The following is a 144,179-nucleotide window of genomic DNA, read 5'->3' as shown; positions in this document are numbered from 1 at the left end:
TCAGGTACATTGTACTTACAAATTCCCTCTTGTTATACAGCTATGTCCATTCCAAATAGTCCATTACAGAGCACCAGTGTGGTGCGTCCCTTGGGAGAGGCGCTATGGTGTGCTAAAGTAGGTGTTTTAATAAAAATATCGACGAGTATTAATGTATTCTGAGTAATGGAGTTGTGTAGAAAATTTAACAATATAGAGAAAAATAATGCATGCATTTCAAAATGTCCATGTGAGTGGCCGCCAATGTCCACGAAGTATACTTATTAATGGCTTATTTTTATGAAGTATGGAGCTTTTGTTTGATTAATGTAGTAGTACATCATATTAAGGGTTATGCATTATGTATTAGCTTTAATAATTGTAGGCCGTAATTTAGCGGCGGTCTTGGCCTAGTTGCACGGCCTCATGTGAAGCTGTATTTCTAAACTGATTAATAAAATGTTTGCTTAGAGAATTAACTGTAATATTCCACTGTGCTGAATAAATGTGCTCATAGCTAAAAGTCTTTTCTCATGAGAACCGATTGCTAGAAGATGCTATTCTTGCTAAATGTGACAATATGGGTGTAATGTGTGTAAGACTGACTTTCTAAGGAGGAGAACAATGGTGGCACTGACTGGAGTATGAGCTGCAACAATACTGTTACCTGATGAGCCGGATGATGAGGAAATTACAAGAGGAGCCAATCAGCAACATGTGAACCAATTACTGGTAGAAATGATAGATTTGATGTTTTAGTTTTATTGGATGAAGTGTGAACATGCGATCCCTTGACCAATAGGGACTTGGGAAGTCGTTTTAGGAAATGTAACTTAACCGGACTACATTGAGAAGAAGTTGCCATTGCGCTTTTATCTTTCCCACTGTCGTTACTTTCTTGAGCGCCTTGATAAGAGACCTGCTTAACTTTACTGCTTAAAGACTTTGCATTTTTTTAACTTTGATGCTGAATCCTGATGTCTTGCTGACTGAACTGATGTCCTGATGACGAAGACTATCTTAGCTTGCCGATCCATTTGAGGAGAGGTATATTACTAATGATGTGTTTCTTAAGACTATTTGCTTTTTCTTTCTAGGTACCAACCGCACTATTTTGAAAGAGCCATAGTTAGATGTTTTCCAAATTTGTGTTTACTAAATTATTTTGCATGAAGCCCAACATGCTGATGCTAATTAGGTATTAAATAAGGATTCCTCACTAATGAAGTTCACTGTATGGAGTAACTTTAGATGTATTTTCTCTGCTGAGAATAAATGTATGCAATATCATTTGTGCAGAAGTTCTTGTTAATCCAATTTTATTGTAACTTTAGAATGTGAAGTGGCTAAAACTTTGATTAGATTACTCTTCTTTCACTGCTTTGGACAGCTAGTGATATTTCTGTATGTGTAGTATTTGAATTGAGATTATCTTCATGACATTATATGGAAATAAATATTCTGACTTTTACTAAAGGTGTGGTTATTTGAGACTGAAAGGTCATGGCATGTGAAAATTACTGACTCCATTAATTATTGATGCTGTTGATTAATTATTGATTATTGATCTACATGTACTGGAGTTATAGTGGGAACATCTTAGTTGTGAGTCAAAAGGTTCATCAACCTATTTGCGTCCCCTTGTAAGTTTACTTTTTAAGGTCTGATGGGCTAACAGGTGTTTGAGATTGAATCCAGTACTGTGTTTATAACTTTCTCTCACTCTCTCTCCCCTTCTCTGATTTCCCTGCTTTTCTACTGCAAGAAGAAAATTTCAATTTGCTGTTGGCGTAGGGACTCCTGGTGTCAGGTCCATCAGGTCCAGGAATTTGGAACCTAAGTTTCACAAGGAATTAGAAACTACAAAACAGGAACACATTTTTACTGGGTCATCTAAATCAGATAATGCCATGTTAATCATGCCCTACTCCGGCCTCCTTCGAAATCACAGTGCTGATATCTAGGCTGAGGCCAGTTTCCAAAAGTAACTCTTCCTCAGACACACAGGTAGAATGCCAAGTGGTACTAAAACCTGTTTTGAATTTGGCACCACTTGAGAAATTTGGTGGCAATCTCAATGAATTCCAGAAAGTTTTGTCTCAATCTCAGTCCCAATTTGTGGCCAAGCCTATACAGTTCAACGTTGATATAGTAACAATTACCTTTGTTTTGTCCTACTCGAGTAAATAAGCTCCCATGTGGACCACGCCTCTAATTTTAAATTAAAGTTTCTGGCTGAATGATTAGGGTCTGTTCTTCATTCAATTTATTGTGATATTCATAAGACAACATTCCACCGAGTAAGCAAGTACTGGCATGCTCACCCTCAAAAAGGGTAATCAGGATCTTGTGCGATATCTCTGCCAATAACAACAATTAAAGTCCCAATCAGGGTTGATAGACAAATCCGCTGCAACTATCCTTTACCAAAGTGTGAGGGAAAATTTAAAAGACCCCCACTCCCTTGTGATCAACATACCAGGTCCACTTCATTAACTAATTTGATTGTGCAAGTCGATTTCCAAAGAAAATCCCAATGTGATGAGAGAAAACATTTTCACCAAAGATGTTGGGTTCTTAAAATGATTGACAAAGTCAAAAGTACTAATTCTTCCAATGAACCTACGCAAATTGGGAAAACTCAAAAGTCTGGTGTTTGGACAAAAGAGTTGGAAAAAATATCATGACATAAAAATATTGAGTTAAGAATATTGGGATGTCAAAGATATTGGCAATAGAAAAAACAGAGGTAAAAATATTGTTTTAAGTATTGTTTTTAATATTTTTGTAAAAATATTGATGTAGAAAATAGTGTTGTTTGTAATATTTGCGTGAATTTGTATGTAATGTATGGCAGTGTGTTTCATTCTATAAGTTTTGGACTTTTTATTTGTGCTTTAGTAAGATAATGTATTAGTTTTGAGGTTGTTGAAGCTTATTTTTTATTTATATTAATGTATATAAATGATGGTTTTATATTATTTTTGTAGCAGGACATTGGATTTTTAGGGGCTAAGGGTAGGGAGATTTTTAAAAAGTGTATATATTAAAGTGAATGTCATGTTAAATATTATGATGAAATGCAAATGAATGTTTTACAGTTTGAAAGGTTTTCTTGTTATAACAATCTTTTTAATACATTTCAATAATAATCAACTAAAATATATATAAATGGTATTAAATTAAAAATGTAAATATTAAAAACATTCAGATGATATCGAAAATATAAAAATAGAAATATATAAACATGTATTGTAATAAAATAAAACAATTAGCATATTTGTTATAGAAAAGTTTTACATTTTATATTTTTGTGAACAATAGATTGAAATAATAGGATTTTGTTTTAGTTTTTTTCATAAATATTTCAGATTAAAACATTATTTTGGTTGTTTTAAATAAAAACCTCTTTTATATATTTTTATTTTATCACTGCTAATTTTGGATTGTGCTTTTATTTTTTGTGATTTAATGTTTAGGAATGTTTAGGCATGGTAGTAACTTTTTAAACAATATATTAATTAATAAAAGTGACACAACTATGTTTTATATGTTAATATTTAAATATGAGTATATATGTATATAGTTTTGGTTGGTGTGTTTTTAGAATTTATTCTACAGTTAAAAAATTATGTGTGAGTATGGGGTACTGATTTTGAATGGAAAATGTTTAATTTGTATTACCTTGTATAAATGTTTTAGATTGCAGTGGGAATAGTAAATGTTACCCCGTTAGTGTCCAACATCTTCTCCAATATGGTTAGATTGGAGGTGGAATCGTAAATGTCACCCCTTTAGTTCCAACACCTTTCACAAATTGGTTTAGATTTTAATCATTGCTTTGCTGTCCAACACCTTCAACAAAGTGGTATCAATTAGAGTGGAAGTAGAAAATGTCACCCTTTTAGTGTCTAACACTTTCTTCAAATTGGTAAAAATTGCAGAAGGAATAGTAAATGTTCCCCTTTTAGTGCCCAACACCTTCCCTAAATTGGCATAGGTTGGAGTGGGAATAGTAGATGAGACCATTTTAGTTTCCAACGTCTTCCCCAATTTCGTTTAGATTGGAGTGGAAATAGTAAATGAAACCCCTTTAGTGTCATCAAATTGGTTCAGAATGGAGTGGGAATAGTACTTTTTACCACTATACTTTCCAACACCTTCTTCAAATTGGTATCAATTGGAGAGGGAATAGTAAATGTTACCCTTTTAGTGTCCAACACTTTCATTAAATTGGTATAGGATGGGGTGGGAATAGTACATGTAAAAGTTTTGGTCTCCAATGCCTTCCCCAAATTGGTTTAGATTGGAGAGGGAATAGTAAATGTCACCCTTTTCATGTCAGACACTGTCCACTAATTCATTTAAATTGGAGTGGAAATAGTATTTTCACCCCTTTAAAGTCCAATACCTTCATCAAATTAGTAGAGTTTGGAGTGGGAATAGTAAATGTTACCATTTTAGAAATCAACACCTTCTCTAAATTGGTTTATTTGTGTGAATAGTAAATGATAATCTTTTAGTGCCCACATTGGTTTAGATTGGAGTGTGAATAGTAAATATCATCCCTTTAATGTCCAATAGTTTCTTAGGAATGGTTTATGCTGAAGTGTGATTACTTACATACATAATTTTAGTCTGGAATCCTTTGTTTTAATTGTATTTGTATGTCATAGAATAGAAATAGTTTATGTCATTTTATTAGTATTTTTGGTGTTTAGAAATGTAAATAAAAATAGTAGGTTGTATGGTTGTAAGCAATAATATTACCAATTGCATTTTTTATAGAATAAAAACATGTACCACATTTTTCTCATTTTATTTGTTTTCAAAGCTTATTCAATGCATATCCGTACATTTCTAAAACATATATATATATATATATATATTACAACTCACATGTGAAGTAGACTTACCTGGGGGCACAACATCCGTGTATGATGTGTGTAGTACAGGGGCTGACAGCACTACAACTCCCAGCAGGCATTGTTCTACCATTACAAACACCACAAGTGTACCACACTCAAAATCACCTTGTTTTGCAAATCACTTGTGAACTGTACTCAACAGAGAGAGTCCCATTTGTATAGTGTGTGGGTAGGATGGGCAATGACAGGAATGCTAATGCCAGCAGGCACTGTCTTCCCAATGCAAAACACCAGCCGACTGTGCATCTGTCCTAACATCCTTGCAATGGAACTGTACTCACGTGGGAGGATGACTTATGTATGTTGTGTGTAGTACTTGCTATAACATGACTGTAAATCCGAGGGGGACCACTTCCTCTAACTCCAATGCCCAGGACAGTGTCCATATGACATTGTGCAGCTGTCGGTGAACTCACAAATGAAGTTTACATATCTGAGAGGTACCCAGAAACAGATAAGGCTACACCCTGTGATGTGCCTAATCAACTAGATCCATCTTGAGTAGCTGAGCCAAGAGGAAAATAATATGAACAGGAAGGACAGCCCAACCGGTGTGCCAAATCAATGAAGTACAAATCATATGTCACAAGATGCATCATCTAAATGCTTGTGGCAGAACACATATTCACAATGCACTGACCACATGATAACATCTAACAAATACAACAAAAGGGTTACTGGTCTGCCTCTATAACAGTCACCTAGGTCTTAATATGACCTAAGCGCATCATGTCCAGTCACTGTTTTGACTGCACTGCTGGAAAGATCTGGGTCTATGGACAGACCTCCAAGTGCCAAGATTCACAGCCATCATGTAGCAAGTTGGCTTTAAATGGAAATGGTCTGTTTACCATATGCCCGCTCTAAACTGTGTACCTGTCAGATTAGGGAAAACTGCAAAGCCAATGTGTATATGGCCCTTAACAAATGTCACTGTAAACTGTTGGAGCCACATGTCACAACACAACCTGTAACATTTTGTTTCTCACTTCAACAGGTCTACCTGCCACTGGGACCATTTAGATCACTCCAGAGACTGCCACTCGTAGCCTGGATAAAGGCCTCAGTGTAGATAACATCACTGGACGTGTGGACATTGAGGACAGCTCTGGCTCATCTCGAGAACCCGGTCTGGTGACAGCTGTCAGCCTCACCCTGCCCACATCGATTCCTCCCAGCTCTGTTGTATCAACATCACGGGCAACCAGTTTCCCCCAAACCTGTGTCTTGAGGACAGTTACAACCATCTCATGCCCCCTCAATCCAGGTACCTGAGTCAAAACAAGACACCCCTGACAATGAAGGACCTGGAACCAGTGGTAGGGGGCAAGCTGCGCCAAATCGGGGTGGCACATGGGCTGAGGGTGCATGGGAGGAATGCTGTGGGCCAGCAGCATGAGTCTTCTGGAGATAGTTCTGGCCAGGACACCATCACCCAAGTCGTGAGAGCTTGCCAATAATTCCAAGGTGTGATGGGCCAGGCACTTACCATACTCAGGGAGATCAAGAAGCTGCAGAGGGACAACCACCAGGAAAGTATGCAACAGTGGGAGGCCAACAATGCCCACATGGCCTCCTTGACAGGGGTGCTGGGAGACATCAACACTACCCTGAGCAGGGATCGGCAACACCAGACTCCTTCCATAGGCCAACTAACACCAGCCTCTTCTACATCTGTGGCAGCCAGTGGAAGGACCTGCCTAAGAAACCCCGGCCTCAGTAGCTGAGGAATCCCCACACAAGGAGGGACATCCACCCAAACATCCAGGAGGTGCGGATGGCAAGACCACACCCACTGCCAGGAAGTGAGCTCTTACTGATGTAACCCCTTTGTGTGTCACATATTCACTCTGTTGACTGTTCTTCATCCACTTTCCATTTTCCATGACAGTAGGACACTGGACTTTGGACTTCAAACATTGTGCAAGCTACTCTAATGATTACATCCACCATGACTGACCCCTTCAGTGTTGCCATTTCATTTTCACATTTTCACCCTCATGTCCTGTGCACATGTAAATAAACACAACTAATGCACATTCAATGTATACTAGTCATTTGTTGTAATTGTGAGATGTTCAACGTGCCACAGATTCACTCTGTTAACTTTTCTTCAACCATTTTCCATTTTCCATGACATCTGGACACTGGACTTTGGACTTCAAACATTGTGGCAGCTACTCCAATGATTACATCCACCATGACTGACCCCTTTACTGTTTGACATTTAATTTTCACATGTTCACCCTCATGTCCTGTGCACATGTAAATAAACACAGCGAATGCTCATTCAATGTATACTAATAATTTTTTACCATTGTGAGATGTTGTAAGGAAATGCCTCCTTGGCATGGTTACCCCCTGACCTTTTGCCTTTGCTGATGCTATGTTTTGAATTGAAAGTGTGCTGAGGCCTGCTAACCAGGCCCCAGCACCAGTGTTCTTTCCCTAACCTGTACTTTTGTATCCACAATTGGCACACCCTGGCATCCAGATAAGTCCCTTGTAAATGGTACCCCTGGTACCAAGGGCCCTGATGCCAAGGAAGGTCTCTAAGGGCTGCAGCATGTCTTATGCCACCCTGGAGACCCATCACTCAGCACAGACACACTGCTTGCTAGCTTGTGTGTGCTGGTGAGAACAAAATGAGTAAGTCGACATGGCACTCCCCTCAGGGTGCCATGCCAGCCTCTCACTGCCTATGCCAGTATAGATAAGTCACCCCTCTAGCAGGCCTTACAGCCCTAAGGCAGGGTGCACTATACCATAGGTGAAGGCACCAGTGCATGAGCACTGTGCCCCTACAGTGTCTAAGCAAAACCTTAGACATTGTAAGTGCAGGGTAGCCATAAGAGTATATGGTCTGGGAGTCTGTTTCACACGAACTCCACAGCACCATAATGGCTACACTGAAAACTGGGAAGTTTGGTATCAAACTTCTCAGCACAATAAATGCACACTGATGCCAGTGTACATTTTAGTGTAAAATACACCCCAGAGGGCACCTTAGAGGTGCCCCCTGAAACCCTAACCGACTATCTGTGTAGGCTGACTGGTTCCAGCAGCCTGCCACAACCGAGACATGTTGCTGGCCCCATGGGGAGAGTGCCTTTGTCACTCTGAGGCCAGTAACAAAGCCTGCACTGGGTGGAGATGCTAACACCTCCCCCAGGCAGGAGCTGTAACACCTGGCGGTGAGTCTCAAAGGCTCACCCCCTTTGTTCCAGCACCACAGGGCACTCCAGCTAGTGGAGTTGCCCGCCCCCTCCGGCCACGGCCCCACTTTTGGCGGCAAGGCCGGGGGAAATAATGAGAATAACAAGGAGGAGTCACTGGCCAGTCAGGACAGCCCCTAAGGTGTCCTGAGCTGAAGTGACTCTAACTTTTAGAAATCCTCCATCTTGCAGATGGAGGATTCCCCAATAGGATTAGGGATGTGACCCCCTCCCCTTGGGAGGAGGCACAAAGAGGGTGTACACCCTCAGGGCTAGTAGCCATTGGCTACTAACCCCCCAGACCTAAACACGCCCTTAAATTTAGTATTTAAGGGCTTCCCTGAACCTAAGAATTTAGATTCCTGAAACTACAAGAAGAAGAAGACTGCTGAGCTGAAAAACCCCTGCAGAGGAAGAACAGAAGACACCAACTGCTTTGGCCCCAGACATACTGGCCTGTCTCCTGCCTTCCAAAGAAACCTGCTCCAGCGACGCTTTCCAAGGGACCAGCGACCTCTGAATCCTCTGAGGACTGCCCTGCTTCAAGAAAGACAAGAAACTCCCGAGGACAGCGGCACTGCTCCAAAAGAACTGCAACTTTGTTTCAAAGGAGCAGATTTAAAGACCCCTGCAACTCCCCGCAAGAAGCGTGAGACTTGCAACACTGCACCCGGCGACCCCGACTCGACTGGTGGAGAACCAACACCTCAGGGAGGACCCTCCGGCGACTCCGAGTCCGTGAGTAACCAAAGTTGTCCCCCCTGAGCCCCCACAGCGACGCCTGCAGAGGGAATCCCGAGGCTCCCCCTGACCGCGACTGCCTGAACCTAAAGTCCCGACGGCTGGAAAAGACCCTGCACCCGCAGCAACAGGAGCACCTGAAGGAACGGAACTTCTGTGCAGGAGTGACCCCCAGGAGGCCCTCTCCCTTGCCCAGGTGGTGGCTACCCCGAGGAACCCCCCTCTTGCCTGCCTGCACCGCTGAAGAGACCCCTTGGTCTCTCATTGAAAACCATTGAAAACCCGACGCGTGTTTGCACACTGCACCCGGCCGCCCCCGCGCTGCTGAGGGTGTACTTTTTGTGCTGACTTGTGTCCCCCCCGGTGCCCTACAAAACCCCCCTGGTCTGCCCTCCGAAGACGCGGGTACTTACCTGCTGGCAGACTGGAACCGGGGCACCCCCTTCTCTCCATTGAAGCCTATGTGTTTTGGGCACCTCTTTGACCTCTGCCCCTGACCGGCCCTGAGCTGCTGGTGTGGTAACTTTGGGGTTGCTCTGAACCCCCAACGGTGGGCTACCTTGGACCCAAAACTGAGACCTGTAAGTGACTTACTTACCTGTTAAAAATAACAATACTTTACCTCCCCCAGGAACTGTGAAAATTGCACTGTGTCCACTTTTAAAACAGCTAATTGTGTTTTATGTGAAAAGTATATATGCTACTGTAATTATTCAAAGTTCCTAAAGTACTTACCTGCAATACCTTTCAAATGAGATATTACATGTAGAATTTGAACCTGTGGTTCTTAAAATAAACTAAGAAAAGATATTTTTCTATAACAAAGCCTATTGGGTGGATTTGTCTCTGAGTGTGTGTTCCTCATTTATTGCCTGTGTGTATGTACAACAAATGCTTAACACTACTCCTTTGATAAGCCTACTGCTCAACCACACTACCACAAAATAGAGCATTACTATTATCTCTTTTTGCCACTATCTTACCTCTAAGGGGAACCCTTGGACTCTGTGCATGCTATTCCTTACTTTGAAATAGCACATACAGAGCCAACTTCCTACAGATGTTAAATGTGAAGTTCATGTGATGTAAATGAGGTGCTCATAAGATGGTAAAGTAAGGAGAGATATGTAACAAGTAGTTGTCATGCTGAGGATGACTACCAACACAATGACACAAGTGACACTCACATAAAATATTTTATTTACACTATGCAGCACATAGGCTGTGTAGGAAGTTGGCTCTGTATATACTATTTCAAAGTAAGAAATAGTGTGCACAGAGTCCAAGGGTTCCCCTTAGAGGTAAGGTAGTGGCAAAAAGAGAATTCTAATGCTCTATTTTGTGGTAGTGTGGTCGAGCAGTAGGCTTATCAGAGGGTAGTGTTAAGCATTTGTTGTAAACACACAAGCAATAAATGAGGAACACACACTCAAAGACAAATTCCAGGCCAATAGGTTTTTATATAGAAAAATATATTTTCTTAGTTTATTTTAAGAACCACAGGTTCAAGATTTACAAGTAATACTTTAACCCCTTCGCTGCCATGCCTTTTCCCCCTCCTGTGCCAGGCCTTTTTTTGCCTATTTGGAATAGTTCTCGCTTAAGCCCTCATACCTTTTTGTCCACATAAGCTACCCACGCCAAATTTGCGTCCTTTTTACCAACATCCTAGGGATTCTAGAGGTACCCAGACTTTGTGGGTTCCCCTGAAGGAGGCCAAGAAATTAACCAAAATACAGTGAAAATGTGTTTTTTTTATTTTAAATGGGAAAAAGGGGCTGCAGAAGAAGGCTTGTGTTTTTTTCCCTGAAAATGAAATCAGCAAAGGGTTTGCATTGCTAAAATCACCAGCTTCCCAGCTTTCAGGAACAGGCAGACTTGAATCAGAAAACCAAATTTTTCAACCCAATGTTGACATTTTACTGGGACATACCCCATTTTTATGATTTTTTGTGCTTTTAGCCTCCTTCCAGTCAGTGACAGAAATGGGTATGAAACCAATGCTGGATCCCAGAAACCTAAACATTTCTTAAAAGTAGACAAAATTCTGAATTCAGCAAGGGGTAATTTGTGTAGATCCTAGAAGGGTTTCCTACAGAAAATAACAACTGAATTTTTTTTAAATTGAAATTGAGGTGGAAAAAACAGCAATTATTCTCTACGTTTTACTATGTAACTTTTTCCTGCAATGTCAGATTTTTTAAAGCAATATACCGTTATGTCTGCTGGACTCTTCTGGTTGCGGGGATATATAGGGCTTGTAGGTTCATCAAGAACCCTAGGTACCCAGAGCCAATAAATGAGCTGCACCCTGCAGTGGGTTTTCATTCTATACCGGGTATACAGTAATTCATTTGCTGAAATATAAAGAGTGAAAAATAGCTAGCAAGAAAAAAATTGTATTTCCAAAATGGGCACAAGATAAGGTGTTGAGGAGCAGTGGTTATTTGCACATCTCTGAATTCCGGGGTGCCCATACTAGCATGTGAATTACAGGGCATTTCTCAAATAGACGTTTTTTTTATTTACACACTCTCTTATATTTAAAAGGAAAAAATGTAGAGAAAGACAAGGGGCAATAATTCTTGGTTTGCTATTCTATGTTCCCCTAAGTCTCCCAATAAAAATGATACCTCACTTATGTGGGTAGGCCTAGCGCCCGCGAGAGTAAATGCCCCAAAACACAACGTGGACAAATCCAAGGTTTTGGCCTCTACCTCAGCCGGCACCTAGGGAAACCTACCAAACCTGGGCATTTTTTAAAACCAGATATGTATGAGAATCCAAGATGGGGTGACTTGTGGGGCTCTGACCAGGTTCTGTTATCCAGAATCCTTTGCAAACCTCAAAATTTGGCTAAAAAAACAAGTTTTCCTCACATTTCGGTGACAGAAAGTTCTGGAATCTGAGAGGAGCCACAAATTTCCTTCCACCCAGTGTTCCCCCAAGTCTCCCGATAAAAATGAAACCTCACTTGTGTGGGTGGGCCAGGTGCCTGCAACAGAAAAGGCCACAAACTTGTGGAGATTATGGGGATAGCACAGCGAGTTGATAAGCACATATTCTTCTTTTTTACATCTTTAGGCTGACTCTACTTTGGGGACCCACACAAGTGAGGTGTCATTTTACTTGGGAGACTGAGGGGAACGCTGGGGAGTAGGAATTGTGTGCTGGAACGGTGATCGTACAAACGAATGTCAGGAAAATATGCTTTTTAAAGCAAATTTTGAGGTTTGCAGAGGAGTCTGGGTAAGAAAATGTTGGGGGATCGACGCAAGCCACACCTCCCTGGACTCCTTGGGGTGTCTAGTTTAATAAAATGTCTGGGTTTTGTAGGTTTCCCTAGATGAAGGCCACACCCAGGACCAAAAACATAGGTGCCCCCTCCCCCCCAAATACAGGTAGTTTTGTAACATATCATTTTGATGTGTCCACATATGTCTGAGGTGTGCCAAATACTAAAATTGTGAAAAGAAACGCACTTAGGTTATGTGGAAAAGACCCCTCACCCACCAACCAAGTTGGTGGTATGCTTCATCATCGGGGTCCCACCTGAGACACCTAGCGTGTCACAAGTATGCTGCGACCCCTGATTACAGCGGAGCAGGTTTTGTCATTTGTACCACAGATACTGGTTGGATTTGGCACGAGGGTGAGTAATGGTTCAGTAGATCAAATTTTATTAACAAGAGATTTCACAAAAGCGAAATGCACTGGTAATAACTGAAAGGCCAAAAAACTGAACCAATGACTCACAGTTCGTGAGCTGTAAAGCCACGGCAAGGCACCAACCGCTTTACAGTTGATTCACACACCTTTCATACATTACATGCACAAGACCATTCACGCCGCCAGCCACGGGCCCAGCACATTACAACACTCCCATCGACAGACAGCTCCAGTCAAGGGCCCATCACTTTCATACACCCACATGCCTGATACAGCAATCACACCAGCTGATGAGTGTGTGGACTGGCGTTTGGCTGGAACCACTAGCTAAGCGCCACCCCACCCATACCGCCAACCAAGCACCACCCCAAGCACACCGCCAGCCAAGTGCCACCCCACCCATACCGCCAGCCAAGTGCCACTCCACACACACCAGCAGCCAAGCGCCACACCACCCATACCGCCAGCCAAGCGCCACCCCAAGCACACTGCCAGCCAAGCGCCACCCCAAGCACACCGCCAGCCAAGCGCCACCCCACGCACACCGCCAGCCAAGCGCCACCCCACACACACCGCCATCACTTTTTTTTGTTGATAAACAACAAAGAAACCACTAACTAATTATAAAATAAGTACAAAACTACAAACACAAAAGCTCTAACTAAATACATGACAGTAATGCCAACAGTGAAACTGAACATATGAAAATATAAAACAGGCAGTTTACGCTCACAGTATTTCCCAAAATGTTTTCCTTGTGTGGTAACTTCTAAAACAGCCGGGCACACACAGCCCAGGCTTTAAAGGGCATTCGGGGCAGAACATCCGACTCTCCCTCCGGATTGATCTCCGGGCACATACTCTACATTTCTTTGTGGGCAAGTCTTTTTTGGGAGTGGGAGGAATTTGATCTGGAAAGTGCCAATCTTTCAATCTAGCCACTTCATCCACCACTTCTACTCTAGGAACTCTTGCCCGTTCCACCACAATAAGGCTCTCTATCACTGACTCCTGAAATTTAACAAATGTCATCCTTGACTCAGGTGAACAATCCTTGAACACAATAAACGCATTAAAAGTTGCCAAATGAAATAAATGTAGGGCCAACTTTTTATACCACACGTAAGACTTACGAAGAGCAGTGTAAGGTTCCAACCTCTGATCTACTCTATCAACACCACCCATGTCCCTATTGTAGTCCAAAATGCATGCAGGTTTGCACACTTCCGCACCCTGACCCCAAACAGTCACAGGGGAAGTACTCTCATCATGGATGATAGATAGCATGTACACATTCCTCCTGTCTGAAAATTTCAGAGCTAGCAGCGCATTATTCCACAAGGCACTGCACTGTCCCCTCTCAAGTTTTTTACAGACAAGCTCCCTTGGATAGCCTTTCCGGTTATCCCACCTGAGACAAGCAACAGTGTCCACTCTAAACAACTCCTTGAACAACTGCACTCCAGTGTAGAAAATATCTACGTACAAATGGTGACCTTTGTGAAACAGTTGTCTACCAAGATCCCACACAATTTTTTCACTAACTCCAAAAGTGGCCGGAGAACCAGGAGGGTCAATACTGGAATCCCTACCAGTGTAGACCCGTAAATTATACACATATCCTGTACTGCTTTCCGACAGCATATACAATTTAATCCCATAAGGGGCCCTCTTACTAGGAATGTACTGCTTAAAAAATAAACGCCCCTTGAAAAGGACCAAAGACTCGTCCACACTTATCTCTTTGCCTGGAACATAGACCTCTGAAAAAAGATCTACAAAATGATCAAGGACAGGCCTAATCTTAAAAAGACGGTCACAATCAGGGTGATCTTGTGGCAAGGCTCAAGCGTTGTCTACAAAATGCAGCATACGAAGAATAAGCAAATAACGATTACGTGTCATAGTTGCAGGAAATATAGCCATTGCCATGAAGGGACTAGTAGACCAATAAGAAGCCAGTGACAGCTTCCTGATCAACCCCCTCAAAAAAGTCAAACCTAATAACTTTTTCATCTCTTCCAGATATGTGGGAACCCACTGAGTAGCTCTAGACTGAGGCCTAAGTCTGGCAGCGTTGTCCCTCAAATATTGCTCTGCATACACATTAGTCTGCTCCACAATCTCTTCCAGAAATACATCGTCCATAAACAAGGGAAAGAAATGGACAGGCAAAAAGTTTTCCGTATTGACTCTACACCCTGGGAGACCAGTAAATGCAGGTAACTGTGGCTGCTCCATGTTTGGGGCAATCCAGGTGTCAGGTCTTCTAATGGGAAACCCTTCAGCCCCAGCCTGCTGCACTCTTGGCACATCAATGTCCTCCTCTAAAACAGGCTCTTCATCTGCACTGAGAGTAGCTTCCTCATCAGAAGAATACTCTCGGAGAGAAAACTCACTGCCAGAATCTCTCACTTCCTCCTCTGCCTCAGATGCAGAGTCAGTCTTGTAATCATGATCTGAAGACGACTCAAAGAGCATGCAAACAACCTGCTGAGTGGTCATTCTGTGGCTAGCCATTATCCTCACTAACAACAAATGGATTGCCAACAACAACTAGCACTAAAATAAGTAATAAACAAAGTGTAGCTTTATCACAAAGAGTTATTTACTAAAAAACTATACCACTCACTTGCCTGAACAAGCTACTCACCAGCAACTACTCTGCACAGACACAACAATCACCAATGATATCCTACTAAAAAGAAAAAAGAAAATTAGACATATGACAACCCAAATATCATTGTGCTCAATCTAAGGACAATTTCACACACAACACTGTATTTAGTACACCACCTACAAACATGTCATTCATGCATGTCAACAATACTCCTTTGGAGTAAATTGCTTTCACTTACCTAAAAACATGCAACTATACAAACTGCATGACAACTACTGCCAATACCGCAAGGATCCACAGTAAAGGAAGCAAAAGCTTTGAACTAGAACAAAAAGAAGAAATAAACTGTTATAATCACAAATACAAATACTTCACCAGTTGACAAACATCCCACCCCCAAGAACTTAGAAATTGTCCCTGGTGCCTAAGTGGCCTGTGCCCCACTAGGAGGCAGATGGGCTTAAAAAATAGCCCAAGGTGGGCAGAAATGGCCATTACTAACGTGCCCCCTTTGGGGGGTGACCCTTGCCAAAGGTGCCGCCGCCCCCCCACACAAAACACACACACACACACACAGGATCCCTGGTGCCTAAGGGGATTCTGCCCCCCTTGGGGGCAGATGGGCGTAAAAAAATTGGCCGATCTGCCCCCAAGGAGGACAGAAATGGCCAACAGCTCTGTGCCCACTTTAGGGGGCGACCCTTGCCAAAGGGGGCAAACCGGGGGCACCCCCAGCACTAAACAAAAAAAGGGGAACCAAAAAAAAAATAACTGTGGTATTGGTGGTTTCTGCCCTCCTTGGCCCCAAGGGTGCCCCCAAACACACAAAACACACATACCTCACAATCCCTGGCGCCTAGTGCGTTTCGACCCCACCCGGGGCCAGATCGGCCAAAAACATGGCCTATCTAGCCCCGGGGGGGGCCGAAACATGTAAAAAAATTATTGCCCCCTGGGCAGAGACCCTTGCCTAAGGGGTTGATGCCCTAAAACAAAGAAAAAAATTTCCCTGGTTTCTAGTGGTTTTCGGCCCCCTCTGGGGGCAGATCGGCCAAAAAATTGGCCGATCTACCCCCGGGGGGGGCGAAATAAGAAAAAAAAATTGCCCCCAATGGGAGCGACCCTTGCCCAAGGGGTCGCTCCCTAAAATGCATGCCCAACATAATTTCCCTGGTGTCTAGTGGATTTTGGCCCCCCCTGGGGGCAGATCTGCCAAAAAATCGGCTGATCTGCCCCCGGGGGGCCGAAAAAGGAAAATAATGGCCCCCAATGGGAGCGACCCTTGCCCAAGGGGTCGCCCCTAAAACTAACACGTAAAGGAAATCCCCGGTGCCTAGTGGGGATTCCTACTTCACGATTGCGGGCCCCGCCCGCGATCGTGGAGCAGGAATCCACAGAAAACAGGCACAGGGGGAAAGGAAAAACCCTTTCCTTTCCCCCATGTCTGTTTTCGTCCCCCCAACCCCCAAAGAGGAAAAGACTCACCTGTATGTCCTGTTCCCTCGACGCGCTGGAAGCAAATGGCTTTCAGCGCGTCCCTCGGCAATATTTGATGACGTCGGCGCGCTCATCGGATTGTAGAGGGGAGGGTCGGGGTGGAAGGGGAAGGGATTCCCCTTCCATCCACGACCGGGGGGTGTGGGTGGGGGGCCAATCGTTTCCCGGGTGCAGGACGAGGTGATCTCGTCCAAGGCACCCGGGAACCGGTGCCTTGGACAAGATCACCTCGTCCAAGGCACCGTAGCGGTTAAATGAAAGGTATTTCACTCAGGTATTCTAGGAACTTTGAATATTCACAATAGCATGTACAGTTTTGACAAAAATGGCAATAAGCTATTTTAAAAGTAGACACAGTACAAAAATAAACAGTTCCTGGGGGAAGTATGTATTTGTTAAGTTCACAGGTAAGAAAAACACTTACAGGGTTCAAAGTTGGGTCCAAGGTAGCCCACTGTATGGGGTTCAAGGCAACCCCAAAGTTACCACACCAGCAGCTCAGGGCAGCTCAGGTGCAGAGGTCAAAGTGGTGCCCAAAACACATAGGCTTCAATGGAAATAGGGGTGCCCCGGTTCCAGTCTGCCAGCAGGTAAGTACCCGCGTCTTCGGAGGGCAGACAGGGGGGGTTTTGTAGTGCACCGGGGGGGGACACAAGCAGGCACAGAAAGTACACCCTCAGCGGCACAGGGGCGGCCGGGTGCAGAGTGCAAACAGGCATCGGGTTTCAGATAGGAATCAATGGGGAGACCCGGGGGGTCTCTTCAACGATGCAAGCGGGCACAGGGGGGGCTCTTCGGGGTAGCCACCACCTGGGTTAGGCGGAGGGTCGCCTGGGGTCACTCCTGCACTGGAGTTCGGTTCCTTCAGGTCCTGGGGGCTGTGGGTGCAGTGTTGGTTCCAGGCGTCGGGTTCCTTGTAGCAGGCAGTCGCGGTCAGGGGGAGCCTCTGGATTTCCTCTGCAGGCATCGCTGTGGGGGCTCAGGGGAGTCAACTCTGGCTACTCACTGGCTCGCAGTCGCCGGGGAGTCCTCCCTGTAGTGTTAGTTTTCCCCATGTCGAGCCGCGGTGTCGGGTGCAGAGTGGAAAGTCTCATGCTTCCGGCGGGAAACGTGTGGTCTTTAAAAGTTGCTTCTTTGTTGCAGAAAGTTGCCGTTTCTTGAACAGGGCCGCTGTTCTCGGGAGCTTCTTGGTCCTTTAGATGCAGGGTAGTCCTCTGAGGCTTCAGAGGTCTCTGGACCCTGTTGGATGCGACGCTGTTGCAGTTTTCTTCGAAGTAGGGAGACAGGCCGGTGGGGCTGGGGCCAAATTAGTTGTCATCTCCGTCTTCACTGCAGGGCTTCAGGTCAGCAGTCCTTCTTCTTCTTTAGGTTGCAGGAATCTATCTTCCTCAGTTCTGGGAGCCCCTAAACACTGAACTTAGGGGTGTGTTTAGGTCTGGGAGGGCAGTAGCCAATGGCTACTGTCCTGGAGGGTGGCTACACCCTCTTTGTGTCTCCTCCCTGTGGGGAGGGGGGAACATCCCTAATCCTATTGGGGGAATCCTCCTCCTACAGGATGTGACAAAAGCACTCTCCCCATGTGGCCAGCAACATGTCTGGTGTGTGGCAGGCTGGCAAAAACTAGTTAGCCCACACTGGAAGTCTGGTATGTTTTCAGGGGGCATCTCTAAGATGCCATCTGGGTGTATTTTACAATAAAGTGCACACTGGCATCAGTGTGCATTTATTGTGCTGAGAAGTTTGATACCAGACTTCCCAGTTTTCAGTGTAGCCATTATGGTGCTGTGGAGTTCGTGTTTGACAGAATCCCAGACCATATACTCTTATGGCTACCCTGCACTTACAATATCTAAGGTTTTGCTTAGATACTGTAGGGGCATAGTGTTCATGCACTTATGCCTTCACCTGTGGTACAGTGCACCCTGCCTTAGGGCTGTAAAGCCTGCTAGAGGGGTGACTTACCTATGCCACAGGCAGTGTGAGGTTGGCATGGAACTCTGAGGGGAGTGCCATGTCGACTTAGTCATTTTCTCCCCACCAGCACACACAAGCTGGCAAGCAGTGTGTACGTGCTGAGTGAGGGGTCCCTAGGGTGGCCTAAGACATCCTGCAGCCCTTAGAGACATTCCCTGGTATCAGGGATACCAGTTACAAGGGGTACCAGTTACAAGGGACTTACTTGCGTGCCAGGGTTGTGGCAATTGTGGAGACAAAGGTACAGTTTAGGGAAAAACACTGGTGCTGGGGCCTGGTTAGCAGGGTCCCAGCATACTTTAAAATCATAACTTGGCATCAGCAAAGGCAAAAAGTCAGGGGGTAACCATGCCAAGGAGGCATTTCTTTACAGGCTGCCACAAGGTCTGGACTGTCATAGCCAAGAATGACAAAACATTGCTGCATCTGACTAGATATCTCAAAGTACCGTCCCTCTAACCACAGAAGAAGGTGCCATGTCAGACCCTGTTCCGTAGAACAGGCTAACAGATTGGCAGATTATGTCACCAGCTTGACCCTTTTCACATACAAAAACCATGTCTACCAACTTAACATACCATATGGCACAGACAGAGGACAGTACTACATTTCCTACTCAGAGGTCCATCCTCTTAGCATGTTACGCACTTATGTCAGTGTTGTGGTATAGGCACTGTGGATTGCAAGGAGGTAACACATTGACAGCTACTTAGAGCTCATATAGGATCCTTGTCTTCACAATGCGAAGGTAGAGGAAATAGTTTGCATAGGATGACATGTGACAATGACACATGATCATACACATGAGACTACTGGATCATCATACTAGGACAAACAGGTCTATTGTGTACCCCAGATATCTACCCTCCCACTGTCCAGGCAGCCTGGACATGGTACTCATACATGCAGAGTCCCCTGTAAGGGAATCCAACATGTATGCAACAATGAGTCCAAGCATTGTCTCACTGCCAGCAGACATAGCATACAAACACACATGACATATGTTACTTATCAACCAGTCAGGCCCTCTCTGGATACAGTCATGTCATCAGCTGGGGAATAGCACTGTTCTGCATGATGAAGGCATAATGGGTAAACCCGGGTACCGGGCACATATGTGGGAAATGTAGAGGTCCGCTAAACAAACTACTTGGACATCGATGGAATAGAAGTTCTTCCTGTTCAAATAGACCTGTTCATTGCCATGCGGTAGAACCAAGGCTACATGGGTACCATCAATGGCTCCCACAACCTGTAGGATGTGTGCCAAACCTTGGACCTCTGCCTTCACATGGGAAAAATCCTCACATTGAGGAAAATGGATATAGCTGTCCAGGCCTTTCAACATTGCTGAGAGAAAATCCTTCAAGACCAGACTGAACATAGGCTGGGACATCCCAGCAGTTAGGGTCATTGTATTTTTGAAGTACCCTGTGGCCAGGAAGTGCAACACTGACATGACTTGTGCAGTGGGTGGTATGCTATTTGGATGATTGATGGCTGGCATCAGATCTGGCTCCAACAGACAACAGAGATCCATAATTGTCTGCTGATCCAGGCAGTAGATTTTAATAACATGTCTGTTCTCCATTGACTGCAAGTCTGCTAGTGGATGGTACACAGTTGCTGTCTGATCCTTCTCTTCCCAGGGTAACTATGTGAGACAATAGGAAGATATGGCAGTCACTCATTTTGTCCCTTTCAATTTGCATGATACATGTAATAGACAAACTGTGACATGTAATGTGAGTCACTGAAAACATGATACACAGCGCACACCAAGACTAACAATAGCACACCTGTATGACGTTACCCCCTTGCCTTTCAAATGTATACAAATCATGTATCTTGACTGCAAAATTATGTGCAACTAACTTCCAACTCTGCTTGTGAGTCATTGTCCGAGATCATGGACAGCCCGTGGGCGAGAGGGTCGTGACTGTACCTCCAAATATGTTCTAATATGTGCTGGACAACATAACAATATGATCACTGAAATGATTGACCTATATGACAGGACAAGGCCAGCACCCAAGATTCGGTTGGGCAACATTTTCACAATTGTGAAGCATCCAATATTAGCATCTAATAGCAATGTGTGGCTGGAAAATGGTGGCTGTCTGACTTACTCCACTAGACATTAGGAACTGCCCACGACTGTCCGTGGAAGTCATCATGGCGGTAGGTCTATGCTACTGTGACGGACACTGCCATTAGATAACATTGCTGCCTGTGGGTGTCTTGGGCCAATGGCAGTGTCCACCGGCGGTGACGGTCGCAATGGTGGCAGACTTGACCGCTATCTTCTGCTAAATATCTCACTCGACTCCGGACTCTGTCGCCAGCAAGACCTCCACGACCTGAGCTGCTGTGTACTGCCTCTGGGAGCAATCATGCCAAGTGATAGGGCCCCTCCCTTCTCACCAGAATAGCTGGAGAAGCTTGTGGAGGAGGTCCAACCCCTGTATGAACAGCTTTATGGTGCACCAGAGGAGCGGGTAACTGCACCATGTGCACACATTTCTCTGTACTTCTACTTATCTTAGCTTTAGTTAGGCTCAGCTTAGGCCCAGTTTGTCAGATTGTGTCCTAAATGCCCTGTAGGTGCTGTCATTGTGCATCAATGGTGAAGTCAATGGGCATGTACCTATGTGAAGTGACAGGTTTGGAGTCCTGAGGCAATGTGGTGAGTGTGCATTGAGTGTTCCTTGACCCAACTTGTGTTTGATACACATGGCTAGGTGGGGTATCATAAAAGCCATCCACAGGCTCATTTTGCCAGATGATGTAGGAAATGTGTGGTCACATGTGGTTGCTTGACAGCAGGAGGTTTGAATGCATGTTGTATTGGTCGGTTGTTCATTAGTTGAGGCCATACTTTGTTTGCACATTGATTTCTGGCCACATCTTGCCTTGTCTGACTGTTGTTCTGAAGCCAGGCAATGACTCGCTATACCTCTCAGCTCTGCACACAGACACCCATTGGTAATTAGCTGTGGGGTACATAATGTTCTGTGATGCATGGGATATATTGGACATGGTGTATTGTGTAGGTATGTCTGCTCAGCCTGCAGAGAACGTGCCTTGTCAATTGTTGCAAAACTTGAAATCTGGGCAGATATAGATTCCCTTTTGCACTGCAAGTGTAACACTGTGCCCACACCCTGTATCCCTGGTCAGCATGTGATACTGCCAAATCATGCCTCACTGCCAATATGCAGCTTCTTAAGCCTATGTCCACTGATTACTATGGAAATTGCATTGAGGGCATGGTGTTGATCTGTGACTGATATGTTCACATCAACTCTGACAATGTGTGTTATATATCCTTGACAGGTTCCTTGGTTCCACAACCCTGTTGTCTCTTTCATTCAGCTCTGACGTATCCTGTGCAGGCTCCTTGCACTTTGGACATTGCAGACCTGCAAACCGTGTGTTGTTAATTGATGTGCCATGATATTGGACTCTGTGGTTTGGCCATGAGGCGGGACATGTACAATGCATGGCCAGGTGTTTCTTACAGTTATATGGAAGTGTGTGTATCAATGTGGATGTGTCACACAGACCCCCACCCCCTGAAGTAGCAGGTGCCTGCATCTGCACATAACCACACATGGACAGGCTTGCCTCTTTGTGCGCTCTACATCTCATTCTTTTCAATGTGGTCCAAGCACAATGGATCTGTCTGTAGGCTGGCTGCGACCTGTCGGGGCTGTAGGCAACTGATGAAAATCAGAGGTATTGGATGTTTCTGTGAATTGTTAGCTGTGTGGTGCACCTGTCACTTGCCACTTTCTGTGATGTGTTACATCATGTTCCAGGTCAATATCTTGTGATTAGCTCATGACCCACAAAAATACACTGTATTCCTACCTGGTAAGTGCAGGGCCTGGTCTGGGGAGGGGGGTGTCGGGCACCCTATTGGTGAGTGTTTGCAGTCATGATCCTGTGCCCAAAGACTGCTACGTGCCACAGGCGGACAGGATGGTCAGGACAGGATGCTATTATCTAGGTGCCCTGACATGTATGTGACTCAACCATTTTGTGTGAGACTTGTGGACATAAGATCTTGTCTTGTCATTTGCATCCATGCAGGTCAACACATATCAGAAGCAGGGGATATGCCGAGCTATCGCCGAGAAGGTGCGGACCATGGGGGTCCACAGCCGGCAGAGCACCCACAATAGGAAGAGGTGGGAGGACCTGAGATGCTGGGCCCGGAAGACCACAGAGGCCCAGCTGGGACTGTCCTCCCAACGAGGACAGGGTGCCCTCAGACCATGACCCCCCCTAATGGCCCACATTTTGGAGGTGGCCTACCCGGCCTTGGATGGGCGTTTGAGGGCAGCAAAGCAGCCACAAGGGTGTGAATACAATGCAATTACATAATTGACCCTTTACCAGGTGATTGAGGGAAGGACAGAATGCTCCCCCTGACAATGTGGGACGTGTCTTGTGTCACAGATCATCTGTAATCAGGTTGGTGTAGATGGGCCATGTGCTCCCAACTGGTATGCTCATCCTTTTGGGTCTGGGACCTGGGACAGCAGGGAGCACACATGGCTGTGTTTAGTGTTCAATTATTCTGCTTTAACTACCCTGGTGGTCCTAGTTTTCACTAACAGATCATTCCTCCCAAATGTCGCAGTACAAAGGTGGGTAGGATGTGGCTCACTGTCCTCTGCCATGTTGGATAGTCTATTGTATGTTGGGTGCTGATGTCTCACTGTGGTCTGTGATGCATGGGTGTCCATCATACATGGGACATGACTTACATGGCAAAATCTCAACAGCTGTAGCAAGGTAGTTTCCCTTGGTAAGTGGGGAATGTACTTTGTCATGGCTGATGTCTCGTAGGTGTGGCCAACATACCTTTTGAATACCTGTGTGCAAGTGCTCCATTTCCACTAAGACACATATGTATGCATTAGATGTAAGCTTGTGCTAGCCATGCAGATATCTGAAATATCTCAAATGTATGTCCATGGGGTCTTGTTGTCGGTATGATACTTCTGCAATGGTTGCCCATTCACTGTGATGCCCCAGAAAGGACTGTGTCACCATTATATATAGTCAGACAGATACATTCATGCCTCATGGTGTGTACCTTGTCATGTGTAATTGCATTAGCTACGATGGACATGACAGGTAAGGTCAGGGTGTTGACCCACTTCATGATCTATTGTAACCTTGATGGGGTATGTTATTGTAGGTACACAACACCTGTGTGTTGTTTGGAAAATGTGCCTTGACTGTTGTGATGCATCACGGAATGACTTGCAGTGATGTTTGCATTACTTGTGTTTGGGGTCAAGAATTCTTCTACAGGCAGATGCCATGCTTGTCATGTCTGATATGTGGGTAATGATGTTGGTTCTCATTGTACAACAATTTGTTCTCTTCCTGTTAGTCATTGTAAGGTCTGTCTCCCTCCTTCCAGCATGGTACTATTGTCAACTACAAACACACTCAGACGTTGACATGGAAATGGGTGTGAGACATTGGTTGGGGCTATCCATGGCCTTACAAGACCATTCTTGTGTGAAATCTGGAGACATTTCTCCAAGATGTTTTGGACCTGACTTCATTGTTGTCCCTTGCAACATCACTTCTACTACCGCCTTGACTTAAGGCAGGTGTTAACTGTAGAGCTGAAATTTGTTGGGATGTGGCCACAGTGACATGGATGTTCCCATGTCACCTAATAAAAGAATAGCATGTTGGTACCAGTGTTGTCTGCCTTTCACTAAAAAAGTCTGTTTTTGTCGAAACTTGAGATAATTGTAAGGTAGATGTGTGCATACAACTGTGTCTGTGTAATTGGAAGGGTACCTTTCATTGGTATCCAATTGTTGGCTACAGGTTTACTGTGTTGTGCTGCATGTGGCACAGGTTTGGGTGGAGTGGGCAGTATGGTATGGTTAGTGTGGTAGCTAGACGTCTTCCCTGCTAATGTAGTCATCTGTGACCAAGATTTGCTCATGTGTTATCTTTGTAATTCAAGGTGACATTGATTGTTTTCTGCTGGTACATAATGGTGCCACTTTGCTGTCAATTCTTGGGGTGACACTTGTCATGATGGTATGTTTTGTCTCTCAGAGTTGTGATTGATGTGTTATCATTTACATATTATGACCCTACTCCACTTTCGTTTAGCAGCATCAGCACCTGCAGATGAAGGAAACAGGCTGAGCCAAGTGGGGAAGCATCTGGCCACGGGACCTGAGTTCACAACACCACTGATACAGAGGGACCTAGTGGCCCAGAAGGCAAGGGGAGTGCCACAGGGGAGATCGGAACAGCCTCTACATCCTCGGATTCCTCTAAGGATTCCTCCAACAGTGGCCACTCCTTAGTGGTGGCAGACTAATCTGGGACCACCCCAGTACCATCTCTATCTGCCACCCTTCATTCTTTCACCTCCCTTCCTGTTGCTCCCCACCCAGTTGGCCGTGCCTGCACACCCAAAAGGGTGGGCATCTCCTTTGCCACAGGCCCCTCAGCCTCAGTTCCTGTTAGCCCTGCTGCCCTCAGTTAGGAAGCTATTGACCTCCTGAGAACCATCTCCTTGGGTCAGTCCGCCATCGTGAATTCCATTCAGGGACTGGCGATACAACTCCAGTATACAAACGTGTTCCTAGAGGGCATTCATAATGCAATGGCTGGCCTACAGAGACCTTTTCAGGCTCTGGCCTACACACTAGTGGCAGCCAGTCACCCCTTGTCTACTGTCCCCCCCACCTTCCTCTTCCCAGTCCAAATCACCCTTTCCCCGACCCAGCCAAAGCACACAGACAGACTTGCATGCATCTATCTCGACAGACAAGGGAAGCACAGGCAAACGCAAGCACCACAAAACACACCACTAGCACGCACATAAACAGCATCTACCTGCAGACACATCACCAGTCATGACTTGCCCTGACACCACCCACCCCCATCACCACAAACACGACATCTGGCGCACCTACAGACACCACATCAACAGTCACTGATACAGCCACCACACCTATCCTACCTATAGACATTACCCCAGGAGACCCTCAGACATCCACCCCTAGTCACCACACCCACAGGCACCACAACCACAGACACACCTACATGCAGCACATCCACCATGCCTGCAGTCACCACCCCACATACACCCACCCACCACAGCAAACCCCAGAACCGTCAACACCCTCAGCCCAAGACACATAAAAACCCTCACTTACCCACTCAACAGACACCCACCACACACAAGCACACCTCCCACAAATAAGCACCCAGACATCCACACTTACACGTCAGACAACCACTCCCTCAACCTCCAAATCCCCACATTCTACAGATTCTCATCCCTGTGTGTCTGAAAAAAAACATTTCCTTTGTGACCTTGACCTTACCCCTGTTTGCCCCACCACCCATGACACCCCCAAAATGACTGTTACCCTCCCAAAGGTCATCCCTTCCACCTCCATGGCCTTCCCTGCCCCCCTGTAAGCACCTATGCCCTCCCCCTGCCAAAAGGAAGCCTACCCCTCCCAAGAAGGTTCTCCCAAGCCAAAACCTAAAAGCACTCCTGCAAAGTCCAAACCAAACTACCCCTCTCCCCCTCCTCCCCAACATAATCCCTGAAGTGCCTGCCTGCCCTCTTGATGCCCCTACCTGTGGAGGTTGCATAGCAGTCAGTAGTTGAGTTGGGGCCCAATATTGCGCCTTTTGGGCTACAGACTTTTGACTGGGCCATGGCCTTGGACAAAAACTCTGTTCATAAACATATATATTATTAAAGCCAACCAGTTGTTGGTATTTTGGATACACCTTTGTCCTGCATTTAGTTCCATAAGTTTCTGTTGTTCCAGGCTTACATTGGTTGTGTGCCTCAAGTTGTGTGTGTTTGTGGTGTTTGCTGCTCCATATTGTTTTTTTGAAAGTTTGTGAGTTTGTGTGCAGTGCTGTTGTCCCAAAATGTTAGGGTGTGTGTTGTGTGATGGGTATGTGTAAGTTGCTGAAATGTTGCTGTCATGGCATTGTGTTGTGTTTGTAGTTGTTAGACCTGACAACCTTGGGGTGGTCACCCCTAACTTTTTGCCTGCCTCCCTCCACTTTCTAGACACTGTTTTTGCTGGTTTTTAGACTCTGCACACTTTACCACTGCTAACCAGTGCTAAATTGCATATGCTCTCTCCCTTTAAACATGGTAACCTTGGATCACACCACATTGGACTATTTGATTTACTTATAAGTCCCTAGTAGAGTGCACTATATGTGCCCAGGGCCTGTAGATTAAATGCTACTAGTGGGCCTGCAGCACTGGTTGTGCCACCTACGTAAGTAGGCCCTCAACCTTGTCTCAGGCCTGCCATTGCAAGGCCTGTGTGTGCAGTTTCACTGTCACTTTGACTTGGTATTAAAAAGTACTTGCCAAGCCTAAAACTCCACTTTTTCTACATATACGTCACCTCTAAGATGTGCCCTAGATAACCCCTAGAGAAGGGTGCTGTGTGGGCAAAAGGCAGGACATGTACCTGTGTAGTTTACATGTCCTGGTAGTGTAAAACTCCTAAATTCGTTTTTACACTACTGTGAGGCCTGTTCCCTTCATAGGCTAACATTGGGGCTGCCCTCATACATTGTTGAAGTGGTAGCTGCTGATCTGAAAGGAGTAGGAAGGTCATATTTGGTATGGCCAGAATGGTAATACAAAATCCTGCTAAGTGGTGAAGTTGGATTTGATATTACTATTTTAGAAATGCCACTTTTAGAAAGTGAGTATTTCTCTGCACTTAAATTTTTCTGTGCCTTACAATCCACGTCTGGCTGGGTTTAGTTGACAGCTCCTTGTGCCTTCACTCAGACACACCCCAAACACAGGGTACTCAGCCTCACTTGCATACATCTGCATTTTGAATGGGTCTTACTGGGCTGGGAGGGTGGAGGGCCTGCTCTCACACAAAGGACTGTCACATCCCCTACTGGGACCCTGGCAGACAGGATTGAACTGAAAGGGGACCTGGTGCACTTCTAAGCCACTCTTTGAAGTCTCCCCCACTTCAAAGGCACATTTGGGTATAAAAATAGGGCCTCTGCCCTACCACCTCAGACACTTCCTGGAGAAGAATCCTGAACCAGAACTTGCACCCTGACAAGAAGAACTGCCTGGCTGCCTAAAGGACTCACCTGACTGCTTTCTGAAGAGGACTGCTGCCTTGCTGTTGCCCTGCTGTCTTGCTGCTCTCTTGCTTTGCTGCAGAAGTGCTCTCCAAGGGCTTGGATAGAGCTGGCCTCCTGTTCCCTGAAGTCTCATGACCAAAAAGACTTCTCTCCTGCAGCTGTAATCCCCGTGTGGCGAAACGTTTGGCACTGTCTGCCAAAAATGACGCACAGCCTGCTCGCAGCAAAAATTTCACAGCACACCGAGTCCGGATCGACACAGCACCAGCAACGCGATCGGAACTTCCACGCACAGCCCTACTGGATCGACGCAGACCGAATCAGAACAACGCCGCTCGACGGAATCGACGCAGCGCCTGCCGTGCGGAAGAAAATTCCACGCATCGCCTACCGGAATCGGCGCAGCCACTGTGACTTCACTCCACAGTCCCAGGAATCCACGCATCGTCCCCGGGGTGCCTGAAAATCCCGCAACCCGAAGAGGATCCAAGTCTGCAAGCGGGAAATCGACGCACCGTCTTCCCCGCATGGAAAATAACAACGCAATTCCGTGTGCGAAGGGGCGAAACCAACGCACACTCACCGTTTTCCACGCATCTCCTCCTCTGGTCGCTTGCGAGGATTTTTCAACGCACACCAGGTGCTTTGTCCTGCAAGAGACACTTGTTGTTTCTAGGAGAACTTAAGACACTTTTTATTGCTTTTACAGTAATCTTTGAACTCTAAAGACACTGGATATCACTTTCAGTAATATTCCTACATTTGCTTATTTCAATTTGAATCCTTTTGACCTGCATTTATTCAGATAAATATTATATATTTTTATCAACACTGTGTGGTGTATTTTTGTGGTGCTATATTGTGTTATTGTATGATTTATTGCACAAATACTTTACACATTGCCTTCTAAGTTAAGCCTGACTGCTCAGTGCCAAGCTACCAGAGGGTGGGCACAGGATAATTTGGATTGTGTGTGACTTACCCTGACTAGAGTGAGGGTCTTTGCTTGGACAGGGGGTAACTTGACTGCAAACCAAAGATCCCATTTCTAACAGTAGTGGTATGTGTTTCTTTTTTTTGTGATGTGCAATTTGGTCATGTATGGTGTATGACTTGTACCCTGATATGTCTATTGTCTACATGTGGTGTGTGTGTTCTTGAGTTTTGTCAGTGCAGACATGGAGTGTGTTGAGTTGTGGCAGTTTGGTTTGCATTTGTGTGTGCATGTATCTATTTTGGTGTGTGTCCCTCTGAGCTAGTTGGTGTAGGAGTATGTCCCATGGAACTTGAGTTGTGTGTGCTCTCCTGCCTTGCCCTTCACCAATTGTTTGACTGTGTATGACAATTGATGTTGGTATTGCATGTCGCTGTGATCCAATTGTGGGCAGTTCCTGTGCGCATGTTTTGTGGGGACTTGTTCAACATGATATTTGTCCCATTGCAGCCTCCTTCCATGAATGGTCCTACTGCTCACATTGCAAAGGTCTTATTGTGCTGGTGCGTTTTGTGTCATTTGTCTATGTGTCTCTATGTGTATTGTGCATGCCATTGTGCTTCCAATGTACAATGTGTGTGTGTGATGTGTGTGTCGATTGCAACGTTGTTTGATGGTGGCATTGTGTGTTCCATGGCACATAGATGTATATGCGTGTTGTATGTGTCGGCAGTCCCTGGCCTGTGTTGGGTGTGAGTGTGTGGAATGTATTTTCATATGTGCCGTAGTTGTGTTGTGGTTGCTGTGTGTGTGTATGTTGTGTGGCCTTCAGTATCCCTGAGCCTGTGGTGTGTAGCCGTGTGTGTGTGTATATATGTAGTATTGCCGTGCAGTTTGTGAGCCTGTATAGCCCACACTGTGAGGACTGGTTTAGTCCTCATAGTAAGGGTAAACACTGTCCGTTCCAGACAAACACTATCCTTGTGAAGACCAGTGCATTAGGAGGACCAGTCCCTGTATAGGTAGTTTCGAGCAAGTGCATAAAAAAACTAAAAGTGCAATTATATTTGCCTCCGTCCACTTTAAACCTTCCCTACTATCAAAGCCGGCATGGGGTTAGAATAGTAAATACACACTTCATTACAGTCAATGGTCGATCTTCATAATTATAGGTATGTCGTTTTGTGTGTGTGTGCTGGCTGAAGTGTGCGTGTTGTGAATGTGTGGGTGAACTTGTTGCAGTATGCGAGTGTGTATGTCTAGAATGATAGGTCTAGCTGTTGCCCGTTCTCCCCCCGATGTGTTTGCAGGCATACCTTGCTGTTTTTGAAGGGTTAATGTTACATATAGGTGTGTGTTCTTAAGGTTGGTGTCGTCCACTTCGGCATTGATTTTGTTGTCTTTAGGCGAGGAGGAGCAGCAGCATGACGTTGAGGAATGGCTCCATGGCAGCTCCGAACATGTATGGCTGTCTGCAGGTGAGTGTCTCCATTTATTCAGTTAGTTTCCACCTCCTGATACGTGATGGTTGGACCGCTGCAGTCACACTGGAGGTGTGCAACCTCCTAATAGGTCCAGCAGAAACGTGGGCTCCGTCGGTCTGTTTGTGGCTCAGACAGACCGCAGCAGTCTGTGCTGGCTGGCAGTGGCGGCAGACCCCTGGCGGCTTATTGTTGTCTCTACCGCCAAACACTATAATATGGCGGTCCACTCTACCAACCCGTTGGCAGTCGGACCACCAACATGGCAGTCCTCTGACTGCCAAACTCGTAATCAACCCCTAAGTGTGTTGAATATGTAGTTTTGGAAATGTAATGTGTTTTGAGGGTTGGTTTTGTTATTTATTTTAAAGGTTTTTGTTTATGACTGAGTCCTAGGGGCACTGGGAGTTTCGTTTTTTCGATGGAAATCAATTTGGGATTATAATAAACCAGTGCTGTTCTTCTTTGATTTCCTTTTTTAGGATTTCCTGGAGAATTTCTCTTTTTTAAACACTTTTTTTTTTTATTATAGTTCTTGGATAGTTTTGAATGCTTTGAGGGATCTCTATTGCATTTATTTTATTTTTGGATTTTTGAGGTTTTAGGACAATATTTTTCCTGATTTTGGTGGATTACCATTTTTGACTACCTGGATACAGAGGACGATCTCCAGCTGCACAACAATAGGTCTTATGTATTTTATTTTTTTGGTGTGGAAAATATTACATTTTATTGTTTGTGTGAATATTATGTGATTGTTATTTGGAATTGTGTGGTTTATGTGTTGCAACTAGATGGAGTGTGTTTGTTTCTTAGGTTTTTGAATAGCGATGGTTATTTTTTGTTTGTTTATATAATTAATACATCATCTTATTATCCCAGTTTTCATTAACATTGGACTTTCATTTTTGGACTTATTTAATAAAATATTGTATTTATTATTATTTATAAAAAATATGACATATTGTGTTAGTTTAGATTTCGTGATAGTTTTTTGGGACTTTGGTAGGTTAATATTTACTTTATATTATGCTTTTGACTATTACTTCTAAGTAATCTACTTTCATATTTATGAAGAGTTTGACTGTAAACTGTAGCATGTTGTACATTCTTTTGGTTTGTTTGCTAAATTTAGGGGCAATTTGGGTAATAGATTGCTCCATTCATAGGTTTTGGTAGCTTTACTCTTTTTCTAATGTGTTTTGTAATGCTTCTATAAATTTACAGAGTGTAGGTTGAGTTCTTCCTAGTGTGGAGTGGAAGACATTGTGCCATCCTTCCACTGCGTTGTTTATTTTGGCTTCCTGTGTCAAGCTGTTGTCACAGACATTTCATCATGGTTTTTGGAATTTGGGTTGGCATCTGTGTCCATTAGGGGACTTAGTTAGTCTTCATTTTGTTAGTAGAAGGGGCTATCTATTAGTAAATTGTAGTGGTTAGCTACCTCTGTGACAAGGACATAGATTAGTGATATCATTTCTTTTATTTCCAAGGTAAATTGGCTGTTTACAGAATATTCTACTAGTGCAGATTGTTGGAAGTGTCTCAATATGATTTGACTGAATGAATAGTAACATCCTCGCATGGCTGTGTGAGAGTAACTTTTTTAAATGGTTTGAATCATGGCTTGCTAAAAGTTTAGGATTATTTTTTGTGGGTAGTAGTTATTTGTTTTATGTTTAATGTGGTTCACAAGTTTGGGATAAGTGTTTCTTTGCTCATATATAAAAGGGATACTTTTGTACTCATGTATGGTGTAAATTGTAGTAAATTGTTTTGGGCACATTTTGATGGTTTTGTGCATCATCCAGTTTTGACAATGGCTTAGTATTATTAAGTGATTTGCTGAAGAGAATATTAGGAATTGTTTCTCATTGCTTATGTTTTCATTTAAAAGGAAAGGCTCCTCATTATGTGCTATTGTTAAATGTGCAGATATTTCTTTGTTTTGGTACCTTCTATGGGCAAGAGGATTATCGCTAGTGGCTTGCTTTTTTTAGTTTGTGTAATTAAATGTTTAAAGTGTGTGTAGGTGGTATTTGGCCTGTGATGTGTTCAGAGACTTTTGCAAGTATGGTCCCGATTATGAGTTTGGCGGTCGGAAAACCTGACCGCCAGACCAGTGGTAAGGAGACCGCAGAAGAACTGGTGGTCTCCCAACTGGTCCCATTTCCAGTTTCCCACTGGGCTGACCAGCAGTGGAAAACGTGCGGGGGCATTGGACGCAGCTAGTCCAATGGCGTTGCACAAGGGTCCTCCCTAGCACCGTTGGAATGCACACTTTCTGCGCTTGGGAGGGGGGACTTGCACTGCCCATGACATTGTTGTGAGCAGTGCAGGCGCCCCCCTTGGGCCCCCAGCCCTTGTTCTCTATGAGCCTTTTCATAGCAGTTGAACTGCCATGAAAAGGCTGGTGGAGAACATGGTTGCTGATTACAACCACGACCACCGTCATCCAGTCAGGATCAGAGATGCTGGCAGAGATGGCTGTCTTTTGGCGGCACTGACTGCCAATCTTGTGATGTGGAGGTCGGGCCACCACAGCCACCTCAAATGTGGCGGTCTTCAGACAGCCAAACTTGTGATCGTAATTTTGGTTGTGGGCTCCTGGGAGCTAGTGCTTGGCTCTGTTATATCCTGCAATGCCCCCTTTAATTTTTATTACATTAGAATAATATTTGGTACATTTCCAATGTATTTCTCTTGATGCACTTTCTTGGCTCTAGGCCTAGCCCATGTGATTTAGTAAGTTTGTTCATTTGTTACTTACATTTACAATTTAGCAACTACTTTCTATTTTGTATACTTGTATTTTCTGTTTAGATGTTTCACACTGTTCACTTTTTTTTGGGGGTTTTGTAATGTGGAGCAGGTGCATTCTTTGCTGTTGGATGAAAAAAAGTCACTTTCATTTTAAATGTTAATTTGTTGGTAATTTATGGAGGTTGAGGCCATTGGGTTTATTTTTGCTTGTTATTTGGATGAGTTTATAGTTGTTCCATAAATTTATGTATACTTACTTTGTTTTATATTTTTGCTGGTAGGTGATTGTTTTCTTCTGGCAGTTTCTCACTTTTCCAAGTTGTAGTGTTTTCTTTTAGGAAGTTTATGTAATGAGATAGAAGTTGGAGAGTGCTTTCTTTATTATTTGATATTTTACATTTTTAAGTATATTAATAAGTACGTTTTAGTTTAAATGTAAGTTTAACTTCCTTGGTTAGATAGTTGTTCAGATATATATATTTCTTCTTTAATGGTCTGGTCGGGCAAACTGGCAGAGCTTCCTCCTTTTGCAGCAATTGTCATTTTTGAAGTATTTTGTTGTTTAAATTTATATGCCTTTGAAATTGTTAATTTAATTGTGTGTCTGAATTTATTGGTCAAAGCTGGTTATAGTTCAATTTTATTGGTTAGTTTAGTTTCAGTTCTAAACTTTTTTATCAGTTAAGTCCTTCTAGGTAAATGTTCATTTAGGTTTTATTTCTAATGGATGATATATTGTTTCATTGTTTTGAATATAAATGTAAATAAATATACATTTACTAATATTTAGGTTGTTGTCTAAATGGTTATAGTTAATGCTAATTTGTTTTAGGTTGTGTTGTTATGATTTTAGTTATATAATTTATTGGGGTGAATGGTATTTAAACATGTGTATAAAATGTTTTATGTTTATTTCAAATGTCATTTATGAAAAAAGTGATTTTTTAATATGTATTAATGGTAATGTAATTATTTTGGTTAATTTGTTATACTCAATAGTGTGTGAATTGATTTTTTTGACATAATATATTTTAGTTAAAGTTGACAATATTATTGTTTCCGATATTTGTGTTTTCGATATGTTAGAATCAGTAGTTTAACAATGACATTTGTGTGCTTGATATTTTTGATTTTACTAGCTAAGTATAGGAAGTTGATTTTTCTGTTATTGATATTACTTTTTTGATATTTTTGTGTTTCAATATTGTATGCATTGATTTTATGACAGTGATCCAAAAGACTTTAACTGCAGATGAGAAGGAACATTGATACAAAGAGAGGCTTTGCTTATGCTGTGACTGGTCAGATTACTTTGGGCCTCATTACGAGGCTGATAGGCTGACCGCTGGCCCGCCAACCCTGTGGTGAGAAGACCGCCACAGACATGGAGGTCTTTGCACTGGGACTATCACGACTTTCCTAATGGGTTGATGGTTGGGAACCAAGGTTCCCGCCTATCAGCCCAGTGGGGAAAGTGCAGCAGCATCATTCCAGGCTCATAATAGAGCTGACGACAATGCTGCTGCACACAGATTTCACCAGCACTCTTGAAATGCACACTGTCTGCACGAAACCAGTCCCAGGATGCTTGCTTCTGGTCCAGGGAAGACCTGGCTTGAGAGTTCGGGCTGGACAGTTCCAATGGGGAGCAGGGTCAAGACTGATTTGCATATGACTGGGTCCAAACTGGGGTGGGGTGGTGGTCAAAAAAATGATTGATTTAACCCAGATCTTTGTGACTGGGTGATTTATTGCATTGTTCAGCATCCAGTCCAACATCTGTTCTTTCTGCAGTTGGAGAGCCCACCTTGGGCTGAGCGACAATGCAAGTAAGCACAAGGACCTCAGGTGGACCACAAATGAAGCAAGGCATCTTGCCCAATCCATTCCAGGTCACTTCGAGCCATGCAACCAGAACATAAGTAGCAGTCGATCGGAAGATCCTTTGCCTATTTAACAGATAAGGTGATAGCTTTGGGGCTCAACTCTGCCAGAATCGCCAGTGGCAAAAGCAAGAATTCCCTGTAACCTTGTACAGTCTCTAAACTCTTGACTTTTCCACAGCTAGCCACATGTCAGTTCAGATATTCATACAAACCGAGAAAGGGTCACTACTACACTAACTTCTCAATATCTCTAGTGTTGGTCAGCCTGATATGTGTGGTCCTTTCTTCTCTTTCCAATGGGCCTCCACAATAGTACTTTACTTCTGCTCTGTGCCACCCATCAGTGATTTTACCATGTATAATGCCAGTGCTTTCATGGGGTGGCCCCTCACTGATGGCACCATATGAAGCATGCTGTATGTCCAGCTGTCCAGAGACAGTTGCCAGCAGAAGCCTAGTGGTGGCATTGCCCCCCTCTTGGTGGCACTGCCTCTTCCTGGGCCATATTGCCAGTCACAAGGGGGAATCACTCTAATCACCAATTCTCAGTCAACAACACCCAAAGCTGGGAGACCAGTAGAAATTCTAGGTCTGAGGCTTCCAGATGTGTCACTCAGCTGTGGGTACCATCTTAAAAGTAACACACAGCTGAATACAAGGAGAGAGTTGCCGCCCAGATCCTTTTGTGCCCGCTCAACCACTTTACACAGAAGCCATGTCACATGTCACAATGCCCACTGAGACAAATCGATGAGGATGATGGAAAGTTGAAATGCACTCCATTTGACTTCACCCTGGCATTAGCGATGGAGCTCTACATGGGATCTCCACTTCTGCCACCATCTCACCTGCTTTGGGTTTTTGTTCTATCATTTAAATTCCCTTGTAATTCAGAACCTTTCATTATGTTAATCGTTATTTTCATTAATCAATTTAATTTCTGTTCATGTGTGGCTTTGTTATGTCAGCTGGTATTTAACTGAATTGGTATGCATTATTCATCCTTATTTTAGCTTGTTTTGCTTTCTTGAGTAGCCATAATTGGCACTAGAACATGACAGGAATAGCTAGGCTCCAGTTATCTTATCTCTTTCCACACTGCTTTTGTTTATTTCTATTACTGCTATGATTTGTCAGCAACTGTTGGGATCCCCCCTACACCCCTGGTCTCCCTCCCCAATGATGGGCATGTTAAGCACAATAGATGTGACTACCTCTGATCCTCTGCCGTGCCTCAACCGCAACATTGCAGTAATAGTGCTTTCTTTTTTATTCCACCATTTTAATGTGCTTTGTATTTTGCAACCAGGCTACACATCCAGTTCATTGTTTTCATTAATTAATTTAATTTATGCAATTGTGTCCATTTGCTACATTTCTTTAATTTCTTTTTTAGTTATGATGTCATATTTATGTTACTGGTAGTGATGGGAAATGAAAACACAATAGTTATATGTCTGCATATGCAGGCATGAAGGAGGCATGCCAAATGCATAGCATGGGCAATCCTATCTGCACCTGTCCATGACCCAGATGCTACTCCTGGCCACCACTTTAGCTGCCTGCTTTCCCTAACTGATTTGCTACACCAATGCTCAACTTTAACCAATCGAGACATGGAAACACAAGTTAGCCTTTACACTCCTTTAAATGCACTCCATTCCAAACTTTCACGATAAAAAAAACACTTGTAGAGACGTCTGATGGCTGCGCATGTGACATTACTGTTGTGTGCAGCCAGGTAACTGCGCACAAGTAGCCTGCTATAGGGGGACTCTGACAGGTTAGATATTGACTTGAGGTAGACCTAATAATATTAGTGGGCACTCATAGGAAAAGTTAGTATGGTTTACTTTTTTGTTTCCACTGACACTTTATTATGTAGTGCAGTTTTGCTTCCCATAGGCCAACAAAGTCCTGTGAGGTATGAAAGTATGGTGGAAAATTTGGGCCCAGTTCATAGTTGCAGGTCCTAAGACCGTATATGCTCATAGTATGGGTCATCCAAAATGGTCATATTTCTCTAGTTCAGCTCAGGATCAGAGCCCAGGCCTTCTGTTACCCTGCTGGGCCAAGTTAAGTACATTTCTCCCCAACAGAGGGCACAAAGGCTGCCTCATACAAAAGGAGTAATTAACAGTGCTTCCTCAGCTCCTGAGGAGGAAGTGGTGGCGAAGAAAATCTGCATCTGCTAATTACCTGTCACACTGCACTAGGACTGGGGACAGCCCAGGCCCACTGAGCAAAGGAGGGAGCCCACTGGATCAAGCCAACTGGATCCAACACAGGAGGGGGATCTTCTTTGAAGTTTTGGTCTGAAAGGTCCTGGCAGTGATGTCAGTGAGTAGCATATCTGAGGCCCCAAAAGCAGATGTGACCAGTGATGCCGTGATGATGCCATGTTGAACTGTCCCACTATACTGTGAAGGAGGTTTGGGATGGGGGAAAGGTGATGTGGCACCCTGGTTTTTGCCAGGGGTGCTTGGCATCTAGAACCTTCTATTCACCGGCCTTTAAAAACTCTTGTACAAGGGAGAGAAAAGGACTATTTTGGGCAGTTTGTGCTTTTCTCTGTTGGACCTTTGCAACAGCCATGGACAGCTGGAAGGAGAAACCCACTGATGCTTACTGATGCTCAAAAGGACCAAGGAATCTGCCCCAGCAGGACCCCTGATGCTCCCTGAGGACCAGTTGGGGAAAAATCTGGGCTTCTGCACCGAGAGACAAACATCAGGAGGAAAATTGGTGCACGGAGCCTGTGACACTAGCCTGCAGATTACACCACTTTTGAAGCCAAGAGGCTGTTTGAACTACTCCTGGTGGCAATTGCTCACCACTACAAGTGAAAGGAGCCCAGGACCACCCAAATTGGCCCGATGGGGCCTGAGTTGTGTTTTTTTAAAAGTTGGTGACTTTTGATCCCCAGTGAAGATCAAAGCGTGCATGGGGTCACTGCGTTTCCTTTCAGTTATCCCCAGGGTGTACCAAACCTGGGGTTGACACAAGAATTAATCAAAAATGTTTATGTGAGTGGTCATCCCTGTTTCAGCTTTTGCCCCTGGGGGCCTCCATCTCCCAGGAGCCGGTGCAGGTGAGACGGATGATGCACCACTGCATCTTAAAAGAGGCCCGCAACCGATGTCCGGTCCCCCACTGGAGGTGGCCTCTCTTCTGCTCCCCGTGCCCTTGTCTGGGGAAGCAAAGTAGCCACTGTATAACAAACTCCCTGCCCGCATGGAGTGTGCTGGGGAAAAGAGCTATCAGCCCCTTGAGTAGCACGGAGGATGTTGCTCTACCAGGGAGCCAGCCATGGTAACCAGGGGTGTGCTCCCCATGCTGTCCCCCATGAGTGGAGACACGTGGGGTGCCTGGGTAGGACCAGGCATCCTCACAAATGAAGAAAAAGACAAGCAAAAGCTTTGTGGCTCTCCACAGCACAGTGGGAGAGCCGCTAATAAAGTATTTACTGCACCTTGTTATTGTTTCAAGTCTCCCAAGGCTGGGCATTTGCACTATGCAGCCGGGAGTGTCGTGCCTTCTAGGGGCTAGTCCTGTGGCTGTATTTTATGTGGTCTGAAGGTGTATTAAGAAGGCACATGAAGTATAGTGGGCTCTAGAGGCTGGTTCTATGCCTGTATTTTATTTGGTCTCAAAGTGCCACCTTCTAAGGGCTGTTTTTAGGTTGCATTTTATGTGGCTTGAAAGTATTTAAAAAGCGCACGGATGTTATGTTCTTTTAAAAATGTTTTATTGATATAATATTGTTGACTGATTACTGTTTAAGGTTGGTATGCTTTATTTATATTAATAATTGCACTTACAAATGTGCTTTGTTGCTCTTGTAATATGGTCAACCCTTCATTTACCTAATGTAAGTGTTGTCTGGTATAGGTGGGGGGACACTGCGATTTTTTAGGCACATGAGCCTTTGTGGTCAAAAGTGACTTAATGATGTAATCTAAGGTATTTCTCTCTGCCTTATGTACATATTTGTAAATGAATGTATAGTATTTAGTAATGTGTGCATAATAAATATACTTTTCCTTTTCTAAAGAAAAAGCACAGACTGCACAATCATTTATAAAGTATTATTATTGTGTGTCAGAGAATGGTGATTACTAACCCAAACCACCACCCCTGGGCAGCTCTGTTTCACTAACCTAAACGAGTCAAGTCCTACAATGGGTGCTTTGTTCACAGCAAGGGGAAATTGTGGACCTATTACTTTTGCAGGCCTTACATCCTGCACAACTAGTAACCCATTTTCCTACAATGCATCTGCTGTATTAGTAGCTAGGTAATCCAACAAAGTAGACAGCTTTCTAATTTTCACATCATTCAGAACCACACAATAGAAGGTTGCAAAACACCAAGCATATCCATTATCAACCACATCACTCTGGTCACAGTCACTGTTCCCAACTATCTCTATTGGCTCATTATTCTGGGACTTCTATTGCAACATATACAGCATTCTTCCTTCTCTTGCCAAACTTTCAGCCTAGGATCTAATTTCAAACACCTACATTTTTCTTCAGTGTTTTCTTTCATCTACATTTCTCTACTTTCTTCCCAATTTCCGTTAGCTATTACTCTTCTTTCAGGATATTCCATAATTAATTCACTTTACAGTGCACTGAATTTACACACAAATATTACAATCATGGTATTACCCATATGAGATTGTATTATCAATCTCAAATGATGGGAAATAGTTACTACTTCTTTAATTTCAGTAGGTTCACCTAAAGAGACATTATCATCAGTGAGATATTGGGCCTCATAATAGTTTGGCGGTCCATGCACCGCCATGGCGGCAGTGGTAGTCCGACCGCCATCGGCTTAGCAGTTGAAACGTTGTATTACAAGTCATACGGGTCTATGGAGTGAAGACAGCTTCAGTCCCACTGGCACTTCCAGGTTGCGTAGACAATTACAATCACGAGGCAGCACAAACAGGCCGACAGAGCCTGTGTTGCCGCCGGACAGATTATGAGGTTGCACACCGCCAATTTGACCATGACGGTCCAACCACCACATCTCAGTAAGCGGAAATGAAGAGTATAAACGGAGATACTCACCTACAGGCAGCCTCACATGTCTTGTGCTGCCATGGAGCCCATCACACATGTCCTGGCTCTGTTGTTGTTTATCGAAGTTGCGCGAAATCCATGCCACCATGGATGCAACTGACTGTAAGTATACACACCTACCTGTGTCATTAACCTTAGCAACACATTGTCGCAATGTCATTTACATAATATGGGGGTCACGCTATGTAGGCCAAGTACACTTGTTATCATGTGCACAGTCGGAGTCATTTACAAACAAGTACCCATTCACAGTCACAAAAAAGCAGCACCCACACTGCACCGAACACTACACAAAAACACACATCTGATCATCTAAGGCACAGGGACATTAAAGTGTACACAACATTGTGTCACACAGCATCAACAACACAGCAATATCACATCTACCAATACAACTGATACCCTCACATTGCACACATGCCATGGGATCTACTCAGATTCATCACACATATGTATGGATGTGTCATGGAACACAAACACTTCTCCCATAAACCAGCCGTGAAATGGACCCACACATAACACACATTGCAACACAATGGAAGGACAATGTGATGCACAATAGTCAGGGAGACAAACATACGAAGTTCACTATGCAAACAATACCGGCACAATGTGCATGGGGGCATCAGGAGCACTCAATCAATCAGCAATTTGTATAGCGTTGCTCATTACCCATGGGGGCTCAAGGCGCTGTCAAAGGGGAGCCAGTTTGTCGAAGAGCTAGGTCTTGAGGGCCTTCTTGATTTGATTCAACGAGGGAGCCTGCTTGAAGTGGGTAGGTAGTGTGTTCCAGGTCTGTTCTGCAAGGTAGGAGAAGGATCTGCCTCTCACTGTGCTCTTCCTGATTCTAGGGGTGGCGGCAAGGGCAAGTTGAGAAGATTGGAGTTGTCTGACAGGGTGTAGAAAGATAGGTGGTGGTTGAGGTAGGCCGGTCCGATGTTGTGCAGAGCCTTGTAGGTTTGTGTCAGTAGCATGAAGGTGATGCATTTGTTGATCGTGAGCCAGTGCAGGTCTCTAAGAAGTGAGGAGATGTGACTGTGGCGGTGGATATGTAGGATGAGTCTGGCTTTTGTATTCTGAATTCTCTGAAGTCTTGCTTGGAGCTTCTTTGTGATACCAGCATAGAGAGGGTTGCTGTAGTGGAGTTTGCTGCTGACGAGTGCGTGGGTGACTGTCCTTTTTGCCTCAGTGGAGATCCACATAAAAATCTTCCGGAGGAGTTGAAGAGTGTGGAAGCATAATGATGAGACTACGCTGAAATGGTGGGTCATGGACAGCGTGGAGTACAGGATGGTGCCCAGGTTGCATGCGTGGTCGGTGGGTAGCGGGGCGAGTCCGAGGGCAGCTGACCACCAGGAGTGGTCCCAGGCAGAGGGGGTAGGACCCATGATGGGGATCTCAGTCTTGTCTGAGTTTAGCTTGAGGCAGCTGTTTTTCATCCAGTCAGCGACTGCTCTCATTCCATTGTGGAAGTTGTTCTTGGCTGTTGATGGTTTGTCAGTGAGGGAGAGAATTAGTTGAATGTCGTCAGCGTAGGAGACTATGATGAGGCCGTGCTTTCTGATAAGTCATGTAGGTATCGAAGAGGGTTGGGCTCAGGGAGGAGCCTTGGGGTACTCCACATCAGATCTCTGTTTGTTCTGAGATGAACGATGGGAGTCTGACTCTCTGGGGTCTTCCGGTGAGGAAGGAGCAGATCTATTCTGGGGCTTTACCTTGGATGCCGGATTCCTCAGGGAAGGATGTTGCACTGGGACACATATCACTTTGCACACATCCCTAAAACAACATTTGCACAGGAAATGGCACTACATGTATCTGCATGCATCTCAGGGACAAACATACTAGAGCCAAGCGACACGCCTCTCTGGACAGTGTGGAAGTGCAAGTCAAGTAGATATTGAAGAGGGTTGGGCTCAGGGAGAAGCCTTGGGTTACTCCACGGCGGATCTCTTGTTGGTTCTGAGATGAATGATGGGAGTCTGACTCTCTGGGGTCTTCCGGTGAGGAAGGAGCAGATCCATTCCAGGGTCTTACCTTGGATGCCGGAGTCCTCAGGGAAGGATGTTGCACTGGGACACATATCACTTTGCACACACCCCTAAAACAACATTTGCATAGGAAATGGGCCTACATGTATCTTCATGCATCGCAGGGACAAACAATACTGGAGCCAAGTGACACACCTATCTGCACAATGTGGAAGTGCAAGTCAAGAAAGCAAAAACAACCGTAAATGCATGGAACATACATCTACATGAAATAGGTACACACAGCAAATGGACAAATGCACAGTCAAATGCAAAGGAAGCTGGCACAATTTAACACCCTCCATGTCTGCACAAAAAAACTCAAGCTGACACACATTAGATGAATCAATAATCCATATCAGGGGTACAAGTCTAACAATAATACCACAATCGCATTAACAAATACATATCCATACGTTCAACATATATCTATGTATTGGGTGACACCAGCACTGCCCACAAAGTCATATTTTCATAGCAATAGCAAATGGTTCAGCACGGAGGCTAAAACACACTCAGTTGTAGACAGAACACACACAAGTTACTCAGGAACAACAAAAAGGTAGCAAGGGAATTGCAGGACAAATGTGTATCCAAAGAAAAACAACTTTTTGAGTTTATTTTTCAAGCAAATGCAAAATGTCCAAGGCCATTGGCCAGTCCATAATCAATTGTCCTTGCATATCACTGTGCTCACTCTTGACTTCTTTACTGCCAGGGAACCTTCACAGGAAGGGGCATCAAGTGGGAAGGCAGGCACCTCAGGCATCATCCCAGAGGGAGTGGTGGGTCAGATTTGGGATGGGTGGGTTTGGGCTTCAGAGGGCTGGACTGTTTTTGGAGGGGTGGGCTTCTTCTTGGGTGGGGTGTGTATAAGTGCTTGCAGGGAGGGCAGGTGTGACAGGGGAGGACTTTGAGGTGGAAGGAATGCTGTGGAATGTAGGTGGAGTGGGAAGAACAGGGGAAAGGGCAAGGTCAAACAAAAAACTTTCCATAGGAACACAGGGATGGCCAGCAGAAGGTGATGGGGATTTGGAGGTTAAGGGAGTGGTTTCTGCTGTTTCAGTGTGGATGTCTTGGGTGTGTGCATGTGTGAGGTATGCCTGTGTACAGGTTGTGTCTGTTGTGTGTGTGAGTGTGGGTGTTTGCATGTCTTGAGGGACAGGGAGGTGGAGGTCCTGTGTGATGTGGGAGTAGTGGATGTGTGTGTGTCTGTTAAGGTGGCGTTTGTGGGTATGCTTGCAGCAGTGGATGTCTGTTAGACTGTTTTCTGCGGGTATGGTGGGTATGTTGGATATCTGTGCATTTGTTGGGGTGGTGACGGTAGGTATGTTGGGTGTGTACTGCCTGTTTTGGTGGTGCCTGCTGGTATGCTTGATGCAGTGTGTGGGCCGGTGGAGGTGGTATGTTGGAGGTAGAATCCAACAATGATGAGGTTGAACCTTTCTCCTGTGTGGCACTCCTCTCACCCTCCGGGCCACTTGGTCCCTCTGTGTCAGTGGTGTCTTGACCCAGGGTCCCAGAGCCAGATGCTTCCCCACTCAGCTGTGTCCTGCCTCCTTTGCTTCCCTGGGCTGATTGTGCAAATACAAAGAGAAATAGGGTCACCACATGTCAATGATCACACTTGAACAACAGCTGTGATTGGCAAATATTACCATGATGTCAAGTAGGCCCCAGCAACAAACTCCACCTAAGTGGCCCGTACATGTACCATATCAAATGCATGCATGCCAGCTGAACTGTTAACAGTTGCCCATATGAAAATCAGGATCTCAGACAACTCCAATTGCATAGGTGAAGTTGTGTAATCACAGTAACCATTGAATAAGTAGGTGACCACATCACACTCAATGCTTTGCCTCATGGGGCATACCTCAGTTACCTGTTGTCATACAATAGCAGCCCAATGCCAAGTTCATTCCAACAAATCTCACAGAAGGTAATGCAGACGTACATTTGTCACATACACAATAACACAACAATAAGAAATGATGCTCACACAACATGCTATGTTGCTTACAGCAGCACAGTAGCCCGGAGAAGGAGACATGGAAATACTCATGTCACACTGGAAAACATATCAACAATGCGCACCAAGTGACATTTGTCGCAAAGGAGTCATGGAGGTAGTACTAATGTTGCTTAGATATGCCACAACTTTGGCATAGAAATGTATCTTGTAGACATAATGTGCAAAATCCAGGGAGGTATGTCCCTAAAATCCACAACACAATGAATCACCACTAATGTCTGGCACCTATTACAATGACATTCCCTGATTGCATCAGTAGATGTCATTAGTCTGTTGGATGTTGGAGAGACACAGAGGGGGTCATTACAACATTGGCGGTAAAAGGCGCTTACTGCCGTGCAGAAGACCGCCAATACACCGCTGCTGCCGCGGAACTCCGCCACAGCTATTATGACACACATCTCGGAATCCGCCGAAATTCAGACACCCACACAAGTCCGCCACACTAAAGGTCAGTGTTAAACTGGCGAAAACAAAACCTCCACCTCCACGCCAACAGAAACACGCCCATGCTATTACGGCCCACGAATCCACGCAGCGGTCTTTCAACCGCGGTATTCCATTGGCGGTACACACCGCCGCGCTCATAATGCACACACATCTCCAAAACACCGCCACATTGGACAATTCAAAATACACACACCTGATACACATACAAACACCACTCCCACACACCCAACACAACATGAAACACACACCCACATCACCCACAAACACCTACGACCAAAAATTATTCACGAAGGCCAGAGAGACAGCACAGAATAGACAATCCCACCACACAGAGGCACACAACACCATCACCCACACAACATCCACGCACAAAACACCACACACCACTACACATCACCACATACATCAACACTGACACCGCCCCACACATCACACACACCACCCCATGTCACGGCAAAGACACCCCCGGTTTTCCGAGGAGGAGCTCCGGGTCATGGTGGAGGAAATCCTACGGGTAGAGCCACAGCTATTTGGCTCACAGGTGCAGCACACATCCATAGCCAGGAAGATGGAGCTATGGTGCAGAATAGTGGACAGGGTCAACGCTGTGGGACAGCATCCAAGAAATGGGGAGGACATCAGGAAGAGGTGGAACGACCTACGAGGGAAGGTGCATTCAGCGGTCTCCTGGCACAACATCGCGGTTCAGCGGACTGGCGGCAGACCCCCACCTCCTCCCCCACAACTAACAACATGGGAGGAGCAAGTCTTGACCATCATGCATCCAGAGGGCCTCGGAGGAGTCGGTGGAGGAATGGAGACTGGTAAGTCAAATCTTAACTATCAGATCCCCCACCCTACCTGCATGCTATCATACACCCCCGTCCTCACCCCCTCCCCCATCACTCCAACTCCTCACCAATGTACTAATAACACAAACCACACATCCCAACACCAATCCCTGCATGACACAACTAAGCATGGACACCCATCACTAAAGCATGCTCACTGCACATACCCAGAACACCCCCCCAACCATCATCCCCCAACCCCCACACAGGAATGCTTGCACTGGGGTACACGGTGAGCCACCAATTGCACACCATGACACACACACATGCAATAATCATGCTCTTTTGCCCCTGCAGGATCACGAAGGACCGTCACCACACCGGAGGGTCCAGACAACTCCACTCCACCCACAGAAGAGGCCCACAGTGACGATAGCAGCTCTGCCCTACTGAATCCTGATGACCAGCCCGGACCATGTTGGCCCTCGGGACAGTCGGTTCCCCTTGCACAGGCACAGCCCAACACTGACCTTCCACTCTCTGGTAACACCAGCACAGCACCCACCCAGCGGGCCCAAACCTCCGTACCCAGGACAGGTCAATCAGCGGTGTGTCCACCACTACAGGGAACCCAGGATAACCCACCACCAAAACAACAACAGGGACCTGGGGGCAGTGATAGTGGACACACGGTCCAGGGGACGGAGGCAAAGGAACACAGGGGAATTGGGAGGGCTGCTGTGCGACAGGGGGCGGACAGGCCAAGGGAACCCACTCTCCACGAGGCCCTCTCCTCCATCATGGGAGCATACCACCACTCCCAGGAGACAATGGCGACGGTCCTGGTCAAGTTTCAGGAGACCCAGCACCTGCAGGAGGACCAGTATTTGGGGTTTAGGGAGGAGCTCAGGACCATCAGCTCCGCCTTGGGCACCATCGTAGGGGTGCTGAAGGACATACAGCAGACTTTGAGGGACACCGTGGCACTCCAAGGGGCCCCTGACACTAGCATGGACGATGAACTGCCCACCACCTCCGCCGGCGCTAGTGGACAGGACGCCCCGCCACAGGACCACCACACCAGCACCCCACCCCCTGCAGATGGACAACCACCATGCAAGCGGTCCCTGAGATCCAGGAACAGGACAGAGCAAAATGGCAAGACCCCCGCCAGGAAATGAGACCACCCTGATTGTCCTCCCACTGTCCCACTTTGTTACCCTGTCCATACTTAAACTGCCCCAGCTCCACTTCCTATGCCACATGGGCAGTGCACCTGTGAGACTAATAGACCAGACTCTGCCATGGACATTCCTCCACCATCAACCATCACCATTTTACAACCCCCCTCCATTTTTGAGCACTTAAATAAACACCCTTGAACCACAAAACAATGTTGAGTCAGTCTATGATTTGGTAAAATGTATTATCAATGACAGTGTCAAAATGCGTTTCTAGTTGTAAAGGCAACATACCCATGTCACACATCACAAGTCCTTGAAGGATGCATGCACATGACACACGTTGTTAACCACACCTGTGAAACCGTAATGGAAAGGAACAACTCAGTTACCAAATAATGCTATCAAATTACGCACAGGATAGAGGAAGACGTGTGACAGTGAATGTAATGGTAAAAATGAAAATGTTCTCACCTGTGTGTCACTGGAAATATTGCTGTATGACTGACTCCCTGTTGTCGTTGTCTTCTTCCTCAGCTTCCTCCTCATCACTGTCCACAGGCTCCACAGCTGCCACAACACCATCATCTGGACCATCGCAATGCAAGATTGTGATGCATCGAGCAGGCGATGATGATCTGGCACACCTTCTTCGGTGAGTAGAATAGGGAACCACCTGTCATATGGAGGCACCTGAACCTGGCCTTCAGGAGGCGGAAGGTGCGTTCGATCACCCTCCTAGTCCGCCCATGGGCCTCATTGTAGCGTTCCTCTGCCCTGGTCCTGGGATTCCTCACTGGGGTCAATAGCCATGACAGGTTGGGGTAACCAGAGTCTCTGGAGTTGACCCATCATATCAGGGATGCTGCTATTCCGCAGGATGTAGGCGTCATGCACTGAGCCAGGAAACATAGCATTTACCTGAGAGATGTACTGGTCTGCCAAACATACCATCTGTACATTCATTGAATGATAACTTTTCCGGTTCCTGTACACCTGTTCACTCCTGTGGGTGGGGACCAGAGCTACATGGGTCCCATCAATAGCACCTATGATGTTGGGGATATGTCGAAGGGCATAGAAGTCACCTTTCACTGTAGCCAAATCTTCCACCTCAGGGAAAATTATGTATCTCCTTACATGTTTCAGCAGGGCAGACAACACTCTGGACAGCACGTTGGAAAACATAGGCTGGGACATCCCTGATGCCATGGCCACTGTTGTCTGAAAAGACCCACTTGCAAGGAAATGGAGCACTGACAGCACCTGCACGTCACAGGGGATTCCAGTGGGATGGCGGATTGGTGACATCAGGTCTGGCTCCAACTGGGTACATTGTTCCTGGATAGTGGCACGGTCAAACCTGTAGGTGACGATTAAATGTCGCTCCTCCATTGTCAACAGGTCCACCAGCGGTCGGTACACCGGAGGATTCCGCCATCTTCTCAATTGTCCCAACTGACGGTGCCTAGGAAGGACAACAGCGACCACAGAGTCAACTTTTTTCCAGGTATGTACCCACGGTTACACAGAACACGACACCAAACACAAAACCCTTCCTGTATGTGTGGTGAGTGTAGGCCTAGCTATGTGTGATGCAGAAGTAAATGAAGCCATGTGGGCCCCTGAAATGGCTGCTGCCTGACCTCTAAACTGGGACAATGGGATTGTGAGGTAACTGCGCTGGCGTTGCACACCGTCGCGGTAGGCGGTCGTAGACAGCAGTGCAATGCTGCATTAGTTAACATTGGACTCTATGGGTCCCAGGAGCCAAAGAACAAGTGCGCCGCCGATGATGACACGCACCGCCGCGGACGTCACCGCCGTGGACGAGACCGCCATTTTCTATCTGTTCAATCACTAGATACCTGATCTTCGACAGGAGAGGACCTACACTGCAAGTGCTGCTGTGACCTCGGTCTGGAAGCGACAATGGCTGCTGCGTCTGGGGAAAGGGACCCTGCCTTCACTGCTCAGGAGTTGGAGAAACTAGTTGACGGGGTCCTCCCCCAGTACACGCTACTCTACGGTCCTCCAGACCAACAGGTTAGTACACAGGTAGCACGTTGTATGGGCTAGGCCTGGGTGGAGAGGGCTGGTTGTAAGAAGGAAGGGGGCAGAGTTGATGGAACATTAATGCATGTGAATGAATGTGCTGCATGGCTAGGGTAGGGAGGGGGGACACTCACATCGACGGTGCAGTTGGTAATGACTTCTCTTCTTCCCTTGTGCATGTCATGTAGGTCAGAGCCCACCAGAAGAAGGACATTTGGCGTGCCATCGCCAAGGACGTCCGGAACCTGGGGGTCCACCAGAGACAGGGCACCCACTGCCGGAAAAGATGGGAGGACATTCGCCGCTGGAGCAAGAAGACGGCGGAGGCTCAGCTGGGGATGGCCTCCCAACGTGGGGGGGGTGCCCGTCGCACCATGACCCCCCTGATGTTCCGGATCCTGGCGGTGGCCTACCTTGAGTTGGATGGGCGCTTGAGGGCATCACAGCAGACACAAGGGGGTGAGTACAACCTCATTCTGGGTACTTGGTGCGCAGTTGAGGGGCTGGCTGAGGGAGAAGGGCTCTGGGTGAACCTAGGCCAGGCAGAAATACGTAGGCTAGGCCCCTCCGTAATGCAGGGCATGTGGCACTCAACCCCACCTCAGTAGTGGCCCAAGTACAGGTATAGATGCCCCTGTGGCATCCATGTGTGCAGATGTCCACCATAGGCATGTAGGGCAGATTCCTGGATTTGCTTCTGTAGAGGCCAAGAGCACGGCATAGTGCAGGGGGCTGCTGTGTCTGTATTGTCCACCAACTGTAGCAGTAAGCCATGGACTCAACCTGTCTTTCTTCTGTCATTCCCCCCCCCCCCTTTTTCTGCTCTCCCTGTTCTTTTGTGCATCAGCATCATCAGGCCGAGGTACAGTGGCACCGGGGCACGAGGGAGCTGCATCCCACATGGCCATGGAGGGCCACACCACAGACTCCGAATGCACCAGTGGGACGGAGGGCGAGGGGAGCTACACATCGGTCACCGGATCACCAACCAGCGACACGGACTCGTCCGCCGATGGGAGCTCCCTTGTGGTGGGGGCACCATCTGTGCCCCCCACTTCTACAGGTACAGCTGCCACCTCCCCTACCAGCACCGCCCTCCCAGCAGCCCCTCAGTATTCGCCCTGTGCCCACTCACCCAGGAGGGTGGGCATCACCTTTGCCCCAGGCACCTCAGGCCCTGCCCCAGTCACCCCTGCTGCCCTCAGTGAGGGGGCCATTGACCTCCTCAAGTCACTCACTGATGGGCAGTCTACCATTGTGAATGCCATCCAGGGTGTAGAAAGGCAGTTGCAACACAGTAATGCATTCCTGGAGGGCATTCATTCTGGTCAGGCTGCCCATCATCGAACCCTGCAATCTCTGGCCTTAGCACTGATGGCAGCCATTGTCCCTTTCTCTAGCCTCCCCCTTCCAACTCCCTCCACCCAGACCCAATCCCCTGTACCCCAGCCTGTCCCAAGCACACCATCAGACAAGCATGCATACACCTCAACATACAAAAGTAGCTCAGGCAAACATAGGCACCACTCAACCCACAAGCACACACACAAGCATCACCCACATGCAGACACAGCAACATCCACTTCCTCCACTGTGTCCCCCTCCTCGTCGTCTGCCTCCTCCCTCCCAGTCTCATCTACACTCTCACCTGCATGCACTACATCTACAGGCACCAGGACTCGCACCAGAACACCCAGCACCACACCCCGCTCACCTGCACTCACCACCTCCACTCCCATTTACACGTCCCCTGTGTCCTCTCCCAGTGTGTCTATGACGCCCCCTCCCAAAGTACACAAACGCGGGCACCCACACACCCAACATCCATCCACCTCATGACAGCCTCCAGTACCTGCACCCAAAACACCTAAAGTGACACCTCCTACAACCACCTCCTCTTCCTCCACTCCCAGACCCCCTCTAGCTACCCATCCCAGTGTTCGTCAGAAACTGTCCCTCTGCAAAGTTGACCTTTTTGCCCCCACCCCTCCAATTCATCAGTCCCGTCATAGCGCCTCAGCCAAAAAGCCTCCAGTACCAGTGGTGCGTGTTCAAGGTGTGTGGAGTACACCGGCCACCAGGGCAGACAGTGTGACTCGGAGCCAGGGCACTGCCAGTCCACCCACTGTAAAGCCTATGAAGATGGAAAGTGGCCGACGGGACCGGGTGAAGACTCCTGGAGGCAAAACAACTCACAGGGGTCCCAGGGGGATTGCAGAGTCAGCTGTGACTCCTCCAAAGGTGGGGAAGGGCCAGAAGAAGTCTGCACAGCCTGGTGTGAGCATCACGGCGGAGAAGGGCGGCATCCTTCACGGCGGCCGGGACGCCACCGCCAGCACCGTCGTCACTGGTCAGGAGACCACCGCCAGAGTCAGTGCCCATGAGGGCCCAAGTCTCATCACTGGTCAGGAGACCACCGCCACCGCCGGAGTCATTGCCCAGGAGGGCCCAAGTCTAGTCACTGGTCAGGAGACCACCGCCACCGCCGGAGTCATTGCCCAGGAGGGCCCAAGTCTCGTCACTGTTCAGGAGACCACCACCACCGCCGGAGTCATTGCCCAGGAGGGCCCAAGTCTCATCACTGGTCAGGAGACCACCGCCGGAGTCATTGCCCAGGAGGGCCCAAGTATCGTCACTGGTCAGGAGACCACCACCACCGCTGGAGTCATTGCCCAGGAGGGCCCAAGTCTCGTCACTGGTCAGGAGACCACCGCTGGAGTCATTGCCCAGGAGGGCCCAAGTCTCGTCACTGGTCAGGAGACCACCGCCGGAGTCATTGCCCCGGAGGGCCCAAGTATCGTCACTGGTCAGGAGACCACCGCCACCGCTGGAGTCATTGCCCAGGAGGGCCCAAGTCTCGTCACTGGTCAGAAGACCACCGCCGGAGTCATTGCCCAGGAGGGCCCAAGTATCGTCACTGGTCAGGAGACCATCGCCGGAGTCATTGCCCAGGAGGGCCCTGGCAGCCACAGCCCCGCTGGGCAATGAGGGACCGTCATGCCACACACCAATGCCCAGTCCAGAGAACGTCATGCCACACACCAATGCCCAGTCCAGAGAACGTCATGCCACACACCAATGCCCAGTCCAGAGACCGCCATGGCAAAGCACAGCTGAACAGTCCAGAGACCGCCATGGCAAAGCACCGCTGAACAGTCCAGACACCGCCATGGCAAAGCACCGCTGAACAGTCCAGACACCACCATGGCAAAGCACCACTGAACAGTCCAGACACCGCCATGGCAAAGCACCGCTGAACAGTCCAGAGACCGCCATGGCAAAGCACCACTGAACATTCCAGACACCGCCGTGGCAAAGCACCGCTGAACAGGGCATGCACCGCTGATCAGGGCAAGCACCGCTGAAGAAGGAAAAGACCGCCACATCAAGCATTGTTATCCCATGTGCAGCTGGGACAGTGACGGGACAGGAACTGTCACGGGGAGACTAATCCAGTCTGGGCACCATTCCCCCTCCAGAACCAGGGGAGAGATCCATCCACTCTGTCTGTCCTTCACAGGATGAAGTACTCTGGGCACGAGTCCCCTCCAGAACCAGTAGAGGCTGTTATCTACTTGAGAGACTGTGGCTTTGCACTCCCCAGGATGGTCCGGTGGGCAACCCACCCACTGTAGAGACTTGAGAGACTGTGGCTTTGCACTCCCCAGGATGGTCCAGTGGGCAACCCACCCACTGTAGAGACTTGAGAGACTGTGGCTTGGCACTCCCCAGGATGGTCCAGTGGGCAAACCACCCACTGTATACACTTAAGAGACTGTGGCTTTGCACTCCCCAGGATACATCAATGGGCATGGAGCCCCGTCGTGGATGTGGCGTGGTGCTGTAATCCGGCTGAGGTGCCCCCCCCTTCCCTTCCCCCTGAGGTGCCTGTTGTATTTCTCTCTGATGCCCCGGCAGTGTTCTCTCCGTTTGTGGACAGGTATCTTGTGTGGGCCTCGCCCATGCATTTTTGGACTAGGGGTGCACGGACACTGATATGTGCATATCTGCACTACTTCTCGTAATGTATATACTTTTGAATGATTTTATATATATCTGTATATATTTGAAACATGTATATTGATACATTACAATGTTTGAACTGATTTAGTTTTGTCTTTGCATTCTTCCGGGGGCGTTGTGGGTTGTTACTGTGATGTTTGTAAATGCATTGGTGTGTGTGTTGTAATGTGCGAGGGTGGGAGTGGGGGTGTTGCGTGTGTGTACCCCTGACTTTTGCCTCCCCCCTCCCCTATGTTGTAGGTGCAGTACTCACCGTTGTCTTCGCCGGCGCCGACGTTGGTCTTCGTAGATGAGTAGGAATACAAGGGCCGGTAGGATTTGTAATTCCGGCTCCATGGTGTCCTCCTTCCTCGTGGGATGTGTTCAGGTGAGCGTTTTCCCATTGCAGAAACTGTTTCCGCCGTGTTTTTATCCACGGGGAATCCGCCCCGGAAAAGGTGGCGGATTGTGATACTATGGGCGATACATTGTCTTCCGCCTGTCTGCTGGCGGTGACCGCCGCGCTGCTTGTCCGTACCGCCGTGGCGGGCGGTGTGTTAAAGTGGCTGTCTTTGTTGGCAGTTTCCGCCAGGGTCATGATTCCCTTTTTTTGTCCGCCAGCCTGTTTGCGGTATTACTGCACCTTTAACACCATCCGCCAGGGTTGTAATGACCCCCAGAGATTTACAAGTACTTGTAGAAGGACCTCAATATCTTGCCCAGTGGGAAGCTACATCACTGTCACCATTTTGGTCATGCAAACCCAGATGTCTGTGGATGAATGGTTGCACCCAAAAACATGTGATTCCAACATAACTGGAAGTGACTCCATGATGCATGCCTTCACCCAGGTTACAAACCTAACCCATTAGACATGTGCAGTGCACTTTGCCACATGAGGCCACATTAATGACATGGAAATGGACATTGTGGCTGCAATATCTAGTCATACACGTCTTGTCCCTCATTGCAATTGTAGTTGTATATGCCAGATGACAATCTATGACGGGTGAGGGTATGTGTCAGCCAATTACCATATGAAATGTGCCCCATTGTAAATGTCCTATTCCACACACAGGTTGGCATGCACATATATATGAGGCAATACAGAAATTATCCTATCAACACAGATAGGCCATGCATGAAACAGCATACTGACATGTTGGCAACAGTGATGGCACATAAATCACATCAATGGACTTTCTCCACTAACCAAGGTAAAGTATTGATCTGTAACTGCACCACAAAACAATGCATGCTTTGTCACGTATAATGGCCATCTTCACATTACAGACAAGTGTGAGGCACTAGCACCCATCACATGCTGAAGACAAATGGCCTCTGGGGTCAGATGCCAGTACACTCATTTCACCAAGCACATGACTAAGGACAGTGATCCATTGCCATATTTCCTTTGGCCTGTAACACTGAGGAGTAGTGGTCTGTTGCATAGAATTTACAACCACTAAAACAACAAACAGTACTTGGCTAATCAATGTAAAGAGCCATATGTTGTCCCTGGAGAGCAAATTGTTTGCAGATTGTACACAGTTCTGTCCTAAGTCCCTGTACTCACCCCCTTTTGGATGCTGTGCTGTCTTCAGATGCCCATCAAGGTCTGGGTAGGCCACCGTTAGAATGTAGGCCATTAGGGGGGTCATGGTTCGACGAGCATCCTGTCCACTGTGGCATGACAGGCCCAGCTAGACCTCTGCAATCTTGGGGGTCATGGTTCGACGAGCACCCTGTCCACTGTGACATGACAGTCCCAGCTAGACCTCTGCAATCTTCCAAGCCCAGCAGCTCAGGTCCTCCCATCTCTTCCGACAGTAGGCACTGTCTGTCTGTGGATCCCTAGGGTCCCCACCTTTCAGGCGATAGCTCTCCATAGCTCCTTCTTCTGATAGGAGTTAACATGCATAGATGCAAAAGACAAATCAAAAAATTACAATCACACGTTTTTACCCAAATGTTTGAGTCACATCCATGTCAGAAACACCAAGCTAGAACTTTTCAATTTGTTAACACTGCACAAGTGTGAAACATACAAGCCAATAAGTACAGGGACATAACTACAGACATATATGTTTCCATCTGCAGACTAACCCACTTCCCTGCTCAGGACCTACAATGACTAAGCAAGATTACTGACATCAGGTAGACCGTGATCCACCAACATGTACTGTGATGTGAGCCACAATGAAACACTACACAGCTATGTGGCTTCTGAAGGGTAAACTCGTTAGGCCTGAATAGACCAACACATTCCGACTTCACCATTACACTTGAGTGACAATCAAGGGGCTGGCGTGGTGGGTACAGAAAGTGTATTCCTTGGCCATGTGTGGACATTTATCCTAGCTAATGCAGACTCATGCCACTTCAGGGGATGGGTTCTGTGGTATGTATCTGTACCACAAAACACTCCTTTGGACATATGTATCTGTCCTACAGAGATGGCATCCAACATACAAAGGCATGATTTGTACATTTTCTGCTATGTGACCAAGGTACTGAGTCACATGTCATGTCCTCCCAGAAATCAACACATTGTCTGCACTGTGGACTGTCGTTTGTGCAACAAGCCAGTACTGGACAAATATGTCTTATGTGAAGGTGACAATAGAGCTGTGGGGGTAAGGGACCTCTCATGAGTCAAAGACACACATTGACAATAATACAAAATTCACACATTGACTAGTTTGAGGGTTTACCTCAGTACCCATTCCTAATCTAGTCGATAGACTGAGGCATTCGGTGCAAGATTTGCCACTAGAGCATCATGTTGTCCACATGCCAGGATCTGCTGCCGTACAGGGAGTGGGCACAGTTCTACAGCTGGATAGCCCCAGTGGCTCTCCCACAGCCTAGACTAGGTCCCATACTAGGAGATACTGACAAGATCAAGTCCACTCACCTGAATTACAGGTTCCGCGGGAGACAAGAGAATAAAACCCTCACCCCTAAACACTATTCTCTCATATCTGAACTGAACAGGGAACGAGCAAATGGTCTCTGAGGGAATGGGATAGTAAACAGGGATTTGGGAAGGGAAGAGAAACAAAAACACTGGTTCACAAAGGAGCGTCACTGTTGTTCTAAAAAAGTTGCCTTAGGGTTTGGTGCAGGAATTTCTAATACCAAAAACAAATAAAAAACAACAGTCCTATAAATATCAGTCTTCCAGCAACATAACAATAATTATTATCATTCGATTGAGCATCACCGAGCCTTTCAGCAAAATCACAATAATTATTAGCACTTGAATGATCAACTATTAAACACACTTTTGTAACTCACAACAAAATTGTTATCAAATCAAACTTATGAATTTGTCTTTTGTTGTTCGTTTTCACACAATAGACTTGCTCCAAAAATAATCAGAATAAATGTCTAATTTTGCATAGATATCGAGCGATGCTTTCAGGAGTTCACAACACTTAACTTCAGTGCTGCCTTTAAAAATACTTCTCAAGCTGTTTTTGGAAAAAAGTCCTGTTTCACGGTTTTCTCATCGTCAAATGTTTTTCATAATGCCCCAAAAGATCACTAACCTCGAGAAGGTTGAAAACAGAGGAACGCGAGAGGAATTACTCACAAACCAACTTCTCCTGGAATATTTTGGATTATTTGAGGGCGATGGAATACTGTTCATAAATTCTCCAGCCGCTCCAAAAGTAATCCGCTCCAGAGAGGGAAGCTCTGATGAAGCCTCGCACTGAAATGACGACTCGAGAAAGAATCACGGAAACTCCATCTGAACCGGGAAAACCTGCAAGCGAAGGAAGACTCGAAGCCAAGCACAGAAAATACCTTGGCAGTTCTATTTATAGACTGGTAGTGAGTCATCAGACACATGTTGGTGATGAGTCATCAATCACGTCTGATGATTCATATGAAGGAATTCTGATGATGAGTCATCAGATACATGCTGGTGATGAGTCATCAAACACTTCTGATGATTCATATGAAGGAATTAGATGGCTCCATAAACCACTTGGTACACAGTTCGCAAATGTAACAACACTTGTTTTTATCAATATAAACAAACATGCAATGTAGTGTTCCTCACATGTTACAGGGAAGTGCTGTGCTGTAAATACATTAATGACTTGTTTCATTGTTCTTCATACATGCTGATTCATTTTGTGAGGGTGCAACAAGAAGCGTGCGTATGTGAGTGCGAGTCCTAACAGATACATTTGACAAGCCCTTGTATCTGCAGGCTGAGCATATAGAACCTACATGACACTCCATTTCCATCCCTTCCATGCATGACAGTACATCATGTGGCCATCATGTGGCCATCAGCAATTTGGCATGTGGTGTGTGTGGCAACTTGGATGGCACAGTGAATCGGGATATGGATTACAGACAACAGTTTGGAAAGGCCAGATGTAGGTTGAAAAATCTGTGGTACTATACACATTGCTTACAAGATTCTCAAGTGATTCTCACAACTCATGCTGCCATACACATACATGCTGTTCAACATTTACAACAATCATGAAGCCAGAGAAGTAAATGGATGGCAGTAAACTCTCCTTACCTAGTTATGTGCATCCAACACAAGGAGGTTCCAGGACCCCAAAAACCTCACACAATACAATGTGACTGAACATAACATGTGGCACTGACCACCATTTCTTGCACATTGAACATCCCAGTGATACCACACAGACTGCAACAACAGCACACAAGAAGTGTAACTGGCACACAGGGGCACACTGTAGCCTGTGAGGAGGGAAAGGATGGTGAGGTACAGAATCAATTGTGCCTATGAGATTCTTACTTGCTCCTCTGGTGAGCCATGGAGCTGTCCATCCATGTGTAGGAGCTCATTAACTAGCCTCTCCAGCTCCTCTGGAGAAAAAGCAGGGGTCCTATTGCCTGCTGGACCTGGCATGATTAGTCCCAGAGGTGGCAGTTAGCAGCTGGAAGTGTTGCTGGCAGCAGTGCCAGGAGTCAAGTGACTGATTTTGCACAACATGGCGGTTATGTCCACTACATATACAGTCGTCACCGCTGGCGGACACAGCCATTGGGCTGCCACTGCCACAAGCAACAACATTAGCCCATGGCTGGGTCCACAGCAGTTGTCACCGCCTACCACCATGACAACTTTTGCCATTGGTTGCTGACGATTCCTGATATCCAGTGGAGACGTTCAGGTATCTACCATTTTGGCAGCCTGAATGGCTTCATTGGGCTTTACAAACTGCATCATGCCTACAAAACATGTTTTGTTGCTTCACAAACATCTGTAGCCTGTCTTGTCATGTAGGTCCTTCTACTCAACCACCATTGTAGTATGTTGTAGGGCACAGTTGGCATTTAACAGAGGTGCACCGTCCACCATTTCCGATGTCATTTTGGTGGTTGGAATATACAGTCAGATTTCAAGGGGCAATTGTGTTGCACATCTTTGAGTTTTGTATAAATCCATGTTTTAGACACATGTGTTGACCACCATGGGGTGACATTTAACCCTTGTGTAGTTGGCAGCTGTGATGTGTACTGGGTGTCATTACTAGAATGTCAGAAATGCTGTCACATGATATCATTCGCATGCATCATGTATGTTGCTGTGGACACATTGACTGATGTTACAAATTATGTCTTGTCACACATAGGCACCCTGGGAGAGGGAGGATGCAACAACCACCCGTCTACTGTCCTCTGCCAGACCTTTAGACCATGGAGCAATGCCATATTATCGTGTGCTACCACCTGGATAGGCAAACAATAGTGGACTTATGTTGTCAAATAGAGCCAGATCTGATGCCAGCTATTAGTTATCCAACCAGTGTTGTACAGCTATTTTAACCATATTTCATACGTGCGACTTTAGCTATCTAGGCCTGCAGCTGTGCACTTTCACCTAGATACATTTTATTTAGCATTGCTTTATTTTTCTAGCAATAGCCACATTTGCAGTGCTGTTTTATTTTTCTGTATTACATTGTCCTTTTGCCTAGGAAAGCATTACGTTCTTAGTAGGCACTCTGTGCTTTCTCCAAGGCTACAGTCAGATAGGGTTGCTGACAAATGTGGTATGCTGTGTCTCCAACATTCACAGAAAACACACACTCATACATGGGAACCATTTCTTAGAATGTCAGATGTTTTATTATAAAAACACTCCACTGTCCTAAAAACATTAGAAGGAGATTCCAGCAAGATGACCATGACTGTATGCTGAATGCTGATTGCTTCGCTACAGCTGGTTGTTTAGATGGCAGAACCCCTGATCCACTTGGGGACGGTGTCTCTCTAGACTACAGGCTTCTTTCTCCAGGTATGAGGGATAATGTTCTCCTGGGGAAAACCTGAAGGGCGGATTAGGCTTATTATGCTGTGCTCACACATAGCGTAGGCATGAGGATTATAGATCACTCCTATTTTGACAGTATGATAGGACTGTTTTTATGTTTTACTTCTTTAGTCACATGCTTGCTTTTATTGTGTTTTATCATCCTAGTTTTTGCTATCCATGCTATTTTGTCCAAGATGCAGTTATTTCAGTAAATCCTTATTGAACTATATTCTGCCTCTGTTGTCTTTGCCCATGTGAGACTTTGGTAGCTAAGAGATGCGATCTGATTTACCATGATTCCCCTGAGGAGTCTTTCTTGTCATACACCCGGTTGCCACAATCGTCTTGGTCAGAGGTGTGGCACTGGTATTTAGCCGGAAAACCCAGATTAGGCTGACAGGTGTCACCTGGGTTGAAATCGTACTCAGTACCCATAATTCATGTGATTCTGCTGCCAAAATCCAGTAGCCTTATTAGCATAATGTGAACCGATGCAACACCAACATAACACCCATTGTACAAGTCATGTCAGTGCTTCACTTACTGGGCATTAGGTCCTTACAACATACAATGGCCCTATCTGCTGGCATGTCCCAACCTATGTTCAGTCTAGTGTTGAAGGATTTCCTCTCAGCAATGTTGAAACACATTGACAGCTATATCAGGTTTCTCCGACGTGAGGATTTAGCCAATGCGAAGGCTAACTTCTATGGCTTTGCCCACCTCCCACATATGGTGGGGGCTATTGATGGCACACATGTTGGCTTGAAGCCACCACAGGCCAATGAACAAGTTTATTGCAACAGAAAGAACGTCCATTCTATTAACATGCAAGTTGTCTGTTTAGGGGATTTCTACATTTCATATGCCTGCACCCATTATCCGGGTTCAGTCCATGATTCCTTCATAATGCGGAACAGCACCAAACCCGAGCTGATGTCATACCTGTACCCAGAGAGGGTCTGGCTGGTTGGTAAGTCACATGTGTCCTGATTGTGTGTGACTAATGTCAGGTGCTACAATCATGAAGTGAGCGCTCATTGTTGCACTCATGTCCCATTCCCCGACAGAAGACTTAGCATATCCAAACTTATTTTAGTTGTTGACGCCACTGAGGAATCCAACTATGCCAGGAGAATTGTGCTTTAATGAGGCCAATGGAAGAATACAGAGGCAAGTGGAGTGGGCTTTTGGGCTCCTGAAGGCCAGATTTTGCTGTTTTAACCAGACTAGAGGAGCACTCCTCTACTCAACCAGGAAAGTGTGTCAGATCACTCTGGCATGCTGCATGCTCCACATCGCCCTGCTGAGGAATAACCTGTACATCCCAAAGGAGAGAGAGCCTGCAGTGCCACCGGGTGAGAATCCTGAAATGCCAAGTGAGGATGACAGTAGTGAAGAGGAACCAGCTGACTTGCGGGAAGATCTCATCAACAGCTACTTTTCATGAGTGTAAGTATGTCATGTGATGTCATAACTGTGGCTGTACAATGGACTATAGTTGTGAGAATGTGTGGAATTATTGCTTTAGAAACAGCTGGGGAGGAGATACTCTGCAATATCTAGCCAAAGGCGGCTTGATGAAATAGCTTTTGATACATCCCCATATTTCATCTTGGGTTAGCAACTCAACATAGATCTATGTTGACAGATAGGTCTGTGATTTGGGCATGATCTGTGCTTGATCACTCCCAGTGGAGTGCACTTCATTTGAGAGCTGACAAAACAAATGTATTGGAGCATGTGACCACTGTGCTGGTGTTTGGAGTTAGAGAAACAGAGCCTATTGGGCTTTGCAGTAAGGTCACTCTCTCCACTTCCTGATGCTTGACAAGTGGTATACTTCGAGGTGAGCAAATTTCATTTGAGAGTTCAGTAACAGATTGATTGGGACAAGTGAACTCTGGTGTTGGTGTTTGGAGTCACAGACACAAGGCCTCCTGTGAGTTGCAGTTGTTTCACTCTCTTCACTTCACTCACTTGAGAAATGGTATACTTCCAAGTGAGTAAACCTCATTTGAGACTTCAGTAACAGGTGTATTTGGACAAGAGAATGCTGTGCTGGTGTTTGGAGTTACAGACACAAGACCTCCTGGGAGCTGCTGTCATGTCACTCTCTATTCTACACTCACTTGACAAATAGTACACTTCCAGGTGAGTACAGTTTAATTTAGAGTTTGCAAACATGGGTATTTAGACAAGTGAACACTGGTTGGGTGTTTGGAGTTACAGACACAAGGCATCCTGGGAGTTATAGTCATGTTACTCCCTGTAGTACAGACACTATACAAATGTTATGCCCCCAGGTGAGAACACTTAATTTGTGAGTTACCAAACAATTGTATTTGGAGAAGAGAACACTGGTCTGGTGTTTGGAATTACAGTGCCCCTGAGGCCTTTCCACCTCTTCCTGATGTTCTCCTTTGTGCACAGGGTGGTGCCTACAACATTCACTCTCTCAGCTATCCTGTCCTACATTTCTATCTTCCTACTGAGAGGAGTTTGCAGGACTTGTGCTCCAAACAATACTATGGGCCTGATTCTAACTTTGGAGGACGGTGTTAAACCGTCCCAAAAGTGGCGGATATACCACCTACCGTATTACGAGTCCATTATATCCTATGGAACTCGTAATACGGTAGGTGGTATATCCGCCACTTTTGGGACGGTTTAACACCGTCCTCCAAAGTTAGAATCAGGCCCTATGTGTCCTGGTCAACTCAACATTTTCAAATCAAGGTGAGACACATCCAGCAGGTGTTATCAAGCTTAACAATAAGCCAATCACAATTATTATTAGGATTATTATTATAAAAACCTGTTTTAAGTATTTAGCAACAAAAGTGATTGCTAACTTCTAAAGCAAAAAAAATACTAGTTACAAAATTTTAAGGTGCAAAATCAAAAACTAAACTGTAGTTGTTTCAATTATTCAGGTTACAGGTTCGGTTCACATATTCAGTAAGCACAAGAAAACCCTACTTTCATCGACTGGATGCCTAAGCTACAAAACAAAAGAGACTTACACTGCGAATTCTGTGCAAGCTTAAAGAAAAATGCACGTTTGTTTCAAAAACTCAATTCAATCAGTTCAACAGCAATGATCGTTTTTGTTTAGTTTATAACAAGTAAAATGTATGTAGTTTACTGAAAAATAAAGTGACAATATATTTATTCGATGACATCTAAACCTGCCCTAATTTCTGCTACATAGGACCATTCAGGAGCTGCCTACTTTCTGTTTGTACTCTTACTCTTGCTAATCTTTTTTCTACTGGCTGTTCACTTTCACTATCTTTATAGTTGTGGTTCCTTATGCTCTGGCTGCTCATCAATTGTTTCCAGTCTTTGTAGTTTCTTATACTCTCTTTTTCTTCTTCTCCCCCTGTCAGGCCTTTTGTAATCATGAGAAACATTCTGATCATTATATCCACTTATGACTATTGCTGCATCGTCATCAACACTTGCCACTTGATGTGTTTCAGCTTCAATCTTTCTTTCTGCTGCAAAGTATTACCTTTGGGGTCTTTCAAGTTTCAAATTTTCAGTTTCACACTTTGATTTTGAGTCTGAAACTCTGGTTTTGCTCTTTCTTCTCTTATTCATGATCTTGATTTTCACCCCGCTCTGGATCCACACAGCAGACATGAGTTTGACACTGAATGGGTGGTCGTTGTCACTACTTCATCTGCAGACTTTACTCCCTTCATGTGAGATGTGTTATTCCACTGTGGCAAGCCTGTTACAAAGATCACTTGAGCCTTCACCTTGGCTCCTAACAGAATTTGCAAATATGCTTCCTTACTATTACTCAACAGCTAGGCTGGAATACATATATATATCTTCTTTTGCTTATGGCGTTGCCAAGTTTACCTGATGAGATATAGAGAATACCGTATCAGCTAGGACTTTTCAGTAGTCCAATACAATGTCATCACCTATATTCACAAGTGCAGATGAAGGGATACAGGGAATTACAATTGCTCTCCCCATTAGCACTTCATGAGCAACACTTCCTGATTCTTCTGGTCTGTAGCTATAATAGAACGTCTGCTCAATTTGTAAAGCTGTGCGCAGGAGTTTGATAACATAACTTTTGAGGTGAGTATCTCTATCTGGTTCTAAAAAAGTTGGCATAGGGATTAATTCAATCAATAATATTCTAGCCACTGTCAAACTATCATATTGTCTTGTGAGATAAGCCTCAACTCACCTCCAGAAAAAGCACTTCATCACTAAGTGCATCTCATATTGTGATGAGGCATTTTGACAAACTCTATTTAAAGTCTAGTGAATGGACCCTCAGACATTCCTATGTGGTTCATTATTACTAATGTTTTCTTCCCTGCATTTAACATCTGGCAAGTAAAACAATTCTAAGACTTTCAGCTACAGTGCCAAAGTGTGACTTAAATAAGTACTTATTGAAAAGTCTGACCATAGCATCTCATATTGGACCAACATGTGTAGAACCACACATTAATCAGGATATTGGTGACAACATTGAATTTGGTAAGACATATTCTTTTTCAATTGTCATCCAAACCTTTTTCTGATCTTTTGAACAACCTGCTGCTTTGCTCTTGTTCTTTTCATGATGCTTCATTGTGGAGTTCTAGAAGATTGACAAGAAACAAGTTACAGGCCATTTTCAATCTCACTTTGTTCTTTTGAACTAAAGGTAGCAGATTGATGACCGCTGTAATTTGCACAATACTTTGCCTAAAGCGGGTATGTCATATCCACTTTTGAGACTTAACTGGAATTTCTTTGCATAGCTGCAATGCTACAGGCTCAAAATGTTTGCTGCATAGGAGACTAGAGTACCAGATGCTACCATGAAACCTCCTTTGTCACTGCATTTGTCCAAAATCATGCCTAACGCCTTACCCATGTTACCACTATGTGTAAAGTCTAACATTTAATTCACTAGCCAAGCAGCATGCTCTCATTAAAGCAACCAATTCTGTTACTTTTGCTGAAGTTACTTTGCACAAGCATGATGCCTTCAAAATATTTGATGTGGTGCAGACTGCATCTGAATATTCCATGATGGTCTTGTCTCATCAACTACAAGCAAAACAATTGTATATGTCTGGTTTTGGTTTGGTACACACGTCAGTTACATCAATGCAATCATAACCACATCCTCTTCATCACCATTGTCTTTGTTTGCAATCCTCAAAAGTGCTGCAGGATTCAGGGTATTGCATTTTCTGATTGAAAGGTTGTCAGCTGCTAAGATATTTTTCTCATACTTAGCTATTTCTCAAATGCTGAGTTCTAGTACAAGTCAGCAAAATTTTAACTGACTAACGAACTAAAACAATAAGTGTATAACCCATCAAAATTCCTTTGCTTTGCTCAATTGCAAGACAAACTGCCACCACAAATTTTAAACGCCCAAGAAATGCTGCAGCTACTGGACAAAATGTGGTTAAAAGTATGCATAAGGTAGTTTCACTTCACAATGTTTTTGTGGAGGACTGAAAATGCACACCCTTCACTTTCATGACAAAACAAATAAAAATTGTTTTCAGAATTTGGCATTCCTAAAGCACGTGCACTACACTGATTACCTCTGTGCCCTAGGAAGATACTCATGCATTTACTGTCAAATAGCACCAGATAACTGACATCACTGTGAGTAAGCCTCAGTAAGGGAATTGTAATCTGCGTAAGGTTTGATTTGCACTATCTACAGTAGCCAACCATGCTCAGAAACATCCTAACTTCTCTTTGTGAACTTGGTAGATTCCTTTTCAGAATTTCAAAAATGCGTTCTTTAGATATTTTTCTTTCCCCTTTTTTCATATGGTGTCCCAAATATAGAACCTCTTTCATACAATACTGCTCTTTTGTTGGTGATACTATGTGTTCATTTTTAGCAAGATGGTTCATGAATACAGTTGTATCTAACGTGCATTTTCCTTTGCTTTAGATGCAATCATAAGACCATCTGTGTATGGCAGTAGCTCTGAGTTACAAGGCAACTTCAGATTTTCCAGATTTTTTTAAAGATCTGCCTGATTGAGGGAATTCCCTTATACCTTTGTCGGATACAACACCAACAAGGACTTAATTAAAAAATCTTTGAGGACCAGAGAACAATGCTTGGCACAAGTTAATGACTATGTACCATTTTGCATCCGCTGGAATTTGAAACACAATTACAGCAGGATTTGGTACCAGAGGACACAATGGAACTACAATATTACTAATTTTGCACAGGTGTTCACCTACTCTCAATTTTCTGCTTAGTTTTGTATGTTGGTGAGTTGCACTGACTTCTTAGCACTCCTTTTAAAATGTCCTGCTTTACCATTTTTTTCAAAAATGGGTTTTTCTTCTTTGCCTTTTGTGCGACATTATACTGAGGAGTTTAAAGCTACACTGCATTAGGTTTATTGTGACTTTCAGTGGTTTTGAACTTTTAACTAATACAGACTGTATTCCTCAAATATCCCATGCCTCCTCTCTGATTGAGTTAAATCAGGAGGTAAATCTTTTGTGAGAACTGGAAATAAATGGGCTTTCAACTTTTATAATTTTATTTAAAAACTGAGAGTCCTCACTTTGAGTCTGAATTGCCACACCATCCGGTGTGCCATAATTATACAAACCATTTTGCAGAGCAAATCTCGCCCCAACAAACTAATAGGACTAGAATAACATTTTATAAAATAATGATCATTTTTGATTGGGCTACTTTTGAAAGGAACATTTGCTGAAACCTGATTATCTCCTAGTTTGATATACATACAACTTAGAGCCTGATTTATATGTTGACAGTAAGAGTCCCGCCATCGAGTTTTCGACTGAATATCCGTCTGCCGCTGTGATGGTCCACCCACCAAATTTAGATGTTGGCAGTCCCATAGCTGAAAGCCTGCATTCGAACCACTGTCTCGCCCAAGAAACACTGCCCAAGTGGATGGTGGGATAGGTAAACATGGCTGCCAACAGGACCCCAGCCACTCTTCCCACTATGCAGATTTGGATGTGCCTTACAGCCAAGCAAAAAGTAGCGGTCCGACCTCCACTTCTAAGTTGGCGAATTGGGGGTGAAAAGGGGTGAAAACTCACCTTTTTTCATGATTCAACCTCCTTTTTTGACTGGACAAGGCTCGACAACACCTGCCATCACTGCTGTCACCGAACTAATGAGAAAACACAACCCTCTGTAGCCGGACTCGACGGTAGGGACACCACATTGCCAGGGTACGTTGGATGGGTGCTGCACAGGAAGTTTGGACTGCTGCAGGCAAACACGTCACAGTAATTTTTGAAAATCACTGTGGGATGCATATGTTAGGGAGACAATGTATCACACATGGCTGGAGACACACTGGCATGACATGCATATCGCTCACATACACACATGTTATTATGGTGTAATCATTCATTTCCAGGTGTCCATGTGTGCACATTGCAAGGGGACCTGTACTCATACGTTTATGCTATCTGTTGTGTATGTGAGTCAGTACGTGTATGTGTTTGTGTGTGGATTCGCTTGTTGAGCAGAGGGAGCTGGAGTGGGTGATGTGGTTGTATCCGTATGGGTGACACTTGCATGTGAGACCAATGTTGTTGTGTATGTTGTGTTGCTGTGTGACACATTCAGATGAGTGTTGTTGTGCGGCAGATGTTGTTGTGCTGGGTGTAGTTGTACTTGTGTGTGAGTGTGTTTGTGTATCTGAGTGTGTAGTTTGTTGGTTGCTGTTGTTGTGTCATGAGTGGGTGCATTGTCAATGGTGTGTGTTGTCTCATGGAAGTATGTCAATACCTGTTTTTGCATGTATGGGTTGTATTGCGTGTGGTGTGCAGGGGGACACATATGGCTAAGGTACAATGTATGTGTGTGTGACTTACCTCTATTTTATAGCCCCTGCCATTGCACGAAGTCCATTGGGACCCGCCGCCATTTCCTTCCATCAGAAATCCATTGCAAGTCCACAATCTGCAGAGCTGTAACATTTAAATACAGTGGACAGAACACCATCTATTTGATGTTGTTTTTAGGTCCTCTGCTAACGCGGCTTGGCGTTAACAGCACCATGACCTAAATCAGGCCTTTAGACTTCTTTTCCTGAGAGGTGTGAGTTGGGAACCTCCATGGGTTGAACCATGGAGTTAGTAACACCTGGATCAATGAAAAATGATACTGCTTGGCCGTTCACCTCACCTTTTACATATGGGTCACTCTGGTCTGGCTCTAGGACTGCACAAAGCATGCAGAGCTCCTTCCCCCTCAGACATCATTGTTATTCATTCATATTCAGAGTTCTTATGCTTTTGAGAACTGAAGGAAATCATTACTCATCTTTAAAAGATTTTGCTAAAAACTGGAATTCTGTTGAAAATTAGCCATTTTATTCAAATGTATTGCAGCATTACTGGAGCTAAAGGCACATTCACACTGAATGACCCTTAATCCTGCATGTTCTGCACAGAAGCCAGTTTAACTGGGTCGTTGACTGTGCTGTCCCATTCCGTCTTATCAGGTTCATATCCTGCTGCATTTTAGGAACCACTATTAAATAATTTTGTATTCGATCAGGATTCTCTGTGCATTCGTGTTTCCCAGGTCCAAGACGCCCACAATAGTGACAAGGAGTACTTTTCTTCAACATGGTAATCTCACGTTCATTCCATCAAAAGTATAAATAAAACCTCTATCTCTGACTTGAGAAACATTTCCATGTTACTTTCCTGCACACCAACTCCTTGCATTGTAAAGCTTGCACTAGAATCTGCCCCACCAGAAAATCTAGATTCAAAATCAGAATTTGACATCTGCAAACCATTACTACCACTCCTTTGAAAATTCTTTGTCTAAGCAATCATAAGCCTTTCTGTCAGCTTCCTCTGACTTGAATGAAAGTAGTCACTACAATATTTCACACACTTTAATATGTCATCAATACTGTTAGTCTGTCAATACATAACACTCTGTTGAAGATGAGTACTAAGCTCTTAACACAAAAGCTGATACAAAACCGCTAATCACTTCTTTTGTTGTACTGTTACTCCACTACATTTTCTACTTACCTGCATCAGTCTGTCATAATATGCATGCACTGATTCACTTGGCTCTTGAGTAGTCCTCATGATATTTGATCACTTCACCTCTTTCTCAGAAAACCTTTGCTTCAAATATGATATCACCTCCATATAGATAAGAGCTGGACTATTTTGAGGGTTCACTCTTGGAGACTCCTCAGTTGGCTATGCCAGGGCTGCCTTACATTAAGTCCACAAACATCGTGTTCAAGTCCCCTCACAGCACATATAAAAATATCACTAATCATTTCACCTCGTGTTCTTCCCTATGCTTCAGAAAACTTGTTGTAAATACAAGGAGATTAGACCTATTCCAAGGAAGATGCACATATGCTCCTCCATGCATTAATCTCCTATAACCTCTTATAATATGCATGCACTAATTCATTTGGTTGTTGCGTAGTTCTCATGAGTTTTGACCACCTCAGCTCTTTCTCTGAAACTTTTGCTTCAAATACGCTACCACCTCCATATATTTTTCCATAAGAATAAGAGCTGGACTATTTTGAAGATTCACTCTTTGAGACTCCTCAGTTGGCCATGCCGTGGCTGCCTTCGATTAAGCCTACAAACAACTTATTCAAATCCACCCAAAGCACCTTTGAAATTGCCACTAATCATTCCACCTCTAGATACCATTTAAATTGTTCTTCCCTAAGCTTCGAAAAATGTAAATTCAAGTAGATCAGATCTATTTCAAGGGACATGCACATACGCTCCTCCATGCACCTCTCAAAGGGAATCTACCACTCCTGATTCAGGTTCACTTACACTTGCACACAACTCTTTTTCTGTTTCTTTCCTTTTCTAACTGCCTCACCCTTTCTTCTCCCACCTTTCCCTGTATTTCTTCAAATTTGATTAAATCACTAATTTGTGTTTGCAGTGTTTCTAGACTCATTCTAATCAGCTCACCTTCATTCATATACATTCCATAATTTATTTTCAAATATTCCATTTTGTATAAATTAATGTTATATTCTTCAGCCAATTACCCAAGCTTTCCATATGCTTCACCTAAATGTCTAGCTGTTTCCTTACTCACATATATTAATTCTTCCTCAATGTATGCAGGTAGTCTATCTGTGCCAATTGGACCCTGCAGAATTTCTCAAAATTTGGGGCCTCATTATGAGTTTGGTGGTCGGACCCTTGTTTGTGAACTCCCAATTGAAGTGTACTCACCTGGGAGGATAACATATGAATAAGGTGTGTAGTACAGGGACTGACATGACTACTAAAGCCAGGAGGCACTGTTACTGTTAACCCACTCAGCCAGCCTTGTGCACTCCTTTCCAAATACCCTTGTTTGTGAATTCACTCATGAAGTGTACTCACGTGGGAGGATAACATTTGTATAGTGTGTGCACTAGTGTGAGTGCCATGGCTGCAACTCCCTGCAGGCCAGAGTTTATGTAACTCCAAGCATCAGCACAGTGTTCCCTTCTCCAGAAACCCTTGTTTGTGAACTCCCAATTGAAGTGTACTCACCTGGGGGATAACATATAAATAGTGTGTGTAGTACAGGGACTGACATGACTGCTAAGGCCAGGAGGCACTGTTACTGTTACTCCACTCAGCCAGCCCTCTATCCTCTTCTTCAAAGACCTATGTTTGTGAATTCACTCATCACGTATACTCACGTGGGAGGATAACATTTGTATAGTGTGTATATTAGTGTGAGTGACATGGCTGCAACTCCCTGCAGGCCCAGTTTCTGTAACTCTAAGCATCAGCACAGTGTTTCTATCTCCAAATACCCTTATTTCTGAACTTCCAATTAAAGTGTGCTCACCTGGGAGGATAACATATGAATAGTGTGTGTAGTACGGGGACTGACATGACATAGTCAAGGGGTACTGTTACTCCACTCAGTCAGCCGTGTCCTCTTCTCTAAAAACCCATGCTTGCAAACTCACACATGAAGTATACTCACCTGGGAGGATAACATTTGTATAGTGTATGTACTAGAGTGAGCAACATGACTGCAACTCCCAGCTGACCCAGTTTCTGTAACTCTAAACATCAGCACAATGCTTCCTTCTCCAAATACCCCTGTTCATGAACTTCCAATTGAAGTATACTCACCTGGGAGGATAACATATAAATAGTGTGTGTAGTACAGGGTCTGACATGACTGCTAAGGCCAGGGAGGCACGTTACTCCACTCAGCCAGCCCTGTGTCCTCTTCTCTGAAAACCCATGTTTGTGAACTCACACATGAAATGTACTCACCTGGGAAGATAACATTTGTATAGTGTGTGTACAAGAGTGAGTGACATGACTGCAACTCTTAGCAGGCCCAGTTTCTGTACCTCCAAACACCAGCACAGTGTTCACTTTCCCAAACACATCTGTTAGAGAACTCTCAATTGAAGTGTGCTCACCAGGGGGAAGAACATTGTTCAAGTGTGTGTACTAGAGAAAGTGACCTGACTGTAACTCACTGCAGACCCTGTATCTGTAACTTCAAACACCAGCACAGTGTTCTCTTGTTCTAAGACCACTATTTGACAATTCTCAAATTAAGTTTACTCAGCTGGGGGGATTAACAATTTTTAAGTATTGGGGAGTAGTAAGAGTGACCTGACTGCAACTCCCAGGAGGCAATGTGGCCCTCATTATGACATTGGCGGTAAATCCCGCTTACCGCCATGCCGACTGCTGCCAACATACCATCACCGTGGCGGATGACCGTTAAGCATATTGTGACACACACATACCAATCCGTCACTATACAGCCACACACACAAGTCCACCAGCCCAAAGGTCAGTGATAAACTGGTGGTAGCAAAACCCACACCGTTACGCAAACAGAACTACGCCCACAGCATTATGACCCACGAATCACCGCGGCGGACATTCAATGAAGGTAAACCATTGGTGGTACATACCGCTGCACTCAAAATACACACACACATACAAAATAGCACCACATTGGACAATTAAAAAATACACACACCTGACACACATACACACACCACACTCACGCACCCACACCACTATAAAACACCCACCCACATTACCCACAACCCTTTACGACTACAAACCATTGGCACAAGACAGACACCACAACCACAGACAAGACTAGAGACACATAACATCATCACCTATACACCACCCACTCACCCCACATCACACACCTCAACACATCACCCCACACACTCTCACCCACACCACTCACACTACACCCATGGCACCACAACAACAACCCAGATTCTCTGAGGAGGAGCTGAGGGTCATGGTGGAGGAAATCATCAGGGAAGAGCCACAGCTATTTGGAGCAAAGGTACAGCCCACATCCATTGCTAGGAAGATGGAGCTACGGCGGAGAATTGTGGACAGGGTCAACGCTGTGAGACAGCACCCCAGAATAAGGGATGACATCATGAGTTGGAATGACCTAAGGGGGAAGGTGCGTTCCACAGCAGCAAAGCACCAACTAGCTGTACAGAGGACTGGCAGTGGACCCCCACCTCCTCCCCCACAACTAACAACATGGGAGGAGCAAGTCTTGGCAATTATGCATCTTGAGGTCCTGGCAGGAGTAGGAGGAGGACTGGACTCTGGTAAGTCAAATCTCTATTACTATCACCCCCTCCTACCTGCATGCTATCACAAACCCCCACCCTGGCCACACTCCCATCACTTCACCACCTCCCACATACCCCACCATCACAATCCACTCATCCCAATACCAAGCCTTGCATGTAACACCAATGCATGGACACCCCTCACAGACCTGCAAGGACACCTATCACCACTGCATGCACACTGGAGAGATTCACCTAGCCCACCAAATAGCTACTCACTCAAAGGCAAATCTGCCAGGGCAACCATAGAGGGCAACTCACCCATGCACATGATGTACACGCAGAAACAATAACACTGCATTTACATCCCCACAGGTCCCCCAGCCAATGTCACCGGAGAAGAGGTGCCAACAACATCCAGTTCCGCCCAGAGGAGGCCCACACTGGTGACAGCAGCTCTGCTCGCCTGGATCTGGATGACCAACCTTGCCTATCAGGGATCTCCGGGCAGTCGGTTACCCAGGCACACTCACACACCACCACAGAGCCTCCCCCATCAGGAAACACCACCACAACACCCACCCAGCGGGCCCATCCCCAGCAGTGTGTCCACCACTACAGGGACCCCAGGCTACCCCACAACCACAGGATGATCAGGAACCTGGGGTCAGTGACGGTGGGCACACGGTTTAGGGGACAGAGGCTCAGGACAACATGGAAGCTGGAAGGACTGCTGTGTGACAGGGGGAGGACAGGCCCACAGAACCGACTCTCCAGGAGGCACTCGCTGTGATCCTAGGAGCATACCACCATTCCCAGGAGACAATGGGCCAGATAGTGGACAAGTTGCAGGAGAACATGCAGCTGCAGGAGGGACAGTACCTGGGGATCAGGGAGGACTTGAAGGACATCAACACCACCCTGGTCTCCATTGCAGGAGTGCTGGCAGACATGGCAAACACTATGAGGAAGGCAGTGGCGCAACAGCGTTCCCCTGCCACTAGCCAAACTGATGAACAGCCCTCCACCTCCGCTGCCGCTAGTGGACAAGACACCCCACCACAGGACCAACAGGCTACCAGAACCCCTCCCCCTGTAGAAGGAGAACCACCCTGTAATGTTCCCTGTGATCCAGGCAGAAGCGAGACTATTGCCAAGACCCCGGCCCGAAAATAAGACTCTCTTGATTGTCACCCTTGTGTCCCAGTCTGTCACCCTGTTTACCTTGAACTGCCATTGATCCCCTTCCTATGCTCCCTTGGACAATGCATCTGTGATACAAATAGACTGGACTCTATCCTGGACTTTACTCCATCATCCCCTCAGCCCATTGCACACCCCCTTCTACTTCTTAGCACTAAAATACTGTAAACACCCTTTGAAAAAATACAAGTATGGAGTATGTCAAATGATTTAAGCATGTATTTGTTTAACATGGTTTAAACATTGAAAATCAACTGTACAGAAATGTATACATAGGAATGACCTGTAGTTGGCTGCAGTCAACACACCAGGAGACATAGTGGGGCACAAATATCTGCAAGTAGAGATGCCAAAGGGTACAGTGAGTGGGCATAGAAGTGGGAAAACAGGCTGCCAGTGACAATGTCAAACACAAAACTTTCAATTAAATGTGAATGTACACTGTCTTACCTGTGTGTCATTGGAAGTATTGACGAGTTATTGCACTTCTGTTGTCCTTATCCTCTGCCTCCTCATCTTCACTGTCCACAGGGTCCACTGCTGCCACACGGCCATCTCCAGCCTCATCCTCCTGCAGAAAAGGCACCTGGCGACGTAAGGCAAGGTTCTGCAACATACAGCATGCCACAATGATCTGGCAGACCTTCTTGGGTGAGTAGTACAGGGATCTAACTGTTAGGTGAAGGCAACAGAACCTGGTCTTCAGTAGGCCAAAGGTCCTCTCTATAATTCTTCTTGTTCGCCCATGTGCCTCATTGTAACGTTCCTCTGCCCTTGTCCTGGGATTCCTCACAGGGGTCAGTAGCCATGAGAGGTTGGGGTAACCAGAGTCACCTGCAAATATCGAAGGACAACTGTAATCCACACACTAACCCTTATGGCCCACACCATACCCATACACCAACATCCACTGGGTGGGAAACAGGGCCCACCTATTAACCACACCCTGTGCCTCTGGAATTGGGCCATCACATTTAGGATGCTGCTATTCCTCAGGGTAAAAGCATCATGCACAGACCCAGGATATTTTGCATTGATGTGGGAGATGTAATGGTCTGCCAGGCATACCATCTGCACATTTATCGAGTGAAAGGTCTTTTGATTTCTGAACACCTGTTCATTTTGCGAGGGGGGGGTACAAATGCAATATGTGTACCATCAGTTGCCCCAATAATGGTGGGGATATGTCCAATTGCATAGAAATCAGCTTTCACTGTGGCCAAATCCTCCACCTGGGGGAAAACAATGTAGCTGCGCATGTGTTTCATCAGGGCAGACAACACTCTAGTCAGCACTATTGAGAACATTGGCTGAGACATTCCTGCTTCCAAGTCCACTGCCACTTGGAAGGAGCCAGTTGCCAGGAAATGGAGCACTGATAGCACTTGCCCAAGAGGGGGTTCCCGGTGGGGTGACAGATAGCAGAGATTAGGTCAGGCTCCAATTGGGCACACAGATTGTGGCCCTGTCCAGTCTATAGGTGAGGATAATGTGCCTGTCCTCCGTTGTTGCCAAGTCCACCAGGGGTCTGTACATGGGGGGATGTCTCCATCTCCTATTCATCCGCAGCGGTTGCAATCTAGGGGGGAAAATGGTGAGCAGCTGGTCAGCATCTCTTATTTCCAAACAGTACACTTCAATGCATGTCGTGATTGTAACAGTATTTTTTTGGAGAGGTCCAAATGGTGCATATGTGTACTGTGATGCAGTCAGGAGCCATGGCCTTACCGTCCTCTTGAAATGGCGTTTGCCTGCCCTGTTGTAGGGACAGGTGGAACTGAAGTAATTCCGCTGACGTTGTGCGCCGTTACGGGAGGCGGTCGAAAACTGCCGTGCAACTCTTCATTGGTTAGCATTGGGCCCTATGGGGTACAGTGGCCAATGGTGATGTACGCCGGCGGTGACGGTAGGCACAGCCACGGACGTCACCACCATTTTCTATCTGTTCACTCACTTGCTACCTGACCTTCAACAGGAGAAGACCTACACTGCAAGTGCTGCTGTGACCTGTGTCTAGAACGGGCCATGGCTCGTAAGCCCAGGGGAAAGGGCCCCTGCCTTCACCTCGGTGGAGTTGAAGCGATTGGTGGATGGGAACCTACCACAGTACCGAATGCTGTATGGGCCTCCAGACCAACAGGTGGGCACACCGTGAGTACGATGCATGTGGCGTGAATGCATGGAGTGCTGTGTGTGAAGGTCTCATGTGGGGGGGGTTGGTGGATGGGCCATGGGCAGCGTGCTGCATGTATGGTGGGCCATGTCTTTGTTAATGGGGATGGGAAGGGGCATGGTGGGCCATGAGTGTAACAGGGAGGGCGGTCGGACTAATAGCTTTCCCTGTGTCCATTTCCCTGAAGGTCAGTGCCCATCAGAAAAAGGGTATATGACGTGCCATCGCCAAGGACGTGAGGACCCTGGGGGTCTACGGCAGGTGGAGCACCCACTGTCGCTATTGGTGGGACGACCTGAGATGCTGGGCACGGAAAACGGCAGAGGCCCAGCTGGGGATGGCCTCCCAACGAGGAAGTGGTGCCCATCGAACCCTGACCCCCCCGATGGCCTGCATACTGGCGGTGGCCTATCCAGAGCTGGATGGGCACTTGGGGGGCATCACAGCAGCCTCAAGAGGGTGAGTACAGTGCCCCAATATACAACTTGTGCATGGTGGGGTGGTATCCGGGTGGGGGATGCACGCCTGTGGGTGCCTCTAGGCCAGGCCTGACATTGCAGAGTAGGTCCCATGTTGGACAGAGTTCTGATGTGAATTACCTGCAACCAAGCTAGTAGGCATCCACAACTAGGCAGGGGTCTGTGGGTCTCCGGTATGTTGCAAGTGGCGTGAGGTGTCCTTATCCATGGGCTGGTGACTAGCATTGTGACTGGTAGTGCATTACATAGTGCGTAGGGCTGTTCCCTGTATGTGTGTGTGTGTGTGTGTGTGTCATGTACACCAACGGTGGTGTTGTTGTCGCCATTGACCAAGTGTATCCTTTGTCTCTCCCCCCCTTTTTGTTTTGTCACCCTGTCCTTATGTGCATTAGCATCATCTGGCGGAGGAGCAGAGGCACCGGGAATGGAGGGCGCTGCATCCCACAGGGCCCAGGAGGCCGAATCCACTGACGGTGAAGGCACCAGTGGGACGGAGGGCGAGGGGAGCACCCCGGAAGACACAGGAGGGGACAGTTCAGACATGGATTCCTCCTCTGATGCAAGCTCCCTGGTGGTGGCGGACACCTCTGTGCCCACCCCAGCTACAGGTACTGCCGCCACCCCCGTACTAGCACTGCCCTCCCAGCCGCCCCTCAGTTTGTTTCCCGTGCCGGCTCACCCAGGAGGGTGGGCATCTCCTTCGCCCCAGGTACCTCAGGCCCTGCCCCAGATAGCCCTGCTGCCCTGAGTGAAGAGGCTAATGACCTTCTGCGATCCATCTCTGTTGGGAAGTCAACCATTGTGAATGCCATCCATGGGCTGGCAGCCCAAATGCAACAGACAAATGCATTCCTGGAGGACATTCACACTGGCATGGTGGCCCAGCATAGATCAATCTAGGCTTTGGCCTCCTCTCTGATGGCAGCCATTATCCCTGTTTCCCGCCTCTTACCTCCAACTTCCTCTACCCAATCCTATTCCCTTCAACCCCAAGCTCACAGTCAGAATAGCAGGCACCCAGGACAACAGACAAGAGTGGACATGGCAAACACAAGCACCACACTTCATCCCACAGGCACTCACACAAACACCATCCAGAAGCAGTCATACCAACATCCACTGCCTCCACTGTGGCCCCCTCCTCTTCCTCCAGCTCTCTCACACCTGCATGAACTACATCCTCATCCACTACCCCCATAACCAGCACACCTATCAGCACATGCCCCTCACTGGCAGTCACCACCGCCACTTTCATGCACACGTCCATTGTGTCTTTGTCCCCTCCTCCCAAAGTACACAAACGCAAGCACTCAGACACCCAACAGCCATCCACCTCACAACAGCATCCAGCCCATGCACCTGCACCCAACACAGCAGACAGACACCTCCTACAACCACTCTCTCTACCTCCACTCCCAGATCATCTCCCTCTTCCCTTCCCAATGTCCCTAAGAAGCTTTTCCTCTCCACCATTGACCTCTTCCCTACCCCACCCCTATATCCCTCACGTGAGGCTAGGTTGGTCAGAACCCAGCCAAACACCTCAGCCACCCATTCCAGGGGCATAGTAGTGTCCACAGCTACACCAGGTGGGAGAGGATCCCGGGCACCAGGCAGCCACACCTATAGGGTGCCTGCAACAAGTGCTGCAAAGAAGGGCAAAGAGGCACCCCCAGCTGCTGCAAAGAATGGCAAGGAGGCACCCCTAGCTGGTAAAAGGAAGGGCTAGGAGGCGTCCCCAGCTGCTGCCACGAGGATCCAGGAGTCATCCCAAGCTGCAGGCAGGAAGGGCAAGGGGCCTGCACCAGCAAGCAAAAAGGACAAGCGGCCTGGTGCTGGGACTCAGTCGGTGCCGCCACCACCAACCATGGTGGTTCAGCCGTCGAAGGCTGCAGGAGAAGGGCTGGAGCCTCCCCCACCTCTGCCAGCACCGCCACTAGCACTTCCACCAGCACCACTGCCAGAAGCAGCAGCCCTAGTGGGCAGCCGTCCGAGGCTGCAGGGGAAGGGCTGGAGCCTCCCCCCACCACTGCCAGCACCGTCACCAGCACCACTGCCAGCAGCAGTAGCCCCAGTGGGCAGCCGTCTGAGGCTGGAGGGGAAGGTCTGGAGCCTCCCCCCACCACTGCCAGCACCACTGCCAGCAGCAGCAGCCCCAGTGGGCAGCTGTCCGAGGCTGCAGGGGAAGAGCTGGAACCTCCCCCCACCACTGCCAGCACCGACACCGGCACCGCCACTGCCACCACTGAGCAGCCATCACCGCCGGTGGACAATGTGTAGTCCTGCATCCATGGGCTGTTGTGCGGCCTGGGCCCTGCAAATCCTGTGGGTCTGACACCTAGGTGAGAGACTGTTACCTTGCACTCCCCAAGATCTGCCTCACAGGGCACGATGTCCCCTCCAGAACCAGTGGAGAAGCCATCCACTCACTGCATCCTTCCCAGGATGGAGCACACTGGGCACAATGCTCCCTCCAGAACCAGTAGAAGAAGCCATCCACTCACCGCATCCTTCCCAGGATGAAGCACACTGGGCACAATGCCCCCTCCAGAACCAGTGGAAGTAGCCATCCACTCACCGCATCCTTCCCAGGATGAAGCACACTGGGCACAATGCACCCTTCAGAACCAGTGGAAGAAGCAATCCACTCACTGCATCCTACCCAGGATGAAGCACACTGTTCACAATGCCCCCTCCAGAACAAGTGTAGAAACAATCCACTTGAGAGACTGTGGCTTTGTACTCCCCAGGACCAAGCAGTGGGGGAAGTCACCCACTTGAGAGACTGTGGCCTTGCTCTCCCCAAGACCAAGCAGTGGGCAAGTCACCCACTTGAGAGACCGTGGCCTTTCACTCCCCAGGACAGAGTAATGGGCATGTTGGCCCATCTAGGACCAGTGGAGTTGTACCACCTTCCGGCTGAGATGACCCCCATTCCCCATTCCCATGGGGTGCCTGTCTATTTTTGACCTGATGCCCCTGCAGTGTTCTCTCCGTGTTGTTGCAGGAGTGAGGTTGTGTCTTTGACTTTGTGATGTGGTACTGTGGCCCACGAACATTGAGGACTGAGCAGTGTCCCATGCATTGTAAATATGTGTATACTTTTTGATTTGGATGCATGAATTTCACCTATATTTATCTTATTATAGCCTTTTCACACTATAGTAGTTTTCCTTGCATTATTCCTGAGGGGTATGGGACATATATGTTATGTTAGTGCATCTGGTTGTGTGTGTGGTGTTGGGGGTGGGGGTGTTGCGTGTAGTGTGTGTGTGTCACTCTCTTTTTCCCCCATCCCTCCCCTGTGTGCTAGGTGGCAGTACTCTCCGTGGTCATCTTCGCCGGCATTGGTATTTGTAGTGGAGCAGAAGGTAGAAGAGCATGGAGAAGACATGCAACTCGGGCTCCATGGTGGCGTGGTTCTTCCTTGAGTTTCCAGAGGCAAGTCGTTTCCCTTCTGTGCAGTGTTTCTGCCAGGCTTTTGTTGTCGTTGGTACCACCCTGGAAAAGGTGGGTCATATAACTGTGGGCGGTACAATGTCTTCAGCTTGGTTGTTGGCGGTTACCGCCGTGGTGCCTGTTGGTTTCACCCTGGCAGTTGGTGTGTTAAAGTGGCTGTCTGTCTGAGCCGTTTCCGCCATGGCCATAATCTCATATTTATTACCAACGGCCTGTTGGCGGTATTACTGCCGCTCTATCACTGACTGCCAGGGTTGTAATGAGGGCCTGTAACTCTAACTCCAAACACCAGCCCAGTGTTCTCTTCTCCAAAGACCACTGTTTGTCAATTCCCAAATAAAGTTTATTCACCTGGGGGTATAACATTTGTCAAGTATTGGGGAGCAGTGAGAGTGACCTGACTGCACCTCTCAGGAGGAACTGTTTTTCTAATTCCAAACACAAGCCCAGTATTCTCTTGTCCAAATGCCCTTGTTTCGCAGCTCAATAATTGAAGTTTACTCATCTGGGAGGATGCCATTTGTACAGTGTGTGCAGTAGAGGGAGTGATCTGACTCCAGCTCCCAGGAGAACGGTTTCACTAACTCAAAACACCAGTCCAGTGTTCTTTTCTTCAAAGAGTTTTCTTCTTTAACTCACAAATTAAGTGTACTCACCTGTGGGAGCCTGCAGGGTCCTCATTGGTGTCACAGCTGTGTGCTGGTGAACTGTGATTGGCGGCCAGTGTCTACCACGAACATCATGACTGTAGGCCTTGTCCACTGCCTCACCGGCTGGACTGTGAAGACCCCTGCCTCGGACCTTCTGATCCTGTGCCCAAAGGTGCCTGTACAAACATAGAACTGCGGGTGGCGGGCCCATAATCGGTGCCAGGATGTCTGTCGCGGTGGGACCCCCCCCCCCCCTATTTCCCTGGGTGACATGCTTGGACATCATGAAGACCCTGTGGCCCCTGGTGGTGGCAGGCATCGAGGTGCAGGGGGCTAAGCCTGAACCCCTGGGCCCCTGGACTACTTCCTGCTATGGCTGTGGGCTCCGTGGGCTGTGATCAGAGACCAGAGTCCCTGGACCGCTGCCTGGGTGAATTTGCTGTGCTGCTGGAGTGGGCTGCCTGCTGGGGAGGGGCCCACAGCTTGACTGATACTGCCCCAGAGCCCAGCAATACCAAACTGGACCTGACCTCCAAACATCAGACTCAACTAATGAGACAGCGGGTGGTGGCTGTGGCTGGGGACAATAAATGAGCTGTGGATGCCTAGGGCCCTTCTTCTGAGTGAAACGGCTGGACATACCTGGGCCCACAGTCTTGTCCCCCCTGCTCTTGGGTCCCTCAAGTGGATACACATTGAGGTTTGGCACCGCGGTGGTGGGCTCTTGCTGGCCCTCTCGGTCAAAATGAGAACCACCAGCAAGAGGGATGTCAAGCTCGGAGGAGACAGACGCACTGTCAGAGGGTGATGACGGGGTTGGCCCGAGTACCCGGTCCTGACCCTGATGCTGCAGTACATCCTGTAGGCTATCACACCTCTCAAGAAGTGCTCGAGACAAAGATTGACGCCATTGGCACAGACCAGTGCCTGCTGCTGGAGGATCAACGGCGCCTCGCAGAAAGTGTAGTGGCCTCAAAAAGAGAAATTGCACAAGTAATCCCATCCTTACATACGACAACGGGACACATAAGCACAATGGAGACATGCCTAAAGCATCTGGCGGTATGGGCAGAAGATGTGGAAACAGAGCTCGTCGAAAGACTATCCATGTAGTCGGACTCCATAAGAGAGCTGAGGGACCAGACATGGTGACACTCTTGGAGTGGTGGCATTGTGCAGAAGTTGCACCCAAGCGGTTGTCCCCTTTCTTTACCCTGGTGAGTACCCACACAGTGCTGGCAAAGCCACCCCCTCTTGGAGCTTCTGCGCGCCCTATAGTGCTCAGACTACTTTATTATAAGGACTGGGACCACATCTTAAAACAGGCAAGAGCAAGTGGAACGCTAACTTTACCTGTGAAGTGCAGCACCAGAGAGCCTCGCTTCTGGAGGAAAAAAAAAAGCTGCAGGGGTTAAGAAAAACCTACTTGATGCAATTTCCAGCCGGCTTGCAAGTAGTCACTCCGGAAGGCGTGAAATTCTTTCAGCCGCCGGTGGATGCCTCGACCTGAATAGACCTTGTAGGAGGCTGGCCTGGTTTGTCATGTGTACCTAAGGTACTTACACCTTCAACCAGGTCCAGTTATCCCTTATTAGTGAAATGTAGGCAGTGTCTAGATACCAGCCTCTCTAGAGGTAGCTGAGCAGCCAAGGCTTATCTAGGAGACATGCAAAGCTCATAAAATACCTCTGTAGTCACACAGTACTCACACACATGAAAGAAAATACTCAGTGTTACAAAACTAAAGGTATAAAACCAGTTAGAAAACTGTGCAAATAGTGAAAATCATAAAAGTTAGAAATGGGCCTAGGGGGGAACACGAACCGTACCCTAAGAAAGTGGAATGCAAATGTCGGTTTCCCACATAGAGTAGTGTGTAGAGGGCTCTGGGAGTGTTAGAAAACACCAAAGGTAAGTAATAGAACCCACCCCAGGGCCCAGGGAAGCAGGAGTAAATCACAGTAACTTGCCTAAAATACACAAGAACAAGAGAAAGAAGATAATGCAAGAACCAGAAGAGACTGCAAGACACCAACAGTGGATTCTTGGACCTGAAGACCTGTGGAAGAAGGGGACCAAGTCCAAGAAGCACAGAAGAGCCCAGGGAGAAAAGGAGACCATGCTAACCCAGATGAAGGTGCAAAAGAAGAACCACCAGTGAGGAACAACAGTCAGTACTGCACCCAAGAAGATGGATGCAGGTTCCTGGTTGGTGCAGATGATGTCCCAGACCAGATGAAAGATTACAGTCTGGTTTGCGTCGCCGGATTCCTCCAACAAGCCTTGGCATGTGCAATGCTTGCTGTTAGAAGAAAATGGCGCTGCCCGGGACCAGGAGGGGCCTGGTGGGCTCTACCCAAGAGGGGGAGCCAGAGGGGACTCTCAGCAACACAGAGAGCCCACAGAAGACCAGGCAGTGTGAACAGGAGTACCACAGCATGGGTACAAATAAGGTACAAAATGAGGCCCATGCAGCACTACAACAAAGGATCCCACACCGCCAGAGAACCACTCAGGAAGCTGTGCGTCACAGGATAGAGTTCTGGGGGCCGGAGCTGCACGGTTCATGAAGAACTTCTGGAAGGATGCCAGCAAGCCTAAGCAACTGCAAAACACACAGTGCATGGGGGTACTGTCTTGCGTGGGGAGGCAAGCTCTTACCTCCACCAAATTGGACAGAAGGACGTCAGGACTGTCAGGACCATTTCAGTCTACCATCTGTGATGCAGGATCCACACAACTCGTCCGGAGAGGGGCCCCACGCCGCCGGTCATCAATGCAGAGAGGTGCCTGCTGAAGCAGGGGAGTGACTCCTTCACCCCAAGGGGGAATTCCTTCGCTCTTCTGGTGCAGGCTGAAGACAGGCTGTCCTCTGAGGATGCATGACTGGAAAAAAAGTTGTAATTGCTGGCAGGAGCTGAAGATACAATGTTGCAGAAGTCATCTTTGCTTCTTTGTTGCTGTTTCTAGAGTTCCTGGAGGGTCCAGATGCAGTTTCTTCAGTGAGAAGGTGAAGTAAAGGATACAGAGGATTCCAGCTGGAGTCTTCCAATCTGAATCTGAAGAACCACCCAAGAGAGGGACCCAAAATAGCCCTGAAAGGGGGATTGGTCAGCTACACAGGTAAGCACCTATCAGGGAGGGCTTTGACATCACCTGCTGGCACTGGCCACCCAGATGCTCCCAGAGTTCCCTGCCAATTTGGAATTCAAGATGGCAAAGCCCAGGGACCCTCTGGAGGAGCTCTGAGCACCACCCCTGCGGTGGTGATGGACAGGGGAGTGGTCACTCCCCTTTCCCTTGTCCAGTTTTGCACCAGAGCAGGGAGTGGGGGTCCTTGAACCGGTGTAGACTGGATTATGCAAGGGGGGCACCAAATGTGCCCTTTAAAGCATTTCCAGTGGCTTGGGGAGGATACCCCTCCCAAGCCTGTAACACCTATTTCCAAAGTGAGAGGGTGTATCACCTCTCTCCCAAAGGAAATCCTTTGTTCTGCCTTCCTGGGCTTGAGCTTCTTGAGCAACAGAAGGGCAGAAACCTGTCCAAGAGGTGGCAGCAGCTGGGGCTGCCTGGAAAACCTCAGAAGGCTGGAATGGCAATACGGGGGTCCTTTAAGGTGCCCCCAGAATGCATGAAATCATACAAACAATGCTTGCAAAAGCCTTGGGGTATGATTCCAAAAAGTTTGATACCAAAAATGCCTATGTTCAGAGTTACCATGATGTAGTTGGACCTAGGTAGCGACCTATGTCCAGTACGTGTGTAAAATGGAATCCCCTCACTCACGAAGTCTAGAAAAATTGTCCTGGAGGTTGTGGGGGCAACTCTGTTAGTGCAGGGGTGCCCTCACACACAGGTACTCTGCACCCTGCCCTTAGGGCTGGAGGGCCTGCTATAGGGGTGACTTATAAGTGACCTGGTGCAGTGTAAATGGCAGTGAAAGGGTGCATGCACCTTTTCACACAGACTGCAATGGCAATCCTGTAGAAGCCTTTGCATGGGCTCCCTATGGGTGTCAAAAGATATGCTGCAGCCCATAGGGATCCCCTGGAACCCCAATGCCCTGGGTACCTCAGTACCATATTCTAGAGACTTATAAGGGGGCACCAGCATGCCAATTTTGGGTGAAATACTGGGTTACCAGTATGTAACAAACAAATTTTGAGGCGAGAGAGCATAATCACTGGGGTTCTAGTGTAGTGTGGTCAGTTTTACGTATATTTTGCGCATTAGCTTCAGGCCTTAGGCCTCTGTGCACTTTGCCCTAAATATATTTTATTCATTTGCTAACAGCTTAGAGCCTCTGTGCACTTTACTCTAAATGCTTTCTATTAGGCTTCGTACTGTTATTTTACAGAATAGCCAGTTCTACGGTGTTGTTTTTTATTCATATCACACTGTTTTGCCTACTTCAGCACTGGAGTTCTTCATAACATATTCACTCTGTGCTTTAGTCAAGGATACAGTCTGGTACATTGCCGATAGACGTGGTAGGAGTCTAGACTTGCCATTCCTGCGCAGGAACATTTTGTGATCACGATGACATGTTAGTTATAAAATCACTTCCTTGTCCCAATACATGAAGAGGGAGATTCCGACCAGGGAACCACAACTAGACGCTGACTGCCTCGTTGCAGATGCTGAACCAGATCACAGGCCTTTGCTCAGGTATGAGTGTGTCCGTCTCCCTAGTGATACAGAAAGGCAAGCTGAAAGCTTAACATGCTGTGCTCTAAATAGAACAAGCAGAGGGAGAGTAGAAACGGTTAGGAATTATGATAGCTTTATTTCTATGTTTTACTCTCCTGGTTACTATATCAATCCTACTATGTTGTATTGTTCTGGTTATTGCGGCTCACGCCTTAATATCTAAAATACAGTCGTTTTATTAAAACATTATATAAAACTTATACTGTCTTTGTCATTTGTATATGAGACCATATAGTGAATGAGAGAGTTGGTTTGGATCTGAGTGACCACGACTTCCCTGAGAAGTTCCAAAGATGTCATGCGCTCGGCTGCCCAATAATTTCTTCCCCGTGGGAGAAATGAGGCACTGCTAGTTAGCCGGAGCAACAACCGGATTTAGGGTGACAGAGTTCCTTACACGTGGGTCAGACTCACTCCCCCACACCGTTATCGATCCTGCTGCCTAGAAATCCAGTAGTCTCATTTAGGATAATGAGAGCCCATGCGACATGGCGCTGCCAACGTTTGGTCTGGCTCTAATGTTTGGGTCCGACTGACTCTCTCGGTCTCGTATATATTTTGACTCCTCGGTTCCGTATGCGGAGACGTCCGTGGGGCTGATGGTTTCCGCCACCACAGGTTGGGTACATCCTATTACTTAGTGGTTGGTTGTTCAAGCTTGAACTTTGAAAGGAAATACCCCGATATTGGTGTGCCTTCTCTGTCCTAGAGCTATTATTGTTATACTAATGGCGAATCCAGTTGTAGTAGATATACTGCTTAATATGCGATTTCCGCTCACGGGTCATCTGATAGCACATGGACTGATGGTCCAGGGGGGTCCGGTCACTTTTGTGGTGGACGCCCATGCAGCCTATAGATCAGAACTTTTTTATTCTTGGGTCGTATTTCCGGCAGCTGATGGGGGTACAAATACTTTTCACGAATATACTGTTGCGAATGTCCCTGGACAATACAGGGCTTATGCATACTTAGAAATACCTTTATCTTATCAAGAACACCATAATTGGCTTGATGGCGCCCTCCCACATTCAGTAACACCAGTACGGTTAGGTCCGTTGAGTAATGATGGTCCGACCTGGCCTTTATTGGCTACATATACACCATATCCTGGAGTGGCAAATGTGGCAGTGGCTGAAGTGCGTCGTTTATATGTGGAATTAACTGCAACATACAGACGATTAGTTCAGTTTGTGATGCAGACATTAAATACTAATGCAGCGCGTGCTGCTCCAGCTCATCCACATGCGGTGGTGCCGGGAATAAATCCGGCCACTGTACACTCTGTAATGGGCAAGGTACCGGCTAAACGTGAGGAGACTCCATTTTGGCTGGCGCAAAAAATTAATACGCTGGAAGCAGTATTTCCCCATACGGGACCTCAGGATAAGCATAGAATTTTGACGATGTGTTTGCCGTATGGGATGGTTCCTACGGTGGATCTTTGTAATACTTGGGGCACGGTGTTTGCCGCTCTCTATACTACAGCACACGGTACACCGACTTTGGCTAATTTGCCGGAGGTGCTTAAACAAATTCAGGATGAATATGGGGCTGCCCCTGCCTTGGATTTAGGCATGCAAGGCATGATGGGTAATTTTGACGCGGTTTCTTCTATTATTTTGAGTAATCTCAAGGGGGAGGCTGTAGCACTAGCAGTGCGAATGCGTCTTCGGGACGTTCCGCAGATTAATCAGGAGCGGGAACTTCCGAGAATAATAGCTGAAACATATTCTAGTATTGGTCGTGATAGCCTAGGGGCTCGACCGCAGAAACCACAATTGCAGGGTAAAAATAATAAGGATAATTCTAAGCAACAGCAACCTGAGGGTGCGAAAAAGCGCTGGGATAAGAAACAGCAAACACCTAAGAAAGATGGTGGGCAGTCTCCGCAACCGGAGACCCCACAAAATAAGTATAATCTCAGGAATAGGGATACTTTGAAGACGCCTGATAGATATCAATATACTGATACGCGCCAATCTCGTTCCTTTCAGGACTCCTCGGAGAAAAGAAGTAAGAGAGGTGGGCGGTCAGAGCGGAGGACGGAGTACGTGAAACCGAGACAGGATTCACAACGCTCAGCGGAGGTTTCTATTAAACAAGAAGAGAAACCGCTGCAACAAAAACAGCAGTTTAAAAAGAAGAAAGTGGCAGCAGTCTCAGTTAGACATGCCGCTCAAGAAGAGAGTTCTCTTGACGAACAAGACATGGGCGTTAGCGCTGTTAGACAGCGCGGCAGAGGTCACAATAGTTCGCCGGAGTCTTCTAGAGCATCTGGAGGCGAAAGCAACTGATGACTTCATACAAGTCGAGACGGCGGATATGCGAGTCTCTGATCCTGATCAAGTATATCTTGTGACTCTACGATTAGAAGGGGACATTGACCGCGTTGTACACGCCATGTTTTGGGACCATATGGTGAAATCATATGATGTCCTGTTGGCCGAACAAGATTGGCCACCTGACTTTGTTTGCGACTGTCCAGTTGGGGAGGAGGTTATTGCGCCTTCCTTTTCACCACTTGTTGCGAGAGAACTAGCGGAGTCATATGGTAAATCATGGGCTCTAGCACAAGCCCCCGCCCTATATAGAAATAATGTGGGGTGGGATAAACAATCACCTTATCATGTCATTCCCATTAAAGGAGAACCTCAGCCACAGCCGCAATATCCTATTAAATTTGAAGCAAGGGCATCGGTTCGGAAAATTCTTACACAATTGGAGTACCAAGGTGTGATTGAGCCTTGTGTCTCGCCGATGAATAATCCCTTATTTCCGGTTGCTAAACCGGACCATTCCTATAGGATAGTGGTGGATTACAGACATTTGAATAGTCATACACGCACATATGCTATACAGAATTCACATAGCGCTGCGCTTATGAATAATATAGTGCGTAAAAAATACAAAACAACCTTGGATATCTCGAATGGATTTTTCTGCCAGAATATAGCACCCGAAAGTCGGGACTATACCGGTTTCAGTGCGTTTGGCTCTCAGAAAAAGTTTTGTCGTTTACCTCAGGGGTATAAGAATAGCCCAGGACTGTTCTCGGCTCGTGTGACTGAACTTCTGCACGAGTTGGACCCTGAGGCGTTATCATATGTTGATGACATTTATTTGACGGACGATGAGATTCTACAACATCTCAGTCGCGTATCGCGCATTGTTGTGGGTTTTGCTGATATTGGTTATAAGTTTAATTTTAAGAAATCGAAGATTGCCTTCCTCAGTGTTATTTTCCTGGGATATGAGTTATCGAGTGAGGGCAAGAGCCTGGCGCCACATTTTTTGGAGAAATGTGCTTTACTGCAGCCTCCTAATACGGTTCGGAAGCTCCAGTCTTTGTTGGGGTTTCTGAATTTTGGCAGAACTTACATTCCTGATTATGCTACACGTATAAAACCCTTATATGAACTGATTCGCCCGAATTTTTCAAGTAGATTTTGGACGATTGAGCATACACACATACTGCGAGAGCTGCAGAATGATCTCTTAGCAGTTAAACATTTACACACGCGGGACAATAAAACTCATTTGGTCATCAGGGTGATTCCTGGGGCTGTTGGATTTACGTATGTCACCTTTAATGAAGGGGAGACAGTCCCGATAGCATACAAGTCCCACTTGTATTCTGCTGCAGAACAACGTTTTGCACAGACTGAGAAAATTCTCACTGCAGTACAGATGGCTGTGATCAAAGAAAGACCGCTAGCCCAGGGCCAACGCATTATTGTCGTTTCCCCAATTCCGGCCTTGGAGGCTGTTACAAAAGCGAGTGTTCCTAATTCGAAAGCTTTACACCCGCGGTGGATACAATGGGCTACGTCTTTGACGGCCACTGATGTGGATTACATATTTGACCCTAAGCTGCAGACTCAAGAATTTCTTCAATATGAAATAGAGTACCCGGCTCCTGCTGGCACATTACCTATTGACCAATATGAAGTGGTCATGTATACCGATGGCTCTGCGCAACCGGTGGTTGGGACTAAACAACAGTATTCTGCTGCTTGTGCGGTGGTGAGCGGGACTATGGAGGGGGGAGTTTTCTGCCCCCGACATACTTATACTAAAACTTTGGGAGATTGCACGGCGCAGCTGGCTGAGCTCAAAGCTCTTTTGTTAGCGTTGGAGCATGAAGAGCCGGCGATATTGACCTTGCTAGTCTGTGACTCCTACTACTGTGTGCAATCCTTCAATGAATATCTGCATTATTGGAAAATGAATGGGTTCAGAGATTCTAAAGGCAACACCATTAAACATAAATTGTTGTGGGGTAAGGTTGCGGGTCTGAAAGAGACGCTTCCTAAAGTCCATGTTGTACATACACTTGGACACCAGCGCGTTGGAATACACGTTGCTGGGAATACTTTGGCTGATGAGGCTGCAAAGTCGGCAGTGGCTATCGCCACTGTAGCCGCGGTAACTCGTTCGAGTTCAAAACCAGACATAGAGATTTCGGCTGCCATTAAAGCTACAGCTGATGGCACGCCATTTCCTAAAGGATTCCCTTCTAAATATAGTTACTGCTTGAGTGGTGCACTAAATGCTGTTGTTAATATTCCAGGCGTTGGTGTACGTGAGTTACCGAATAAGATTGAGAGACCTCGATTAATTTCTGCAGCGCATGAAGGGGTGGCATCTGCGCATGCTGGTGTGGCTGCCACGATTTCGCTTTTACAGGCCCGTTATTGGTGGCCTAGTCTCTATAAGGAGACAAAGCAGTATGTCCTTTGTTGTGACGTCTGTCAACAAATTAAAGCATCGTCGGCTAGACGCCCGCAGCAGACTCCTCTTCTGATATCAAATAGACCATTACAGTGTGTGTACTTGGACCATTGTGGTCCACTGACACCAGATAGTGCATACAAATACATATTGGTTGCTGTAGATTCGTGCTACAGATTTGTGTGGGTCTGGCCACAGCGCTCGGCTAACGCTCGGACTGTTATTAAAGATTTGCGTATCTTTGTCGATACATTTGCAGTTGCGGCTTTTCATTCGGACCAGGGCCCTGCTTTTGCCTCTAAGGCATTCAGGGACACCATGGCTTCGTTGGGGGTCCGACTCCAATTCTCGTCTCCATTTCATCCCGAGGGAAATTCTGTCGTGGAGCGTTTAAATCGTGATTTAAAGCAATCCTTAACAGCCAGGGTTATAGGTACGGGTCGTAGTTGGCTAGCCCACCTGTATGGAGTACAGAGAGCACTTAATAACTTGCCTAGAAGGTCACTGGGGGGTCGTACTTCATATGAGTGCCTGTTCGGAACACGAATGTATGTTCCTGATCTAGATGGTCCTGGTATGGAGGCGGCAGAAACGCCCTTTGACATAAATGATCGTGTCACTGTTTTGCAGGATTTACAACAATTCCGTGAAGATAACTCTTCTGCAAGTGCTGCCTCCTCTGGAATTAAGGATGAGCCAGTAACACCTACTGGTTGGATACCCAGGATTGTGGATCTAGTGCGTGAAAAGGTCGCAGTAAAGAAAGAATTTGGTCCTTCTTATCGAGCACCTGTCCCGGTGTTGGGGGTGAGCGGCACGAGAACTGTGATTTTGCCGCCGCTGCAAGGGGCCAAAGGAAATCGTTTTGTTTCCATTGATAATGTCAAGTTACAACATGTGGCCGATTCTGCACAGCAGACCAAGAGGGACACCCAGTAGTTCCGGCATCCCTCTCACTACTGGGGAAGAAGTCCCGCTGCAGGTGATTAGCACCGACCATGTTTACTCTCCGAGCTTGGGGAGGGTGGAAGATGATCTTGCGATTGTTCCACAGTCAACGATTGATATTGATTCTTTTTCTCAAGTTGCTGTACATTCTACTGATGTTTCTGAACATGTGATTTATAGCGTACCTAGGAGAGAACCTCCATCAGCTTCCTTGTTCACTGTTGCACCTTTTGCGAGAACTGCCTCTGGCTGCTTCAACGACGCGGATGCAGCTGTATCCAGCTCTTCGTCTTCGCTGTCTTCAATCCGAGGTCCACGTAAGCTACTATGTTGGCTTAAACGTACATATTTTGTTGTTCCTTGGAACTATTTGTGGCTTTTTATGGCTGTACTGACTATTTTTTTATGGTTGGGATTTGTGGTTACCTTTTTTCTGGTAATACATGGTCATTTTCTTCCTGATCGATCAGACATTGAGCACGTGGAGACTGTGTTGAGACCACATTTTTCGTCTCATATGGTTCGAAGAGACTTATCCAATGTGAACATTTCTGCAATACCAATTCCGGATGGAATTGTGTGGGATAAAGTAATGTTTGAAATATATGGTCCCACTGAATTGATTCAAATACCGTATGTTCTTAAGTTATCAATGAATGATATTGTTATTCCAGGCATTGTTTCTGATGATTGGGATGTGAAGACAGTAGATGCTATGCTAAAAGATTTGCAATATTATACTGTCTATGACGATGAAGATGCTTACCAATTTAAAGATAATCATGGTGATATGTTTTGCTACACCTATTATGGACACCACTTTATTCACAAAGCGAGTAGCCCTAAGTCCATCTTTAATTATGTACAATGGGAACATTGCTCGACTCCTCCACAAGGGAGTTCGAAAACGTATAATGATAAATTTGCATATTTTTCTGGGCATGATCAGCGAAGCGCTAAGTCTTACTATTTTAAAGTGACACCGTATTCTAATAAGCAGATTTTGTTGACCGATACTAAATTACTGTATTCTAATTCGTTTGTATCTAAACTTTCGGTCGAAGGATATGAATACTGGTTGAAGACTGTTGACTTGAAAAGTGTTTGGGGTACGAAAAATTGGCAGATGCAAGGCACAGATACATTATTTCGAGCATGCATTATCCCTGTGTGTTGGAAAATGGGTTATTGGTAGGGCAGGTAGGTACCTACACCTAGCAACAAGCCACTAACCTCCACATAGGTACAGTTAGGTCTCAGTAAATTAATCCCAGCTCAACCCTTGGTAGCTTGGCAACGAGCGTCAAGGCTTAACTTAGGAGACAAAGTGTAAAGCATTCAAATATCACAAAACAGTAATTAAATAAAACACAGGAAACAGTTTAAAAATCCAAAACCAATTTATAAAAATAGTTTATATTTTTATCTTTAAAATGACACAAAAACGATTAAAATCGGTTCAGGGGAACCGGAGATATGAATTTTTAAAGAATTATTACTTTTCTAGTGCTTAGAAACAAAAAGCGCCAATCGGGTCATCTGGTTGCACCTCGACCGGGGCAAAGTCAAACTTTCAGGCCGACCGCGATGGAGCCCTGCTCGGCTACAGGTCGCGGGAGGCCTCGGTTAAAAAGTTACCTTCTGACTTAGTCTTTATTTTGAAGTTTTTCTTCACCGGGACGTACCTGCCAGTTGAATCCGACCTCCTGGAGCCCTTGTCCGGATACGCGATGTGGGTTTCCTCGGTGGAGACTTTTACCTTCGACCGGGGTAAACCTGGATCTTGATCCGACGTTCATGGAGCCCTTCTCGGATACGATGGCTGGGAGGTCCCGGTCAACTTTTTACCTTCGGACTTAGTCTCTTTTTTGGATGTTTTTGGATGTTTTTCTTTACCGGGACGAACCACGAAGTCAGGCCGGGTCGCGGTTGAGGCAAGCCGGCTAGAATTTCCGCGGCGGGTCGGTCCCTCTCTGGAGCTTTTTTCCAAAAATTCTCAAATCTTTTCCAAACTTCTGGGGCTTCACCCAGATGTTCTTTTAAGGTTCTTTTGGGGTCCACAGCTCACCCCAAGGGTCCAGAAGTTCTGTGATGGTCCTTGGGGGTGCGGACTTCAACTCCCAGAATACACCTGGCGCAAACTCCTTTTTGGCCACTGGACAGTGGTCAGCTGGTCGCTTTCTTCCGGAGTTGGTGCAGGGCACTCTGGTTAGCAATTTTTCACCTGTAGCAAACAGGGAGTCCCTCCTTGAACCAGTTGAAGCCAGGCAAAGTCCTTCTTGTGGTGAAGCCCAAGTGTGCAGCTGGTGCAGTCCTTCTGAGTGCAGGTTCTAGGTGCAGGCCAGGGGTCCAGCAGGGCAGTCCTTCTTCTCCTTTAGTTCCTTTCTTGTTGAAATCTGGTAGGGATCTGAGGTGTGGGTGCAGGTCTGCCAGTTTTATCCTTGCTCCTGGGTGAAAAGCAGGGGGGTCCTGGTTCTCCAATCAGGGACAGGGTCGTCCCCCTGTGATGACCACTTCCTGGGAAGTGTGGCAAAAATCCATCCCAGAAGGCAACAGTCTCTAAAAATCCAACATGGATGAATCAGATTTTTGGAGGTTACATCTGGCTGAGCCCACCCACTGGTGTGGCTAAAAATCATAAACACACCCCTCTCCTGCCCTCTCCTAATCTAATCAAGGGGGCACCTAATTGTCTGGGGTTGCAGGATGTGGGGGTGTTGCTGGGTGCTCCAAATGTCCTTCTCTGCCTTTGAAGACCAGTTTGGCCGCCCTCCCCCTTCCTGCCTCACCATCTGCTGAGGGGAGATTCTCTCCCCCAAGCACATTCCTTTGTGTGAAGTCAGGCCACTTCACACCTCATCAAGGCAGCCTGGCAGAAGCTGCTGCAGGCTGGCCAATCAGAGCACAGCAGCAAAAACAATGCAGAGCTGAAATTGGCAACTTTTTAGGTAAAGTCTAAACTTTTTACCTAAACAAGTTATATTAAATCCAACAACTGGAAGTTGTGGGATTTATTACAACAATTAATTTGATACCAAATTCTTGGTATGTAACATTTAAGGAGACTTTAAAATTTAAAATAAAGTCTGCCCATTCTAGCCTATGAAGGCCATTTACTTCAATGAGGGAAAAACGAATTTGGCTGTTTTTACCTCACCAGGGCTTATAAATCTATTTTTATAAAGTCCCTGCTTATAGTTACATGGCACCCAGCCCTAGGGGCACATAGGGCACACCTTAGGGGTGACTTATATGTAAAAATAAGGTAGTTTAAGACTTTGGAAGTACCTTTAATTCCAAAGTCGAATTTGCATATAACTTTAATTTAAAAGCAGCCAGCAAGGCAGGCTTGCTTTGAAAATGACACTGGGCACCTCAGCAGTGCACCTAGGTGTGCACCACCTATGCTGTGGTCCCTAAACCTACATGCCCTACCATATACTAGGGACTTATAGGTAGGTTAACTTAGCCAATTATAATTAGCCTAATTTGCATATCCATTTTACACAGAGCACAGGCCCTGGGACTGGTTAGCAGTACCCAGGCCACCATCAGAGTCAGGAAAACACCAGCATAAAGTGGAAAATGGAGGCAAAAAGTTAGGGGGCCTCTGCAATCAGCCCTGTTTTCTCACACTGTGCAAATGATTTTCCTCAATGACACAGTACAACAGACTAGTTGTTTGGGCTTGGCGTCGATTAGAGAATTGACTTTGCCTAGCATACCTGTCCCTTCTAAATTAAATAACTGGCAGCACTATGTGAATGCTACTTTTAGTGAATTTACGCATTGGGTCCAGAATGGTACGCTTAACGCTTCATCGTTACATCCGGGCGGGTGGTTATTGTGGCCTGTAGACACTAATCAGTGTCATCAACGTTTTGTTACCTCTTTTGGGGGGTTCAGGACTAGTAGGGCAGACCCTCGTTACATTTCACCAGAACATGCAGATATAATAACTACATACAGTGTGGGGAAACTTTGTCAACAATGGTTGAAGTACTCCACGCTGGGTGCAGTTTAGTCACACCTCAAGTTACTGTCTAATGGTACTGATTTACAAGATTTCTTGTCAGGTCCCAAGGTGCCCCGGAGAAAAAGGTTCTTATACGAAGTGTATAATGAGTTTTGGAAACTTTCCCAGCAGGAGGCTGCAGCCAGGTTAAGACAGATTGATCGAGAAAATCTGCTGCAGACTTTGTCTGTTGTTGATAATGGCATGCATACCCTTTCTGACCGTGTTTACACGATTGACAGCATTGTCTCTTCTGCTATTGACATTATAAAATCAGACATGTCTTCTTTATATCATGGGCAGAGTCAGACACGATCTATCATGCAGCTGGGTTGGACTCTTCAGATGTTAAATATTGAAAAGTTGGAGAAACTGCCTTTTACGGTGGCTGAGATTCCGTCAGCTGAGTGGTTGATTCATGGGGTTATTAATTTGCCTATCTCCACTCTGCAATTTACTTCTTGTTTGAAGCACATTCCGGTGGGAAGATATGAACTATTGGGTGACAGTTACATACACGAGGTGTGGGAGCTTCCTTTTCAGTACAGATGTGTTAATGGTTTGCGGGAAGTTTTTCTTAGCGGTAGCGACTGCGAAACTTCTGTTAGCCATTCCATGGTTTGTAAACAGCTGTCCTTGCACGGAGCGTGTAATGCTTCGATTGCTAACTTAGCTTGTTATCTGAAGGGAGTTCCGGTCCCGGTAATTAAAAACACTTTCCAGGTGCTTTCTAACGGCAGTTACATTGTTCTTAACAGCGAACGCTGCTGTGGCATGCGTGCCGGAATAGTTTACATCGTCGTTGTCAACAAGGCCGTTACGTGCTGCGGGAATGTGTTGTTTCCCCCTACTGAATTTAGGGAGGTAGCGGACATCTGGCCTCATATTGCTACTTCCAAGGTTGATTTCGACAAGTTGAGTCGGCTGAAAGCTTTATTGTTTCAAAAGCATGTGGCCCTTACATCTGCTAGCGAGACCTACGCACTTCAAGTGGCAAGGTCATCGGCGGAGATACAGTCCCTTTTGAATACTAACTTTCTGAGTCACTTCGGTGAACTTGTGGGACGTATATTTAATGCATCCAGCACTGCTGGTATTGCTCATTTTTTCAAAGCCGTTGGTGTTGGTTTCGTTCACACCTTCTCTTCCATATTCGGTTTGATACCTTCGGCTATACACTCTATTTTCGGAAGCATTTTTGGGGGTTTCCCAATTACTTTGGCTTTATTGGCTGGAGTTTTGCTATTGTTGCTATTTTTTCGCAATGGCTGTCCCGCCGCAACGAGATCCTGTATTGCTGCTCCCGTCAGTGTAGCTGTGTCGTGAACGCATGATGCAGTGTTATGGAGCAACACTCCTGGCTCATTTGGAGTGTGAATGGTCTTTGTCGTTCCGACCGGTTTTGGATTGTGTGCAACCCGTGTTTCGATGCCTTTGGTGCTCGTTTGAACATGCACTGGCTTTCTGTCTCTCACTGCAGCGCTCTCCAGTGGTTGATCTTGATCTGTTGATGTTCCCGATTAGGGCTCATTCCCAGACTTGTGCACTACGGTTGCGTTTGCTTCGTGAAGCGGATTATGAGATTCCCTTCCTGGAGGAAGATGGTTTTGTCTCTTTCCTTGGCACTACACGGGGTGCCGCCCTGAATGGTTTTGGGGCTTTGGAACACACCTGCTCCATGGTACTTTGTGGCGTGGATCTTCCGATATTGACATATCTCGAAGTGGAGGAGCTTCTACGTTCTATTGCTTCTGTCTGACAATTGGATTTTTTTTTCTCTCTCTCCCGACTAAATTGACACTATATTGCAATTTGCTCTATCGTCACATGTTTCCTAAATTTATGACTTTGTTGTCTTCTCATCTTGTCGAAATGTTGGGTTTAAATTTAGGTCATGTTTTTTTTTTATGTTGTTAGAACCACTTGCTACCGACAAGGGGAGGGTGTAGTGTGGTCAGTTTTACGTATATTTTGCGCATTAGCTTCAGGCCTTAGGCCTCTGTGCACTTTGCCCTAAATATATTTTATTCATTTGCTAACAGCTTAGAGCCTCTGTGCACTTTACTCTAAATGCTTTCTATTAGGCTTCGTACTGTTATTTTACAGAATAGCCAGTTCTACGGTGTTGTTTTTTATTCATATCACACTGTTTTGCCTACTTCAGCACTGGAGTTCTTCATAACATATTCACTCTGTGCTTTAGTCAAGGATACAGTCTGGTACATTGCCGATAGACGTGGTAGGAGTCTAGACTTGCCATTCCTGCGCAGGAACATTTTGTGATCACGATGACATGTTAGTTATAAAATCACTTCCTTGTCCCAATACATGAAGAGGGAGATTCCGACCAGGGAACCACAACTAGACGCTGACTGCCTCGTTGCAGATGCTGAACCAGATCACAGGCCTTTGCTCAGGTATGAGTGTGTCCGTCTCCCTAGTGATACAGAAAGGCAAGCTGAAAGCTTAACATGCTGTGCTCTAAATAGAACAAGCAGAGGGAGAGTAGAAACGGTTAGGAATTATGATAGCTTTATTTCTATGTTTTACTCTCCTGGTTACTATATCAATCCTACTATGTTGTATTGTTCTGGTTATTGCGGCTCACGCCTTAATATCTAAAATACAGTCGTTTTATTAAAACATTATATAAAACTTATACTGTCTTTGTCATTTGTATATGAGACCATATAGTGAATGAGAGAGTTGGTTTGGATCTGAGTGACCACGACTTCCCTGAGAAGTTCCAAAGATGTCATGCGCTCGGCTGCCCAATCATTTCTTCCCCGTGGGAGAAATGAGGCACTGCTAGTTAGCCGGAGCAACAACCGGATTTAGGGTGACAGAGTTCCTTACACGTGGGTCAGACTCAGTCCCCCACACCGTTATCGATCCTGCTGCCTAGAAATCCAGTAGTCTCATTTAGGATAATGAGAGCCCACGCGACACTAGTTGGCAGGATCCCAGTGAACTCAGTCAAGCACACTGACATCAGACAGAAAATGGGGGTAACCATGGCAAAAACGCAAGGCACAGCGCTGCCCTGATAATGCCCGTAACTTTGCATCGCCAAAGTAAAAACTCCAGGAAAGACAGAGAGTGGTTGAGGCCGTGGCCTCAATTAGCGGCACAACTCTGGAATGTCCTCCCATGTCGGAGGACCAGACAGAAAAGACACTGACTCAAAACCTACCTCCTCCACATTTGAGGTGCTGAGTGTTGTGGCACCGGAGGTGAAGCCCAGGATGGCTGATGACCTGATTTAGCATGGCTCTTCCATGTGACGGCCCAGAAGGAGGGTGGCAAAGCTGGCTGGGCTGTGATGTGACTTTGTTCCACAGGGGCTACTGGATACTTAGTGCTGAAGGGCGACTCTCAATCCTATATAAGTCGGCGGGGAACTGGGTGGCCCGGATACTAGGATCAACTGCTCAATCCCTCCTAAGACTGTGGTAGAAAAGGTAATGTTGCGTGAATGGTTTGGGCGGGAATGGGTTCATCTCCAGTCCTGGGGTCGGAGAGTTGGGAAATGTTTTATTTGATCACTTCTGTTCTATACAGAGGGCCTTCCCGAGTCAGAACCTACTCCTCATATCTCTGTGCAGTGCTACCCCTGAAACCCCTAGAGTGCAAGCGACATAGTCGTGAGGAGACCGATTCATAGGTATTAAAACTCCATGGCGGTCCAAACATCTTTTAGCTTAATATCCTGGAAGGTAAGGGGTATACACACCATTGCCAAAGGGTATAAAGGGCCAGATGTATGAAGATTTAGCTTTGTGAGTCCCTAACAGTGAATTTAAAGAAATCTATTTCAATTTGCAACGTCCAAATACCGAAGCGCAAACAAAATTGCGGTTCGGTATTTGAAAATCGCAAATTGCGAAAACGGTTACCCGGTACAGCCAGATGACATCACAAGCAGGAAGTGAGTCACCCCATGCTGTTTCCAGGTACCACACACACAGGAGCGGTCAGAGAGTCACAGACCAGCCACAGGGAGCAAGTGTGTGAGCAAGTCAGGACCTAACACTAACATGGTCATTGCTGGCAATGGGAAGAAGAAGGGAGAGAGGAAGAGGAAGCTGAAATTCAGTGAGCAAGAATTGGAGGTGCTCACTGAGGAGGTGGTCAGGAGCCATGACCGGCTCTTTGGGAAGAGCTCACTCCAGGTACCAGAGAGTGAGGAGCAGAAACTTTGGGCTGACATCCAGACCAAAATCTGCGCAGTGGGGGTTGCGCAGCGCTCAGTGGAAGAGATATGCAAGAGGTGGTACGACCTGCGTTCCCGTGCCAAGGAGAGGGTGGCCAGCAGGCTAAAGGAGGCAAGGAGCACAGGAGGCGGACCATCCACCCAGACACCCTCCACCCCCATGGAAGACCTGGTGGAGTCTACACTGCTTCCAGAAGCTGTCAGTGGGGTCACTGACATTGACACTTCCGGCACACCCAGCACCAGTGAAGGTAAGTCCAATAATGATGTGTAACCCCATATGTGCATGTACAAATGCCTCTTAGGAAATAGCAAGTAGTGCAAAGCATTGTGATAAGTAGTCCATTCCACATCTTACATGCGGCACAACAATGCCTTATGGGAGTGGTAGTCCACAACCCAGAGGTGAAAATAGCACATAGATAGCAATTAAGTATACCGACACACAGAAGAACAAAACACACAAATCATAGTGATACGATGTAAGTGTACATTTATTACAATGGTGCCACATTTGGTGATACATACATAAATGACATGCTGCACATTGTCGTTGCAGATGGCTCAGGCCCAGCAGCAGCAGAATGTGCCAATGTGGGGGATGCAGAAACACAGCCTCTGTCTGACTCAAACACCAGCGAGTCATTGTGTATAGCACCAATCAGACGCAGGACAAGGGTGTTACCTCTCCACTATTTTAACCAGGACTCCGATGAAATGCTGAATGACGGCCACACACCACCCCCAGAAGCTAGATCCACAGGATGGCAGCAGTCCCTGCCCCAGCGTCACTCAACTCCCCAGAGGAGGCCTCACGATGCAGGCACACAGCACACAGATGAAGGTGAGGGCCCATCATTCTTTGGTGGCCTTGAAGCGTCCATGCTCAAAGTGCAGCACCTGCAATGCAAAAACATGAGGGCAATGCACAGGCAGTTGCAGTCACACAATGCCAATATGGGGGGACTGCACAACCAGTTGGAGTCTCTGAATGCAAACATCTGCAAGCTGCATGAGGGACAGCAAACAACAGCAGATAACACCAAGGAACTGACAAATGCCATTAAGGAACTCTGTACTGAGATCAGGCATGAGCATGTTAGCCACCGCAGGCGCGAACGGCAATTCATGGGAATGTTCAATGGCTTTTGCAGATCTGTAAATCGTCTTGCTACATCAACTGCCCTGATATCACGGCGTGCTGTGGCTGCACAGGTGGAGGCAGCACATAGCAGTCGGGACGTTGCCCAGGGATTGGTGCAAATAACCAACTTTCTGGATGCTATGCTGACAGCATACAGTACTACACCCAGCGAACTGGGTGTTGGGGATACTGAGGAGTCATCTAGCCTCAGCAGTCTTGCAGTCCCCGTGATGGATCCTAGGCATCGCAGTGCCAGGCACAGTACTGCCTGTGAGCCTGATATAAGAGGTGCCGTCGAGGCCACTGCGCACTCAAGTGGAATGCATGGTCGTAAGAAGTGACATTGAGGGCTACAGGGGACTACCTTCACATGTAGCAATACAGTAAACTATGATGATAATAGTGTGACACTGTTAATGGCTCATGTCTGCCTCATGTGTATTGCTTTGTCCTAGTGACACTTATGTTACCTGAAGTCAAGGTAATAAAGGTGCTAACTACCGGAATATATGTCAGTGAGGTGGTGTTGTCATTACTTACATCTGAAATGGTTGTGCGTGATGTCAGCATGCCTTTGCCTACCCTCTGCTGCACTGGTCCTGTCTGCTGGCTGTAGGGATGGTATGGAATCATCATCCTCATCTGAGAATGGCTCCGATATTTCCACAGGTATGCCCCTGGTGGTAGCTATATTGTGCAAGATCGCACATGTGGCCACTATTGTACAGGTCGGGTCCGGGCTGTACTGTAGTGCCCCTCCACTTTTGTGGATGCACCGGAAGCGACTCTTCCGCAGGCCAAAGGTGCACTCCACCACATTGTGGGTTGCCCTGTGTGCTGAATTGTTTCTCCGCTCAGCTGGTGTTGCTGGATTTAGGTAGGGCATCATCATGTAGGTGCGCACTGCGTAGGCACTGTCTCCTGGAAGGAACAGAGGGTATAATGAGTAGCTGTCCCATCTGACGTAACACTACCATCAATGCAACATTGTAAAGTTGGAAATTACCTAGTAGATATCCTTCACCAAATTCCCCAGCTAGCAGTCTTGTGTGAATTCCACTGTGGCGAAAGATGTACGAATCATGTGTGCTCCCTGGGTACCTGGCCACGAGATCAGTTATGATGTAGGAGGCATTGCATATCACCTGTATGTTATTGAATGTTGGTATTTACAGTTGCAGTACACATACTCTGTGGTCGATGGTGGACAGATTGCAACATATGTCCCATCTATGGCACCTAGGACATGGGGAAACTGTGCTATCTGGTAGAAATCGATTCTTGTCTGCTGTATTTCGGTGTGGGGGAATCTGATGTACTGGTGTATCCTGCTCAGCATGGCATTTAGAAATTCATTGAAAATCTAGAGAGGGCACTCTGTGATACCCCTCCAGCTGCTGCTACAAACCCTTGATAGCTCCCTGAGACAAGTAGGTGCAGGGAGCATAATGGGTGGGTATGCTATTGGTCCTGTGTGTTGTGCGCTGCAGTATGGGTTGTAGCTCAGCTATCAGGTCAAGAATCATGGCTGAGCTCAACCTGTACTTACCAAAATTTCCTCCTCAGTCTGGTCAAAAAGGGTAATGCGCACTCTGAAAATTCACTCCTGTCTCCTCCTCCCTCTCATCAAACCTGCCAAGATCCTCATTCTCCTCGCCATGAGGTATAGTGCCGCCATTGTGGAAAAGAGGCTGAGGCATTCTGGGTCCCACTGTGTGACATCTGCTTAGATTCCTCATGGACTAGAGCTGTGTGACATACGTATGTTGACATTATAATTGAAAGATCATTTTGTCACTGCAATTGATAATACACTATTTCAAAATCACAGACGGACTCCAGATTGTTTTGTGCTTTAAGTAAGTGTGTTTATTTTAGTGCTCAATATTGGAGGGGGTAGTGAAATGGTGAGGAGTGATGGCGGAAGGAATGTCCATGGCAGAGTCCAGTCTATTAGTCTCACAGGTACATTGCCCAAATGGGCATAGGAAGTGGAGCTGGGGCAGTTAAAGGATGGACAGGGTGACAAAGTGGGACAGTAGGATGGCAATGAGGGTGGTCTCATTTCTTGGCGGGGGTCTTGGCATCGTGCTCTGTCTTTGTCCTGGATCTCAGGGACCGTTTGTGGGGTGGTTCTCCCTCTGCAGGTGGTGGGGTGCTGGTGTGGTGGTCCTGTGGCGGGGCGTCCTGTCCACTAGCGCCGGCGGAGGTGGTGGCCAGTCATCGTCCATGCTAGTGTCAGGGGCCCCTTGTAGTGCCACAGTGTCCCTCCTGGTGTTGAGTACTTCCTTCAGCACCCCTACGATGGTGCCCAGGGTGGAGCTGATGGTTCTGAGTTCCTCTCTGAAGCCCAAATACTGTTCCTCCTGCAGGCACTGGGTATCCTGAAACTTGGCCAGTACCATTGCCATCGTCTCCTGGGAGTGGTGGTAGGCTCCCATGATGGAGGAGAGGGCCTCGTCGAGAGTGGGTTCCCTTGGCCTGTCCGCCCCCTGTCGCACAGCAGCCCTCCCAGTTTCCCTGTGTTCCTGGGCCTCCGTCCCCTGGACCGTGTGCCCACTACCACTGCCCCCAGGTCCCTGTTGTTGTTGGGGTGGTGGGTTATCCTGGGTTCCCTGTAGTGGTGGACACACAGCTGATTGACGTGTCCTGGGGATGGAGATATGGGCCCGCTGGGTGAGTGCTGTGCTGGTGTTTCCAGAGGGGGGAAGGTCTGTGGTGGCCTGTGCCAGTGTGAGGGAACCGACTGTCCCAAGGTCCCCGATGGGCCGGGCTTGTCATCTAGATCCAGTTGGACAGAGGTGCTGCCATCACTGTGGGCCTCTTCTGTTGGTGGTGTGGACATGTGTGGACCCTCCTGTCCGGTGATGTTGGGTAGGGGTCCTGCAGGGGTATAAAAGGATGGTTATTACATCTGTGTGTGTCATGGTGTGCAATGGGTGAGTGACCGTGTATACCAGTGCTTGCATTCCTGTGTGGGACCTTGTGTAATGATGGTTTAGGGGGTTGTATGGGTATGTGCAATGGGCATGCTTTAGTGATGGGTGTCTATGCTTTGTTGTTGCAGGTAGGGCTTGGTGTTGGGATGGGTAATTTGTGATGTTGGGACATATGTGAGGAGTTTGGGGTGCTGGGGGTGAGGGTGAGGGTGGGGGTATGTGATAGCATGCAGGTAGGGTGGAGGATGTAATAATTAAGATTTGTCTTACCAGAGTCCATTCCTCCAGCTACTCCTGTGAGGCCCTCAGGATGCAGAATCACCAAGACATGCTCCTCCCATGTTGTTAGTTGTGGGGGAGGAGGTGGGGGTCCACTGTCAGTCCGCTGAACTGCCAGGTGGTATCTTGAGACCAAGGAATGTACCTTCCACAGTAGGTCGTTCCACCTCTTCCTGACATCCTCCAGATTTCTTGGGTGCTGTCCCACTGCGTTGACCCTATCCACTATTCTTCGCCATAGCTCCATCTTCCTTGCAATTGAGGTGTGCTGCACCTGTGCTCCGAATAGCTGTGACTCAACCCGGACGATTTCCTCCACCATGACCCTGAGCTCCTCCTCCGAGAACCTGGGGTGTCTTTGCCGTGCCATGGGGTGGTCTAGGTGATGTGTGTGGTGATAAGTGTGCTTCTATGTAGTGGGGTGTTGTGTGAGGTGCGTGGATGTTCTGTGGGGGATGGTGTTGTGTGCCTGTGGATGCTGTTTTTCTTGCTGGTGGGGTCTCTCTCTGGCCTTTTTTCGGAATTTGTGGTCTTTGGGGTTTGTGGGTGATGTGGGTGTGTGTTTTATATTGTAATAGGTGTGTGGGAGTGGTGTGTGTATGTGTATCAGGTGTGTGTATTTCGAATTGTCCAATGTGGTAGTGTTTTTTGTAAGAGTGTGTGTATTTTGAGCGCGACGTTGTGTACCGCCAATGGAATACTGCGGTTGAAAGACCGCCACGTGGATTTGTGTGTTGTGATAGTGTGGGCGTATTTCTGTTGCCGTGATGGTGGAGGATTTGTTTTCACCAGTTTATCACTGACCTTTGGTGTGGCGGACTTGTGTGGGTGTCTGAATTTTGGCGGATTCCAAAATGTGGGTCATAATGGCTGTGGCGGAATTCCGCTGCCGCGGCGGTGTGTTGGCGGTCTTCTGCATGGCGGTAAGCAGCTTTTACCGCCAATGTTGTAATGACCGCCTTTGTGTCAGCCCACTGATCATACACAGAAATGTGATGAAAATGTGAGGTTTGCAGGGGATTCACGGAAAGAAAATGTTAAGGGATCCATGCAAGATACACCTCCCTTGACTCCCCTAGGTGTCTACTTTTCAGAAATATCTAGGTTTGGTAGGTGTCCTTATATGGCCGCTGAGCTCGGGGCCAAAAATCACAGGTGCCCCCTTTCACAACCAGGTTGTTTTGTGATAGATAATTTTGATATGTCCACTTTGTGTTTTGAGCCCTTCCCCGTTGTGGGCACTTGGCCCACACACACAAGTGAGGTAGCATTTTTATCTGGAGACTTGAAGAAATGCTGGGTAAATGGAAGTTTGTGTCCCCCCTCAGATTCCAGAGCTTTTCATCACTGAAATGTGAGTAAAATGTGTTTTTGTAGACACATTTTGAGGTTTGAGAAGGATGATTCTGGGTGACAGAACCTGGTGAGACACCACAAATCACCCCATCCTGGATTTCCTCACATGTCTTGTCTTCAGAAATGTACAGGTTTGCTAGGTTTCCCGAAGTGCTGGCTGAGCTGGAGGCCAAAATCCACAGCTTGGTACTTTGCAAAAAACACCTCAGTTTTCAGTAGAAAAACATGATGTGCCCACAATGCATTTTGGGGCATTTCCTGTCTCGACATTAGACCTACCAACATAAGTGAGGTACCATTTTTATCAGGAGACTTGGGGAAATGCTGGGTGGAAGGAAGTTTGTGACTCCCCTCAGATTTCAGTACTTGGCATCACCAATGAAATTCAAATGTGAGAAAAATGTGTTTTTAGACAAATGTTTGAGGTTTGCAAAGGATTCTGGGTGACAAAACCTGGGTAGATCCCCACAAGTCACCCCATCCTGGATTTCCCTAGGTGTTTAGCTTTCAGAAATGTACAGGTTTGCTATGTTTCCCTAGGTGATGGCTAAGCTAGAGCCCACAATCCACAGGAAGGCACTTATCAGTTTTCAGTGGAAAAATGTGATGTGTCCAGGTTGCGTTTTGTGACAATTCCTGTTGCGAGCACTAAGCCTACCCACACAAGTGATGTACCATTTTTATCAGGAGACTTAGGGGACTGCTGGGTGGAAGGAAGTTTGTGGCTCCCCTCAGATTCCAGAACTTTGCATCACCAAAATGTGAGAAAATTATGCTCTTTAGACACATTTTGAGGTTTACAAAAGATTCCGGATGATGAAATCTGATGAAAGCCCCACAAGTCACCCCATCCTGGATTCCCTTCGGTGTCTAGTCTTAAAAAATTTACACGTTTGCTAAGTTTCCCTAAGTGGCGGCTGAACGTGAGCCCAAAATCCACAGTACATACTTTGCAAAAAACGCTTCAGTTTTCAGTGGAAAAATGTGGTGTCCACATTGCGTTTTGGGGCGTTTCCTGTTGTGGGCACTAAGTCTACCCACACAAATGAGGTGGGATTTTAATCAAGAGACTTGGGCGAATGCTGGGTGGAAGGATGCTTGTGGCTCCCTTCAGATTGCAGAGCTTTGCATCACCAAAATATGAGGAAAATGTGTTTGTTTAGACAAAATCTGAGGTTTGGAAAGGATTCTGGTGAGTGAGTGGTGACCAGGCACCCCATCTTGGATTCCCCTAGGTGTCTATGTTTAAAAATTGTACAGGTTTTCTAGGTTTCCCTAGGTGCCCACTAAGCTAGAGTCAAAAATCCACAGCTAGGCAGTTTGCAAAAAACACATCAGTTTTCTGTGAAAAAATGTGGTGTGTCCACGTTGCGTTTTGAGGCATTTCCTCTTGAGGGCACTAGGCCTATCCACACAAGTGTTTTTATCGGGAGACTTGAGGGAACACAAAATAGCAGAACAAATGTTATTACCAATTGTCTTTCTCTGTATTTGAACCTTCCAAATATAAGACAGTGTGTAAGAAAGAAGTCATTTTGAGAAATGGCCTGTAATTCATATGCTAGTATGTTCAGAGAGGTGCTGTACTGCCATTTGATAAAGTTTGTTTTGACCAATGACTTTGTGTTTCACCACTGCGCATATTAGTTGCTCAATGTTCACCAGTAGCACATGGTATGTTTTGTTCAGTTTAGCCGCCTATGGGCTTTGACATTGCATTAGTCATTACATTCTGTATTCTGCCTATTGGCTTTGACATGGCATTAGCCATTACTTTCTGTATTCAGTTGAGCCGCCTATGGGCTTTGACATCGCATTAGCCATTACATTCTGTATTCTGCCTATTGGCTTTGACATGCTGTATCCAGTCTAGCCGCCTATTGGCTTTGACATTGCATGCCTATTGACTTTGACATGATGTATTCAGTTTAGCTGCCTATTGACTTTGACATGCTATTAGATATTCTGCCTATTGGCTTTGGCATGATATCATATATTACATTTTGTATTCAGCTCCGCTGCCTATTGGCTTTGACATGATATCATATATTACAATTGGTACCTGGAGTCGTGGGGTCGGTCATTAAGAGGTGATTAAGAAGGGGTTTGACGAGTTAGTAGATTTCTAAGTGCACACTTTAAAAGTGTAATTGTTTTTTTGTTGTTTGGAGAATTACAGAAATTGTTTTCTGTTTGGAGAATCACAGTAGCACGGCAGACCATGTCTGAGAATACATGTGTTGATGAACTGCCTGATGGTGCTAAGAAAAACTGTGAATTGTTTTCTGTTTGGGGAATTACAGAAGAAAATGCATGTGTAGCTAAAAGGCCTGATAATGTTTTGAGAAATAATTCCTGTTGTATATATGTAGAAAACGTGTCTTTTGGAAGTAATGATGACAGAAAGGTCTGGATACCTTTATCTGCTTACAGAGAAATGCAGGAGAAATGTAGGAAGTTGGAACATGAAAATAGGAATTTACGTGAGCAAATTAGCCCGACTGAAAGTTAAAAAACTGCTGTTTTTGAAGAATCTTTCTTGTCCCATTCCAGTAATGAGGGGGTTGAGACAGCTCCGAGCTGCACTGAGTTTCTGTGTGAGCCAGGGTTTTTGGCAGACAAAATGCATTCCTTAACTGATAACAGGGACGAGCGAGACCAGAATGTGATTTACGAGTTACCGTTGCAAAATGCACAAGTAAAACGAAAGATTTTAGAGCAAGAGCTGACTTTCATTAGCTTGTTTGATTTTTGGAAAAAGAATAGCCCTCATTTGAGAGAAATCCTAACACTTTTGTATATGGTCACTGTGAAAAATAATATGCAGTTGCGCGCTTGTGATTTGGCAAATGAAATAATGCAGACTTTAGGTTTCTGCGCAGTGCAAGAAGGAAATACTTATGTACATGTAACTCAAGAACAAGGAAAGAAAATAGTGCCCCTAGCTAGAATCATACAATGGATCTGGTATTTGCAAGACAGGGCTAGAGTACCACAGGTAAAAGAGTTACCGGTGAAATTGTGTGCACCATTTGAATTCGTGTCCACTGAAGATAAAAAGCATGTTTGTTTTACTAATGATTCATTGACTGAAATGTTGCTTTCTGGCACAGTAGAAGGAACAGCGTTGTATAATGTGTGTCAGATTTTAAAGCAAGAGCTACGTGAGATGTGTCATTTTTATGCTGATTTTTGGTTCTTTGATAATGTTTTAGCCACATGGCTTGTACCTAACTGGTTCAATTACCTTGCAGATGTTAATGAGAAAAATTCAGAGAGAGAAGTGTACACCCAGAATTCTGCCTTAGTGGGGATGGCTAAGTGGGTGCCCCAGAAATGTGAACAGCTGAGAGAAAAAGCCACTTATAGGTGGGCAGAGATGAGAGAGATGCACATTCCCCTAGATTTGATAAAAACTGTGCAGCACGCACAAAAGCAATCTGTCATGCAAGCAGTCACAGAGCAGTTGGGGAGAGGAAAGTTACCAGAACAGAAATGGCAAATTGATCAGGTTTTAGGGAGAGTGATTGTTGCAAATTACCAAGGAAAAATCGACATGATGCTGATACCTAGAAAAGAATCTGATTCATTCATACAAATTGGAGACAGAATGGCCCAAATTGGCAAAAATGCAGTGAATGGAGGTTTGTTAAAGAAGAAGTCTGCCCCAGCCCTTCTGACAGTGCAAGAAAAGGGAAGCTGTGGCGCAGCAGATAAAAACCTCAGTACTGATGAGTGGGCTGAAGCCCCAAGTGACCCTCCAGAACCTGCAGAGAATATAACAAAGGGCCCCAAAAACGTCCTGCTGATTATAAAACAGGGAAAGAAAGAGGAAGGGTGCAGTTTAAATGAAAAATTTTATTTGCAAGAAAAGTCATACTTGTTTCTTTTGCAGATCCTACCACGTTTCGCCACTGTCCCTGAGTGGGCTGTGTGGTCCCCCTTCCGGTGTGTGCGTGTGGGGTCGGGGAAGGGACCGAATCCCCAACCTGAACCTGGCTGAGTAAAGTGCCAGCACCATGGATCCATTTTGCGCAAACTGCGCCTTCAGTTCAAGTTCAACTTGTTTGCTGTGTTTTTTTTTTTTTTTTTTTCCCTCTCGTATGGAACTCTGACTTTTGCTTATCTTCCAGCAAACCTTTCAGGTGGACCGTGCCTCTTTACATGAGCAGAACTCATGCCACATCAAATTGCTAACACTATTGAATTAGAGACTCATTCAGAGTATAAAAATTGCCCAGTCTTTTCTATGTAGATGTATCTGATGTGAAAGGTTATGAAATCAATATGTTAATTCACTTCTATTGCTTTACAGGGATTGCTTTGATATAAAAAAAATTTGTGCTGATGTTTTTTTTTTTGTTTGAAATATGAGATATGTGAAACAAAAATTCATTGGTCAAAGGGCGGATTGTACTGCCATTTGATAAAGTTTGTTTTGACCAATGACTTTGTGTTTCACCACTGCGCATATTAGTTGCTCAATGTTCACCAGTAGCACATGGTATGTTTTGTTCAGTTTAGCCGCCTATGGGCTTTGACATTGCATTAGTCATTACATTCTGTATTCTGCCTATTGGCTTTGACATGGCATTAGCCATTACTTTCTGTATTCAGTTGAGCCGCCTATGGGCTTTGACATCGCATTAGCCATTACATTCTGTATTCTGCCTATTGGCTTTGACATGCTGTATCCAGTCTAGCCGCCTATTGGCTTTGACATTGCATGCCTATTCACTTTGACATGATGTATTCAGTTTAGCTGCCTATTGACTTTGACATGCTATTAGATATTCTGCCTATTGGCTTTGGCATGATATCATATATTACATTTTGTATTCAGCTCCGCTGCCTATTGGCTTTGACATGATATCATATATTACATTTTGTATTCAGCTCCGCTACCTATTGGCTTTGACATGGTATTATACATTGCATTTTATATTCAGCTCAGCTGCCTATTGGCTTTGACATGATATTATACATTGCATTTTGTATTCAGCTCAGCTGCCTATGGGCTTTGACATGATATAAGACATTGCATTTTGTATTCAGCTTAGATGCCTATTGGCTTTGACATGACACTAGACATTGCATTTGATATTTAGGTTAGCTGCCTATTGCCTTTAACATGACATTGCATTTGATATCTAGGTTAGCTGCCCATTGCCTTTAACGTGGAGTTAGACATTGCAGTTGAGAATCCAAGCTGTATTTTTCCAAGCTGTGTTTTTGCACCAGATGAACCAAGATGTTTTGCTCTCACAGTAGACTAGACCTGATAAGAAAGGGTACATGGGCGTTGTTTTTCCTCGCTTGAGCTTGGGAACAGGAGTAGTCTTGGAGACCTGGCCAGTCTCCAAAAGGCTTGCTCAGTTTCCCAGGTCTGAGAGGAGGGGGCACACCTTTGTAACGAATGTAACAGGCTGCAGAGAGTCAGATTCGAATCTGCCGGACCTCGTGCTGGAGCTTGACGCCAGCTGCCAGCATCCCGTGTGGGTAGATGAAACTCTTTCTCGCGGCTGACAGGGGTCATCAGCTTGCAGACCTTAGAAAGATGTAGCTGTAAATAGTTCCTACACGGTGAAGTATTTGTTTTGCTTTGCATTCAATATCTTATAAATATAACCTGCTGTGTATATTGCAAACTGATATATTTTGTTTGATTAACGCGGACTGGAAAGCTACTAATTCGTCATTCATATAACAACAATAAAAGTCTTCTTTGACCTCAGAAGTGCATTTCTGTTGTGGTATGTTAGTGCTTAGAAACTAAATAAGAGGAAAGCACTACAGGTGCAAATAACTACTGCTTCTAAACTCCATATGTTGTGCCCATTGTGGAGATACATAGGATTCATTAATACCTATTTTTCATTCTTTATATTTTACCAATACAATTGCTGTATACTCAATACACAATGAAAACCCATTGCAAGGTGCATCTCAGATTTTGGCTCTAGGTGCCTTGGGCTCTTGGTGAACCTACAAGCACTATATATCCCTGCATCCAAAAGGGTCCAGCGGACGTAACGGTATATTGCTTTTGAAAATCCATAGCTGGAAAAAGTTACAGATGAAAACATAGACCGAAATGGCTGCTTTTTTTAAACTCAATCTCCATATTTCTTTATTTCAACTGTTACTTTCGAGAAGAAAATCTTGAAGGATCTACACAACTGATCCCTTGCTGATTTCAGAATTTTGTCCACTTTGCAGAAATGTATAGCTATCCAGGATCCACCATTGGTTTCACACCCATTTCTGTCACTAACTGGAAGGAGGTTGAAAATACAAAAAATAGGAGAATGGGGTATGTCCCAGTAAAATACCAAAACTGTGCTGAAAAAATTGTTTTTCTAATTTTAGTCTGCCTATTCCTGAAATCTTGGAAGATGGTGATTTTAGCACCACAAATCCTTCACTGATACAATGTGCAGGGGGAAAAAAACAGATGCTTTCTTCTGCAGCACATTTTCCCCATTTAAAAAAAAAAAAAAAAAAAATGTTAGCTGTGTTTTAGTTAATTTTTTGGTTCCAACCAGGGTAATCCACAAACCCTATGTACCTTCAGAATTCCCAGGATGTTGGAAAAAACAGGCACTAATTTGGCATGGATAGCTTATGTTGACAAAAAGTTATGGGGGCTGAAGCGTGAACTACCCCAAATAGCCACAAAAAGGCAGCACCGGAGGTGGAAAAGGATTGGACTCGAAGGGGTTATATTGTGCATTGTCTTTTGGACCACAGAATGAGAAAGACTACATTGTAAAAAATGTCCATCAACGGTATTGCAGTCAACAAATTGTATGTATGTTTTTAGCTCTTGTTTCCCAGGCTTCTCTGCACTGGTGCGTTCATGAGTCTATTTCTGCATTCTCACCCAAAGCGAACAGTGCAAGATGACAAAGGCACGCTCACTTATATGTTTACCACGTTAATAATCTACACAAATTGCAAACCTTTCAAGTTACTTTACAGTTTTATCAAGCCTCTCGATTTAAGTGTTACAACTTCATTGAGCATCTTCAAGGTTTCTATCAACCACAAAATAGGGATTCCACATTTGCTCCAAACCCTCTGCCTCACGTGGCAATCATCACATTTACTGAGTGCTCTTCACTCACATTTCAACCCCAAGTGTTGTTAAATTAATCTCTATTCAAATGTACTTGTCTGCAAAACATTTCCACTGGAGATACTTCAGGGGTGGCTGTTGACATTTTGAAAGTGGTGGAGCATAAAATTTGAATATGACCTTTAGGAGGCGAGCAAGCTTGATGGACAAACGTGGGGATCGGGGGTGTGGGGAGGTGAGGAGAGGTTGTCACCCCAGTAAGAAATTAAAAAGAGATTGCCAAACGATGCATTTGAATGCAAATTTAAATAAATAATTCAGTGAAAAACCAAGAATGTTTATAAAGCAATTGTAAATGTGTAGTCATGAAAAACTTAGACACATTAAAAACTGCCCCACATCTTACTGCTTTAATAAGTTCAACATTTACTGTAGTGTGCAAATTGCACAGTGCAACAACTTTAGGCACTTAAAACAGTGTGCTTGCCCAGTATGTTATGCTGTGTGGAGCATCAACTTTGGAAGAAAATGCTCTAACCAGGCTTTGTGAGGCACCCAGAGCTGCTGTCTGCAATCAGTCATATAGAAATACATGCACATGTAATAATAACATATATATCCATCCAGTCACATCCAATCCTACCCTGTGATGAATGGGAAATCTGGCCTCATGTAGGTATTCAGCCTGTCACTGGCCGTCAGCGGATATCACCAAAGATTCCCATGGCACTGAAGGGCTTTAGGACAGAAAGCCCTGTATTGTGCATCACATTGTAGAATGTTACTTTAATACCTGGCTTCCAATCCATTGCTCAAAACGAGGTGGGTCACAGAACCTGGACCTGGCAGTCCAGTTTTAAATACATCAATTTATTTAGGGGGGAAATCTGAGATTGTAGCTATAAATACATCTATGTATTTAATATTTTTCAAAAAAGATCTTGGAATCCAGAGTCCTAAAGCAAAACTGCCCCATAGAAACTTACAGAATAAACAAGCACATAAAAACAAACAAACAGGCATACTTCAAATTGTTAGTAAGGGCTTGGCAACTTCATAACTGCATGCATGCCAATGGTGTCTACTCTCCCCGCAGAGGAGGGGGGAAGAAGGCAGACAAAAAGCACTCCTGTCCCCGCATATTCGGCCAAACGCTTGACACAGCTGCTATCATTAAGATCGGTCAAGGCTGAAGCTTTTCTGTTTACATTCCACACAAAGCCAAAGCACTGTGAATGTAAAACTTTGTAGTTCTAGGACCTGGCCAATTTACAGCATTTAGGAGCTGAAACTTTTCAGTTCGCATGTGAGTGAGCACCAGATCATTTGTAGTTTGTCTGAGACATTAAAAACTGCCCATGGACACTGGGAGGGATGAGAGGAGAGAGAGAGAGACAGGGAAAGAAAGGAAAAGAGTGAAACTGTGAGAGAAAAAATTAAGCATCAGGAGAAAAAGAAACAGTCACAGAAAGACATGGAGAAATCTAAAGAAAGAGGCATGAAGAGGCATGGTTATAGAGGCAGGGACAGACCTAGGAGGACAGGAGGAGACTGTGAGAGACACAGAAATAGAGGACACTGAGAAAGAGAGCGAGAGATAGGTGACATATAGACATCAAAGACAGGGATAGTCACACAAATCAAAAGAGAGACATGAATAGGGTAAATTTTCTAATGAATTTGATTATCAATTCACAGTGAAATGCCACAATAATGGATTTTTCTAGAAGAACCATACGACGAAATACGGTCTTGGGGGGTTTCCTCACATAGAAAAGGACCTTGGGATTAATGGTGCATTGTGGAGTTACGCCTTCTAGGTTTATCTTCTCTAGCAATCTTTGGATCTGATCTTATTTGCTTTGATGGCTATGAAGATGTCAGGTTTACTTGCCATCTTTGGATCTGATCTAGGTTGCTAGGATTAGGTATGAGGATGAAAGTTTTAATCAGACATATCTTCTGGACATCTACTCCTGGATAATTGCAAGACAGGTCTTTAGCCAAGTTATGTTGTGGCTTGAATTATTTCATAGACATAGTTGGGTGTCAGAAGGGTTTTGGTGGATGATGGTGCTCATGTCAATGAGTGAGGTGCACTGGGGTTCCCTAAAGGGATAGAAGGTAGCTCATCAGAACATTCTGAAAGAACTGCTCTGGGTTTTGATATGTTTTGTTGGCTTTGTGGATTGCCAGAGGGCATTTCAGGTTGATAGACAACTTGGTAAAAGAACCCGCTGTGGAGGATGACAGGTGACTGGGTAATGTGCTGCAGATGAGATTCAATGTGTCCTGTGTGCTGCTTTTGTTTAAGGTTGACTGGATGGTGTGTTTTTTGATGCCAGCTTTAGGCAGTAGATCATATATGGGATGGTTCTAGATCTTGAAAGAGGCACTTCTGCCAGATGCCACATAAATGAAGCCTAGGTTGGTGCATGGTGGTCAACAAGTGATATGTATCGAGATGATATGTCTGCCTGTGATGTGAAAGTGTGGGGCTATGAATTAGAAGGTGGTGAATGATGAAAGTTAACAGAGACAGCATGGTCTTGAATATGAATGAATGATGGTGATGCCATCCATTATATTGCATCGGCTGTCACTGTGTGAAATAATGTAGTCTTCTTGACACAATATCAAAGATGGCTGTGGTAGTTGGTTTAAAACTGGTGTCCATAATTAAAATAAGATCCACATTGATAGTGATACTTGTGGAACTGCTAAGCATTCACTGATGTGTATAAGCATACAATGTGTTCTGAGTTTTTGCTGTGGGTGGTGATATGTAGAAATTGGTCAGATTGTTTAGGTTGAGTGGTTGTGCAAATGGGGATATTTTGTGCTTATTGATCAGAAATGCAATAGATAAGGTGAGTGATTGTGATGATGCACATGAGCATGGTGATGAGAGGTCATGGGAGTAGTGATATGCTAGAGTTGTGGCCCCATGCCCTAACTTGCCACTACCAGAGTCAGACTAGCCTATAATGCAACCAGGGAGTGCCTGATATGACAGGTCATCGTGTGGATCAAATTCTTTGCTGCTTATGGGTGTGTTTTATGGTCTCTTGGACCTGTTTTTGCTATTGATTTCCCTGATATTAAAACAAACATTGCCTGCAACAAGCTCAAATCCAGTGTAGCGTTCCAAACCTTGAAAATCACTTACACAGTGTGTCTCTACTAATTCAAAATTGCCAGAATTTGCCAACATTGGCCATGTTTTTAGCTATCTAATTCACTAAGGAAGGACACTTTTGTTCTGGTGGTGGTGCCTATTTTGTTTCCCAGTCTGACCATGTTCATGAGGAGATAATCTTGTCCACATTAGCTCTTACTCAAAGATGTCAGAGAGTGTAAACAAATGATTTTTCCAATGAAAAGGGAGAGGGACCAGCTCCTCAAGCTTGATTGAAAGAAGGGTGAGCTTGAGCAACAGGTCACATGATGTGTGCTACATAGTAGCTGATGCTGTATGCTGTAATTGTTTTGGTGCCTCTGGTTGGGCTTCTGTTTCAGTAGTACTTGGGTTGGGAAAGCAGCTCTGCAAGTACATTGAAGTTATGGTGGCACGTAAAAGCTGGTCTTGTCCTGAGTGCAGCAGGGTGCCTGGTGGGGCATATTGGCAATCTACCTATCACTTTCCATGCATCTCTATCTATGCCCATGCTGTCAGCCTCTGTTTATATCTGCCTGTGCTGCCTAGTACAATGATCTAGGCTAAATTTTGAGCTTTCGTGGAAGAATTAATCTATGAATAATGAGCCAAATTAGTGCCATTTTCACGGATAAAGTTAAACATAACCATTTGCTTAGACTGTTCCAACATGGCACTCATATTCCCGCTATCGAGATCTACCAACTTAAATATACACAACTGGATAAACATATTCTGTTTACTTAATGAATTTGGGGCATTTATCTATAATTCTTTATTGATTTTGTATTTTGGTATAGGAACAATGATGTTTACATTTTCGACAAATCTGGGACATTGGCTGAGTTGACACATGAAACAGGTCATCCTGTGTCTTATTTTCCTTTTTCTATTTCTATGACCTGACTGGGGGGAAGATTACAACTAATTGTAGGAGTCGTTGCTTAGAATCACCATCAACATTTGCTTGACCCCGCTTCCCCTTCTACATAAATATGCGGTTTGGTAATGGGACAAGTACTGTGACCGCAGAAGACACTTTTGTACAGCATCCATTTTAGGACACCCTCATTCCTCACTCCTCAACCCTACTTCTCATCCCTGCGTCTCATCCATCATCCTTACTTCTCACCCATCATCCCAACTTCTCCTCCATCATCCATGCTTCTCTTCCATCATCCCTACTTCTCATCCATCATCCCTACTTCTCATCCATCATACATCATCCCTACTTCTCATCCATCATCCCTACTTCTCATCCATCATACATCATCCCTACCTCTCATCCATCATCCCGACTTCTCTTCCATCATTCCTACTTCCCATCCCTGCATCTCATGCCTGCTTCTCATCCATCATCTCTACACTCATCCACTATACATCATTCCTACTTCTCTTCCATCATCCCTACTTCTCATCCATCATCCCTACTTCTCATCCATCATCTCTACTTCTAATCCATCATCCATACTTCTCATCCATCATCCCTGTTCCCATCCATTCTTCTTTTCCATCATCCCTACTCCTCATCCATCATCCCTACTTCTCATCTATCATCCATACTTCTCATCCGTCATCCCTGTTCTCCTCGATCATCCCTACTTCTCATCCATCATGCATCATTCCTACTTCTATCCATCATCCCTGCTTCTCTTCAATCATCCCTACTTCTCATCCATCATCCCTGATTCTCTTCAATCATCCCTGCTTCTCATCCGTCATCCTTACTTCTCATCCATCATACATCATTCCTGCAGCTCATCCATCATACATCATCCATAGTTCTCATCCATCATCCTGCTTCTCATCCCTCATCCCTACTTCTCATTCATCATACATTATACCTACTTCTCATTCATCATCCTTACTTCTCTTCCATCATCCTTACTTCTCATCCCTCATCCCTGCTTCTCATCCATTCTTCTTTTCCATCATCCCTACTTCTCTTTCATCATTTCTACTTCTCATCCCTGCTTCTCATCATTCATACTTCTCATGCCTCAGCCATCATCCCTACTCCTCATCCATCATCTCTACTTCTCATCCATCATCCATACTTCTCATCCATTATCCCTGTTCTCATCGATCATCCCTACTTCTCATCCATCATGCATCATCCCTACTTCTCATCCATCATCCCTGCTTCTCTTCAATCATCCCTACTTCTCATCCGTCATCCTTACTTCTCATCCATCATGCATCATCCCTGCAGCTCATCCATCATACATCATCCCTACTTCTTATCCATCATGCTGCTTCTCATCCCTCATCCCTGCTTCTCATTCATCATACATTATACCTACTTCTCATTCATTATCCTTACTTCTCTTCCATCATCCCTACTTCTCATCCCTCATCCCTGCTTCTCATCCATTCTTCTTTTCCATCTTCCCTACTTCTCTTTCATCATTCCTACTTTTCATCCCTCATCCCTGCTTCTCATCATCCCTACTTCTCACCCATCATTCCTACTTCTCATGCCTCAGCAATCATCCCTACTCTTCATCCATCATCCCTAGTCCTTATTCCTCATCCCTCAGTCATACAAACACACTTTCACACTGATTGGCTGGCAACAGCCAATCAGAGTTATGAAAGAGGCCTACATTCCATTTCACTGGAAAAATCAGCCTTCTCATTGCATGTGCTGTGTGAAGATATAGGAGAGGAAATGCAACTGTGTGTTTCCAGTGAATTCAAGGCAGTACAACATTTCATTTTATTTAATTGTTTTTCTGTTTACTCATGCCTCTATAGGAAGCTCTGCTGGTTTGGGAAAAACAAGGATCCCACAGCTTGGACCATACCTTAGCTCTTGCAGAAAGGGTCATACAGTTCATCTACAGGTCAATGTAAACCTTTCTGGTTTCAGAAAATAAAAAAAACAGCTCTCACAGATAAAAGCAGCCTCAGATTTAAACATGTATATGTTACAAATAAAAATGAAACCAGAAAAGCTTTGGATGAATTGGATTGCACTGTCACATGAGATGATTTTAAACATTTTCTTTCTACATATGAAACTGAAACCAGAAAGGTTTTTAGTTGGACTGTGGATGGACTCTATAACCCTTTCTCCAAGAGCTGATTTATGGCTGTGGGCTCCTTGTATTTCCCAAACCAGCAGAGCTTTCTGCAGAGGCCTGTGTAAACAGAAAAACACTCAGTTAAATAAAATGAAATGTTGTACAGCCTTGAATTCATTGGAAACAAACACACAGTTGCATTTTCTCTTCTCCATCTTCACCAAGCACATGCAATGAGAAGGCTGCTTTTCAGTGAAAATGAATGCAGCCCTCTCTCATAACTCTGGTTGGCTGTTGCCAACCAATCAGTTTGAAGGTATGTTTCACAAAACTGAAAATGTGTTGGTATGATTGAGGGATGAGGAATATGGATGATGAATGAGAAGCAGGGATGAGGGATGAGAAGTAGGGATGATGGAAGAGAATTAAGGATAGTGGTTGAGAAATAGGGTTGCTGTATGATGGATGAGAAGTAGGGATGATGGGTGAGAAGTAAAGAGGATGGGTGAGAAGTAGGGATGAGAAGAAGGGATGAGGGATGAGAAGTAGGCATGATGCATGATGGATGAGAAGTAGGGATGATGGATGAGAAGTTGGGATGATGGATGAGAAGTAGAAATGATGGATGAGAAGTAGGGATGAGGGATGATGGATGAAAAAGTAGGGGTGATAGAAAAGAAGCAGGGATGATGAATGAGAAGTGGGATGATGTATGATGGATGGTAAGTAGGGATGATGGATGAGAAGCATGGATGAGGCACAGGGATAATGGATGAGAAGCAGGCATGAGATGCAGGGATGAGAAGTAGGGATGATGGATGCACTATAAAATATATTCTAGAGATTTTCGTTGACCCCTGGCTGATAATTAAACAAAAGCTAAACAAAAATCACATTTGCCAACATGGAGGAAGCACGTAACAGGTGCTTTTTCTGTGGCCTCTTTTGCTTTCACTTGGAGGGCCAAAGGTAATGTTTGGGTGGGCCTGGCTCACCTGCTAGAACTGGGCCTCCCTTCAGGGTTGGTACGTACATGTGCCCTTCCCTGTGCCTCTCGCATTTCTTCATTGTACTTTGTAACAGTAAGCATCCGTACCAACTTCGTAGTATGGCTTACACTAATGATCTTTTGATTATGGACAACTTTGCTCCATTTGGGTGTTAAGTACATCACTTTATTTCAGATTTCTCTTTTTTTTCACCAGTTAGTTTTTTCTTACCAGTTGGCCTTGACTAGGTGCTCCTTTTTGACTATCATACACTGTGATTTGCGGACGTTTTGGATTTTGCACAACTAAAGGAATTAGGCACTTGGCACTTGGTTGCTGAGCTGTTTAGCTGTTCCTTTTTGCTTTCACTTATTCCTTTTGGAATTTTTTGAGGCCTTACTATCCTCCTGAATTTTAAGTCGAAATCCATACATACAAGAGTCTCTAAGGTTGATCATGTGCTTATGAGGGGTCTTTTTCCTTCTCGCAACATCAATCCATTATGATGACATGATTGTATTCCTTGGGTCTGTGATACCATGGGCCTAGTACTAACTGTATGTACACGGGTCTGATTTATTTGGTACTGAACTATTTCATCCAATTCCGTGACATATGGGGAATGTCCTAATTTAGTAGCAGGTATGTGTTATACTTCACATGATGGACAACAATGAATTCTGCTCAAATTGATGGGATGATGTTGAACACATAATCAAATATATTATGAATGTATTTTTCCTTTTGAATGTGTACATTTCTTATGCCTTTGCCATTTTGTTGATGAAACATCAAACAATAATGCAAGGTTGGTTTTTCTGCGGGCCACTGTGTAATTATTGGATATTGACCTTGACTTACCAATTTGCCTTTTGAATTATCTAATCTTTCTCGGGGCCCAATGCTTCTTTTTCTTAATATTTTTCTGTTCTCTTTTACTTTTCCCCTCATGTTTATGCCATTGGATGCTATGGGTAGCATTATTGTTCGACCTCCTAATGATTTGACTTTGGGGTCACTTTGTGCATGTCAATTATTCTTTACAATGTACTCTCAGCCTTGAAAAAGCCCCAGGCTTGCATGCTATAGAGGGTGAAACACATTCATGAATGAAGGAAGATTACATTCAATTTCAACGAGTCATGTTAGTACTTGAGATTTGGACTGCCCTTCATATTAATGATATTGATCAGTCTAACCTTGAACTCTCTATAGGGAGTGAGAGAGTCGGAAAGAGCTAATGTCAGGAATCCCCAAGGTGCCTCCTGCATTATCTGTCAGCATCCCCAGGGATTAGAGTTAAATCATTTCTCTGTTCTTGGTTTAACCTTCATGTTTCTAAGTAAACATAATGTGCTGTGTTACACAATTGTTTTTTATCAAGGCTTCTAAAAAATACTTGTTTGCTAATGTGAGCAGGTGTAGACATGTGCTTCTAATTGGCGTGGTGACGTTATTTTCATACACACATGGAAACTCAACTGCGTTCCTGATTGGCTATAAATAGCAGAGTGAAGCGTGCCTCCCTGCATAGCTTTGTTTTGCTTCCTGATCTCAGCATCTGACTTGGCAGTCCAGCCCCTGCTGTCATCCTCGTATTCAGGTTTTTTTAGGCAATTATTTTCTTCATTCCTGTACCAGCTGACACCAGGCATTCCTCCTGCACACAGGAAAAGACTGCAGCTAAGTGACTGGTATTCTCCAGGGAGTTTGTTCTTTGAGCGCTGTGCTTTCCTAGAATAGCTGGTGTATTTCAGACCTCGTATTTTGTAAGAGTGCTTATCTTGAAGAGACAAATGCATTTCTGAACATTCTACATTATTATTGTAGTTACTTGCCTAAATGTGTTTCAGGAAATCTGCTTGAGCTCAAGTACTACAAAAAGTGACAGTGCAATTTTAAAAGAGCATTTACATGACTTTTCTTTCTCTAATTGCATAACACTTGGATTTAAATTGTGTCATTCATGCCTGTGTTTCAGGTTTGGGGAATTAGATTTGTATAGGGTTTTTCACACACACAGTGAAACCAAACTAAACTGTGCCACCCTATCTGTTTGAACCCAGAGTGGACATTTGTATTTCTTGGATTGTTTTTGTTCCTTTTAGTTTAATCCTATGCATGCAAGAAAGTTATATGTGATATAATGAATGCCCTTGTTTGTCTTTCTTCTGCATGATAAGTGCAACCACAGTTCTAATTGTAGTGTGCAACAGTGAATCTCTGTGAGGCCAGCCCTAGTGTTGCAGTACTTATTGTTATGGTACTCAGTTTGGGTTTTTTGTAATGCAGTGTTAGTAATTGTGCCAACAGGTATTATTATCCAAGTAAAGTGCTAGAGCATCCTGGTATTCTTCTACCACTCCTGTGTCCATATCAGAAAGAAAGATTCAGTTTCAAGGAAGTTGAGTGCACTAACTCTACTATCACTCTGTCAACAACGACCTGCCCCCCTCAAAGATACAGGGTGCCTGGCTGGGCCGGCAAGACGTGGCAGTGTTTTGTCTCTTTCTCTTCCACTCCCCCTTTCCTTTTGGGATACTTGCCTGGGCTTCTGCTTCCACCAGGAAGTGCCGAGAGGTGTTCCAGGAGGTCGGGGCATGCCATCGCCCCTGCAGACATCCTGCTTTTCAGGTGAGTGGCCCCGTCTTGACAGCTAAGAAGAAAATCCCTACTTTGTTTGTTATTTATTAACACTTACTTTGGCCATTGTTCCAAGGGACCTTGTGCTAAATGTGGTAGCCCTATGGGAGGAACAGACAGTGGAGTTAAACAAGTACCCACAAAGAAGTGGAAGGAAGTAACATTGTTTTCACTTACCTGGCAACAAAACTGGTTTGGAATGTTAATTTGTTTAAGCTACAACGAAGACAACAGCCTCTCAAATAAAATCTCTTTTCCTAAAACAAATAAACGTATACTACATTCCGGGTCCTAATTCTGGTGAACCTAGTACCCATGTGGTACAAGAGGTGTTCGAAGTGGGAGCCATATTGGCATCCCTATGGACAGGTTCACTAACTGGCCAAAAAACAGAAGAAACTCAAATAGGCCTTAAAAAGCTATGTAAAGTCTGCCAAACAGGACCATGAGAATTCTCAGCAAAATATCCACTTATAGACAGACTCCCACCAGAGATTACGGGACAATAGGATAGATATTTTGGTACTTTGATTAGATGGCATGTTGTAGATACAGACTCTTTCCACTGTCTTCCACCAGCCCTGCACCATGCGTAGATTCACTTGCAACTATTACTAGTAATAAGTAGACATCAAGCCTCTTTTGGTATTCTGCTGTGTCTGCATAGAAATATCCATCTCAAAAAGATTTTAGAAAATGTTGTACTTTCTGATACTGTGTTACCAGGGCCATCCAAAAAGTATCAAGCACTGGACATGTTGGAAATGCATCCTCAACATTGGCATTCCCCATTCCAGTCCTCTTGCAGCTTGATACACAGTTGGTAAACTTTCAAACTTCTTTAGGATCATATAGAGTTTATGGAGATGGTATGAATGGTTCTTTTTAAAATCAGTGGATTTTACTATGGCATAAAGAAGAGTAAATAATACTTGCCATAAATTTGGGTGCCCTGGTAAAGGAAAATGCTATTCCTATATAAAATGGGGGCTTCAAATTCTTGTCTTATGCATCAATCAACTTCCATTACCAGATCAATACCTTATTTTTTAACTGCTGCTTGATCCTCATATTTCCACCTTTCTGTTGTACTCCATTTCTGTTCCTACAACTGTGACATTAATTGGAGATACCTAAACTTTGAACGGAATCCTTAGTGGCTCCACTTAGTTTTACCAATAAATTTAATGTGATCTATTTTCGTCTTTTGTCGGTCTCCCCAGTATTTCAAGCCTGTGTTTATCAATGGAACACCAAGGTGATCTTCCAGGAATTCTGGGATACTGGATGAGTTCCATATTGGAGCATTTCCTGTATAATAGTTAATTCCCAAACTTTTTCTCAGGCTGTACTATGTCTTCGGGTAGGATCTCAACAATTTCAACTTTTTCCTGTTGAATACTTTTGGGGAGCCACATTATTATTTTTGTTCATCTGTTAATTGAAATGTAATTGTATTGTTATTACAACTTCCCTGAAACAGGTTTCATGGGAGTACAGTAGAGCGTATGTGACTGCAGATCGCCTTATCTAACAAAGGTAGTTATGGAATGGCACACAGATGGTTTCAGGGAGAAAAGCAAGATTCCTTGGGAAAAAATACAATGCCAAAACCTGTAAGGTACTGCAGGAATCACAGCATATGTAACTAACTGAGACAAACAATTTCAATTTGACGATAAAACAACATTCAATGGAAAGAAAAATAAAGAAGAACCCTGGGTCTGCACTCCCCCCAACATAACGGCATGCATCACATTTAGACAGAAGACCATAGAAGTAAGCAGGATGCGGCAGCAATTATAAGTGCAGGAATAGAGTGTGTAGGGGAAGGCTACACACCTCGTGAAAGTTGGGCAATTAGGTGGATCCTTGAATGTCCACCGCCCTTTCCCCATCTACTAACTAATAATCTGGTGTATCAGGGGTGGGTTGTGTGACAGTCTGAATTGCATCATAACTGGCCGCTATGGGGTAATTACACAGCCCCAAGTTATCCTAGGGTGACACTCTCTCCCTGGGCCCATGTGATAGGGGATTGTGTCCAGGCTACAAGAGCTGGAGGTTTGTGTGACTTCCATCTCCAGGTAATGAGAGGTTTAGCTATCCGAAATCTTAGTTCAAGGAAATGGGAGGTGGCCCTGTGTTTCTTGTCTCAGTGATAAAGACCCAGGAGACACATCTCTCATGTGTGCAGTTCAGGGTACCCTGTGCAGGTGGATAGTTGTATTGTGACACCTTGCCAATATCAATGGAGGGATGGACAGGCTCCCAACAAGTGGATTAAGTCTGCATCGATCAAATGGCATCAGGGGCAGGCAGCATCAGTGTGACTGAAATAACAGTAGATTTTAGAAGGAGTAAGGTAGGCTCTGGGGATAATGTAGTATTGGATAAGTCTGAAATGAGCATTACGAGGAATTTGTAATGGGCTTACCAGTAAGGCAGACCATTCCTTGTCATGCATGGGCAAGTCAGGTCCTCCTCCCAGTGACAGCATAGGGGTCAATCAATCAATCAATCAATCACTGCATTTGTAAAGCGCGCTACATACCCACGAGGGTCTCAAGGCGCTGGGGAGGGGGGGTGCTACTGGTCGAAGAGCCAGATCTTGAGGAGTCTTCTGAAGGCCAGCAGGTCCTGGGTCTGTCGTAGGATGGTGGGGAGAGTGTTCCAGGTCTTGGTGGCGAGGTAGGAGAAGGATCTGCCACCGGCGGTGGTTTTTCGGATGCGGGGGACTGTGGCGAGGTTGGCTGAGTGGACGCTTCGGGTGGGGGTGTGGAAGCTGACTCAGTTGTTGAGGTAGGTGGGTCCGGTGTTGTGCAGTGCTTTGTGTGGGTGGATCAGGAGCTTGAAGGTGATCCTTTTGTTGAAGGGGAGCCAGTGCAGGCCTCTCAGGTGGAGTGTGATGTGGCTGCGGCGGGGGACATCGAGGATGAGTCGGGCCGAGGCGTTCTGGATGCGTTGGAGTCATCTCAGGAGCTTGTTTGTAGTTCCTGAGTAGAGGGCGGTCCCGTAGTCGGGTCTGTTGGTGATGAGGGCCTGGGTAACGGTTTTTCTAGTGTCGGGGGGATCCATTTGAAGATCCTGCGGAGCATACGGAGTGTGTTGAAGCAGGACGCGGAGACGGCGTTGACTTGCCTGGTCATGGAGAGAGTGGAGTCGAGGATGACCCCCAGGTTGCGTGCGTGCGTGGTCCGTGGGTTCCGGGGCTGTGCCTAGTGACGTGGGCCACCAAGAGTCGTCCCAGGCTGATGGGGTGGGTCCGAGAATGAGGACCTCCGTCTTGTCTGAGTTCAGCTTCAGTCTGCTGTCCTTCATCCAGTCGGCTACGGTCTTCATTCCTCGGTGGAGGTTAGCTTTGGCGGTGTGGGGATCTTCGGTGAGGGATATGATCAGCTGGGTGTCATCGGCGTAGGAGATGATGTTGAGGTTGTGTTGTCGTGCGACGTGGGTGAAGGGGGCCATGTAGATATTGAACAGTGTCGGGCTGAGGGAGGATCCCTGTGGGACGCCGCAGATGATCTCAGTGGTTTTGGAGCGGAAGGGTGGGAGGCGGACGCTCTGGGTTCTGCCGGAGAGGAAGGATATGGTCCAGGCCAGGGCCTTCTCTTGGATACCGGCGTCATGGAGGGATGCTGAGAGGGTGCGGTGGCAGACCGTGTGAAAGGCTGCTGATAGGTCCAGGAGGATGAGGGCGGCTGTTTCTCCTTTGTCGATCAAGGTCCGGATGTCGTCATTTGCGGCGATGAGGGCGGTCTCGGTGCTGTGGTTACTGCGAAAACCGGATTGGGAAGGGTCCAGGATGTTGTTGACTTCGAGGTAGCGGGTCAGCTGTTTGTTGACAATCTTCTTGGTCACTTTTGCTGGGAAAGGGAGCAGGGAGATGGGCCGGAAGTTCTTGAGGTCCTTGGGGTCCGCCTTGGGCTTCTTCAGAAGGGCGTTGATCTCGGCGTGCTTCCAGCTTTCTGGGAAGGTTGCTGTCTCGAAGGAACAGTTGATTGTTTTCCGGAGGTGGGGCGCGATGGCTGCGCTGGCTTTGTTGAAGACATGGTGAGGGCAGGGGTCCGATGGGGATCCGGAGTGGATGGAGTTCATGGTTTTGATGGTGTCTTCGTTGCTGACGCTGGACCAGACGGTCAGGCGACTGATGCGAGTGGTAGTCGCAGGGGTGGTGGACTCGGTGGTGGGTGCGGGGGGGTTGGGGTTGAAGCTGTCGTGGATGTCGGTGATCTTGCGGTGGAAGAAGGTGGCCAGGTAGTCGCACAGGTCTTGAGATGGCGGGATGTCGTTGGTGATGGAGCTGGGGTTGGAGAGTTCTTTCACGATGCTGAAGAGCTCTTTAGTGTTGTGTGCGTTGTTGTCTAGGCGGTCCTTGAAGGCGGTCTTCTTGGCGGTCCTGATGAGTTGGTGATGTCTGCAGGTGGCGCTCTTGAGGGCTGTGTGGTAGTCTGGTGTTCGGTCGTGGAGCCATTTCTTCTCCATCTTCCGACAGGTGTGCTTGGAGACCCGGACGTCCTCAGTGAACCAGGCGGCTTTCTTGTTGGTGTGGTTGGTTGAAAAGGTCTTGAGAGGGGCGAGGGTGTTGGCGCAGTCGTTGATCCACTGTGTGAGGTTGGTCGCGGAGGTGTCTGGGTCGGGGGGGGTCGTGGGTGGTCTCAGGGCGAGGGCGGTAGTCAGTTGGTCCTCGGTGACCTTGCCCCAGCAGCGGCGTGGTAGCTGTTGGGTGCGGTGGTGTGTTTTCTGAAGGTGAAGTGGACGCATCTGTGTTCGGTCCAGTGTGGTTCGGTGGTGTGAGCTGCGGTGCAGTATAAGCACATAGTGAATTGGAGAACCAGTGTATCAAGTGCCTGTCTATCCCCATCAAATGAAGGTACTACATTGTCAGATGCGTATGGTGATCTTCTATCACGTCACCCTACTTGTTCCCCAATGCCCTGATCAAGATGTTATGCAGGGTGAAGTGACCAGGGGGGCAGACCTTCCTCCTCCATCAGGGGCTCGTATGGATGTAGAGTTCCATCCCGATAGAGGTCTCCTATGGTGTGAAGGCCCACAGCATGCCAAGCAGCCAGCTCTGCCAAAGAGGTAATGCTGTGTCCTCTGGGTGTACCAAGTAATGCCATTGCCAGAGCATAGTGAGATAGAGATCTCATAATGTATAGACAATAGTGGAAACAGTAGCTTGCCACTTTCAGAAGGGTGGGGTTCGGTGTGGGTGTCCTAGAGCAAGGACAGAACAGTTGGAGGATATTGGGAAGAGTCCAGGCAGGTAGTGCCGTGGCAGTGTCGGCCAGTTGTAACCCTGCCAGCCATTTGGCCACCCACTGTAGGAGAGATACAAGGCAATATTGCTTGACACTTAGTACAGCAAGACCACCTCGATCAGTAGGTAGAAAGAGTTTCAAAATGACCACTTTGCATCTGGATTTATTCCAGATTAATTATCTCATTGATTTCTCAAAGGACCAAAAGAAAGGTGGTGGGACGTAAAGGAAAAGGTTGGTGAAATAGTTTAAAGGTGAGAAAGCGTTCCCATCTTGAGTAGGGCTAAGTACCCCTCTACCAACAAAGGCAGCATCTGCCAGAAGGCCATTTGAGTTTTACGAGTTGTGGTGGCGAGTGTGAGATTTCCATCAAATAGATTCGGGGTGAGTGATACACCGTGCTACCCATATATCGAAACACAGTAGGTTGCCAAGCTATATGGACCCCGTTGAGGATGAGGTCTGGTTTGGACAGTCTGTGTGAACGGAAACAGGCAAGACTGCTCAATTGACCTTCAGGCCAGAAAGGTCAGCGTAAGAGTGTCTGTAGCGGAAATTGATAGCACATCTTGGAGATAAAGAAGCAAATCATCAGCATAGAGTGAGATAGTAAGTGTGCCATCTTCTAGGGGGATGCCTCACTTCTCACCCTGTTCACGAAGGGCAAGTGCCAGTGGTTCTGTTGCCAGAGCAGAGGGGAGAGCAGGTACTCGTGATTGGTACCTCTGTTTATGTAAATTGGTTCCGAGATGAGGGGGCTAGTTTTGACCCTTGCTAGTGGTAGGGTATATTGTAATTTTGACAGTTGAATGAAGCAGTTTCCAATACCATAGCGTGGGAACACTGCAAGCAGAAAGGCCCATTCCAAAGAACCAAAGGCCTTTTCGAGATCTAGTTCTAAATAGGTCACCTATGGCCAGTGACATGGGGCTCATCCAGGTGGACCAATGACAGGACTAAGGGTGCCAAGCAGCTCGCAAGTACCCTAGTCAATATTTTACAATCAGTGTTTAGTAAGGCTAAGGGCCTGTATGAGCCTAATTCAGTGTGATCTCTGCCTGGCTTGGGGAGGGAGATAAGCAGAGCTTCACAAAGGGAAGCAGGGAAGTTGCTAGGGCCTCAATGTAAAGTGTTTGTAGACGAGGAACCAGGAGGGAGGCATAAGCTTTGTAAAGTTCAGCAGGTAGGTCATCTGGGCCTGGGGCCTTGCCTGTGGCTAGGACTGGAATGCCTTCTTGTATTTTAAACAGTGTTGTGGGGTCGTCAAGTTGTGTCTGTTGGTCAGAGGTGGTGTGGGTCAAAGGTACTCTGGAGAGGAAGGAATCGATAGGCATAATGAAATGTAATGGCATCAGATCATCATGTATGCCATGTTGGGTGTATAACTGAGTATCAGTGGCAGATAGCAACATCATACTAGGGTGTTGTGGCTGATCTTGATGTACTAGCCATGCCAATAACAAGCCAGATCTGTCGGCTGCGCTATGGGTTCTAGTGGAGTGAGCAGCATTAAGTGGTGAGCTTGGAACAGGTTATGCGTCACTTTGGTTTCATGATCGAAGAATTTGCATTCAAGACAAGGGAAACTGAATCCAGCACTGTATCTGGACAGTGAAACTTTGATGTTCTCCTTTAAATTTAACAATGTTACCATTTTTATTGGCTCTTTGCTATATCATCTGCCTGGCCCTAAAGACAGTTTTGTGTTATTTGTTCGGACTTTTATGGAGTCCTGCTTTGAATTTCCAAATTTGACCCAGTAGAGGTGTTTTAATTTCCACCTGGAGCTTAGTGAAAATACAGATACAGACTATTTGACTGACTGCCTTTGTAGCTTTGATCTTAGCCAAATTGTTAACCAACTGACTCATAATGCCAACCATAAGTTAGATGGAATTTCTACAAGCAACCCTGTGTTTAGTTTTGTCAAAGCAATACCACCAATTGGACAGATCATAGAGCAGCATTTTTGTAAACGTGCAGTTTTAGAAAATAAATGCTGTCACTCTAATTCTTTTGAAGGTATAAAGAGCCACCCCAGTGGAAATCAAACAGTCTTGAGCTTGACAGTATGCTGAATAATCATAGTCCTGAGTTAAATAATCATATTGAAGTTCCTACGACTAATTTAATTAGCTGGATAAATTCTGCAGTTACGAGGCTAGCACCTACCCTAAAGTGCTACAGGAAAAAGCCCTTTTGCTCCCTGGTATACTCCCAAACTAAAAAAAATCCAAACACAAATGCAGGGCTCAGGAAAGGAGATGGAGAAAAGACTACAATGTTGATGAAAAAAAGAAGTATAAATTACAAAACATTGATTAAATCTAAATATTACGGAGACAAAATGAGATCAGCTAAAGACTCAACAAGAGAACTATTTCAAATTGCAACTACATTCAAACTTTCACTCACACTCAAGCCTTCTGTAATAAGTTGGCTGAGTTTTTTTATGCAAAGGTGAACACTGTCTATGAGGAATTTTCCTCTACTCAAAAGCCCAATTATTCAGGTATTTCATCATGCCCGCTTTCCTCGTCCTGGGAGTTACAGGATGATGTTGAAGTTGATGAATATCCTGGATAGTTTTACTCCCCTAACTGAAGCTAGAGTAAGTAAGCCTTTAGAGACCACTAAATCGGGCTCTTCTCTGGACCCTTGCCCACCTTGTGTTGCATATGGTTTCCAGTACGGCCTCTAGACACTTTACCACACTCCTACATAGAGTTTGACCTGAGGTCAATTTCCAGCAGACTGGAAAAGAGTGTCAGTATGCCGTTGATTGAAAAAATCTTCTCTTAATCCAGGTGATACAAAAAATTATCGACCTCTATCCTGGTTACATCTACCTGCTAAAATATTGGAGAACACACTAAATGAATATCACATGTCCTTTCTTGATGCCTACAACATTCTGGAATCTGGAATCCTCACAACATGTTTTTTTGCCCCAACATTGTATGGACTCTGCCTTAGTAGCTGCCACCGAAGAGATTCGAATGCAGGTGGATATAGGAGATAGGGCTGCGCTGAACCTTCTTAATCTCTCAGCCACGTTTGATACAGTGATTCATTCCCTGTTTATTAACCGGTTACAGAGTATTGGGATCAGAGGCGCAGCCCTTACCATCCTTAGTTCCTTTCTCTCTGATACAGAACAAAGTGTTGCCTTTGGGGATTTTACTTTGATTCCCTTCTTTATATCTTGTGGGGTGCCTCAAGGCTCGTCGTCACCCCTTACATTTTTCAACATTTATGTTTCCCCTGTGTCAAAACTTATTTGCTTCTATGGTTTTGCTGCAGTTTCGTACACCGACGACACACAGCTAGTGGTGTCTATCTCATCAAATGTCTATGCACCCGTCTCGCTTTTCACTGTCTGCTATGCATACAGTGAAAAGCTGCACAGGGCCCTGTCAGGGGGCCCCTGCACTGCCCATGCCAGTAGCATGGGCAGTGCAGGGGGCCCCAGGGGCCTCGCGACTCACCGTACCACCAGCCTTTTCCTGGCGGTTCAAACCGCCAGGAAAAGGCTGGCAGTAGGGGGACTCGTAATCCCCTGGGCAGCGCTGCAAGCAAGCAGCGCTGCCCTGGCGGATTATCACCGGCGGGGCAAATGTGGTGGGAAACCGCCGGCCCCGGGGGTGAGCGCCGCGGTCGTAATCCCCTCTGAAACACCGCCAGCCTTTGGGCGGTGCTTCAGCCAAAACAGCCCTGGCGGTCTTGGACCACCAGGGTTGTAATGAGGGCTTTAGTTACTTACTTGCTTAATTTGGGATATTTTCTTATCAAGTTGTATGCGCATACTCCAATTGACACTTAAGCAATGACCCGGTATTGTCACTTTAAATGCATCCCACTCTAGCAGTCTGGTGGTCGCTACGTCAATATTGGATTCAAAGTAATCCTCTATAGCAGTGCTGAGTGAGGTGCTGAAGGGCGGGTCTTCCAGTGTGGCTGTTTGAAAGAGCCAGGTGGGAATGGGGGGAGGGCCTGTGTCCCATGTAAGTCGCAAATACTGAGGGCTGTGAACAGAGTGGTTGCGGCCTAGATAATCAATGTGCGTGACAGAAAGAAGCAGGTTAGTCATGCTGACCAAATGATTAAAACTAACATGTAGGCGATTTGGGGGAAGAAAAAGGAGTACATATTAGTGTTGATGATACGCTGGCGCCAGATGTCAACCATTTGCCAGTGTTGTTGGGGAGCCACATTCATAAAGAAAACTATCCACCCCTAAACAACCAAGCATACCAAAAAATCTGTTTTCGCCCTACGTGAGTCATACTGATGTGTAAACTAGGTCTGGGATTAATTTGAATTAATCTGAAGAATTGGAGCATTATAAATATGATTATAATGCCATAATGACATGTCATGTAACTGATTGTCCTGTTTGGGGCAAATTATTTTTCTGAGACTCCAATATGGACTGAAACTAAACAAAAGCAGGAAGATGATCAGAACATTCATCAGTCATTTTGGTAACACAAGTGCCAGTACTTTAACGCAGGCAGTCACCACTCAGCTTTTCTAGTAGATTTTCTACTCAAGCAGCCGGAAAATCACTTTGAAATGCATTTTTGAGTTGAAATTTGGCAGAAAAAACAGTTTGGGCACTTTTTCATCATTTTATTTAAAAGGAAGGAAGTGCTATAGAGACTGGGTGGCTACTGTACATGCAGTACCAACTTCCTATTCCTGTTCAGAAGACTCTTCCTTCTACTTTGTCCAGCTCTTGGTCACTTTTGATTTGGATTTTGGAGGGAAGCAATTGCTCTCTTTCTTTGTCTGCAATCCCTGTTGCATCCACAGCATTGGAATATTACCATTTTTGGGATATATCAAGGAGGTTAAATGCAGCACTTTAGAAAAAAGGTTGTTTGTTGTTTGAGGCAGACCATGCACCAACATTTTTTGTTCCTTTTGATTTTGATTTTGTACCTTTATTGGTGGGTGGCCTGGAGTTTGGCCTGGAGTAAGTGGGGCCTATGTAGGATTAACCTTTTTTAAGGGGAAATGGCTATACTTTCTTGCTGGTAGAGGCCTAGGGTTAAGACATGTTTTCTCCATTTTTTGTGTGTTGCTTTTTAATTTTATGCCGCTTTTTTCACCAATTTACTGTGATGCTGGTTGTTTGGGGCCGAGTCTGCTCTGCACTAGGCATTGGGTGTATGTTTGAAGTAAGTTTTTCATTCTCACTGCAGCTGTGCTGTATGTGTTTGAAAAAGATTTAGGCCCTCATTACAACCTCAGTGGTCTGGCGGTATTTCTGGCTCCCTATTACGACTTTTCCGCTGGACCAGCGGACGGTAACATTGTTACTGTCCGCTAGCCCAGCGGAAAAGTCACATCAACATTGCTGCTGGCTCGTAATAGAGCTGGCGGCAATACTGATGTGCAGCGGGTGCAGTAGCACCAGTGAAATGCGCCACGGGGCTATGTCTGGGGGGCCCTGCACTGCCCATTCCAAGTGCCTGGGCAGTGCAGGGGCCCCCAGGGGCACCCCAAGTCCCCCTGTTTACCTCCGTGGCCAGGCTGGCAGTCAGGGACTCATAATCCCCAGGAGGGCTGAAGCCTGGCAGTATAGTGGACAGGCCGGCGGTATGGCCGTGGCCATTGTGCCACGGTCATAATAGCTGGCGGAACACCTCCAGCCTGTTGGCGGTGTTACTGCCAGCTTACCGCTGGCCGACAGGGTCATAATGAGGCCCTTATTGAGTTGTGGATGACTGTGGATTAAATGACAGGACAACTATCGTCTTTGTTCTCCATGTGTCTTTCTTAGCTGGCCAAGCTGTGGTGGCTATTTTTTGTAGAGACTATGAGCGTTTGTCAAGGTCATAGGCTGCCATGTGTTCTTTGGTATCAATGGCCCTTCTTTGCTAGCTATGTCGCAGTGGCCATTTTATGTAACCAGTAAGTGTGTGTGGTCAAGGTGGCCATTTTGACTTTGTTCTTTTTTGCCTCCTTCTTTGCTATCCATGCGTGGACCGCCATTTTATAGAGGCAGTTAGTCTGTGTGCGTGTTTGGTGGACAATTTGTCTTTGTCCTCCATGCCTTTTTCTATAGTGGCTTGTGGTGGATGGGGTGGCTTCCGTTATTTTGTATAGCCAGTGTATGCTTCAATCCTTTTATTACATTTTCAAAAGCAATTTCCTAAAATCATTGATGGAAGAGGCCTATGAACTTTTGTTCATGTGTTTTCTTTTTTCGTGACTGTAGGAAAGTACCATCTTGCCTGGCATGTTACCCTCATATTTCACTGTATATATGTTGTTTTAGTTGTATGTGTCACTGGGACCCTGCCAGCCAGGGCCCCAGTGCTCATAAGTGTGCCCTGTATGTGTTACCTGTGTTATGACTAACTGTCTCACTGAGGCTCTGCTATCCAGAACCTCAGTGGTTATGCTCTCTCATTCTCTTTCCAAATTGTCACTAACAGGCTAGTGACCAATTTCACCAATTCACATTGGCATACTGGAACACCCTTATAATTCCCTAGTATATGGTACTGAGGTACCCAGGCTATTGGGGTTCCAGGAGATCCCTATGGGTTGCAGCATTTCTTGTGCCACCCATAGGGAGATTTGACAATTCTTACACAGGCGTGCCAGTGCAGCCTGAGTGAAATAACGTCCACGTTATTTCACAGCCATTTACCACTGCACTTAAGTAACTTATAAGTCACCTATATGTCTAACCTTTACCTGGTAAAGGTTGGGTTCTAAGTTACTTAGTGTGTGGGCACCCTGGCACTAGCCAAGGTGCTCCCACATTGTTCAGGGCAAATTCCCCGGACTTTGTGAGTGCAGGGACACCATTACACGCGTGCACTATACATAGGTCACTACCTATGTATAGCTTCACAATGGTAACTCCGAATATGGCCATGTAACATGTCTATGATCATGGAATTGCCCCCTCAATGCCATCCTGGCATTGTTGGCACAATCCCATTATCCCACGGGTCTCTAGCACAGACCCAGGTACTGCCAAACTGCCTTTCCCGGGGTTTCACTGCAGCTGCTGCTGCTACCAACCCCTCAGACAGGTTTCTGCCCTCCTGGGGTCTAGCCAGGCCTGGCCCAGGAAGGCAGAACAAAGGACTTCCTCAGAGAGAGGGTGTTACACACTCTCCCTTTGGAAAAAGGTGTTAAGGCAGGGGAGGAGTAGCCTCCCCCAGCCTCTGGAAATGCTTTGATGGGCACAGATGGTGCCTATCTCTGCATAAGCCAGTCTGCACCGGTTCAGGGATCCCTCAGCCTTGCTCTGGCGCGAAACTGGACAAAGGAAAGGGGAGTGACCACTGCCCTGACCTGCACCTCCCCTGGGAGGTGCCCAGAGCTACTCCAGTGTGCTCCAGACCTCTGCCATCTTGGAACCAGAGGTGCTGCTGGCACACTGGACTGCTCTGAGTGGCCAGTGCCAGCAGGTGACGTCAGAGACTCCTTCTGATAGGCTCCTTCAGGTGTTGCTAGCCTATCCTCTCTCCTAAGTAGCCAAACCCTCTTTTCTGGCTATTTAGGGTCTCTGCTTTGGGGAATTCCTTAGATAACGAATGCAAGAGCTCATCAGAGTTCCTCTGCATCTCTCTCTTCACCTTCTGCCAAGGAATCGACTGCTGACCGCGCTGGAAGCCTGCATAACTGCAACAAAGTAGCAAAGACGACTACTGCGACCTTGTAACGCTGATCCTGCCACCTTCTCGACTGTGGGGGTAGTCTGCCTCCTCTCTGCACTAGAAGCTCCGAAGAAATCTCTCGTGGGTCGATGGAATCTTCCCCCTGCAACCACAGGCACCAAAGAACTGCATCACCGGTCCGCTGGGTCTCCTCTCAGCACGACGAGCGAGGTCCCTTGAACTCAGCAACTCTGTCCAAGTGACTCCCACAGTCCAGTGACTCTTCAGTCCAAGTTTGGTGGAGGTAAGTCCTTGCCTCCCCACGCTAGACTGCATTGCTGGGAACTGCGTGTTTTGCAGCTACTCTGGCTCCTGTGCACTCTTCGAGGATTTCCTTTGTGCACAGCCAAGCCTGGGTCCACGGCACTCTAACCTGCATTGCACAACCTCCTGAGTTGTCCTCCGGCAGCGTGGGACTCTCTTGTGTAACTTCGGGTGAGCACCGTTTCACTCTACTTTGCAGTGCCTGTTCTGGCACTTCTCCGGGTGCTGCTTGCTTCTGAGTGGGCTCCTTGTCTTGCTGGATGCCCCTTCTGTCCCCTCACGCAATTGGCAACATCCTGGTTCCTCCTGGGCCACAGCAGCATCCAAAAACCCAAACCGCGAGCTTTGCAGCTAGCAAGGCTTGTTTGCGGTCTTTCTGTGGGAAAACACTTCTGCACTACTCTTGACGACCTGGGACATCCATCCTCCAAAGGGGAAGTTTCTAGCCCTTGTCGTTCTTGTAGAATCCTCAGCTTCTACCATCCAGTGACAGCTTCTTTGCACCCACAGCTGGCATTTCCTGGGCATCTGCCCACTCTCGACTTGATCGTGACTTTTGGACTTGGTCCCCTTGGTCCACAGGTACTCTCGTCTGGAAATCCATCGTTGTTGCATTGCTGGTGTTGGTCTTTCCTGCAGAATTCCCCTATCACGACTTCTGTGCTTTTTGGGGAACTTCAGTGCACTTGGCACTCACTTTTCAGGGTCTTGGGGTGGGCTATTTTTTTAACCCTCACTGTTTTCTTACAGTCCCAGCGACCCTCTACAAGGTCACATAGGTTTGGGGTCCATTCCACTTCTAGAGTATATGGTTTGTGTTGCCCCTATCCCTATGTGCTCCCATTGCATCCTATTGTAACTATACATTGTTTGCACTGTTTTCTATTGCTATACTGCATATTTTTGGTATAGTGTACATATATCTTGTGTATATTTGCTATCCTCATACTGAGGGTACTCACTGAGATACTTTGGCATATTGTCATAAAAATAAAGTACCTTTATTTTTAGTATATCTGTGTATTGTGTTTTCTTATGATATTGTGCAAGTGACACTAGTGGTACTGTAGGAGCTTCACTCGTCTCCTAGTTCAGCCTAAGCTGCTCTGCTAAGATACCTTTTCTATCAGCCTATGCTGCTAGACACCCCTATACACTAATAAGGGATACCTGGGCCTGGTGCAAGGTGTAAGTACCCCTTGGTACTCACTACAAGCCAGTCCAGCCTCCTACAGTGACATATTTATTTGTGCTTGTGGCTGATAGTAGTATAGTGTGTTGCTGGTTTGTAATCATTTTTTAAATGTTCTTTTTGCCTCCCTCCCATAGATTGCTCATGGGGCCTATGGTCTGTTGGGACACTAGCGATTAGCGATTATTTAATGCATTTTGTTATTTTTAGCTGCCCCCCATAGAGTCCCCATGGACCCTAGGTCCTGGTGGGGCATCAGAAATTATTTAATGTATTTTCTGTGAATCTCCTACCTCCTGTTGGGTTCCCACCATGGCTCTGGAGTGACACAAACTGACCCTTTCTGTGTAATGTTGTTGTCATGGGAAAAATTATTTATGCCTGTTTTTGCTACACTATTTTTAAGCATTTGGGATCAATGGGATGATGATGATGATGACAACTTCACCTCTGTTACATTGGCTAGATTCTTCTGATCACACATGTTTTACAGATTTTTTTGTTGATTTTTTTGCAGGTGTTGCAGAAGATTTTTCACACAGTACTAAAGTCCTTGAAGGAATAAGCTGACATTGCCATGGGAGTTCTCCACTGCTAAGTTCTTCTGCTCCTCATCTTAAGTGCTAACTGCTATTGCAAAAGAAGATGGCCCCAAAGAAAGAGGGCAGTGCAGAGGAGGAGAAGCAGATTATCACCATTGGCTTCTAGTCCTCATTTTTTCTTTAGGAAACATGACATGCTTGCAGCAGCCTCTTCTGGGCTGAGACTCTCGCACAAACGTCACCACCACCACCAAAACCTAAAGCTTTGTCTCATAGCACTGCAGTGACTGAAATCATGGAGGAGAGCAGTGAATCTGAAATGGAATGGTCTCAGCCACAAACTGCATCATCACAGGAAAGTGGCCAACAGGAGCTGCAGTCAGCAACATATCTTCTTCTGGATCTAAGAGTAGAACAGCAGGTTGATAATTGTGCTGAGCAAGGCATTGTTGAAAAGACTTCTCTTCCCTCATCAGCTTTATGATGTTCAGCAAAGAGTACTCCTTCATCTTCTCCAAGCCTCCATCTGATGATCTGGGCATGAATTGTACCCCTGCTGAGTTGAGAACATGTGAAAGGAAACCTTGTTGAAATTCTTGCAAATGAAGAAGGTGGCGATAATGACAACAAGTGAGCAAAAAACAGTGTGGAAAGTGGCACAGAGTAGGTACAGATGCTCAGGCGCGTGTTGTTCCAGCAACACAAATGACTCCCATATTTACAAGACCATAGAAACCTACAGTTGCCACCACCTCTATCACAGAAGCTTACAGCCCACCATAGAAACCTACAGTTTCCACCATCCCTGCCACAGCATGTCAAACAGCAACACAACCAGCTAGCTTTACCTCCAGCTGTTCAGGCTTTGGCACATATAGAAAGCTACCCTCCCCATTTGGGACTTCTTTACTCTTAACCCACATGAGGATAACATTGCAATATGCTCTGTTTGACACAAGAAATTGTGTCATGAGAAGCCAGGTGGGTGCTATGGAATAGAAATCAACAGTCCCATTTGAACAATTAAAAGTAGAGCTGCTGGTGGTGAGCAAGAACTAGTAGCTGAAGTGACAGAAAAAGGCACTCATGAGGAAGAAAAATTAAATGCCAGCAGCATCATTCAAAGCAGCCCTCTAAGCCTCCTTTATTGAACACAATCCTCACACGAAGCACCTTCTGCATGGCACAAAGCACAGTGAAATACTGCAACTCCCACACCAAAGTGCACAGGTGGCCACCTGCTATTGGTATCTCTAGGTCACTTGTAGCAGTAGTACCTTAAAAAACAGCCTACTGTTAAGGCTATGTGTATCAAGGAGTCACCGTGCTACCGGAACCATGAAAATGTTGTTTCCTACAATGGGACGTTGGCTAAAATGTTAGCTCTCGACCTCCTCACCTCTTATTTTGTGGAAGGAGTGGGCTTCCTAGAATTTGCAGAGTCTCTGCCCAAATGTATCATAAAGTGTTGCATTTGGTTGGTAATGCTATGAAGCAGAGTGCTGTTTGGTCCATCCACCTCACAAGGGACATGTGGACCAGATGTCGAGCAACAGATAACATGTGCATCACTGCACAATGATTCTCTTTCAAAAGCTAGTTACTTGTCACACTGCAGATGATCCTTTCAAGGGCATTCTTCAGCATGCAACAGTTGTGATGTTCACCATGGAGAAATCGCATACAGCTGCCAGCGTCCTGGAGGAGTTCAAGGTCAACGAATGGTTTAAACCCAGTGGTATAACTATTAGACTTGTTGTCACTGACAATGGCATTAATATAATGAAAGCCATGGCTGATGGTGGATATTTCCGTGTCCTTTATTTAGATCATTTCATTAATATAATTATGCAGGACGTTTAAAAAAAAAGAAAAACAGTCAGAAACATACTGGTCATCTGCCAAAGAATATGCACTAATTTCAGTCATTCATTCAAACCGCAGAAGCAGTTGAGGATTCTTCAGTGGTCTAATAAACTACCTGTAAAAGCCCACATAAAGGAGGTGCCATCATGTTGGAACTCAGGCTGCTACTGCTGAAACGCCTGCTTGAGCAGTACAAATCATTCAATGATTTTGTAATTCAGAGGAGAGGCAACTGCCAAAGTCTTAACAGTGGAAGTGTACAAATGGGGGCTACTGGAGTGCCTGATGATACAAAGCTGCTTCTTTTTGAGATTATGACACAGAAAGTCAGCAAGGGAGATAGCACCATGAGCCAAACAATTCCATTGTTGCACCTGCTGCAGGAGCATTTGAAAAAGGTGAACAACCATTCCCCATTGTCAATGAAGAAGTAGCTTATTTGGTGGACAGCTTAATCCTTAGCTTGAAAACTAATCAATGGTTGCAAAAAGAGATTGTGTCCTCCAAAGATTACATCTGTGCCACAAATACTGGATCCAAGATACGAAGCAGCACTGACCACTTTCATTCCTTTCACTGAAATGATGTCCAAGTTAACAAGACGAATTGTCAATAATGAACAAGTTACTTACCTTCAGGAATGCCTTATTTGGTGCAGACTCTATCTATCTGCATTTTCCTTACCTTAGAATTATCTCTTATTGCAGACGGGATCCTGAAACCTTTCGAGCATTACCTCTGTGTGCCGGTCGGTGGCAGTTTTTGGATCTTTGTCATCCACACTGAAAGTAATGTGTGGTGCCTAAATAGGTGCCACCCCAGGCCACTGACATCAGTTCCTTTTCCTTTTCACAACCTTTCCACGCCAGAAGTGCAGACCCACAAAGGTTGCTAATATACAAGTGTGAAGCACCAAGGACCTTCTAAGAGTACCCTATCTGGAGATATCCATTTGCAGAGCAGGTAGGATGGGGGGGTCAGTTAGGAGTCAGCAGCTAGATAGTCTCTACTAGATAAGGCATTACCGAAGGTAGGTAACTTCTTCATCAGATAGAGACTTCTATCTGCAGATTCCTGATCTTAGAATAGATACCCAAGCAATACCTCCTCAGAGGTGGCTCTGCAAACAGATTTAGACCAGGAAGACATGGAGGACCGGTTGGAAGAAGTGCTTGTCATGACGAATGTGACTGTCCGGACTATGAATATATGCAAAAAATGTCCATGTTGCTGTCTGACAGATATTCAGGAGAGGGAACCATTGCAGTCTCTGCTCTGGTGGAATGTGTGTGCAATCCCTCTGGGGGATGCTTCTCGGCAAATGCGTTGCATATTTGAATGCAGAAAACTATACATTGTGAGATGGTCCATTTTTGCACAGCTTTTCCTTTCTTCACTCCAACGTAACCAATGAAGAGTTGATCATCCATCTGGAACTCTCGGGTATGATCAGTATAGAACAACAATGCTCTCATTGGATCCAGTTGGTGGAGTTTCTCTTTCTCTTTGGAAGGGTCAAAAAAGGCAGGTAAGGTGTTATATGTGTGACATGAAAAGGCGTCACCACTTTCGGGAGAAAGGAGGTGAGGTTCTCAGTACCAGTTTGTCTAGATGAAATGTCATGGAGGGTTGATGCACAGAAAGTGCTTGCAGTTGACTGGCCCTCCTGGCTACCATAAAAGCCATTTTGATGGTGAATAAACGGAAAGGACAGTTGTGTAGAGGCTCGAAGGGTGCAATATTAGAAACATCAAGATCAGATTGAGGTCCCATTGGGGCATGACGAATGGTCATAGAGGGAACAGGTGCTGGAGTCTGTTAGCCCTGCCAACCTTAGGGTGGTCTTCCCCTAAACCTTTTGAGTTACTGCTCCACAGTTTTCGGATCTTTTGTTGTTGGCCGTAGGACTGTCTCCACTTTACCACCTTAAGTGACAAAGCCCCAGTCTCCTTGGTTTCCTCCCCTGAATGTCTTCTGAGCAAGGATGCCCCTGAAGACTTTTCAAGTGTTATAGACTTGACACTCAAATCTTTTTGTACATCTTTAGAGGCGAAACTTATCACTTTGATTACTAGGAACCTTTATTGCTTTTTTAATAATGTGACCAGTACTCTAGCTAATTTTTTCAAGCCAGGATTATTAAATACAGGAATATCTCATAGCCAAGATCCGGCTTATCATACCATCCCTCCTTCTACCTTGGCACCTCAAGGAGCAAGTAATCCTTCGCTTGATCTACAGGCCATTCCTGGCCAAGAAATTTTAGTTGACAACCCTGCACAAGGGTTGACAATGGAAGTTCACTCCTCTAGGTTGCAAGACATGGGTCCAAATAAATTTACAAGCCACGCAGATTCTATACATCTACCCCCTGATTGAAATCTATATGTTTTGGTTCTCTCAAATGTTCCCCCTTTGGAGAGTTTTAAACCAGAAGATACCCAATCCCTAATTAGGAAAGCTGGTCACTGGTTGAAATCCAACATTAAATCAAATTTTTATCATAATGGCAAGATTCTTATGGCCCGTAGAGAGAGGAGGGTTGGATATTCAAAGAAAATGGAGGAGGGAGATTATGTTGTTTTAAATTTTGCAAACCCTCGTTCAGTGGACTATCTTTTGACCAACTCGGAACAATGTAATAGGTCATGTAATAGGATTCAAATACATCCCCTGTGTCAATTTTATGACCCCGTGCTCCTTCCAAAATGCATTGTTACTAATTTAAGAATCCACAGACCGGACCCAGAAAGGTCCCAATTGCAGGGAAATGTACCCACTAGCAATCGGTTTTCGGCTCTTAATTATCTTGATGAGAACGATTGACTGACGGCTTTGGTCTACCCCTGTTCCTCTAATATGGAGAGATCAAAAGCTGGGAATGTCTACAATGAATGTACTTGGGACACAGGAAAGCCTGTATTGGACTTGTCAACTCCCATAAATACTAGAGTTTTAACTTCATGTCCTGGGTCTAGACCACTATCCCTGCTTAGCTGGAATATAGCAGGGCTGCGATCCAAAATTGACAATTCAGATTGGAGGAGCTTTATTTCGTCGTACAACATAATTTGTCTACAGGAGACCTGGTCTAAAGATACGTTCCTTCTGAACAGTTTTACTTCCTTGTGTCAGCTGGCAAAAACCTCCCAAATGGGGAGAGCACGTGGCGGACTTTTAGTTCTTGTTTCCTTACATCTCCCGCTTTTAAACGTGTCCTTAATCTGGTCTTCCCCTTATTTCATGGTTATTTTAGTTTCTATTAGCAGACAAAAAGATATCTTAATTTAAAATTTTTATAATAATATCCCTCGGGGCCTCCTTATGGGACACTTGGAGGAGATAACGGACCTTCTAGATTCATCAAATGTCTTGCAGAATAGCGACCTAATTACCCTATGGGTGGGCGACTTCAATACTCCTCTGTGTAGCAAGGAACACATGGATCTGTGTGCCTTTCCTGTTGAGGGTAGAGAGTCATTTATCCATTTCAATCATACTCCCGAAGGAGATGCCCTAAACCTTTTTATTTGCAAGTTTGATTTGGTACACGTTACAGAGAAATTGGCTGCTGACGCCTGTAATATACCAACCTTCACAGGGAATCTGAAGGGGAGCATTATTGATTTTATACTTATTGGCTCCTCTGATTATTATTTAATTCAAGAATTTAAGATCATGCCTCACTGTGCCAGTGACCATAATCCTCTTAGTATTAATTTGGATTTAAAAATTAACTAGGTTCCTAAGAATAAAAGTTTGAGAGCTTCTACTGTCTATAATCCAAATTGTGGTTTACGCTTAAAATGGGACAAAATAGATCCTAAAATCTTTAACCAAGAAATTGTAAGAAGTAGGTCTGACTCCATTCATATGTGTTTGTCCCAGCAGCTAGATCCTGAATGTATAGTTCGTGAATTTGAATCTTTAAGTACTGATATCTAGCGATCCTTGGTGGTGGACAGGCCCTTGAAGGGGCCCGTGGCCCACTGATGGTTTGACTCTGTGTGCTCATCTGCCCATAAAAAAATTAAGGATGTTCTTAAAGCAGTTCCCCTCTCCCGCCAACTAGTTAAACTAGCTAGAGCCGATTACAAGGCCGCCCTTGAAAAAAGGAAATCTGAAATTAGGTCTAAGGCCTGGGATGAACTTTTGGCTGACTCTGAGCTGAAGGATTCTTCTAAATTTTGGAAAGTGATAAATCACTCTTACTTCTCAGATACTAATACCAAGGCCGATAATTGTCTTATTGCAGAGTTCGTCTGGGTTACTCATTTTAGGAAAGTTTTTTGTCCTGGAAACAACGAGAACCTGCATATAGAAGATAATCCTACTGCATATTCTATTTTAGACCATTATACTAAGGCCTTAGATATTACCTTTGATCTCCATGAGGCCTTAAGCGCCATCAATCGATCAAGGCAGGGAAAGGCTCCTGGCCCTGACGGGGTTCCCGCTGATCTTTTCAAATCTGAAATTGACCTTTGGGGTCCGCTAGTTACAAATGTGTTGAATAGCGCGATAAACAGTAACATACCCATCTCATGGAAATCGGCTATTATTGTTCCCATCTTCAAAAAAGGAAACAGACAAGATCCCTCCTGTTACAGACCCATTTCTCTTATTGATTCGACTGCAAAGATTTTAGAAAGTGTGATCTTGTCCCGTTTAGAACATTGGGTGACCGAGGCACAGATTTTATCCCCTATTCAATTTGGTTTTAGACCCGGTGTAGGCACAGTTGAGCAAGTTTTAAATCTGAATCTGATACTTAGCAAATATCTGATAGTCAAAAAAGAGTCCATTCATATGGCATTTATTGATCTAACTAGTGCCTTTGATATGGTTAAAAGGTCGAAGCTATGGCAAACTTTGGGAACTTTAGGCTGTGATACGTCCCTTTTGGAGCTTATTAAACACCTACACACAGATTTAACGGTTTCTGTTCAGACTGGTTTATATGGGCAGAGAACCTCTCCCATTCCGTCAACAAGGGGCGTAAGACAGGGATGTATCTTAGCGCCCTTTCTTTTTTTGATATACATAAATGGGCTCTATGATTTGCTGGTAAAAGAGGCAAAGGATGTACCAAAGATGGGCCAGAGACCACTTCCAGTTTTATTATATGCTGATGATGCTGTTTTAATTTCTCGTACCCCAAATGGGTTACAGGGACTTTTGTACCTATATTACAATTTTATGTCGAACCTTGATCTGAAAGTAAACTACGCCAAGACTTTTGTTATGACATGTGGCCCACATAATACAAAGTCTAGACAATTTATTATGGGAGGACATATTTTAAACAAGGTGAATAATTTTTGTTATTTAGGCATTCATATGAGTTCCTCTCTGTCCTGGAAGACACACATTAACTTCAAGCTCCAACAATTGACAAGGAATTACGAAGCAATTTTTTGCTTTACTAGTAAATTAGGCCACAGACCCCCTGCACAGATGAAAACACTCTATAACTCCAAGTGCGCTGCAGCAGTCCTATACGGGGCAGGAGTTTGGGGCTACAACAAAATACCCTCTCTCCAGAGCGCTGAAAATAAATTCCTGCAAAGATTACTGATGGTTCCAAAATGTATAGCAAATATCATCTGCCATGAGGAAATCGTCCAGCGTTTTCTGGAGGACAGGGTCTCCATTGCTCCTCTACTGCTCTGGATTAGATGCTGGCTAAACCCTGCGGCAAAACTTGTTCAAGACTGCATTTCTGATTGCCTACAATTAGATAATTCAAATAGGATTCCCTGGCTTGTGTTTCTGCGAAACTCCTTTGAGAAGCTAGGGCTTAGGTACATGTTTGACGAACCCCATTTGTTAACTACAAATTCTAGGACTGTTTTGAACTTAACTCATTCTGAGCCCATATCAGAGCTGAGATTTTATAGCTCCTTGAAACTGAAATCCTTCGATCCTTACACTCGGATTATGACTGTTCCATGCCTTGAACCCTATTTGATATGGTTTTCAAGTTTTAGAATAATTTCTCTTTTAACACTTTTTAGATTTAATCTAATTCATTTTAAGGTAGCCTTTCCTGAACCATGTTTTTGGAAAAAGGATCTACCACCCTGCCCCTGTGATTCCAAATCAAATCAAAGTACCTCGCATTTTCTTCTTTTTTGCCCTATTTTTGCTGCTCCCAGAAGGGCTTTTATCCTACCCATTTTACGTCACCTTAGACCTATCCACTGCAAGGAAGCTCTATTATATTTCCAGAGATTGCCAGATATCAAACTTGTCATCATGTGCTAGATTTTGTTATAGCTTCTTTAAGTATTAGGAAACAGTCTACTCTATTTTAAATTCTTATATGTTTGTGAAAGTCTATTATTTTGAGATAATATCTGTATTTTTTGTGCTTTTGTGATTTTAATCATGTTTAGTATATCTGCTATATGTCAAGGGGTTTTAGATTGGATGCTCATATGGTGTTCTTAGAAATTGTTTTATAGTTTTAACTGTGTTTTATATTTATAGATCGGTAAGATGTGTTCTGGTTTGCACTTTTATGGCAATTGCCGAATAAAGTTATTCGACCGACCGACCGACCGACCATTGATAACCAGTGCTAAAGTATGAGTGCTCACTCCTTAAAACACAGTAACATTAGTTTTTCCACAATTGGCATATTTAATTATCCCATTCATACCACTGGTGTTAGATCTGTCAGCTTTAGGGTGGTCTTTCCCCAAAATATTTGCCTGTTTTACCTCACTTTTAACAATCTATTTTTGGTGCCCTTAGGGCTCTAGGCACATTAC

The sequence above is a fragment of the Pleurodeles waltl genome, chromosome 10 (genome assembly GCF_031143425.1).
Source record: "Pleurodeles waltl isolate 20211129_DDA chromosome 10, aPleWal1.hap1.20221129, whole genome shotgun sequence".
NCBI lineage: Eukaryota > Metazoa > Chordata > Amphibia > Caudata > Salamandridae > Pleurodeles > Pleurodeles waltl.
Note: the sequence above shows the minus strand (reverse complement) of the source record.